Genomic DNA, 144,179 nt, shown 5'->3' on the forward strand with positions numbered 1-144,179 from the left:
CTGCCAGCCTGATGGAAAAACACAGAACTTGCACAGTGCATTGGTTCTCTAACATGTTGAAATCGGTAGAGTGAAATATTTCACTGACTGAAAGGACTTGTGTTTAAACAGGACAAATACTGAGAGGGTTCACTGACTGAATATAGATGGTGATGTTAAATGATAACTTTATGAAATGATGTAAGTGTATGTGAGTCTGTGTTCTACTTTCCTTAGATAACCATTTAGGCACTGTCTTCTGAGGCAGAGGTTCCCAACTGATGGCCCTTTTATACAGTATCATTTACATTTATTTACACTTCCACTTGAACACACACACACAAACACAAACGTGTGTGTATGAAGTACAGTCAGAGTTTCATTTATGTATCAGAAATCTGTGACTGTAATAATAAACAATTATTCATGAATTTACAAAGTTTTGTAGAGATTTGTTTTTTCAGAAATTCTTGTCCATTTACTTTTAAATTCTTGTTTATTTTTTTTATTTTGGTACAAACACAGTGTAAACATGCACATGTCAGAGAGAAAGACACAAATAAAATATCATTACATATAAAAACATTGAAAGTGTTTCTGATGCTGAACACACACACACTCTCTCTCTCTCACACACTCTCTCTCACTCTCTCTCTCACACACACTCCTCTCTCTTTATCTGTTTCTCACACACACACACTCTCTCCCTCCCCCCACCCCCTCTCTCACACACACACACAGACACACACTCGCGACCTCTCTCTCTCTCTCTCTCTGTCACACACACACACACACACACACACATACCCTCTCTCTTTCTGTCCCTCTCTCTCACACACACACACACACACTCGCTCTCCTTCTCTCTCTCTCTCTCCCTTACACACACACACACACTTTCTCTCTCTCTCTCTCTCTCTCTCTTTCTTTCACTCACACACACACTCTGTCTCACACACGCACACTTACTCTCTTCATCTCACACACACACTCTCTCTGTCTCTCTCTCTCTCTGTATCTCTCTCTTGCACACTCACACACACACAAATGCACTCTCTCTCACACACACACACACACTCGCAACCTCTCTCTCTCTCTCTCTCTCTCTCTCTCACACACACACACACACACTCGCAATCTCTCTCTCTCTCTCTCTCTCTCTCTCTCTCTCTCACACACAAACACTCTTTCGCTCTCTCACACAGACACACACACACACATATACACACACACTCTCACTCTGTCTCATACACTCTTTCTCACACATACACGCACTGTCTCTCTCTCTCTCTCTCTCTCTCAATTTACAATTTAGTTATTTGGCAGACGCTTTTAGCCAAAGTGACTTACAATCAGTGCATCAGTCAGATTTCTAATACCTCGTGAGCAGAGATCACAATAAGACTGAGCGTCAATATGGCCCTTCGTTTTGCGCCCCTGGAATACTTTGACAAACATAGATACAAGACAAGGGTTTTGTTATTTGTTTTTTTTTTTAACTGTAAGGAAAGGGAGGTTAGGCAGTGGGGGACAGGTGGGTTCTGAAGAGGTGGGTTTTCAGTTTCTTGAGGAAGATGGTGAGGGATTCCGCAGTCCTAACTGTATGAGGGAGGTCGTTCCACCACCGAGGGGTAATGGCGGAGAAGAGGCGTGGTCGGGAGGAGCGGCTGCCGGGTTCCTGAAGTGAGGGGACCGTCAGCTGACCAGAGGTCGTAGAGCGGAGGGTTCTAGTAGCGGTATACAGAGTTATTAGGGACTGAAGGTATGATGGGGCGGAGCCTCATATTACCTGGTAGGCCAGTACCAGTGTCTGGAATTGGATGCAGGAAGCTACCAGAAGCCAGTGGAGCGCAGTAAGCAGTGGAGTGACATGAGAGTGCTTAGGGAGGTTGAATACCAGGCGTGCAGCAGCGTCTGCACGAGCTGGAGCGGCCTGATGGCGCAGGTCGGTAAACCAGCTAGTAGAACGTTGCAGTAGTCCAGGCGGGAGATGACAAGCGCTTGGACCAGGAGCTGGGTCGCCTGTTGTGTGAGGAATGGGCAGATTCTCCTGATATTGTAGAGGGAGAATCTGCAGGATCGAGTGACTGCCGCGATGTGACCGGAATAGGTTAGCTGGTTGTCGAGGGTTACGCCAAGGTTTTTGGCTGCTGTGGTGGGGAACACCACAGATCCCTCGATGGTGATTGCAGTGTCAGTCGTTGGGGAGTTCTTTGCAGGAAAGAACAGAAGCTCAGTTTTCTCTTTTAAAAAGGCAGCACCAACTGAAACACTTAATTTGTTGATACAAACAAACAGAGTTTTCCATTACAGTTGAAAATTTCAAGTTTCCATAACAGCACATGGCAGTTATGCAGTCATTCATCAGCTTTTTCATAAACTTGGGGGAATGATGCATCTCACCACTGTGAGTATCACTGAAATCAATCTTACCTACAAAATAGTGATAAAAAAGTTAATGTTACTTGTTAGGATATGGTAGTGATAGAGTAGGGATAGCACTGACATACACATGAGATGCTGGAGGGTGCCGCCTGGCTGAGTGCTGCTGTCTCTTTAAGGGGACTGGATGAGCTCTCGCGAGAGTAGAGCTTGAGAGCTCTTTAAATGGTTTTGCCACGAACTCGGGCTGGCTGGATATTGGGGTTCACTGCGTCTTGATACGGCTGGAGATATTCCCCCGTCCGGACGTTTTCTGTCCTTGGAGGAAGTCTTTACGTTTTCACACTCACTTGTCGGATTGCCATCACCATACTCGAACTGCCCAGGAACAGCTTGTGCTGGTCGAGCGTCGCACAGATCCCCCGGCGCCGTGGAAGCGCTTCGTGGAGACACCACCCGCCTCCCCCCCAGGTTTGGCCATATAGCCCTCCACGCATCTCCTTAGCTAAATATACACACATGTACAGGTACACTCCCACGCTACATGCAGCACGTAGGGTGGTATTGGGTTAGGGGACCGGGCTTAACTAGATTACTCTTTTTGCGTCCCTAGACCGCGAGCGCTGACTCGTCCAGTATTCTCGGCCCCTAACAAGGTGAAGAACCATGTAGAAAACTTACTCATGACTTTTTTTACACTAAGTATTTCTGATCACTGGCAGGATCCTGACTGAATTAAGTTTTGTATAAACGGACCAACTCATTGTGAAATGCAAATTGTTTTATCAAATTGAGAACTCACTGGTTTTTCTGACGAGTAACAGTAGGACTACAACAAGGAGGAGAGCAGCAAATCCAGTGGCAACACCAATAATCAGAGACTCTGAGAGAGAGAGAGAGAGAGAGAGAGGGAGAGATCCTCTCAGTTGTGTATTGTTTGCAGTGTAAAAAAATAGATTACAAGACAGTTAACAGTATAACAGAATTTCATCGTTAAAAGATGCCATTAAAATAATAAGATTAAATATCATTTTAATGCAAAATGAAGATAAAACTGTACATCAGTGCTGATTGGTCTCTTTAAGTAGCACATTTTAGTCTAAAGAGCAGCATCAGAGTGATTCAGATCACTGTCATCAGTGAAAGACTCTACCAGCTGTGTTTAACACTGAGGTGAGAGTGCTCTTACTGGTCATGTACATCGCTGTGTTGGTGATACTTTGTGTAGTTATTTCAGGTGAACTGGTGGTCACTGGGATCACTGGTAGTAGAACTTCAGGGGCTGATAAACATTTTACAGATAAGGGATGAAGTTAAAATGCACTTCAGGTTATTTATTCAAGTATTTTCTCATAAAAAGTTTCTCAGCAACTCAAGAAATAAAGAAACAAATATTATCTGACTGAAACTGAAGGTCACCATCATAAACTGAACAATAATATGGAGACCTTTTGACAAAGAACAAACATTATAGTGATTTTAACAAAGTGTAAGATGTCTAATGAATGTAACATAAAATATGTTCAATTTGGCAACTGGAAATTATAAACAACATTATTGGGCTTAATTTTTTTTGTGGCAATTGCAGGTTGTGATTCTGGACTGATATTAATCTTCTGGACACTAATCTGAACCTCAGTATCTGGGGATGTTGTGTTACAAACTGCTTTTTTATTACATTGGTGGATTATTAAAATCTCAGCCAATCAGGAATGAAGTCAAGCATTCATTTCTAATCATGGGAGAAGAGAGGGAGGGTCTTTAGGTGTAAAACCATTTGTTCCACCTGTTTTTGACCTGTGTTATTCTTCTTTCACACTCATCTCCTCAAACTGCAGATAAAACTCTGAGGTCTCTGCTCAGGTCCTCTGATGGGCCCTGTGAGTAATATACTACTCTGTGTCAGACCTTTCTTCATTCAAACACCCAGATTACAGTGTCTTATGTCATGTGTGTGTTGTTTGTAGACTGTAATAATGAACTGGTTTTGATGGGTCATTTCCTACCTGTCCATGTGGTCATGTAACTGACTGAGGTTTTAACTTCTCTATCAGTCAGTTGACATGTCCACTTCCTGTTGTTGTCTTGGTCCTGGAGTGTCACAATCAGAACACTGGGGCAGTGATTGGAGGGTGAGATGTATGATATGGAGTCTGTTACACTGAGATCAGTTCCTGCCTCATTCACCCAGATTAGATTCATTCCATCAAATGGTTTTCCAGGTCCACAATCTCCATGCTCAGTGTACAGGAGACAGTAGAGATTCACAGTGCTGCCTGACTTCATCTCAGTCTTTCTGACGTTTGAACGAACTATAGCAGAGATGGAAAGACACAAATGACAAATGACACAAACTTTACATCAGTTATTTTAATGAAGGGCGATTTAAAAGTGCTGTGTGTGTTTACATGATGATGATGACGATGACGTGTATTTACACTGAAAGCATCATGATCACTAATGACACAGGAAACACTCACTCTCTAGAACATGGAGATACACACGGACATCTTTAAGTCTTGCTCCATTTTCTCTCAGAAACTGTTGACAGGTGTAGACTCCAGCATCTCTCTGTCTGACTTTAGTAATCTGGAGAGAGCAGTCAGCCCCCAGACTCAGTCTGTCAGCTCTCTGTGTGTTTTCTTCTATGATCTTCCCGTGACGGAAAATTTCAACAACTGCATTTTCCTCATATCTGAATGTCCATGTAGCTGAAGAGCAGTCAGTATTTTCCACATCATGACAGGGCAGAGTGACATCACTTTCTCCGGAGTACACAGTGATGTCCTGTCCACTGACACCTGGGAGAAAATCATGACAGATAATGAGTGTTTACTGAAATCTGAACTGTAACTCAATCTAGTACAGACATTGAGTTGTTTTATTGCAATATTGCACTTTTGGTGAGAAAAAAAATGAATAAAAATGAGAGAAAACATGGAGTAAACAGAGCCATTGAAACTTAAGTCTAGTTTTGATTATGAAACAATATCAATTTTCACTTTAAAAAAAACATATTGTTATTTGACGGTTGAAACAGTGGATATATTCTCCTATTTTAATATGTTATTTTGTTTAATCTGACAGATGATACAGCGTTTCTGATTAAACTGTTGAGATGAATGGTGAAAACCCAAACGCAGGACACAAACTCAGTGTTAGAATGAAGTGAGGTTGGGTTATTGTAGATTTTGAGGGTGGAGATGAGATGGAGGTTGGCGGGCGGAGGCAGAGAGCGTGAAGAGAAGCCGGCGGCTGGTGAAGTGGACAGAGCAGGTGAATGAAGACTGGGGCTGAAAGCCTGGCTGGATGAACAGACGGCAGAGACAGGACTGTGAGTCTGACTGACAGGTGAGGGCCAAGCAGGTAAATCAGGCAGGAAATGATCCTGAGATCAGAGAGACAAGGGTCAGTTCACAAATCAAACTCCAAAACACCCCAGCAGACTGAATACACAATTCAGTGGCTGAGAAGCTCTACCACACAGGCTGAGGCAACGATCCGACGGAGAAAAGGGTGGAAATCCAGGGTGGATACACTGGTGAGTGGATGAGTAGATGACCCGCAATCTGGAGAGAGAGGGAAGCGCCACGCCCACCATGCAGACACACACACACACACAGAGAAACGAAACAACAGGGAGGGGGCGCCCAGGAGACACAGGGGAGAGAGAAAACACTAGAGACATGAAGACCAGACTAAGAACACGACCGCAACCGTCACATAAACCTGCTTTTCAAATCTGTTCTCTGATCATTAATAAGAATATTGGTTATTCTCAGCCATAGACATAACATCTCTGACTGAATGAATGAAAACAGTGTCTGAACTCAAAGGTACACAAACCATTACATGAATGTTCAAAATTTTAACTACGGTTTGTAGATCTAAAAAACTGGATGTAGTAAAAAAGATCTGTGCTACGATGGTTTTATAATGTCTCAGCCATTTACATATACACTAATTATTAATCACTATTCATCAGTTCTTTATAAAGCACGGCAAAGCAAAGCACATACAACATTAACAACAAACAAGAAACAACTTAATGTTACCCACAATGCACAATTCAGAAGACATATCTCTAAAAGAAAAGAAAAATGTAGTTCCTCTTTTTGGCATCATCTGTCTGCTCTGTTGTCTGTCATTTCCTCTAGCCAATAGAAAACAAAAGAAAATGTTCCTGGCAAACAGTTAAACAGCATCACTATACAACCTCTACCATATTACCATTATATAAGGACATTCAGATAAGTCACAGAGTCAAATAACTCACAGTCAGATATCTCACAGGGTTAAGCACCATACACTTTTAAAAAACTCTGAGTGTATCTGTAAGTGTTTAAAAGCTGCTTGTGTTATAAAAGTACTTGTTTAGTAGATAATGTAATGAGGTGTTTCACTGATCCATGTGCTGAGTTACTGAAACTTTATGTGAGTCAACATTTTGAATCCACAATCAAGTATCAGCGTAGGGAAAACAGGCAAGAGTTAAATGACTGGGAGTTGGTAAACAGGACAATAACCGTAAGCAGAAACGGTCATGAAAAGTCAAACAGAACCAGTGTCATACACAGAGAACCACTGTCAGGACAACAACAACAACAGGAACCAAGAACCACAGTTACAGATAAGACAAAATACCCCCCCCCCCCAAAAAAAAATGGTCAGCACACTCAGTGAGCTTAATGTAAGATAAATTAGTCAGTGGTAAATGATCCCTACAGAAAAATACAGTCTCCTGCAGACAAGTGTTACATATACAGCAAGACTACAAGACTATTTAATAAGACCACTCACTAAGGGGAAAAAAAAAACTAAGTGTGATGATGTGAACAGAAATCCAACAGAAACTCTACATGTTCATTAGAGAGGAGTTTGCTCTGATGAGGTAAGAAACCTTGGTCTGATCAGCGAATGCTGAGTTGCTAGGACCAAGATTTCTGTAGTGAAAAACCTTTTCTCATTTTAGACATTTATGAAAGATTTAAACATACAGTAGAACTTCCTCACCCTTGTTGTTGTTTCCAAATACATCTTAAACATATCATTAATAAAATAGTTTTGGTGATTTTAGTTACTCTAGTTCCAATATTTTTTTAAATGCAGAGCACAAAAGCAACAAGAAAAAAAGCCCTCTAAAAATTGTGACATAGAGGTACTTTTCACAATAACAGTCTCTACACCCAAAGCCAGTGTATTGCATCATAGATAACACATACACTGTGACACCCAAAGCCAGTGTATTGCATCATAGATAACACATACACTGTGACACCCAAAGCCAGTGTATTGCATCATAGATAACACATACACTGTGACATCATCATTTTCTGCATAAATTTGACTTTTACAGAAGTGTCTTTTCTGCAGAGACACTATGGCTGACTGAAATGTTTGCTGTTTTTACTGGGTTATGAGAAATACAAGAAAAAGGATGGAAATAAACACCCTGTTTCTTTGTTGGCGTGAGTGCGAAGAAGAGAGAGAGAGAGAGAGAGAGAGAGAGAGAGAGAGAGAGAGAGAGACATTTATGCAATTTTTCATGAGTTCTGAGAAAGTTTTGGAGAAAAACTAGAGACTCTTACTCAATCTTTTGTGGTTTTCATGTTCACCTCTCATGAGCTGGCATTGGTCCAGTTCAAATGACAACCCAAAACAGCTAAGAAATAATGACCGTCAAAGGCTTGGTTCACATTCCACTAAGATCTTAACTCTACATGATTCTCCCAGTTCAACTATAACAAGTCAAAATCAACGACAACTAAACTTTGGCAAGCAAGTCAATGACAGGGCTTTCACAGAGATCATGGGACAGATTAAGACCAGTCATATATAACCATCTGTATAAATCAATAACACATTCAATCATGGAAACAGTGGAAAACTGTGGAGAACCATTGGCTGGTGAGAGTAGAACTGAATAAGATTGACCAATATCAACCCAATCAATCCAGAAACAACTTTCAACTTTACACAACTCATAAATACTGACATTACCTCTCAGCAAATCAATATATTAACTTATTACATCCCACTGGTCCAAACAAACAAGAACAAATACATCCACAGCATGGACAACAAGCAAACAACAACAATAAACAAGCTCACATTATTCTACTTTACCTGTCAGAAGAAGTAGAGTTTTGATTGACAGCTCAAGTAAAGATATTTGTCTGTTTGCTGCCATACTGAATTTGATCTCTCTCTCTCTCTCTCTCTCTCTCTCTCTCTGTTGTGTGTCTGAACCTTAATGTGACTGTGGTAAGCGGAGCAGAAGGTGGGGGAAGTTTGTTTAATTTGTACTGAAAGTTTAGAGGGGAGCCTGTAGTGTCGACAACGCCACCTAGGGGAATTTCACCCCCAGTAAATGACTAAAAGGTTTGACTGTCTTTTTAAACAGAAGAAGGTCACACAGGTTTGACCACACTTAAGACAAGAGACATGCTTCTACAAATAACATAAGCATTTTATTAACAGTGAACTTACAATACAGTAAAGGACCCGGTAAGAACTTGAGCAGACCCAAACAATGTTTACACACACACACACACACACACACACACACACACAAACACACACACCAATAGCTGCATGGACAATACTGCAGAAGTGCCTGTAGGCCCAGCAGTCTACTAAACCAAGAACAAGGGGAGGCAGGATCAGGGGCGGGGCAGAACGACCAATGGAAGAGGGAAGATCCTGATTCTACACACCACACGTGAATACACAACACAATCCAATTCTCCCTGTGCTCTACAGTAAAGGACCCAGTGAAGGACCTCCACTCTACAGTAAAGGAACCAGTGAAGGACCTTCACTCTACAGTAAAGGAACCAGTGAAGGACCTTCACTCTACAGTAAAGGGACCAGTGAAGGACCTCCACTCTACAGTAAAGGACCCAGTGAAGGACCTCCACTCTACAGTAAAGGACCCAGTGAAGGACCTCCACTCTACAGTAAAGGACCCAGTGAAGGACCTCCACTCTACAGTAAAGGACCCAGTGAAGGACCTCCACTCTACAGTAAAGGAACCAGTGAAGGACCTTCACTCTACAGTAAAGGGACCAGTGAAGGACCTCCACTCTACAGTAAAGGACCCAGTGAAGGACCTCCACTCTACAGTAAAGGAACCAGTGAAGGACCTCCACTCTACAGTAAAGGACCCAGTGAAGGACCTCCACTCTACAGTAAAGGACCCAGTGAAGGACCTCCACTCTACAGTAAAGGACCCAGTGAAGGACCTCCACTCTACAGTAAAGGACCCAGTGAAGGACCTCCACTCTACAGTAAAGGACCCAGTGAAGGACCTCCACTCTACAGTAAAGGACCCAGTGAAGGACCTCCACTCTACAGTAAAGGACCCAGTGAAGGACCTCCACTCTACAGTAAAGGACCCAGTGAAGGACCTCTACTCTACAGTAAAGGACCCAGTGAAGGACCTCCACTCTGCAGTAAAGGACCCAGTGAAAGACCTCCACTCTACAGTAAAGGACCCGGTGAAGGTCCTCCACTCTACAGTAAAGGAACCAGTGAAGGACCTCCACTCTACAGTAAAGGAACCAGTGAAGGACCTCCACTCTACAGTAAAGGACCCAGTGAAGGACCTCCACTCTACGGTAAAGGACCCAGTGAAGGACCTCCACTCTACGGTAAAGGAACCAGTGAAGGACCTCCAGTCTACAGTAAAGGAACCAGTGAAGGACCTCCACTCTACGGTAAAGGAACCAGTGAAGGACCTCCACTCTACAGTAAAGGACCCAGTGAAGGACCTCCACTCTACAGTAAAGGACCCGGTGAAGGTCCTCCACTCTACAGTAAAGGACTCAGTGAAGGACCTCCACTCTACAGTAAAGGACCCGGTGAAGGTCCTCCACTCTACAGTAAAGGACCCAGTGAAGGGCCTCCACTCTACAGTAAAGGACCCAGTGAAGGACCTCTACTCTACAGTAAAGGACCCAGTGAAGGACCTCCACTCTACAGTAAAGGACCCGGTGAAGGTCCTCCACTCTACAGTAAAGGACTCAGTGAAGGACCTCCACTCTACAGTAAAGGACCCGGTGAAGGTCCTCCACTCTACAGTAAAGGACCCAGTGAAGGGCCTCCACTCTACAGTAAAGGACCCAGTGAAGGACCTCTACTCTACAGTAAAGGACCCAGTGAAGGACCTCCACTCTACAGTAAAGGACCCGGTGAAGGTCCTTCACTCTACAGTAAAGGAACCAGTGAAGGACCTCCACTCTACAGTAAAAGAACCAGTGAAGGACCTTCACTCTACAGTAAAGGACCCAGTGAAGGACCTCCACTCTACAGTAAAGGAACCAGTGAAGGACCTCCACTCTACAGTAAAGGACCCAGTGAAGGACCTCCACTCTACGGTAAAGGACCCAGTGAAGGACCTCCACTCTACAGTAAAGGAACCAGTGAAGGTCCTCCACTCTACGGTAAAGGACCCAGTGAAGGACCTCCACTCTACAGTAAAGGAACCAGTGAAGGACCTCCAGTCTACAGTAAAGGAACCAGTGAAGGACCTCCACTCTACAGTAAAGGAACCAGTGAAGGACCTCCACTCTACAGTAAAGGACCCAGTGAAGGACCTCCACTCTACAGTAAAGGACCCGGTGAAGGTCCTCCACTCTACAGTAAAGGACTCAGTGAAGGACCTCCACTCTACAGTAAAGGACCCGGTGAAGGTCCTCCACTCTACAGTAAAGGACCCAGTGAAGGACCTCCACTCTACAGTAAAGGAACCAGTGAAGGACCTCCACTCTACGGTAAAGGACCCAGTGAAGGACCTCCACTCTACAGTAAAGGAACCAGTGAAGGACCTCCACTCTACAGTAAAGGAACCAGTGAAGGACCTCCACTCTACAGTAAAGGACCCAGTGAAGGACCATAACTCTACAGTAAAGGAACCAGTGAAGGACCTCCACTGGGTCCTTTACAAATGTAGAGACATAAAAGCGTAGAGAGGTTGAGGTATCAGGAGACGAAACAGCAGCACCACTGGGGAGCGGAGGCCGGGAACTTGACGAGGGTCACCCACTGTCGCGTGCGTGGCCACCCCCACCAAGGCCGGGATACGAAGATGCGGCTTCCCAAACCGTGAACAAATGCGAAGCTGCCTCAAGCCGTCCCGAAACGGAACGATTTCACTCCGCATCCGCGACAAAGAGACGAGTCGCAGGGAAGATGAGGTTGTGGGGAAAATACAACGACTCAACCAGCCAGGCCGCTGAACACCACACTGAACACCACGCCACCAACATGGACACCAGGTTCCCAAACAGACTCAACCAGCCAGGCCACTGAACACCACATTACCAACACAGACACCAGGTTCCCAAACAGACTCAACCAGCCAGGCCGCTGAACACCACACCACCAACACAGACACCAGGTTCCCAAACAGACTCAACCAGCCAGGCCACTGAACACCACTCCACCAACACAGACACCAGGTTCCCAAACAGACTCAACAAGCCAGGCCGCTGAACACCACGTCACCAACACGGACACCAGGTTCCCAAACAGACTCAACAAGCCAGGCCGCTGAACACCACGCCACCAACACGGACACCAGGTTCCCAAACAGACTCAACAAGCCAGGCCGCTGAACACCACGCCACCAACACGGACACCAGGTTCCCAAAAAGACTCAACCAGGCAGGCCGCTGAACACCACGCCACCAACACGGACACCAGGTTCCCAAACAGACTCAACCAGCCAGGCCGCTGAACACCACGCCACCAACACGGACACCAGGTTCCCAAACAGACTCAACCAGCCAGGCCACTGAACACCACGCCACCAACACAGACACCAGGTTCCCAAACAGACTCAACCAGCCAGGCCACTGAACACCACGCCACCAACACGGACACCAGGTTCCCAAACAGACTCAACCAGCCAGGCCGCTGAACACCACGCCACCAACACAGACACCAGGTTCCCAAACAGACTCAACCAGCCAGGCCGCTGAACACCACGCCACCAACACAGACACCAGGTTCCCAAACAGACTCAACCAGCCAGGCCGCTGAACACCACGCCACCAACACAGACACCAGGTTCCCAAACAGACTCAACCAGCCAGGCCGCTGAACACCACGCCACCAACACGGACACCAGGTTCCCAAACAGACTCAACCAGCCAGGCCACTGAACACCACGCCACCAACACAGACACCAGGTTCCCAAACAGACTCAACCAGCCAGGCCACTGAACACCACGCCACCAACACGGACACCAGGTTCCCAAACAGACTCAACCAGCCAGGCCGCTGAACACCACGCCACCAACACAGACACCAGGTTCCCAAACAGACTCAACCAGCCAGGCCGCTGAACACCACGCCACCAACACAGACACCAGGTTCCCAAACAGACTCAACCAGCCAGGCCGCTGAACACCACGCCACCAACACGGACACCAGGTTCCCAAACAGACTCAACCAGCCAGGCCGCCACTGAAGACGCCACCAACACAGACACCAGGTTCCCAAACAGACTCAACCAGCCAGGCCACTGAACACCACGCCACCAACACGGACACCAGGTTCCCAAACAGACTCAACCAGCCAGGCCGCTGAACACCACACCACCAACACAGACACCAGGTTCCCAAACAGACTCAACCAGCCAGGCCGCTGAACACCACGCCACCAACACGGACACCAGGTTCCCAAACAGACTCAACAAGCCAGGCCGCTGAACACCACGCCACCAACACGGACACCAGGTTCCCAAAAAGACTCAACCAGGCAGGCCGCTGAACACCACGCCACCAACACGGACACCAGGTTCCCAAACAGACTCAACCAGCCAGGCCGCTGAACACCACGCCACCAACACGAACACCAGGTTCCCAAACAGACTCAACAAGCCAGGCCACTGAACACCACGCCACCAACACAGACACCAGGTTCCCAAACAGACTCAACCAGCCAGGCCACTGAACACCACGCCACCAACACGGACACCAGGTTCCCAAACAGACTCAACCAGCCAGGCCGCTGAACACCACGCCACCAACACAGACACCAGGTTCCCAAACAGACTCAACCAGCCAGGCCGCTGAACACCACGCCACCAACACAGACACCAGGTTCCCAAACAGACTCAACCAGCCAGGCCGCTGAACACCACGCCACCAACACGGACACCAGGTTCCCAAACAGACTCAACCAGCCAGGCCACTGAACACCACGCCACCAACACGGACACCAGGTTCCCAAACAGACTCAACCAGCCAGGCCGCCACTGAAGACGCCACCAACACAGACACCAGGTTCCCAAACAGACTCAACCAGCCAGGCCACTGAACACCACACCACCAACACAGACACCAGGTTCCCAAACAGACTCAACCAGCCAGGCCACTGAACACCACGCCACCAACACAGACACCAGGTTCCCAAACAGACTCAACCAGCCAGGCCGCTGAACACCACGCCACCAACACGGACACCAGGTTCCCAAACAGACTCAACCAGCCAGGCCACTGAACACCACGCCACCAACACAGACACCAGGTTCCCAAACAGACTCAACCAGCCAGGCCACTGAACACCACACCACCAACACAGACACCAGGTTCCCAAACAGAAGTGGGGGGGTGATAAAACCTACCACCAACGAGCGGTCTCCCGCCTAGATACAACGGTGAACGGCGGAGAAAGAGAGTGAGAGTCTTTGACTTTAACAGTACATTTATTGATACATCGGCACTAAAACATTTTGTAATTTCATTTCATCAGTCACTTACACACACAGGCAGCAGTCTGTTTGTTATTTTAATTTGCGGTTTAAAAAAAACCCTCAAATGTAAAAGATGAATAAATAACATAAAATTACAAGTAAAATTAAGATTGTCGTTTTAAAACACGATAAGGTGAAAGAAAAACACACAATAAAAGAAATTTTAAAACACAATAAAGGAGACACAAAGTCTAAAACCAACTCTTCCTCATGATTCAAAACACATAAAACACAATCTTGTCCCCAAACTTCAGAGAATTTACACAAGTTATGGGTCATTTTAAAATAAACATATTCAATTCTTAGACGTGTTGCCACCAAAGCTTTCATCATCACTTTAGGATCTGTCAATCCTGCCCCCTTCATCTTATTTCTCCTCATTACCCAAATGCTCATTTTTGTCTGACCTCATATGAAATTCAACAAACACTTTCTTTTTCTTTAATTATAATTGTACTTTGGTCCATAAATAAAGAGTTCATCCATCAATGCCTCCCCAAAACCCCCACACCATTCCCCCAGTACCTCCAAGAGTCCACTAAGTCTATTACATCACAAAAAAAGATGTTCAATTGTCAATTGTCTCCTCTGCCTGACAGAAAGGACAACCCTTCCCTACAGTGGAATCAATGTGTGTCACATGTCTGTTAGTGGTCACAACCCCATGCACAATCCACCACTGAAGATCCGCCGTACGCTTCTCAATGGGGGGCTTGTACAGGGACCTCCAGCGCCCTCGTGGGGGAAGACCCTGGTTCCACCAAACCTGAGCACTTGGATTCCTTCAGTCCACTTAGTGAGTTAAAATGTGTGACTTTGACACAAGTTTGGTACAAAGTCTTTTTGGACATTCCCTCAAAATCCATTTGCTGTAGGACTGTAAAAGAGAGTAGTGTTCCCTCCCCTTCCTGATGAGAGAGAGAGGGGGGGGGGTGTATGTGTGAGAGAAAGAGGAAGGGAGAGTGAGTCTGTGAGAGAGAGAGAGTGTGTGTGTGTGTCCGTGAAAGAGAGAGAAAGAGAAAGAGACTGAAAGAGACAACGAGAGAGACAGACAGAGAATGAGTGTGTGCGAGTGTGTGAGAGAGAGACAGAGAGAGAGGGAAAGAAAGAGAGTGCATGTGTGAGAGAGAGAAGGACAGAGAGAGAGAGGGTATGTGTGTGTGTGCAGGAGAGAGAGAGAGAGAGAGAGAGAGAGAGAGAAATTCAGATTTAAAAAACGGAAGTAAAGTTATTGAAATCGATCTCAATTTCTGAGAATAAACCTTTAGGTTAGAAACAGCAGGATCCTCTGTATAATGCATCAGCGTTGAGTGCAATGCACAATAAAGTTTGACACTCAGGGCATCCATGGTGGGGTCCCTTCACTTGATGTGTGTAAAAGCACCGGGACACAAAGGTAGATTACACCATTCTTATTTCTGTGAGGATTGCTGTTTTGCACCTGAAAGGAGTAAGGTAAGGGTGGCGCTCCTGGGCACTCATCATTGTAGTCTGCCTCTCCACAAGCGACCTCAGCTCCAGTTTAGTGTTGTTTCGCTTCCGTTGGACTGGCGTTTTATACACCTGGAGTTTAATCACTGTTTTAGATTTAGTAAAGGCCTTTCTTGTTGAATTTGTAGGAGGTGTTTTTTTATTCCTTTTATTTACTCTTAGGTTTCTGTTATTTGGGTTATTTTTGTTTTGTTTTGTTTTCTTCTCCAGCAGCTCCACTCCCTTCCTCTTTATTCATTTGATCTTTCAATAAAATATTTGGTTTATTCTGAAAACACGTCTCTGTCTCGTATCAGTAACGAGTCTGTGTGCTTTATTAATTTCCAAAACAGTACTCAAGGTTCCTGGAACGGTACTTCCTGAGCTGTAAGTCCCCAGGTGGTGTAGTCGGCCTTTTCCCCATCCTCCCCTTATTGCCCCTCACCACATACAGATGCTGAGATGCATCTCTGTTCACTTCAAAAAACTGAAGACCACTCTCTTAAAACAGTCTGATAAAAGGTTAAAAGGTAGATTTTTTGACATTAACCTGATAAAAAGTTAGTTGGGGACAGGTCCATCACCCTTTGTTTTAATAAAAAAAACAAATGTCTGTGGTACCCCATGTCCTCTACACGTCTTAAAAGCTCACATGCAGTTCCAGCCCACGTCAGGTCCTGCTGGTACAAGAGCCTCTGTGCTGCCTGTGGTCGAAAAGCCTTTGGAGCAGGGGTGGGCAAATCCAGTCCTGGAGGGTCGGTGTCCTGCCGGTTTTTGTTTTCACCTCTTAGCCACCTGTTGATTTTCACTTTGAAAACAGGTGTGCATGCTCTTCAGCCAATCACAGATTGTATTTAGTTGGTCGGTAAGAAAAACAGCGGGACCATGGCCCTCCAGGACCGGATTTGCCCACCCCTGATTTAGAGAGAGAGAGATGGTGTGAGAGAGACAATGTGTGTGTGCAAGAGAGCGTGTGTCAGAGAGAGATAGTGTGTGAAAAACAAAAAGAGAGAGTGTTTGAGAGAAAGAGAGAGAGAGTGCGTGTCTGTATGAGATAGAGAGTGAGCGTGCGTGTGTGTCTGTGAGTGAGAGTACCTTTGAATGAGAAAGAAAGAGCGTGCATGTGAGAGAGAAAGAGAGAGAGAGACAGTTTATGAGGGAGAGAGTGTGTTCAGCATCAGAAACACTTTCAATGTTTTTATATGTAATGATATGTCATTTGTGTCTTTCTCTCTGACATATACATGTTTACACTGTTTTTGTAACAAAATAAAAACAAATTAACAAGAATTTCAGAAAAAAAAAATACAAAAACAAAAAGCAAATCTGTACAAAACTTTGTAAATAAATTAATAATTGTTTATTACTCACAGATTTCTCTTACATAAATAAAACTCTGATTGTACTTCATACACACACGTTTGTGTTTTTCAGCGTGTGTGTGTGTCCAAGTGGAAGTGTAAATAAAAATAAATGGTACATATGAACATTGTGTGTATGCATGTGAAAAAGAGAAAAAGAATGTGTATGTGTATGTGTGTGTGTGTATTTCAGTGTGTGTGTGTTTATTCATTTGATCTAACACAGAGACACTGAGGAGCTAGAATCAACACTAAACCCTGCATAGAGGGGTTCAGTGAATGTGCAGTGGAATGTGTGTATGTGTGTGAGTGTGTGTGTGTCAGAGGAGATGTTGTAGAAGGACACAGTTCCAGACGACCAGTCCAGATACACTCCTACTCTGCGTGTGTGTGAGGGGTTGTGAGGTATGTCAGTTCTCTGTTTATTGTGACGGGCAGTATAACTATAACCAGAGCACCACAGACTCCAGGACTTTTCATTGTTTCCAAACAAACAGTCATCACTCCCTCCTTTCCTCCTGATTCCTTTATATGTCACTGATAATTCAGCACCATATCCACTCCTCTCAGTCTCCCAGTAACAGCGTCCAGTCAGACTGTCTCTACACATGACCTGATAATAGACATCAAATCTCTCTGGATTCTCAGGATAAGACTGATTCTTTCTCACATATGTCACCTTTCTGTTCCCCTCAGACAGAGAGAGGTGTGTGTATGCTGTGTTTGGGTCCAGTGTGAGATCACAGGCATCTATAGAGAAGAAGAGAAATTAGAGAAGAAAACATTTCACACACTCTCAACTGCATGTGTTATACTAAATGGAGAGTATTATATTATTATATCAGTATTTATTTCATAAAGTATGTGTGTGTGTGTGTGTGTGTGTTTGTGTGTGTGCGTGTGCGTGTGCGTGTGCACTCACATTTTCTCAATCCTGGTTTGATCATGAATTCTCCACCATGGTCCACACTACAAAAACACACAACAGACAATGGATGAGCCTCACACAATCACACACACACACACACACACACACACACACACGCACAGACTGTACTGACTTAAGTCGACAGTGTTGATTCATCTGTGTGGAGAGACGCTTCACTCCTGAGTCTCCTGGGTGATTGTAGCTCAGATCCAGTTCTCTCAAGTGTGAGGGGTTTGAACTCATAGCTGAAGCCAGAGAAGAACAACCTTCATCTGTCACTAAACAACCAGACAACCTACATAGAGAGAGAGAGAGAGAGAGAGAGACAGACAGACAGACAATATTAACTCTTAATCTGGTTTGTGAAATGTGATTCATTGTAAAGGTTCCACTCTGTTTTACCATAAATGTTGACTTTGTTAAACTATCACATTAACTAAACTCACAGACCAGTTACTAACATTAGCCTTACAGATACTGAAGGAAATTCATCTCCTTTTATGATCAGTATGTCTCATACACAACAGTACTTTAATAACCATACTATACATCAACCTGGTCTCATTTTAATATGAAGACAGTAATTCTAAATACTGTATTTAAGTTCCTGACTAATACTGACCTCAGTATCTCCAGTTTACAGTGTGGATTCTTCAGTCCCACACAGAGAAACTTCACTCCTGAATCCTGAAGGTCATTGTTACTCAGGTCCAGTTCTCTCTGGGGACAGTTTACTGACTGTAGAACTGAGGCTATAGATGAACAGGACTGTTCAGTGAGTTTACAGAGAGCAAGTCTGGAGAGAGACAGAGAGAGAGAGAGAGAGAGAGAGAGAGAGAGAGAGAGAGTGAGAGAGAGAGAAACTAGAAATATTCCACTAAGGTTTAGCTGAACAGAATTTTCCACATGAGGTCAAACTCCTGTTAAGAGTCAGAACATCTTCCTGTCTTGCTATAAACACTGTCACATCATCAGCGTCTTCAAGTTTTCAACATTATTTAAAGCCCAATATCACTGTTTACAGTCTCAAAGGGCTTTACATGCCCACAGGATTACAGCAAAAAAAACAGGACCACACCCTCTGACTTAACCCTCATAACAGGCAAGAAAAAAATTCCCCCAAAAAACCCAGGTGTAACAGGGGAAAAAATGGAAGAAATCTTGAGAGGGACCACAGACAGAGGACACGCCTTCATGACCAGACAGGTGTGCAATAGTCTCCTGCTATTGGAAACCCCTTAAGGTCCCATCTCAGTTTCCACAGAAGAGACTCAATAGTGGGGCTGTATAACTGCCCTGAGAGAGGATAACCTGCCATTTTTCAGTTCCTGACTAATACTGACCTCAGTATCTCCAGTTTATAGTGTGGATTTTTCAGTCCCACACAGAGAAATTTCACTCCTGAATCCTGAAGGTCATTGTTACTCAGGTCCAGTTCTCTCAGGGGACAGTTTACTGACTGTAGAACTGAGGCTATAGATGAACAGGACTGTTCAGTGAGTTTACAGCCAGCAAGTCTGGAGAGAGAGAGAGAGAGAGAGAGAGAGAGAGAGAGAGAGAGAGAACATAAGCATTCACTCATTTAAGAATTAAAAATTGTACTGATAGAGCTTGACAAAAAGTTGTGAAATGTTGTGAAGTTGTCATTAACTGAGCACTTTAAACTGGAGAGACTAATGAAAATTTAAATAAGAAATAAGCTATCAAAAGGACAACACTTACAAAACTGTCAGTCAAGTTCATGCTAAAAGGACTAGCCATGTTCCACACAGAACAGAAGCGAGACAGACACCCTGTTTACTGACCAACTCATTAGTCATGTAAAGATCAAAAGCACAGTTGGTGAATTTGATGACCACTTCGGTAATTTACCCCCAATAGACGAGTGAGAAGCCCAGGCAGTTCCCCTGAGCTCTAGAGTCTTTTAGTAATTTGGATTACCAGGGGGCCAGAGAAATTTGTTTAATCTCTCTTTTCCACCAGGATGGAGCCGGTGCCAAGCCAGTGCCTTTTGAGAACCAGCTTGCATTTCTCCACAGGTTTGAGAACCAAACGTTACATAGTGAAAGTTGAGGTAATTTCCATGGGGGGAAAATCACAGCGGACAAAACACATCTACTTTGCTTGCTTTTTATAAATTTACTTTTACTCTGGGCTTCCACAGAGTGAAACACCTTGCTTGCTGTTTTAGCGAATTTCGCCCTACCACTTTTCACTCTGGGGGGCGAATTTTGCGAAAACAGCAAGCTTGTCACCAAGCTCAAAAGTTCGATTGCTTGAATGAAGCTACAGTGGTCTATTTCCCGCGACCAGAGCCATTGAGAGAGGTTTTTCTACTTCTCTGTTCATACATGTTTTCATGCTACACGAGAACCAATCAGTTCAGTGTGTCATGTGTTTGGTATGTGACGTTCTCTAGAGAGGCGGAAGTAACAAGAAAAGTCTGACCATCTTGGTCATCACGTACCAAACATGACTGATTGGTTCTGGTATGGTTATCATTTGCATAGCCACTGACGCTAGTAATTCTTTGCTTTTCCTGACACCGTTATGGCTACTGCTGGCCTTTCACTGACCATGGCTCCCAACATTTCCCAAATGTTTTATTGTGTTTCAGAGTTCATTCACTCATGTGACATATATGGATATAATCACATAATGGACCACAAAAAACCAAGGAATATTGCTCTGTTGTCCCTTAGTAACAAACACAGCAAAACACTACATCTAGACCATTCTGAATGAAACAAACCCATTCACACTAGTAACTGTACTCTTAGAGTCTACTGTGTGAGAAGATTAGAAATATCAGAAACCTGCCATTGTTGATGATGCTGTTTGTTCTCTCTGGAGAGTGACTCTGCTCCTGACTGTTGGTCTTACTATTGTCATCAGACCCAGCTTTGACCTTTTTCATCAAGTCAGATAATGTGATTTGATGTGTTCACTTCATTACTGATACATACACTACTGCAGTGTTAACTATGGGGATCAGTGACTGTGTAGAACTCAGAGGAAAAAGAACAAAAGCAGAAAACCCATCATAAGTACATATAAAGGAGTGCACTCATTATACTGGACTCATGACTGGATGAATGTGAAGTCATTGATCTCTATGGTCAAATCAAAATCAAACACACAATGAATAGCTGGAAAATAACATGATGTGATTGGCTGCATCCTAGCTCCCATTAGACTACCTGTCTCTCATCTCCTCATTCTCCCACCACACAAGGAAAGAAAAGAAACAAACAGAAATCAAAAACAGGGACAGACTCATGTCCTTGGAAAACGTCCTTTCATTGTGAACATGTTCTTACACTCCCACACTCCCAGCATCCAATCAGAGAGAGAGAAGATAATATTCACTAACTCATACAAATGTGACTTGTCTATAAGCATCAGTTTTTTCGAGACTGTCCAAATATTTATTTTGTTTGGAAAAAAAATATTCATATAAATAGAATGACTGGAAAAATGATCAACAAGTTGCTCCATTCAGAATTACTGACCTCAGTATTTCCAGTTTACAGTTAGGATTCTGTAGTGCGTCACAGAGCATCGTCACTCCTGAATCCTGAAGACCAGTGTTACTCAGGTCCAGTTCTCTCAGGGGGCAGTTCACTGACGTCAGAGCTGAGGTGATAGTTTCACAGGACTGCTGAGTGAGTTTATAGTCTCTGAGTCTACACACGGAGAAGGAAAACAAAACACTGACTTTTTAAAGAATAAAATTATCCTGTAAATCACTTCTAGGGCTGAACTTCAGTGACATTTTATCATGATATTATTAAAAATGTTCATCCAGACATTACATTTTTTAGCTGCTCTGTAAACACAGTATTTCCCAGGAGGCATCCATAATATAATATCCGTAACATAGACAATACTATATTATTCACTCAGTGTAAAAAACATCACTGCTGATGAGTAGATAAATAACAGGTAATAACAGTGAATAACAGTGAATAATAGTGAAGATAGAAAATATCATGATTTCATTGGCCCAGTAGACTGATAACACAGATATGTGATGATTTTTTTCTCAATTTCATGTTGTGGATGAAGGGTGAAACAATAGTGAAATAGTGACTTTAATGGTCAGTACAACCTGCTGTGTAAAGGGAACAATCATTTCACTCACCCATATTTTACTCTCAGTCAACCAAAAAAACCTGATACACTCCCATAAACTACCAAACATCAAACACACAGTATCCCTGTCTTAAATGTTAATGTTTTTAACTTTATAATGGTTCAGACAAGGAAAAAAAGACAAATAGAATTCAAGGGAGCAGCCTTTTTCCCCAGTCCTTTTACTAAGAACATGCTCTCACACACCCAGCATCCAACCAGAGAGAGAGAGAGAGACAGAGAGAGAGAGAGAGAGAATATTCAGACACTGCTGTTAATGTCTTTGTGACCTGTCTAAACAAATCAGCTTTGTCTAAACATCACAGAGGTTCTGAAAATTATGGAAATTACTGGATGGAGAAAATGACTGAAGTCAATTCTGAATTGTTTTTTCTTTTATTTTGTTCTTGCAGCCACCCTCATTCATCAAATACTGTAATTCATTACTTGCCAAAATATGACCAGGGACATCCCACCAAATAAAGCTTCTAAAGGTTTTCAACCTGTTTGGGGCTAAGGCACATCAAAGATCAAATTACACAATTTATTAAATTACACAATTTATTAAAAATGCATTTGTGGAAGTCTGCAATTGCACTGTATCTAGTGATTTTAATTGTAGATATCTGAAACTGCATTTTTACTGGTCATAATAGTCACTCACTAATTATAGGGTCATGGGGGGGGGGTTGCTGGAGCCTATCCCAGTGTTCATTGGGCGAAAGACGGGGAAACACCCTGGACAGGTCACCAGTCCATCACAGGGCAGACTCACAGACAAACACACATTCATGCCTAGGGGCAATTTAGTGTCTCCAATTCCCCCAACCTGCATGTCTTTGGACTGTGGGAGGAAACCGGAGCTCCCAGAGGAAACCCACGCAGACACGGGGAGAACATGCAAACTCAACACAGACAGGACCCTGGCTGCCCAACTTGATGTGAGGCGACAGCGCTACCCACTGCACCATCGTGCTGCCCTAGTCAGAATATGAGTTGTGGGTATCCAGTATGACATTTTTACTAGTAACATGGTATTCTGGATATTCAAAATTACACTATGGCTATCAGGAATGGTTTTTCATTTTGGATATCTGACATTAAAATTTTGAATACTAACAACTAGGTTGTAGAAATCTGAAATGGGAGTTTTTCCTAGGAAGAATGATGTTGTGGATATCTGAAATGACAACTGTGGATAGGAAGAATGTCACTGTGAATATTTGAAATGCTCTTTTTGACGAGGAAGAATTGCAGATACCTGCAATATATCTCCAGTCTAGCAATTAAATGTTAAAATGGCTTACCATAAGTGACAACCTTCTCTGGTCGCTACAATGATAAATTTAGATCCTGGGAACAGAATTATTTTAAAAATCAAACTGAGAATGGGACTAAAGGCCATTGTCAGGCGTGGAGTGGTGCAGGACCCAAGCTCAAGACACAATGATGGCGACAAAAGGAGGACTTTACTTACAAAAAACAGGTAAATAAACAGGTGCAAACAGGAACATAGACCAGTAACAAAAAGGTGCAGCCTAACAGAGTGTATACAAAAACAAACAACGACAGACAAAGGACAGGTCAAACACAAGGGCTTAAATACAAGAGGAGAACTAAACAGGGCAAACATGATTGGGGCAAATTAACAAGGGGAAAATGAGGTTAGAAAATGGAACAAACAGGATCAGGTGAGGGGTGGAAACACACACCGAACAGGAGCACAAGACATTTCAAAATAAGAGTCCAAAAATAAGGTGCAGGCTGTGACAGCCATCTAGATAAAAAAATTCAAAAGTTGTAAATAAGTGACTACCTACTAACATTTTTATTTAAGAAGTGTCATTGGTGTATTTAAAAATACTACTTCATGAGCCTGTAGAAAAATGCATTGGGTTCTTCAAAATTCCATGGCACACCGGTTAAAAACCAAAGTTCTAAAGAGTGGGTGTTGTGAAGTGAAATTGAAAACTCACAGAGCTTTTCTGCAGCACCTCACAGCTGGGAGCAGTCTCCTACGACCCTCATCTGATGTCTTGTATTTCTTCAGGTCAAACTCATCCAGCACCTCCTCTGACATCAAAAACATGTAGGCCAGTGCTGTGCAGTGTGCAAGTGAGAGTTCAGTTCTGTAATTTTCAGACTTGACAAAAACTTGAATTTCTTCATGGAGAGAGTGATCATTCATTTCAGTCAGGCAGTGCAGTAGATTGATCCATCTCTCAGGTGGAACACCATCTTTATTTAACTCCTTGATGTAATGGCTTATTTCTTTTATGCTTATTTGATTGTTCTGTGTGTGTGTCAGCAGGCCTTGTAGGAGTTTCTGGTTGGATTCCAGTGAGATGCCATGAAGGAAGCGGACAAACAGATCGAGATGTCCATCCTTACTCTCCAAAGATTTATCCACAGCTCCCTTTAGCAACTCATCCAAGGGAACATTGTTTGGCTCTACTCTGGTCTTTTGCTGCAGAAAATAGTCCAGTGCCTTCATGCTCTTGTTTACAAAGCAGTAAAACACATAGAGAGCAGCAAAGAACTCTTGAACACTCAGATGCACAAAGCAGTAGACCTTCTTCTGACGAAGCACAGATTCCTCTTGAAAGATCTCAGTACAAATCCCAGAGTACACTGTGGCATCACTCACATCAATGCCACATTCTCTCAGATCCTCTTCATAAAACATGACATTGTTTCTCAGCAACTGATTAAAAGCTAGCTTTGCAATTTTGAGAGAGGTCTCCTTGCTTGATTCCAGAAGATTCTTTGAGTCTGTCTCAACTTTCTCCTCATATTTCTGCTTCTTCATTTTAGTCTGAATGAGCAGGAAGTGTGTGTACATCTCAGTCAGAGTTTTAGGGATCTCTTTAACATCGTCTTGACGCAGCATTTCCTGAAGCACAGTGGCTGAAATCCAACAGAACACTGGGATGTGACACATGATGTGGAGACTCACTGATGTCTTGATGTGTGAGATGATTCTGTTGGCTTGACTCTCATCACTGGCTCTTTTTCTGAAGTATTCCTCTTTCTGTGAATCACTGAATCCTTGGACTTCTGTCACACGACTGATGAACTGAGAGGGGATCTGACTGGCTGCTGCTGGTCTGGAGGTTATCCAGATGAGTGCAGAGAGAAGAAGATTTCCTTGAATGAGGTTTGATATCAGTATATTCACTGATGAAGTTGTGGTCACATCACACAGCCTCTCAGAAAAGCTAAACTGAAGTCGACTTTCATCAAAACCATCAAAGATGAACAACATTTTACAGTCATTATATTTCTTTGGATCCAAGTCTTTCAGTTCTGGGTGAAACTCTAACAGGAGTCCATGAAGACTGAACTGTTCATCTCTAACCAAGTTTAGTTCGCGGAAAGGAAGAACCAGCATGAAATCAATGTCCTGATTGGTCCCTCCCTCTGCCCAGTCCAGAATGAACTTCTGCACAGAGACTGTTTTTCCAATTCCAGCAATGCCCTTGGTGAGTACAGTTCTGATTTCTGGATTTTCTCTGTCCTCTTCCGGTTCCTCAGTAGACAAGGCTTTTTTCTGCTCTTCTGCTCTGAAGATGTCATTGCAGCTGATTGGTTTGTATTGAGAAACCCATTTCCTGGATGCTGTTTCAATCTGTAAAACCTCATGTTTGTCATTCACTCCTTCACTCTCTCCCTCTGTGATGTAGAGCTCTGTGTAAATGCTGTTGAGGAGGGTTTGGTTTTCTTTCAGTGCAACACCTTCATATAAGCACTCATACTTCTTTTTCAGGGTGGTTTTATGACCCTCAATGATTCTCAGCAGGACATCATCTGACTCAGACATGGACATGCTGTGATGGACTTTTTGGCAACACCTAGACTGATCCTCAACTAGATCTGTCTCCAATCTGCAAAGGGGGAGAGAGAGAGAGAGAGAGAGAGAGGGATAGATGGAGAGAGGTGGTTAAAAAAAGGAATCTCTCAGAACCTGCTGACACAGACCACACCTGGACTGATCCTGGATCAGACCTGAGTTTCTTTATTTGACAGATACTTTCTTTGGGAGACATATGACTTCATCAAGGCTGGCAGGCTGAACCCTTCTCATCAGCCTTGTGCTTGAGTTTAGGACTCATATACAGTTGGGATGATAGTGATGAAGTGTAACAATAATGATTGACAGCTGGTGAAGAATTCCCACTGCACAGTGTTTAATCATTCAGAGAGTGGAGCTGATTGAACAGAGGGGAATGGGAGAGTTTCACTAGTGGAAACCAAACAGGACAAACAAACTGTATGTACATGTCTCTGTTTTCATTTCTAACTGATATCAGACAATATAACATTTATAAAGGATACTAATTACATTATTAATAATGGATATATGTGAGTGGTTATGAATACTTGGGCTGATCAGACAGGACTCCCTCCCTTTGACTTTCTTTAAACATGACTAATGTACTGTCACTTTACACTCTGTTTTTAACTGATATATTTAAACTAAACTTTGTTGTGTTTAGTTCTCTGTTGGTCACTTTAGTCTGTGTTTAGCTGATATATTTGAACTCAACTGTGTTGTGTTTGATGATGGATGATGAGGCATTTGTATTTAAGGCAGAAAATGAACCTTTGATCAGTGTTAATGCCACTTAAAACACTACATCATACAAATAATTGCTATTCAAAATCTCTCTCCACAGTTTTGATGGTTGTCCTTTCAGTGTGAACTGTGTCCTTGTTGGATGAGAATGATTTGAATGGTGTGTACTGAGTGTGTACTGAGGTCTGGGAGAAGTGAGCAGGTAAGTCAGTGTATAATATACAGCATATCATAAGTCACAAACACTGGTCAATATGACAGAGTGACAATAAGGAATCATCTGCTGAAAAATCATCTGAAAATCATTGAAGAGTTTACAGGTAAAGTGACTGAATCAGTGTGTGACATTTCCTGTTGTTTGGTGACCACTTCATTTAATCATATCAATGTTTGGTTTCATAACAGCCAAGAACTACAACATATGAACAGCATTTTGTTTGTGTTTTAGTTTCACTCTTTTTGATTCAAAATATCTGAGTGAAAATATCTACACATCTCACTGTCACCTGTGCGATCTCTCTTTTTAGCTGTGCTTATACACACTTACACTATCAGTATGAATATATTATACATAGTGTTAATATAAATTTATATTATACATATAGTTAATACAGTACAAATACAGTCACTCACTGTGACTCAGAGGGGACTGGTTCTCTGCTGAAGTTCATAGGTTGAGGCATGGATGTGTCACTCCTCATAGACACACAGCTGGGCACTGGAGATCCTGGTCTCTGTGTCCTGTAGTCAACAGGATCCTCCTCCTCACACTGTCCAGACTGACTCATTCTACAGACAGTGTTTTTCTCCTCTCTGTCCCCACAGTCAATCCTTTTAGTTTTCTCCATTCTCACAATGTCCATTGAGACTTGTTCAGACAGTGCAACTGTTTTGGTCCTGTGGACACACACACACACACACACACACACACACACACACAGATTCATAAACAGGAGTGTGTATGGAGACTAAATATACAGTGTGGTGGCCATGTTGATTTGTTTGTTTCTTTTCAGATTCACTCCCATCTGTTTTAAAAACTGAACTTCCCAATAAACTTCTCATCTGTCAGGCATAACAGTTACTCTTCTGTTACTGACATAAAGTGCATGCATGTGTGTGTGTGTGTGTGTGTGAGTGTGTTTAATTAACAATACATAATTTACTTCTTTTTTTTTGACTATCATATCATTTCATCCTCAGGTATATGGAGGACAAAAAAATGACATAAGCATAAAGATATACATAAATACACGAATAAGTGAATAAATTAAAGATAAATGCATTTTGGTAATGAAACGGTTATTTCTGTATTTTTGCATCTCTTTATTTATTTATTTATTTATACATCTCTACATTTATTTGTTCATTTATTTATGCATTTCTACATTTACCTATTTATTTGAATCTGTATTTTTACATTTCTACATTTATTTAGTTCTGTATTTCTGTGTCTGTATGTTAATAAGGTAGGCGGTCCTAGCTCAGTCTGAAGCCGGATTGGTTATAGCGGGGTGATCTGATCTACTACTACTGCCTTGACTTGACTTCCACTCAAAGCCATTGCATAGAGTGTAGAGTGTATGCACTGATGTTAGTTTCCCACCGGAGAATCTGCCCTCCGTCAGACTGAGTGGCAAAACATCTGGCAACATCACTGCCTTTAGTAAGGGGAAACTGCAAACCTGGGAATAAAACGAAACATCTGCTTAAAGGCATTTGGACTTGACAGTGATCCTTACAACTTACCAAAGAACAAACACATTAACATGTTGCCACAAACTGGGTTTGCTGCAATTATATGTACCTGGTTTCCTCACTGGGGAAAATAGACAATTGCCAGTTTGTGAAAGCTTCCCATTTCCGTTCTAAACCAAGGTTTCAGTGTTTTCTGTGTCGAGTCCTCTTCCTCTTGTCATCTATTAGTCTTTACATTTCACATGGGATATATCTGTTTAGAATGTTGGGTTTAAAAGGGGTTATTCCCAAACACTGTCTTCATGTCTAAGGTTGGGAGGTGAGGCATTAGCACATCTAGACCGACTTGAAGGTTGTGTAAAAACTACTGAAGTAGTCAACACTGTAGAAGAAAAGTTTCAGCAGACCATATCTTGCAGAGTATCACTTTTATTTGTCAAGTTTTAAAACGTTTCAGTCACACAATCTTCATCAGAGCATTACAGGGAGGTGTCATTTAATATGCAACACCCCCCCCCCCCCTTTTTTTTTTGGCTATAAAAATATGCAGTCACCCCAGAATGTGAAAGTCCTGAATACTTTACTGTGAAAATACTTAATACATTACTGTGAAAATACTACACACACTACTGAGAAACAACTAAATACATTACAGAATAAATATTTAAAAAAATTTACAGCTTTTTTCCATTGTCTATTATTGATGAAAATCATACCTAAGATTAAAAATTCCCTTTTAGACTGACCATGTCTTTGGTATCACAGTCAAGATATCATGAGGTATTTTTTTTTAATAACATTTTACATGGACTAATTTGATCAGTGGTGGAGGTGAAACTGAACAAACATGGCACGTAGTCAGGGCGTAGGGAATCATTGCTCTTTTTTCCTGAAACAGACAAAAAGTTTTACTAGTAATGTAAGCCTAATATTCATTTATTTCCAGCTCTGCACAGGAAATATACATGGTTTCATCACTACTTAGAACATTTGACTTGTGTACCTCTGGGGTATTCCACAAAGCAGGGTTACAAAGCTAGCCTGGGAGTGTGATTCAGCCACCCACAAGGATGCTAATAATAAACAAAATTTCAACATATTTTGCAGAAACTTTTAAAGTTATCTGGCTAACTGTCTAAACTTGCTTTGTGGAGTAGCCCCTTATAAGGAAAACTGAGTTTGTCTTGGCTAGCTAACGCTCTCTAACCCTTTGTTTGTAGAGCAAAAGACTCATCATCATGGATGTTTTTTAATAAATGCTGACAACATTACAGTTACACAGAATATAAATGAAAGATGCTAAATACTTGACTGGGGAGTAGTCAATACAGTATATAACTTGAGGTATTATTTTACCCAAAAATCCAACATACCTCAGACAAAATGGCAACCGCATATCCACTTTTCGGTGCCTGGATTTTAGTTGTTTCTGTGAATTGCAGTGATCCATTTGCCTTTCTTTTCTTTAGCTTTCGCAGTCTGAAAAAAGATGGCTCCGGTTTCTTGTTCCATCTATTTGTGCTGTCAATCGCACAACAGCTATTCTCCATTTTAGATGTGTTGTGTGTGTGTGTGTGTTTGAGGCATTCAAGCTGAATGATGACACTGCAAAGTTTAGCTAGTTTTATGAGACAATGTCTATTTCCTTTTTTCGTTGTGAGCATTTGGCTTGACTCTGAATAGAATCTTTTGTTGTAATAGGAAGGTATCAAACCCACAACATTGACAGCATTTGTGTTTACTGCGGGAGTTATTATGTGTGTCTCTGATCTGAAAGACTGCTGAACACAAATATAGACATTATTTTGGTTTGTTGCACCTGGTATGTGGACGTCATATGGCTATTAAATATATAGTTGGCATTACATGTCAATTCATGTTAAAAGTTGCATATACTATCACTTAAATTTTATTATACAACAAGATATTAATATAATGGGACTCCTAAGCATTTCTCGTCCCCCCACCCCAAGACAAAACCTTTGCTCCACCCCTGGGGTGTGACACAAAAGACACAAAAGCGTTACATGATTCTGTAAATCGATTCAGTTATGAGTTTCATGTTAGGGGTGTGATTACTTCAAGTGCGACCATTCGGTCAACAACACATTACTAGACTAATGCGACGAGGTCACAGACTAAAGCTTAATGTATATGCTTCTTAGTGACAATAGTAGATGAATAGTTTCTTAAAATAACTTCTCATATTTTTACAAAAGAATACTTCCTTAATCCTACATAACGATTAAATAGATCATGCTATTACCATTGTTTTAGGAACAAAGCAAATCATTACAATAATCTACATGTAATACAACAAATTTTAAACACTTACCGCAATACTTCGCAATGTTGCACTAAATAGATCTCATTTCACTCGAAGTTAATTTTCTGCTGAAAATGGCGCTGGGGGCAGAGCAACGTTTACTTTCGTTTTCTCTGTCAGGGTGCTGTCGCACTACAGATTTTGGTGCGGACCTGAGTCCGCTTGAGCCGTTAGTTCGGTTCGTTTTGATGATGTGAGAGCTGTTTTCCGAACTCTGATGCGCACCAAGGGACCGTACCGAATCCTCCAGAAAACGTGGGTCTGGGGTACGGTTCACCGTAACTCCAGTGTGGTTCGCATTTGGTGTGAAAGTTGTCCTTTCTAAAACAAGGAAGTAAACGCTGCTGATGCAGGTGGTCACGCTGTTGGCTAACCTTGAGGGTATGCGTGTACCGTAAATTCTCAGACAAAAACAGTGTCTCAGATCATTTCAGATTATAGTCAGAGGTGCCGCCTGTTTGGGCAAATAAAGGCCGGGATAAAAAAAAACAAAAAAAAAAAAACAGAGAAAGGCTTAGGTAGATTCATCATATTTCCACAGCATTATTTACATCAGTACAACAACATGCTGTAATTCTGCTCACCACTCTGTTGCTATTGGTTGAACTTTTTAACAGAAATATCATACTGATAGTGTTCTAACTCACATGGACTGTGGTCGCTGTAGGACTGTGTGTGTTAATGGCCCATTATTATTATTATTCAGGGACATCACTGCCAAAACTGTCTCCTTCCTATTTCCTATGCGTGATTTCAGTGTTTCTATGAGTTATTTAACATAACAGTTTGTCTGAATGGTACTTGGAAAAGGGAATAAATGTCTGATTTTAGATGGTGCAGGTAGCCTACATGTCTGACTTAATTACACCCAATAACCCACCTTGCACCCTGCGCTCTCAAGATTCTGGATTATTAGTTGTTCCAAGAGTTAAAAATAAGTCCGCTGGCAACCAAGCCTTTTCCTACCGCTCTCCCTTCCTCTAGAATGGTTTACCTACAGAAGTGAGGCAAACTCTATTCATACCTTTAAAACCAGACTAAAGACTTATCTATTTTCTCGAACTTATGGTTAATATAACTTTGAACTTTGATTTGCCCTTTTAAGACTATAAATAGTGATATTGGGTTCTAAATAAACTTACATTATTATTATTATTATTAGGGATGTCCCAATCAAGTCTTTTTGCCCCCGAGTCATTTAATATTGAGTATCTGCCGATACCGAGTCCCGATCTGATATTTGTATTTTCCTAGATAATACAGCTGCACAGTGCACATTTCAAGTGGGCCTACATTACAGTTATTAAAATCAGTTCAATGTAGGCCTATATGCTTGAATAGCAAGGCTACCTGCAAGTCTCCAAGCCGTTCCTTTTTTATTTTATTTTACAAAATAACAAAGTAAACCTTGTTGTAAAGTTCCGGTAGAGCAGTGTCTGAAATATAGTGTCAAGAGGGTAAGGCATCCTGTGGCTTCAAAAACTCCAAAAAAAAAAAAGACGGCGAAAACCTGTGGTGCGTTCAATTAGCAAAGAAAGGTAAACATTCGCGAACAGTTTTTCGCTTGCTTTGAGTCACTGCGAACACACATAAACGGTCTGAGGAGGTAGATGGCGAACAGAGATGGACGACTAAGGGAGATGTGTGTCGAGTTATAAAAGAAAATATACTTTATGTTCGATTTTATTTAATCTTCTTTCAACAATTAACTTGTCTAACTGTTAGTTACGTTGATACTTTTTCTGAAAGCCTCTTTTTTGTATGCTATTATTATCAATCCTTAGCGTCAGCCAAGCGTTTGCATTGCTTTCGGTGGTCGTTAGGATAACTCGCATACATCACATACAGCTGAACCGTTAGGTATTTAAATTTTGCAAGGATACCTTGGTTGGTATTAGTAGCCTAGAGTATGAATGTGGTTGGAGTATGCTGACCTAAAAACCTTTCCAATTTAAAAGTTCAGAGAAAACCCATTTGCCTCGGTTTGCCAAATCTGAACGCACCTCTGCATTCGCTACCACAGCGATGGGCTGGTCATCCAAAGCGACTGATTCAGTTACCCTCTCGGTCATCTTTTTGGTATTGTCGCTGTTTCGAGGAAATTTCTCTCTCCTTTTAAATGTATATCCTCAAATGTGTGTTGCTTCGGAGCAGCCTTTGCCTGAGTTTAATGAGTGAACTCACTGTATTCCGCCGAGTGTATGTTTTTTAGGTGCTGTAGCCAAAGGGTAGTAGCCTCTTGAACACGGCTCTGTTCCTACCGTCTCGCTCAATGCTCGCGTTGCAAACATTACAAGTGGCTTCTGCACTGCTTTCGCTTCCCAATTTAAAATATTTCCACACTGCAGACATTTTGGCCGCGTCCTGCCACAAATTATGCTCTCCGTTTAAGACGCCTGTGTGACAGCTGACGTAAAACAAAGGATCGGGCTTAGGGCTCAATAAAGCCGATACCGATCGGTTAAAAAAAATGCCTTGATCTTTGACAGCGGATCGGGACATCCCCAATTGTTGTTATTATTATTATTATTATTATTACTAAGTTAACTGGATTAAGAGATGTCTTACACAGTCTAGCTCCTTATGGTTTTTCATTCCATATCATATATTTAACAAGATAGGCCGTCTTTAAAAAAAACAAAAAAACAAAACAAAAAACAAGCACTCCCGCTATTCTGCCAGTCAAAGTAAAGGTCTCAAATTCAAGTCCTACATACTCTCATGTGTTTTGGGATCCTGCTAGTTTAGCCACATTTTGCACAGACTCACTAAAGAGGAAGTGAAACATCCCTGGCAGAAACGCCACAGTCCAGCTGGTCACATTGGGACAGGAGAAAACTGTTAATGAGAAGTGAGGTCTCTGGTCTGGAAGTGAACAATATGGGAGACCTGATGTACCATCAACACCTACAGGTCTACACACACACACACAACACTACCAGTCTCAAAACAACATATACCGACACAAGAATCAATAAACAAATGGAAATGCTTACGTGAAGCGAAAGTACCACAGCTGGATGCTGACATTGAATTGTTCATTGGAACAAATGCTGCAAAACATATGGAACCTTGGAAGGTGATGAACAGTAGAGTTAATGGGTCACATGCTGTTAGAAGACCTGTAGGATGGGTCATCAGTGGGCTCATGCAGGAAACTACATGTGAAATGCAAGGAAGCCACTCCTCTACTGCATTTAACATTTGAATGATTTGTTGATAAAACAATATCATCAAGATTTCTCAGAACTGGCAGCCGAGGAGGAATCAGAGATGTCAGTGGAAGATAAACAATTCATGTCCATAATGGAAAGGAACTAAGAGATGGTCATTATTACTGACCTTTACCCTACAGAGAAAATGATGTAATGATGTCAAATAACTGTCAGCAGGTACAGCAGCGTGTCATGTCTCTTAAAAGACTATTTGAAAAGAACAAACAGTATCATAAGGAAGACACAGCAGTGTGTCATGTCTCTTAAAAGACAATTTGAGAAGAACAAACAGTATCATAAGGAACACACAGCCTTTTTAGAAGGAGTGATAAAAAAGGGCCACACAGAGACAGTGCCGTCTGAGGACCTGGAGAAGAAAAGTGGAAAGGTGTGGTACATTCCACACCATGGAGTGCACCATCCAAAAAAGGCCTCCCTGAGAGAAGTGTTTGATTGTTCAGCATCCTCGCAGGGAACATCTCTGAACAGTAAAGCGATTCAGGCTCCAAACCTCACTGGTAACCTGGTGGCTGCTCTCTTGCGCTTCTGCCAAGGACCAATTCCACAAAAAGTATGTTTCATCAGGTGAGGGCAGTCTGTACAGTCTGTGGCCACTGAAGCTGATGCTGTGATGTTGTGTGATGAGCCTGAAACAGTTTGTTCAGTGGGAGGCTTTTGTTTGCACAAATGGATCAGCAACAGTAGAACTGTCCTAATGTCCATCCCACAAGCAGACAGAGCAAAAGAGCCCCAAAACCTTGATCTGGACTCCAGTGATCTTCCTCTGTGTTAGGACGCTGGGGAGTAGCCCACGGTTTGCCAGTCTGCTGCTGCGTCTCTCTCTCCTTTGGGTGTCTGTCTGTGTTTCCTGTAGGTGGAGTGTGATGTCCTGATGGTTCTGGGGGTCGGACTCTCTCTCTCTCTCTCTCTTCAAGACACACTGGCCACTTCTTTAGTTTGATTTTTATTTATTAGCTGTTGTTGTGTTAACTAAATCTGTTAGTGATCCCCTCAATGGGTTTTGGAATTTACTTATTCTCACTTTTTCTTTTTGTAAACCTTTTGACGTTTGCGTTGGCGGTTGCTTGTTTTCACTGTTTTAGTTTAGGTTTAGTCAGTGTAGTAAGAAAGTGGAGGACTCACATCTTTTATCTGGAGCCAGGCAAGTTGCTTTAACATCTAGTAAGAAAGTCTGAAGTCTTTCCTTTGTTTTTTTGTTCTTTGGTTGTAACTGCCGTGCTCTGTTACCTTTGTTACTATTTATCATTAAACTTATACATTCTTCTCCCGTAACCGTAACAACTATGTCACGCTGTCCTGTATTTTACAAGTTGAGATCGTAACAGGCGACCAAGTGGCTTCATTTCACCATGTTCAAAATGATATCATCAGCTATCTGTATCACTGATATACATGTGTACGTATCAGCTTCACCAAAAGCACTTCACTGCTGTACAGGATGGTCTAGTAATGATGACATCTTAATGACTTCATTTTGATGTTTTTACTATGCACAGAGAGTGACTGACTGTGGATCAGAAATAAAGAGCAGACCATTTTTATTGTGTTTAGCTTTTAAACAGTCACATTCAAAATGGTCACAAAATACAAAAACAAACAAAACAAACAATGAATTTTGTAACAATAGTTATAAGAATATAAGAATATTTCTAAGTTTCAAAATTGCCTAATTGCTTATTTATCAATCCCTCATATCAAGTAAGGGAAAAAACCCCTAAATGTGTAAAAGCATTTGGCTAACTGAGAATTTGAACTGCTAGAAAGAGGGAGATGCATTATATATATATAATGTGTGTGTGTGTGTGTGTGTGTGTGTGTGTGTGTGTGTGTGTGTGTATATATATATATATATATATATATATATATATATATATATTAATACAAGCATTTGGAGAATTCCCAATGGATTTTCAGACAACATGTTAAAAGGTTTTGTACTGTCTGGTACGTTTATGCTCGTGTGTTAGCATTAAAACTTGGATTATGGTTATAAGGTTAGTTATGTCCGATTGTTGGATTTCCTGTTGACTCAGACCTGATTTCCTGATGTTTGGGTTGCATTCGACTGGTTAAGGTTTTCAGTGGTTCAAATCCTCTTTTGAAGCTCCTTAACTGAGGGACTCACTGAAAACAAAAGCAAGAAAGAAATCAATTCAACCTTCTGCTAAGAGGTTCTTTAGACGTCTGTGATAAACTGTGTGTGTGTCTGCTGATAGCTGGCAGTATCCTGAATAAGAATGTACTCCGGTTAGAGAGAAGCTGCAGCCTCCAATTACAATTCAACAGTTTTATTCCAGAATAGAGCAGGTTTACAAAGAGGTGCTCAGGTGTGTGAATGTGTGTGTGTGTGTGTGGGTGAGAGAGAGATTTTGTAACAATAAGAAATACAACGGTAAAAAGAAATATACAGTAGTATTGTGCAAACAAACAATGTAATAAGATACCATATAGTAGGTTGCCAAATCACACAGTTTCAAGTTTTAGCCACTAGGCGGAAGTCTATGAACACAAACATAACATACAACGTCGTATAACCATGTCACGTACTGGCGCGAACAGCACGGGCGATATGCTTTGGTAAACTGACTGGCGCCATAACTATGATTACTTGGAATAACCTTTGTCAGGTTGACTAAACAAATACACTACAAATAGGTGAATATGCATTCATAGAGAATACAGTTCTATCGATTATTTTTAGTAATTAGGCATCCGCTTCCGTGCAGCAAGTTTCGCAGCTGGACTGCTGAGATATGTAAACCATACTGAAATCAACCTTAAGTCTACACAATAAAGGAATGATGTCTACATGTTATCTAATAATTACAACTATAAACCTGTTTAAATTAAAGCGCTAGCATGTTTATCACTCACAGTATATGCACTTACATTTTCAGTGATGCCCACACAGTAAAACAACATCAAGTTTATGCTAGTTCGACAGAAGTAAGGAGCGGTTCTGCGCGTTTCGGGAGCTGACTACAGCATGAGCAGGTGCATGCGTACGAGTTTATTAGCCTAAAGCGCGACATAATCGCACTAAATCCAGCAGGGAGTTTTTCACAATGTCAGTGACATTTAAAAAGTCACAATCCCACTGGATCATTAACGGAAATAAAAACTGATGAAAGTAAGGTTTCAGTTAAGAGAGCGGTCTGGACTTCCAGTGCTACAGCATCACTGAGGTGCTTACCTTGACTTCACTGGATCTCTCCGTTTACATTTTAAATAAAACACAGCTTCAAAGATCAGAGGCACGAACACCAAGATGGAGAAAATGGTCAGTCTGATGATCAGGTCTGAAACACACACATTCACAAATGTTGTTCTAAGGCACATTACACATTAATTCATTTAAAGGAGACAAAGGAACACTCATTCAAAATAGTTTCTTTACATTTTTATTTAAATTAAGTTAAATAAAGAAGATATTTACATACTCTATGCATTTATTAGAGTTAATAAACCTATTCAGTGGCATCCACATCATGGCTGATTAGATGAAACTGAAAGCTTTAAAATACTGAAATTTTAAAGGTGGAGTCTGGAATGAATTCTAATAAATACTGTAATGGCTCAGAACAGAGATTTCATACCTGCTGAAGGTGATGTTCTGGCTGAGGGGAAAAGAAGAAAAACAAGAGGTCTGTGAGGAGAATGAAGGTGAAACTGTAGAACAGTCTTGATTGGCTACTTTTGGGAACGTATTACTGTAGTGAGCAGCTTCACAGAGATTCAGACTGGTACGCAGTAATGGTGATAAAATGAGTTTTATGTTTGATGTCCTACCTGTCCATTTGGTAACATAGCTAACAGAAGCCATAACCTCCTCTCCTTTAGTCAGCTGGCATGTCCATGTCCTGTTGTTGTCCTCCTCCTGAAGTTTCACAGCGAGGGTGTTGGGACAACCCACTGGGCCTGAAACTGGGAAGTTAGAACCCACTGTCCAGTTCAGGTTCAGGCCAAAAGACTGGGGACTAGATCTACACCCTCCGTCATCAGGATGCAACACACAGGAGAAAATCACAACGCGACCAGAGGTCATCTCAGTGTCCTGTGTGTTAGAGCGGACTAGAGCAGAGATGAGAGATGAAAACAAAACGTGTATAAAAATAACAACTTCCATCAGTAATTTTGTATAACAATTTACTATAAAAGTGCTTTGTATTTAGAAGAACTGATCTTGAAAATATTACAATAACGTTAATCGTTGAGGAAACACTCACTCTCAAGAATGCGTAGATCAACAAAGGTGCTCCCTCCACCACTTTGATAACAGGTGTAGTCTCCAGTATCCTGAGGTCTGACTTTACTAATGTTCAGAGAGCAGTTAGACCCCAGACTCAGTCTGTCAACTATCTCTCTGTCCTCTATAATGATCTCCCCTTCTTCAATCAATACCATAGTAACTCTTCTAGAGCGGCCTACATAAACCATACTGTTGAATTCATTGCAGTAGCTGAGTGTCCATGTGGTTGAGGAGCAGTTTGGATAAACCACATCATGACAGGGCAGAGTGACATCATCTCCATGTCTGGAGTACACAGTGATGTTCTGTCCACTGACACCTGGGAGAAATGTGTGATAGTCAAAATAATCTCTTTTGTGAGTGTATTAGTTTGAGTAATTGTGTGTAATCAGTATAATTAGTGTAACTGTGTAATCAGTTTGTGTCATTGTTTAATAGTTTCTATCTTACCTCTCAGCAGAAATCCACTGCTAATCAGCAGCCAAGAGACCCAAAACATGTCCCTCTTTCTCTTCTGATGAGTCTTTGCACACTGACCCTGTCAGAGAAAGCTCAAACTGTTTAAGCACAGCCAGCAACACTGTGGTTACAGCATCAGTCAGTCACGTCTCACGAGACTGTTTACATACAGAACATACGTGCAGAGTGGGTGAGAAGGTTTGACCAGAGTTTGTCTTCTCCTCCCCCGAAAAAATGGTTCTTTCTCTTTTTCTGTAACAGTTCTGTAAGTGACTGAGAAAAATGGTTATTTCTCTTTTTCTTTAACAGTTCTGTAAGTGACTGAGAAAAATGGTTATTTCTCTTTTTCTTCAACAGTTCTGTAAATGACTGAGAAAAATGGTTATATCTCTTCTTCTTTAACAGTTCTGTAAGTGACTGAGAAAAATGGTTCTTTGTCTTTTTCTTTAATAGTTCTCTAAGTTCTCTGTACTCGAGTTCAGACCAGCAAAATGAACCTCAGTGTGTTCTGGCCTCAGATCCACAGAATGCAACACTTCAAATAGAGCTGTTTCACATCCAGCACTGACCTAAACATCTAAAGCATTTCACTCAGAGAGAAATACATATGTAGATGTACATTTGTCATAATATGATTTGTTCAGTTATACAGTTACATATGATGCAGTGGCAGAAATACATACAGATCAGAACATCCTCCTTACTCCTCTACCATGTGTTTTGTTTATTTGTTTGTTTGTCTTGATTTGTTTTTGTCTTTTACACTTCTTGAGCAATTTCTTCTGGAAAAATTAGACGTCATAGGTCATAGACAAAGTAATGAAAAAAAAAACAAAATTTCAGGCGCACACACACACAAACACAAAACCATAAAGAGTTCACATTCAACTTTTAATAACATGTTTTTTGTCTGATTTAAGTAAAACAATATTTACCCCCATCTAATATATGCGTGACTTTTTCAGCATCTGATAAAAAATTTAGCAGTTTGTGACATTCAGTTAACATGCGGGTTTTTCACATTTAACAAATGTTCAAAAACTGTCTCTACATGTTATAAAGGCCCATGTTGTTTCAAGGGCTTGTTTTTTGTGACAAACTCCATCATGGTTCTCATAGTTTTAATCTGTGACATTCAGTCAAACTCCATCACGTTTCTCATAGTTTTAATCTGTGACATCCAGTCAAACTCCATCACGTTTCTCAGAGTTTTAATCTGTGACATCCAGTCAAACTCCATCACGTTTCTCAGAGTTTTAATCTGTGACATCCAGTCAAACTCCATCACGTCTCTCAGAGTTTTAACCTGTGACATTCAGTCAAACTCCATCACGTCTCTCAGAGTTTTAACCTGTGACATTCAGTCAAACTCCATCACGTTTCCCTGAGAGAGCAAAACAGTCTAAAATGACTTTGACTTGGGATCTGTCTTTGACTTGGGAACTGTCCACTGACTCCTGGGAGAAAGATATGACAGATAACGACTATTTACTGAAATCTGAACCGTAACTGAATCAGATACAGACAATAGTGTGTTTTTTCTGTCATTATGTTTTATTTTATCTTATTCTATGTAGACTGACTAATAATGTAACAATTTAAATGATAATCACATGAAGGTTGAAATGGTAGATATATTCTGATATTCTGATGTGTTGTTTTGTTTAATCTGATAGAGATTAGGTAGCACATCTGATCAAACCTGCTTTTGAAATATTTCTGATCAAACTATCTGCAGACACAAAAAACAATTAGAGAAAGAGGAAATATTCAGTGTTATGTTTTTATATATAAATATATCTGTGTATGTATATATATATATGTGTGTGTGTGTGTGTGTGTGTGTGTATAGAGAGAGAGAGAAAGAGAGAGAGAGAGAGGTTGTGCATGTAAGAGAGAGAGAGAGAGAGAGCATGTTTATGAGAGACAGTGAGTGTTCGTTTGTGCATGTGACAAAAATAGAGAAAGAGAGAGAGAGAGAGACAGAGAGAGCATGTATATGAGAGACAGTGAGTGTTCGTGTGTGCATGTGACAAAAAGAGAGAGAGAGAGAGAGAGAGAGAGAGAGAGCATGTTTATGACAGAGAGTGAGTGTTCGTGTGTGCATGTGACAAAAATAGAGAGAGAGAGAGAGAGAGAGAGAGAAAGAGAGAGCATGTTTATGAGAGAGAGTGAGTGTCCGTGTGTGCATGTGACAAAAATAGAGAGCGAGAGAAAGAGAGAGAGAGAGCATGTTTATGAGAGAGAGAGTGTTCGTGTGTGCATGTGACAAAAATAGAGAGCATGTTTATGAGAGAGAGAGAGTGTTCGTGTGTGCATGTGACAAAAAGAGACAGAGAGACAGCAGGAGTGAGACAGTGCATGTGTGAGGAAGAGAGAAAGACAAAGAGAGAGTGTGCATGTGTGTGTGTGAAAGCGAAAGAGAGAAGGGGAGAGTATGTGTGTGTGTGTGTGTGTGTGTGTGAGAGAGAGAGAGAGAGAGAGTGCGTGTGTGTGTTCAGTATCAGAAACACTTTCAATGTTTTTATATGTAATGATATTTCATTTGTGTCTTTCTCTCTGACATGTGCATGTTTATATTGTGTTTGTAACTAAATAAAAACAAATAAACAAGACAAGAATGGACGAGAATTTCTGAAAACAAACAAACATCTACAAAACTTTGTAAATGAATGAATAATTGTTTATTATTACAGTCACAGATTTCTGATACATAAATAAAACTCTGCACTTCATACACACACGTTTGTGTTTGTGATTGTGTGTGTGTGTGTGTGTGTCATATGTGGGAAACTAAAACTAACATACATATCACAAATCCACACCTACACAGCAATTCCGTTCCAACCCCTTTATTATCACTCAGCTGTTATTTGTCTCTGAAGTTTTGTCTGTCGTCTTGGTAAATTTGTTAATGTGCGCTGTGTTTGTCCGCTGTCTTCCCGGTTAACTGTATATGAGCCATGTTACGGATGCTGCGTAGGAAACTGGGTGAAAACTACAGTTCGTTTTTTTTGGTTTGGTGTGCGTGTCAACCATTGTGGGGTGGGCAAATATTTGAAATATGTCATAAGTTACGAAAACTGAAATATATTATAAAATTTACTATGTTGATTATGTGCTATAATCATTCAGGTTGGATGGGTGTATTAAATGTGATTTTTTTAAAGATGTCTGGAGTGAAATAAGGGGAAAAGAAATGTATTTTACCCGTCACTCTTGCCTATTGTATGAGCCAGGGGCGGGGCAGATGATTGACAGAGAGCCCTTGGGTGTCTAGAGTTCAGTTTTAACGCAGAGCTCGAGTATAAGACACATTATACGTGCATATGTAAATCTGAGCACTTTTGTTTTGTCTATTTGTTTTGCCAACTTTAATAACACATTTTGCACTGTATTTGGACTTTTGCGTTGTTGGGCTGTTTTGGGTAGCACTGTAAATAAACATCATTGCACTAAAGCGCCATTGCCTCGGAGCCAATTTTGTTACTATCACCCAAGAATCCCGTCACTCCCCCTACACCCTCTCTCTCAGGAAGTCCTGCCCCGGTACTCGATGCAAAGTCGGGAAGAGCTGTCAGCAGATAGCCTCACAACGAACTTTCAGGAAGTCATGTTTTCACATCCTGTTATTAGAAGAACTCTATGGCAACAGCAACAAACTGAAGCTTCCGTTCATAGTCCTTGGAAGAGGAATTCAAGGTCGTGAGGGGCAGAGAAGCACTGCAATACCAAGAGTGGAGGGACCCAAAAGTCGACCAAAGCAGGAGCTGAGGTGAGAACGGGCGGTGCATGGCGTGCAGCAGAGGAGGTCCAGAGGGCTGGAGCACGACTCCACCACAACAGACCAGGTAGGCGTGGTCGCACGCAGCAGAGCTGGAGCGGGTAAGCTGCCGAAGTGGTAAATAGCATGTAACGATCGACCTGGGAATCGAACCCGGGGCTCTGGCATGGAAGCCCAGGGCCTTACCCTTGTGCCACCAAGTGGTAGACCCAAATACAGAGAGCAAGGCAAAGGTGATTCAGCAAGAAGTTCCTTTTAATACATAAATCTTGGCAGAGGTATCCAGGCGGGTCAAGCAAAAATCAGAAAACAAATCCAGGCAGAAGTCAAAACCAGTCAGCAGAGAAAACCAATGTCAAATCCAGGAAAAACGGCAGGCAGAATCTTAGTCCAACAAAACAGGCAAAAACAGGTTCAGCAAGAGGGGGCAATCCAAGAAAACACACAAAAATACTCAGAGCTTACAAGTAGGCTTGATCTGGAATTGCACACAGGGTAACAACTCAAGACTGAGCAAGGAACTGAACAGAACAGACAGAACAAGAAACAGGTGCAAACAATACAACAATAATGAACTAAACAGGAACCAAAACTAAGACTGAGGACCCCACATGGACAAAAAAAGAACTACATTCCCAAAAAACATGACACATGTAATACATACGTTTGTACGCGCTTCTCTGTTCGTTTCATAATGTTTAAGTGAATGAAGTTCATCTACCGTGAAGGATTTCTTTTTCCTGTGAAAATGGGGGCAGGGAGAGGTTCTACAGTCACTCCTGTTACACTGCAGCATCCCTTCAGGAACTGAGCGTCTGTGCAGAACTTCTGTCACTCATGTCACTGAACACGTTTGGTATTTTGGCAGACGTGCGATGTGGCTGTATCAGGAAACCACACAAATCTCCCACCCAACTTCTTGTTCTGAACTGCAAGCTGTGTGAGTTCAGCGTGACCTGATCAAACATAAGGGAACACAGATGTGTTGTGCAACTGTCAGACCAAGAGTTGTTTGGTGAAATGTCTCCATATGGTGGTGGTGGGGATATGTGTCCCAGATGTGTCCAGATGTCACCTGTTTGTTTGTTTGTTTGTTTGTTTGTTTTTTACAGTGAAGTGCATCACACAGCTTTAAAGCATATCAGTCCTGAGAGCTCCCGTGGAGCCAGTGAGAAGGAGCAGCTCCCTTCTGTGGTTAAAAGAGGAGAAAAATGTTCCACATCCACATCTCTCTGACTGCAGCAGTAACTCACTTACTCCTCAGTGTCCTCAGATCAGCCCCATGAAGAGAAGAGTGCTCCCACCTCTCCAAACTTATGACTTATGCTCATAGTTTACCAGACTGGAAACTGCTTTGTGTAAGAACAGCTCGGTCAAGCAATTGGTAATTCCTTTTTTTCCCTTTCCACAGCTGCTACAAGTCTGGAACTGACTGGTTTAGTTTGCTTAAGAGTAGAACAACTGACACGCAGTGGGTAAAACGATGATTTATTAATCAACAGACAGAAACACCAAACACAGTTTATAACAGAGGTGAATTTAAAAGATTTAAGGTTATTTCTTTTTATTTTGCAGAATGAAACCACACCAGTGATATCATTCCACACTGATACATGTTTTTATGTACAAATCTGTTTATCTGTTGTCTCTCTCTCTCCCTCTCTCTTTCCGTCCCTCTCTGTCCCCTCTCCATCCTTTTTTGTCCTGTTTACTGGGCCCTGTTTAAGGTGTCTACAGGACAGGATGCTAAACTCTGTAACTTACTGTTAATTTAATTTCCCTCTCTGTCTCTCTGTGTCCTGTTTACTGGGCCCTGTTTAAGGTGTCTACAGGACAGGATGTTAAACTCTGTAACTTACTGTTTGGTTCAGCTGTGATTGAGTCTTCATGGAGGGCTGCATAATTTCCATGGTTTTAGCTTTTCACTTCAGCAGTGACATTAGTCTGTTGTGTTTTCTCATGTGACTTTCCCCTCTCAGATGTGTCATTTCTCTGTAGTGTGTGGAAGTGTGTGTGTGTTAAAATGTGTGTTGTCTTAATAGAATCAGTCTAAACTTAAACTTTCTGTTGATTCTGTTGTATTTAAGATTGAATAGGTGTTTGACAGTGGTATTGGTCTGTTGTGTTTTCTCATGTCACTTTCCCCTCTCAGATGTGTCATTTCTCTGTAGTGTGTGGAAGTGTGTGTGTGATAAAATGTGTGTTGTCTTTATTATAAACAGTCTAATCTTACACTTTCTGTTGATTCTGCTGTATTTAACATTGAATAGGTGTCTGGGAGTCTGGTAAAAGGTGAAGATTCATTTCAGACCAGCCCTACATCCCTTTAATGACCACTGGTGTTAAACATGCTTAGTAATGTGTTACAATGAGAGATCAACATCAGAAATATTTTAATACTTTGAGATCTTACTCTTTTTTTCTTTTTTTTTTACATTTTTTATTGACATGTTTGTATGTGAATGAATAGCAAATGATCAATATTACAAGTCGGAAACTTTAAATACAGAGGTGTGTGTGAGACAGAGAGAAAGGGAGAGACAGAGAGAGAGAGAGAGACAGAGAGAGCTATTTCAAACAAACTGTAAGGACAAAAAAAGCATCTCTAAAATCAGAATAAAAACAGTCAGTTAATAAAGTCAGTTAATTAAAAGCGTTTAATGGGATTAGTGGAATGTGTTACTGTAACACGGCCCAGTCTAAACAGACATTTCAGTTGTCCCGACAGTGCATTTATAATGTGGTGTTTTAATTCTCAGGTGTTCATGTCCTGTATTTTCAGACCTAGTAGCACAATCACAGTCTCACGGCCCTGTTAAACAGAGAGTGCAGGTTTATCCCTCGTTTCTTCAGAAGATCGTCTTATCTCCCTGTGCATTCCTTTATAAACTACTGACATTAACCTTAAAAAGATCGAATTTGAGTTCAAAAACAATATAAAATGAAATATAAAGTTGCGTGTCAAAAATAACCAGGATTAAATGGCGAGTAAGTGTTTGAACAGGTGTCCGCATGCATGTGTGCAGACAGTAGGTGAAATGTGACATGGAAGTTCAAAAAAAGGGGAATTCCCCTCGCCTTCCCTCCACAAGAGATTTTTGGCACATGTCATTTTGGTATGAGGATACAGTCAGCCTGGATGATTTACTGCTTGAAACTTATGAAGCTTCACTGCAGGTTAACAGATCTTCACGGGAGTTTGTAGGCAGAATCCTACCAGGAATGGCCAGAGATTGATGTGGCAGTTGACCCACCCAACCATGAATCATTTTACCAGCTGTTCATATTGACTTTGCTTGTATGTTTTGATTATGATAATTTAATGCTCGCTAATTTCCGGGGTAAGAGATCAACAGAGGACTTCTCTGACTATGAATGCTGACTGAACACAAGAAAAGAACTTTACTTCTTTTGAACCTTTAATGGTGTCAAAGAGCAGACAGCCTTTAAATCGTTTTAACGAGAGTTTACATGTTTTCATATAACAGCGAGTACAGCAATATCTGTATCTGTTCAAATGACAAAAATGATAAAATGAACAAATTGATCCGATTGTCCCAGAAGAACATTTACTTTCTCTGCAACTCCTAGACCTCAACCACTGTCCAGAGTGGCATGACCTACAGTCAACTTATCTGTTGTCTTGCTTAAATGCACAGTAGATGTGTTAACCACACATCTCCCAGCAATGCACTCAACAGGGAGAAATGATACTGGGTATGAGGTGTCTGGTCCCTGCAAGCCCTAAACTTCTACCAACTTTCCATACAAATGTCTGTCCGGATGGGGAAGAAGCCAGGGAACTGTTGCAATGACGTGTTCGAATGCAGTACCTTTATTTGTTCGCAAAAGTAACTTTTTGTCTTGCATTTTAAAGGAAACGGTGTGTTGACTTCACAACAGTGAAGCACATTGCAGACGCCACAATCTGGAGCAAGGATAAGATTAATCCACTGTGTACACCTGTCTCTGATCTATTTACGCTTTGTTTTCACAGTCTGAGCTCACTTTACAACGAGGCAGCCACGTCTTAATTCTTCCACGCTCTAGCTGAAGTCTGGATTTTCAGTGTCGATAAAGACGTGATTCCACGTAAGTAACTTTTACTGTTTTTTTTTTTTTTCTCTTTTTACTTCTGCTGTGGCTGTACCTGTTTTTTTTATTTATAACATTTTCCTTTAATTGATTTCCAACTACCTGTAACGCGCATTATGAAACAGTAAGCAGATGAAGTTGAACTCTGGAGGAGAATCATGATAGATTTGATATCTGATGAGGAGGATGACGCCTCTGAAGGGGTATCTGGGTGGATGGTGACGCCTCTGAAGGGGTATCTGGGTGGATCATGATGCCTCTGAAGGGGTATCTGGGTGGATCATGATGCCTCTGAAGGGGTATGTGGGTGGATCATGATGCCTCTGAAGGGGAATGTGGGTGGATCGTGACGCCTCTGAAGGGGTATCTGGGTGGATGGTGACGCCTCCAGCCTTTCGTAGTCAGGAGCTCATTAACCTGTGTGCTGTGCTTCAGGCAAGACGAGAAGCAAATCTGTACATGTGACAAATCATAGAGGTCTGTGACTTAGATCAAAATCGGAAAGAATGCCACCGATGCACTGGAATGCAACCGGTGAGGCAGGTTCGTGCCTCCTCTCTACAAACCCCCCCCCCCCCCCCCCCCCCCCCCCTTCAACCCCCCCCCACACACACACCCCGCGCACCCTCTCTTCACTGTTCCCTTCATAAACACATGACAAGACACTCTTCTGACGTCCTGCTTCACACACTCAGCTCAAGTCTGCCATGAAGAGCAGTCGCATTTGAAACTTTCAGCATTCATTCTGATCCTCCTGGACGATAAACAGGTCAATCAGTTCGTCAACTGTATTATTCAGACACCCAGAGACATCACACAGATCTCCATACAGGACAACAAAATGCGTGAGACATTATTATTATTATTATTATTATTATTATTATTGTTGTTGTTGTTGTTGTTGTTGTTGTTGTTGTTACGATTATTACTGCTGGCCGGGTGGCCAGCGTCCTTACTGTGTGGAATTTGCATGTTCTCCCTGTGTCTGCATGGGTCTCCTCTGGGAGCTCCGGTTTCCTTCTACAGTCCAAAGACATGCATGTCAGGCGAATTGGAGACACTAAATTGCCCCTATGTATGAATGTGTGTGTGAATGTGTTTGTCTGTGTGTCTGTGGACTGGCGACCTTTCGCCCAACGAGCACTGGGATAGGCTCCAGCACCACCTGTGACCCTAATTAGGACAAGCAGCTTAGATAATGAATGAGTAAATTATTCTTATTATTCTTCTTATTATCATCTTAACTGGTTAAAATGAGCAGTCAAACCGAATGATGTGTTGTTATGTGTAATAGCTGAATAGCTTTCCAAACATCAGACGGAACAGAAAAGGCCTTTGGCAGAGTATCTGTGGGGCTGTTTTTGTCTGTTCACAGTTACAGTGAGAAATCTCCTGAATCATTTTCACACTATGATCAGTTTTAAAAATAATCAGTAGCAATGTAGTCAACTGTAATTTCCTCCCTATGAGATTATTACCTTTTCATCCAGACTCCTCATTTCTAAAAATAAATAAATAAGTCTTTAACCCTCAACATTTTTCCTACCTTTCTTTTTCTAGATGGGACTGCAGTTCTGTTCATCGCTGTTTTTTGCTCAGGTCAGAAAACTGGATATATACTGAATAATGAAACAAAATACAAGTTCTTGTGATTTTTCTGATGAAGACAAATTATTCAAGGCATGGTTATCTGATCTTTTGTTGTATTCCTCTGTTTTGATGGGGGATTAAATTTTCATCATTACAGTTCTAACTATGATTCCGCTCCCATCAACTGGACAAACAACCTCTATGCCAGATAACCGAGGTATGTGCAGTTTGACTACGTCTTCTACACTGGTTAAGAATATGCTCTACTATAGCCCTTGGGAAGCACAGCCAAAAAGATGGTAGTGCACCACTATAGAGACCCCTAGTATTCACATCCCAGTAGAGCCCCTTCCTGATTGGATAAGTTCCCACAAAGACACATTTGGAAGCATTAACTGGGATTTTGAAATGCTGCTGAACACTACTGAATATATGCAATACTGACTATTGCATGTGGTGAGTCTCTCTACAGATTATGTGATTGGAATGAGGGTTACAATTACAACACAGGAAAGTCTGTCTGAGTCTCAGATTGAAGAGGTGGTCTTAGAGCAGGTAAGACCCTGGATAATGTGTATGTATTGGTTCACAAATTGGAACAAGAAAGAATTAATTAAAAATAGAGAAAACAATAAGCTGCTAAATCCTTTTTTTCCTCACAGTTTAAAGAGGAACTGATCCGACGTGGACTTTCAGACACTCTCCTGATAAGTTTGAAGCGCATTTGTAAGAAGCACCTACAAATGTCAGACACCGTCTGATCTATTTTTCTATATTGTTTTTCAGTATCTAAGTATGCAGAAATTAAGTCGTTATAATGAGGCCTCTATCACCATAGATACATATGTCCACTCTGACAGATGCGTACATATTGCCATAAACTCAGAAATTAATCCCCTCAAAAACAATTTTCAAAGCGAATTTCATTCTGTGAGTTCATGAGAAATGTCTCTCAAAGACAATGAACACCTGCTCATGACGTCTCATGTTTAGATATTAAGTATTTAGATATTAAGTATTTCATTCTTAAGGGTTTTACTGCCAAATTCTGCCAGAGTGTTTGTGTCTGTGTGCACAATTATCCTCTTGCTGATATTGTCACTTTTCTGATCCCAAAGTGTACACATCCTCAGTGTCCTCCACTGATTTAATACAAAGCACCATTCAGCCCACAACTACAGGTATGTACGCTGCTCTTGTCAGCAGTATATACCTACATCTCTTTCATGACATTTTGACATATGAGCACACCCCCGCAGCCACATGACTCAGCGGATGCAGGCTGCAAAAAACTAGTCAATTAAATTTGTACCACTAGAGGGAACTTAATTTCATCTTGAGAAATGTCTTGCAAAGACAGTGTGTGCCTGTTCACATGTGTTCATAATGTTTCGATATTTGGAAATATCAAATCAAAGGATTCTATTACAAAATCCTGTCAGAGTGTTTATATTCATGTGTGTAATAATTCACTTGCTGGCATTATAACTGTATTGATCCCAAAGCATACACATCCCCAGTTTCCTCCACTGATTTATCACCAACCACCACTCAGCCAACAACTACAGGTATGTTCTCAACTCTTGTCCACTGTACACACCTTTATATCTTTCACAACATTTTGACATATGAACACACTTCCATATCTGTTTGACACAAGCTGCCACAAAACTACTGAATTAAAGTTGTACCTCCAGAGGGAGACCAGGCTACCAGAGACTCGAAACAGGAAATAAAAAATCAATTGTATATATGCACTGATGAGCCAAAATTTTATGACCACCTGCCTAATATGCTGTTGGTTCTCCAATCCAGTGCCGACCCACTGAAGCATGGAGTCTATAAGACCCCTGAAGGTGTCCTGTGGTATCTGGCACCAAAACATTAGCAGCCCTGTTTCTCCACCTCGCAACTTACAAGACTTGAAGGATGGTGCCAGAATGTACATATAAATATAACTCTGAATATATTAATATAAGCCTGAAGATAGAAATGCAAGTCTGAATATATAAATATAAACCAGAATATATAAATGTAATTCCTGAATATATAAATAAAATTCCTGAATATATAAATGTAGCTCTGGAAATATGAATATAATTCCTGAATGTATTATAATTATAATTGCTGAATATATAAAGATAAACCTGAATTTATAACTACATAACTTTTGTGTCAGCAATATCTCTGGACATCATGTTGAGGTCCTAGATCAGTCACATGATCAATTGGCACCATCACCATTTTATTTGTCTATTTGCTGTTTCATTACCACAGTTAGAGAATTTTGGTACATTTATATGATCAACATGGCAGATTTATGCAATTGTTTTACAGAGTTAGTTCATTTTATCTCTTATGTTGCCAAGGACCAGGCAAATGTAAACATATTAGAAACAACATCGAGAAATCTTGAGGATCATATCAATATCATTTTGGCTTTTATGATAGCTTTTAATGGTTTCCCAAATGCAAATGCAAATGTACTGTCTTTATTGGCCCATCTTTGCGCATTACTAAATGACTTATTAAATTCAGTCACTGATCTTCTTGAACAAACAGAAATAAGACAACACCAAGACCACAGTGTTGTGATGGCCAGAATGGTGGCTTCAAATGACCCTGTTTAATGTTAATGTCAAACTTGTTTTGCCTAGCCTATGAAGGGAAAAAAAAAGAAAGAAAGAAATTATTCAAAAAAGAAAACTGGCTGTCTTGTCATACGCCTGGGTATAAACTAACTTTTATATAGTCAGAGTTATCTTCATATATTCCGGAATTATATTTATATATTCAGAGTTGCATTTGTATATTCAGAGTTATATTTAATATATTTAGGAATTGTATCTATATATGCAGAATTAAATTTATGTATTCAGAGTTACATTTATATATTCAGAGTTATATTTATATATTCAGGAATTTCCTGTTTGGCCCCTCATAATATATATATATATATATATGTGTGTGTGTGTGTGTGTAACCTATGGATTTTGTGAACACACAGGACACAATACCTTCCCTCAGGGTTCTTTATTTTAGGTTCAGATGTGGTGATGACAAAACTTTTAAGCTTGGGTTCGGGTTACTTAAGACAACAAAAGGCTGTTATCTATCAGGCCACCTGAATAAAATAAAAGTTTCAACCACCAAAATACGGCAGTGGGCTTTATCGAGCTTTCCAGTCACACTCGAAGTAAACCCAACCTGCACACTAATGCAAAAAAAAACAACTTCTACTAGAAATGCCTGCATCTATACACGCTACACCGCCCCCTAATGACCAAACACACAAAAGAAAAACAAACTTTGCTCTTTGGAATATAATAACCGAAATCTAAATATTCCTTGGTAATTACTATACAGAATTACCACTTGGCCACACACACACACACACACACACACACATATATATACATATATATATATATATATATATATATGTGTGTGTGTGTGTGTGTGTGTAGGGTTATATGTGCTTGTCCTTTCACATCAATAAAGTGCAAATAATGATGAAGGCTGGTATACATATATTTTCATACATGTTATGAAACAAAATTTTATTAAATTTTGATTGTTAACTTTTCATCATTGCAGACACATATGGATGCTGTTGGCGTCACTTTGGATCACACCTCTTCAGGTTTTTCCCAGATTTAAAAACTTGGAGTGAAGCAGAGGTGAGTTCACACAGTAACATAAACACTCACATGCAAATGCTCAGCAAAAATGTTCACAAACTTTTTTGACTTGTATCAGTCAAGGTTGGTTTTGAATTAGAACTCAAGTCACCTTGACATCAATTTTGTATTTAACATTTGTTTTGCTGTCCTGTTTACTGCAAATTCTTTTCGCTGACAATTATAATAAGAAGGTTGATCAGATGTCTACTTTGCTGAAATTACTGAAAAAAAAATCTAATTGTGTAGCAGCCCCTTATAATGCACATTAGAGAACACACAACCAACATAGATATTAGACATTCCCCCCATTTACAAGTCTAATGTAGAATCTAAGATAAGCATGAAGTCAGTTCATGTCTCACATAAGCACAACCACTATATAAGTTCCCAAAAAGGCCCCTCTAGCAATTAAAAACGTGTACTCAGTCTTTCTTCACGGATTTCATCACATATTTCTAAAAACAAAGAGCAGCCTGTCTACACCTGATCTTTAATGGATTTTTTTTTTTACCATCAAATATCATTTTTAGTCAGGTGAGGTTTACAGTAACACAGTGAATGCAGATGTGCTAACTCTAACACTGTCACTCATTCTCTCTCTCTCTCTCTCTCTCTCTCTCTCTCTCTCTCTCTCTCTCTCTCTCTCTGTCACTCTTTTTGTTTTCTGTTTTCTGTAAAGTTGCACTGTGTGTCTTTTAGGGGCCATCTGATATCCATTCACAGTGCTGAAGAATATGCCTTCATCCGAGAACTGGTTTCCGATGAAACTGGTGCAAGTCCAATTGTGTGGATAGGAGCCAATGATATATCACAGGTTAGTGTAACATACCAAAGAAACCATAGAACCGACCCATAATGAAGGACACTGATACATTAGATGTGACAAATGGCCTTCAGCATGTCTCATTTTTCCAGGTAAGATCACAGTTGTAGAACCTGCTGAATCTTGTCAGCTGAATATTGTATTAAAAACTCCTTGATCCTCCAGTTGTAGTAAAGAACTGAGGGTCTGAGGATGAGCAGTGAAACCTGTTGGTGAAACAACATGATGTTCAGTTAACATGTCTCAGTCTCCAGGATGGGCCAAATGCTTTAGTATTTGTTGTGTCGTGGTAGAACATGATTATTACTCATGGCTAAGATGACTCTACTCTGGTTCCAGTACAAAAAACACTTATACATGTCAGTCTAATACACCATAAGGCTTCTCAGGACATTTGGGCAAACTTTAACCCTATCCCGCTTAAAGCACTAAAGTTTTACTGCAGAGCAAGATATTCTGTCTTGGTATTTCAACTAGTGGCCTTGGGTTCTTCTTCCTCAGTTCTTAAATGTTGAGAAATGAAAAGAAGACCCTAACTGACCCAAACTTTGTCTTTGTTTAGGAAGGGGTATTTGAATGGGTTGATGGGACACCATTTGATTTTACAGCATGGAACAGCATAGAACCCAATAACAGTGGTGGAAATGAGGACTGTACAATTATGAATTGGGGTATGTTCCTTCCTTCCATGACTTTATGGCAAAAATGTTCAGTAAGGTCCTTGTCTACACTATCCAAAAAAAAAAAAAAGGAGGAAAGAAAGAAAGAAAGAAAAAAAAGGCATAGCTCTCAGAGCGGTTTGGGTATAGCAGTGAAAATCAGAAAATGCTTCTTCTGTAATCTAACCACTGAAACCATCAACATTCACCCACTGTTAACACATGGTAACCATCAATCATCAACATTCACCCACTGATAACACATGATAACCATCAACCATCAACATTCACCCACTGATAACACATGGTAACCATCAACATTCACCCACTGATAACACATGGTAACCATCAACATTCACCCACTGATAACACATGGTAACCATCAACATTCACCCACTGATAACACATGGTAACCATCAACCATCAACATTCACCCACTGATTACACATGGTATTGACTCCACTTTGATTGTCATGGGCTTCAGCTCTTTAGGTGATGTATTTAATGGAAAATGTACTCTATTATTTGAAAGTCAACATTTTTAATTGAGTTATGAATTTGTGTTTAGGTTATGATCATGTGTTTAATATTAATTTATTGTTATCTGGACTTACTGTATACAGGATTTGTGCTCAGTTACTCACATCACATGTGTCTGTTTTCTCTTACTCTAGTCTATGGATCAGAAATTGGATGGAACGACTATCCCTGTCTCTTAACTGCCAACTATGTGTGTGTCAGATCAACCTGAAAACCAAGCACTGTCCCTCAGTGTGAAACCAGCAATCCACTTATAGTCTCATATATTTACACTGTCCCTCAGTGTGACACCAGCAATCCACTTATAGTCTTATATATTTACACTGTCAGCTATGTGTGTGTCAGATCAACCTGAAAAACCAAGCCCTCTCCCTCAGTGTGAGAGTGTCAGTAGTTCTGCCAGGACTGGGGAATTTGGCCGCCCTGCTGGCCATTCTGTGTATTGTCATGCCTTGTGTTTTTGTTTGTTTTGGTTTTGCCATGTGCTTCTGTTTGTCCCTGTGTACTCCTGTTCCTGCCCCCCACCTGATCCCTGTTATTACCTGGTTTGTCTCCTCCAATAGTCTGTCTCTGCTGTTAATTGTTCCATGCATTTAAGTCCTGTGTTTGTACCTGTTCTTTGTTAGATTGTGACCTTTTGTTCCTTCTGCCTGTTCGTGTGAGTTTTGCCTTCTGTGAGCTGTAAGTTTGACCGTGTTTACATGGACCTGTTTTTGCTTAACGTTTTGGATTTGGTTGCCTTGTGGATCTCTGGCTTTGACCTTGTTTGTACCTTGCTTTTGACCAATCTTTTGCCTAGCGATTTGGACTTGTTTGCTCTCTGGATTAGACCTTGGACTGGACGCTGTTTTGAGATTGGCTTCTGATTTTGTTTTTGAATAAATCTTATTTTACCCAGTGGGTCTGCGATTGTCAAAACCTCACAGAAACCAGCCACTTGCAGTTTTATATATTTACATTTTCAACACATCTATACCATATTCATCTCTTCCACCATTTGCCTATTTCTTTACAAATAAATCAAATGCAGAAATAGTTTTACTTCGCAAACGTTTATTTTCTGTCATTTGGAGGTTTTGGTGGAATGTTTAAATACCCTCATTGTTAGGTCACTTGTAAACTTGTGTGTCTGTGTGAGAGTGAGGGAATTAGTCAAACCATCTGGCTTTGTCATGCTTGTTCTGCACTGTGTAAATCTGTTTCACATCGTATTGTGTGAATCCACTGCCAAGACGGCCTGAAATACAAAACTCTCTGTATGTCCATAACGTCAAATTAAACATCTGTTACCCATAAAACAGAACATATATGACTTGTGATAGATGTATTTACTTCAAACCAGAATGGCACTGGTGCACGTCTGTACATGGCCAGAATGGTCAGAGGTATATTACAGCCAACACTGGTGTGTCCCAACACAGTAGAGTCTTTTGCTGTTCAGTGTGGAGTCAGGTGTGCAGACAGTTTGTGGTATGAGACAAAGAAGAAGACAGAGACAGTTTCATAAAACTGCACAAAAATATTGCTTCATTTAATTTCTTATTATATGTTTGTGATTTGCACAATAATTAATACTACATTTTCACAGTTCGCACAATTATTCACTTTTATGCACATTTACACAAACATATTTTTGAGAACTATTGCTATGTTTTTACTCCAAGACAAATAAAAGGGAAACATTTAGCAGCTCATGTCACTAATGTAAGTGATACTCAAAACTTCCATTTAGGCTGCTAAAATACAGCCATTGCATGGGTCAAGGAAATCATTTGAAATTTATAAGTATGATAAAAATTTCTGGAAAAGCAAACACTTGAAAATGGATGAACTAAAGTCCTGTGTATGTATGTCATATGTATTGTTTACATATATGAAAATTCTGTGTGATGACCAAGCTCAAAAGTACTTGAGTGATGTATAAAACCGTTATAATAACAAGTTTAAAAGGACTTGACTGACGTATAAAACTTTTATGATAACATGTTTAAAAGGTCTTGACTGACGATTAAAACTTTTATGATAAGTTTAAAAGTTCTTGACTGATGTATAAAACATGCATAATAATAAGTTTAAAAGGTCTTGACTGATGTATAAAACATTTATAATAAGTGGTGAACACTGCAAGTGGCTTCAACTGCATTTGCATGTTCAGGATCTTTCAAAAGCTCATCTTTTTTACTTCAGAAATTTTTAAAAGCCAACCTTTTTTTTTTTTTTAACTTCACAACATTTTCAAAAGTCAACCTTTTTCACCTCAGAAACTTTTTCCAATATTGCGATTGCACTGCCTGATGTTGTGATGTGGCGTCTTGTTCACTTTCAGCTGTATATTCCGCATTGTGGGCAATCCGGTGTTTTCCAAGATTTCAGACTACTCACTTTAAACAATGTTATTCTTTTATTCATTTCCTTAAGAACAGCTGAACCGGTACAGACGATATACGATATGTCCGCGCTGCATAGTTCCCCGCGTCCTTCATAGTGGGTCCAGATTACTTCGACTGTGGCCTTCCATATTGCGTATATGACAAACAATACGTTTCATACGGGACTCACAGTACCTAAAAGTCCGCCATATTCCTTGATTCACAGTACTTCTAACTAATGTCTAACCTGCCTCCTTGAGAAATATCACTTGCAGAGGGAGAGTTTTTCATTCTGTAGTAAAGTGAAGGTGACATCTGTCTTTGCGGCGACGTTATTTATAAATGTGTGCCACCCCAGGGTTCTTTGTTCGGCTATCCGCCGAGACGGAATTCTTATTGGGCCTAAGTGATCAGAGCAGTACTTTCTGGGAGTCTGAGAGAGAAAACGAAAGTAAACGTTGCTCTGTTCCCAGCGCCATTTTCAACAGAAAATTAACTTCAAGTGAAATGAGATTTTTTTGGTGCGACGTTGTAAAGTATGATGGTAAGTGTTTTAAAATTGTTGTTTTACATGTGGATGGTTGTAATGATTTGCTTTGTTCCTAAAACAATGGTAACAGCACGATTTACTAAGTCGTTGCACATAAGGTCAGCCGATCAAAACTTCGGCCAGTGAGGGAAGGGACGCGGAACATACGAATACGCTCAATCGCTTAAGATACTAAAGCTGATATTTATAAACAAAATATTTATAGTGATGTTTTTGTGTCCTTCTTGTCCGCAAACCGGCCGTTAAAGTGATGGTATTTGAGTTTAAGAAAGTTATTTCTCAACCATTCATCGAGTAACGAGGAACAATACTTCTCGTGCCCTCCTTGGATTATCTGAATAATTTGACAAATTTGCCGTTAGGAAGTAACATATGAACCACAAAGAAATCTCTCGAAGTCAGAGAAAGTATTCTTTTATAAGAACGCCTTAATTTTAAATCTGTTTTGTTTGTTAATTAACCTCTGAATCAGTTCACACTTAAATGTGGTGCAGACTGTGTACCTTCACATAATTCGAAAGACACTCACACTTCATTATGACAAAGATTTAAAATGTGTTCAAGAAGCATTTTATGATCTTAATTAGCTTCAGTAACCTGTATATTGCTATTAGCATAGATTATCATTAAACTGTGCAGCCTTTACAGTCGGTAAAATAAGACATAAAATTCACTTCCGTCTTCCTCCACGTGGACTCCTGCGTACACTGACCAGCAGGTGGCGACAATGTAACAGAGTTCAGATAAACTGTTTTCCACATCTGAATGTGAGATCTGTTTGCATATCAAAACATATAACTGTGTACTTAAACTGCAGTATGTGTGTGTGTGCTTGTCTGTGTGTGTTGGGGGGCTGACTTTAAAAAGTGATTGGATATATAAACTGGTGTGTGTGTGTCTGTGTGTGTGTATGTACCCTAAAACATGTAATTGTGTGTATAAATTGGTGTGTGTGTATACCCTAAAAGGATTGACTGTGGGGACAGAGAGGAGAAGAACACTGTCTGTAGAATGAGTCAGTCTGGACAGTGTGAGGAGGAGGATCCTGTTGACTACAGGACACAGAGACCAGGATCTCCAGTACCCAGCTGTGTGTCTATGAAGAGTGACAAATCCATGGAACACCCTCCACGGTTCAGCAGAGAACCAGTCCCCTCTGAGTCACAGTGAGTGACTGTATTTATACTGTATTAACTATATGTATAATATAAACTGATATTAACATTGTGTATAATATATTCATACTGATAATGTCAGTGTGTATAAACACAGCTAAAGAGAGATCACACAGGTTACAGTGAGATGTGTGGATATTTTCATTCAGATATTTGGAATCAAAGAAAGTGAAACTAAAACACAAACAAAACGCTGTTCATATGTTGTAGTTCTTGGCTGTTATGAAACCAAACAGTGATATGATTAAATGAAGTGGTCACCAAACAACAGGAAATGTCACACACTGATTCAGTCACTTTACCTGTAAACTCTTCAATGATTTTTAGATGATTTTTCAGCAGATAATTCCTTATTGTCACTCTGTCACATTGACCAGTGTTTATGACATATGATATGCTGTATATTCTACACTGACTTACCTGCTCAATTCTCCCAGACCTCAGTACACACTCAGTACACCCCATTCAAATCATTCTCATCCAACAAGGACACAGTTCACACTGCAAGGACAACCATCAAAAATGTGGAGAAAGATTGAAATAACAAGTATTTGGATGATCTAGTGTTTTAATTGGCATCAACGCTGATCAAAGGTTCATTTTCTGTCTTTAATTCTGTGTCAGCGATAAAACTGCCTCATCATCCATCATCAAACAAAACACAGTTTAGTTTATATGTATCAGTTAAACACAGACTAAAGTGACCAATAGAGAACTAAACACAACACAGTTTAGTTTAAATGTATCAGTTAAACACAGACTAAAGTGACCAATAGAGAACTAAACACAGCACAGTTTAGTTTAAATGTATCGGTTAAACACAGACTAAAGTGATCAAAGAACTAAACACAACACAGTTTAGTTTATATTTATGAGTTTAAAAACAGACAGAGTGTAAAGTGACAGTACATTAGTCATGTTTAAAGAAAGTCAAAGGGAGGGAGTCCTGTCTGATCAGCCCAACTATTCATAACCACTCACATATATTCATTATGAATAGTCTCATTAGCTTCCTTTATGAATGTTACATTGTCTAATATCAGTTAGAAATGAAAACAGAGACTTGTACATACAGTTTGTTTGTCCTGTTTGGTTTCCATTAGTGAAACTCTCCCATTCCCCTCTCTTCAATCAGCTCCACTCTCTGAATGATTAAACACTTTGTAGTGGGAAGTCTTCACCAGCTGTCAATCATTATTGTTACACTTCATCACTATCATCCCAACTGTATGTGAGCCCTAAACTCAACTACAAGGCTGATGAGAAGGGTTCAGCCTGCCAGCCTTGATGGAGTCATATGTCTCCCAAAGAAAGTATCTGTCAAATATGGACACTCAGGTCTGATCCAGGATCAGTCCAAGTGTGGCCTGTGTCAGCAGGTTCTGAGACATTTTTTTTTTTCTTTTACTGAACTGTGGCTCTTCTCTCTCTCTCTCTCTCTCTGCAGTGTGGAGACAGATCAAACTGAGGATCAGTCTGGATGTTGCCAAAATGTCCAACAGAACACGTCCATGCATAAGTCAGATGATGTCCTGCTGAGAATCATTGAGGGTCATAAAACCACCCTGAAAAAGAAGTATGAGTGCTTACATGAAGGTGTCGCACTGAAAGAAAACCAAACCCTCCTCAACAGCATTTACACAGAGCTCTACATCACAGAGGGAGAGAGTGAAGGAGTGAATGAGAAACATGAGGTTTTACAGATTGAAACAGCATCCAAGAAATGGGTTTCTCAAGACAAACCAATCAGCTGCAATGACATCTTCAAACCCTTGTCATCCAACAGAACTAAAGAGCAGAAAAAAGCCTTGTCTCGTCAGGAACCTGAAGGGGACAGAAAAAAGGCAGAAATCAGAACTGTACTCACCAAGGGCATTGCTGGAATTGGAAAAACAGTCTCTGTGCACAAGTTCATTCTGGACTGGGCAGAAGGAAGGACCAGTCAGGACATTAATTTCATGCTGGTTCTTCCTTTTAGAGAACTGAACTTGGTTAAAGATGAACAGTTCAGTCTTCATGGACTCCTGTTAGAGTTTCACCCAGAGCTGAAAGACTTGGATCCAAAGAAATATAATGACTGTAAAATGCTCTTCATCTTTGATGGTTTTGATGAGAGTCGACTTCAGTTGAATATTCCTGAGATGCTGTGTGATGTGACCACAACATCATCAGTGAATATACTGATATCAAACCTCATTCAAGGGAATCTTCTTCCCTCTGCACTCATCTGGATAACCTCCAGACCAGCAGCAGCCAGTCAGATCCCCTCTCAGTTCATCAGTCGTGTGACAGAAGTCCAAGGATTCAGTGATTCACAGAAAGAGGAATACTTCAGAAAAAGAGTCAGTGATGAGAGTCAAGCCAACACAATCATCTCACACATCAAGACATCAGTGAGTCTCCACATCATGTGTCACATCCCAGTGTTCTGTTGGATTTCAGCCACTGTGCTTCAGGAAATGCTGCGTCAAGACAATGTTAAAGAGATCCCTAAAACTCTGACTGAGATGTACACACACTTCCTGCTCATTCAGACTAAAATGAAGAAACAGAAATATGAGGAGAAATTTGAGACTGACTCGAAGAATCCTCTGAAATCAAGCAAGGAGATCTTTCTGAAACTTGCTAAACTGGCTTTTAATCAGTTAGTGAGGGGCAATATCATGTTTTATGAAGAGGATCTGAGAGAATGTGGCATTGATGTGAGTGATGCCACAGTGTACTCTGGGATTTGTACTGAGATCTTTAAGGAGGAATCTGTGCTTCGTCAGAAGAAGGTCTACTGCTTTGTGCATCTGAGTGTTCAAGAGTTCTTTGCTGCTCTTTATGTGTTTTACTGCTATGTAAACAAAAACATGGAGGCACTGAAGTATTTTATGCCAAGAGAGATCAGTGAATCAGAGAACAAATTCATGAAGGCACTGAACTCTTTTCTGTTCGGAGGGAAGACAGACAATGTTCCCTTGGATGAGTTGCTGAAGAAAGCTGTGGATAAATCTTTGGAGAGTAAGGATGGACATCTCGATCTGTTTGTCCGCTTCCTTCATGGCATCTCACTGGAGTCCAACCAGAAACTCCTACAAGGCCTGCTAACACACACACAGAACAACCAGGAGAGCATCATGAAAATAAGATGTTACATCAAAGAGTTAAATAAAGATGGTGTTCCACCTGAAAGATGGATCAATCTACTGCACTGCTTGACTGAAATGAATGATCGCTCTCTCCATGAAGAAATTCAAGCTTTTGTCAAGTCTGAAAATTACAGAACTGAACTCTCACTTGCACACTGCACAGCACTGGTCTACATGTTTCTGATGTCAGAGGAGGTGCTGGCTGAGTTTGACCTGAAGAAATACAAGACATCAGATGAGGGTCGTAGGAGACTGCTCCCAGCTGTGAGGTGCTGCAGAAAAGCTCTGTGAGTTTTTAGTTTCACACATTTGTAAAGTAACACTCTTATAATTACATTATTTCCAAAAGAAAATGAACTGTCGCTGATCTTGGCCATGTTCCTAGGTACAGGTATCTGTTTTTGGAAATATTATCAGTTTGTTTAAGTTTTGATATTATTAGAATATTCATGAATTATTATATACCATAAACATTACAGGACAGAATAGATTAATGCAGCCAAACTTAGGTACATGACAGTGCAGTATATGGATGATGGACAGTAAAACATCTGTACATATAAAATATACATGTTGTGTGTCTTACATTATTATCTCTGTTTTTATCATTATTTTTGATTTTTTGAACTACTCGACTGGAACGGGTTTGGATCTTGGACCAGATGGTCATTTTAAAACTAGTCAACTAGTCGTGTTATTATTATGTCACTTCGGTTGACTGCTGTCACCTAGTTGAATATATGTGAATATGTGAATATGACTGTGAATATATAATTATATCTGTGTTTGTCATCTCTTTCTCACTATCTGTCTGTCTGTCTGTCTGTCTCTCTCTCTCTCTCTCTCTCTCTCTCTCTCTCCCTCCAGACTTGCTGGTTGTAAACTCACTGAACAGTCCTGTTCATCTATAGCCTCAGTTCTACAGTCAGTAAACTGTCCCCTGAGAGAACTGGACCTGAGTAACAATGACCTTCAGGATTCAGGAGTGAAGTTACTCTGTGTTGGATTGAGGAATTCACACTGTAAACTGGAGATACTGAGGTCAGTTTTAGTTAGGACCTGAAAAGATATTTTTAATAAAATGTTTTGTGTCATTTCCTTACACTGGATTTACCTGTGTGTTAGATCTCTAGCTAAATTAACTCCCTTAAACTTATCAGTTTTCATGTCTTTTCTTGTGTGTCTTTTGCTGTTGTCTTTACTAAAATGATCGCTTGTTATGCTGATTTATATGCTGAAATCTTACTGTGCTGTGTCCCAGTGTGAGACAGAAGACATCACAGGATAGAACTGTACTCCACAACTAGTTTACATTTTACTTGTTCATATTTAACCATTTACTATACAGGGGCATCAGGAACCTCCTATTTAAAGAGATCGCCAACAGTAGGCTACTGAAAATACACTTTAAGAAAACATACAGTATGATTATATTAGAGACATCGTCATGCTATTGTCAACCATCCTATAAACCCACAAACGACAAACATGTGTTTTACTGAAACAGTCAGCAGGGGTCGGGGGAAAGAGAAGAAAAAAACCTGCCTTGCTGTGATTCACACTTGGCATTCGTATGTTTTTATCGTTTTGTTTATGCTCCTTACTTCACACCTTGCCTGTACTGAAGTTTCAGCTATAGGTTTTGCGTTGTGGTGCTGGGATTGGATTGTTTATGGTGATTTTAAACATATATTTTACCCAAGGACGCAACCACGGTTATGTTACTGGTGACACAGCCTGTGAGATCCAATACAGCAGAGAATTCTTACTGTCGTTTCACAATCACATATCTCCAGACTATTCAGCCGTTGTAGACTCGATATCGCACTGTCTTAGAACAAATCCTAAGAGAGGTACTACACAGACAGAGTGAAAACGTGGATGTAAGGGCGGTATTCGTCACCGACTGAGAGGGTCGAAAAACAAACTCCCTCTTCCTATGATCTTGCTCATCATCACACAGTCCTTAAGAGCAAAGACAGACGAGTTGTCAGTCAATACCCGCTACCTGCATGAGTATCAGAGCGCCTGTGTCTTGGCAATAACTGAGACTTGGCTGGATAGTAACATTGTGTCCAGTGAGGTGGAGCCTTCAGGTTTCTCCGAGACCCCAGTATCACCGGGAAGGCTCACGGAGGCGACGTTTGTCTCCTCATCAGGGACGAGTCTAGTCGGGCAGTTGTGGTGAGAGATCACCTGTGTACTCCTTACATCCAGCTGCTGTGTGTCTCTCTCTACGACCTTTCTATCTGCCCAGGGAGTGTCCTCAAAATTTTACTCATTGTGGTATATATATATACACCCAAAGGCAAATTTTAATAAGGCATTAGAAATTATTTTTAATCTCTCACAGAAACTCGAGTCACTTTCACCAGATGCACCAAAGTTTAAATTCTTGGGGATTTTAATAACTGTTTGGTTACAAAGTGCCTTAGACATGTGTTACGGATCTGTCAAAGACGCCTACGCTGCATCCCTGTTCCCACCACTAGGGGCATCTGACCACAGTGTGGTCTATCTCCGCCCTGTCTATCAGAGGCTACTAGAGAGGGAGAAGCCTCAAAAAAGGCCTGTCAAAGTCTGGAAGAACCACAGCATAATGGTTCTACAAGGATGTTTTGACTGCACGTTATGGGAGGTCTTTAATAGCCCTGATATTAATGATCAGGTTGTAGCAGTGTCTGATTACATCAGTTTCTGTGTAGACTCTGTGATACCTACTAAGACCTATAAAATCTACCCTAATGATAAGCCTTGGTGTCCAACAAATGAAAGAAACTTATCATTCAGAAGGAAAAAGCCTACAGAAACCAGGATGAAACAGCTTGAAGGGACAACCAGAGACAGATTAAAAGAAAAATACAGCTGGACAAGTGCAGCTATAAACAGAAGATAGAGGCCACTCTGGCATCCGGAGATCCCAGACAGACATGGCAGGGAATTAAAAGCATGACCAATGTTCCCCACAACTGCAGGGGAAAACCAACACTCGTCTTACATGGTAGTGAGGGATTGGAGATGGTAAACCAGCTCAACACCTTCTTTTGTCACTTTGAGAGTAGTAATAGTGCTGAACCTGCCACTGTGATGCCCCCCCCCCCCCCCCCCCCCCCCGCCCCCCAACCTAACCTCACCATAAAGGAATCAAAAGTCCTTCAGCTTTTTAGAGACTGTAACCCACAAAAAAAGCCCTGTTCTAAAGCATTGTGTTGTACAAGTAGGACCTGTGTTTACTGACATTGTTAGGTCCTCTCTAAATCTTCTCAAGGTCTCTACCCTAAGGAAAACATCTACAGTTGTACCCGTGCCAAAAATTCCCAGACCCATACGGCCCAATGAGTTTAGACCAATAGCATTGACATTGCTGGTTGTGAAGTACTTTGAGCGTCTAGTGAAGAGGTACATTGTATCACAAACACAGCACCTCATGGACCCTCTGCAGTTTGCTTACCAAGCCTCTAGGGGGTGGAAGATGCCATTCTGACTCTATTGCACTTATTGCACACTCACCTTAAGAAACCAAAGACTCGTGCCAAGATTTTATCTGTAGACTTTCTCATCTGCTTTAAATGCTATTCAACCCAGTAGCAGATATATTGGCTACAGAATTGTCACTTGAGACTGGCTTGATTTCATGGATTGTTGGTTTTCTTAGCTGTAGAATCCAGCAGGTCAGAGCAGGTACGTCACTCTCTGACCAAATGACCACTTGTACAGGCTCCACCCAGGGGTGTGTTTTATCACCTTTACTGTTTATTTTATATACCAACTCTTGCACTAGCACCTTCCCTAATAGACACTTTATTAAGTACACAGATGATACTGCCTTGGTGAACCTCCTGTATGATGGGGAGGAGGAGCATGGGCCAGTTCTTGACTACTTCCTAAACTGGTGTGAGAAATCAAACCTTCTCCTGAACACCACCAAAACTAAGGAAATGTCCATTGTATTAACAAAGCTGCAAACCTCTAACCCTACCTTTATCAATGGGGAGCCAATACAACTTGTTACGAATTACAAGTACCGTGGCTTTGTGCTTGACCTTAAGCTTGGGACCGTGGAGTGACGTCATAAACACTAAGACACAACAAAGAATGTACTTTTTAAAGAAACTGTTATCCTTTAATGTCCACAACAAAATGCTTTAAATGTTTTACTGAGCTTTTATTGAAAGTGTTTTAACCCTCTGAATCATCTGCTGGTTTGGCAATGCTACTGAGGCCCAGAAAATGACAGTCAGAAAAATGGTAACAATGGCCAATAAACTTTTAGGGATTAAATGACCAAGTATGGAATACATTTACAGAGACAGGATGATGAATAAGGAAAACAACATCGTGGGTGACAATAGGCACCCCCTTGCCTCTTCTTTTAAATTGTTGCCATCTGGGTAACGACATTGCACCCCTCTATTCGCTAAAAATAGATCCAAATTTTCATTTGTGCCACAAGCCAGTAAGCTTTTAAACAGGTAATGCGTATAATAATAAGCAGGATGTCCAGCTGGTCTAGCCAGCCTAGTCTACTGCAATGTGCAAAGTATGAGTGTGTGTACAGCGTATGAGTATATGTGTGTATGAGTATATGTGTGTATGAGTATATGTGTGTATGAGTCTATTGGTGACTCCGTGATGTTGTGGTGAAATAAATGCCTTGCGACTGTGCTGCAAACCCCACGGGAACAAATAGTAGTATCTATCTATCTATCTATCTATCTATCTATCTATCTATCTATCTATCTATCTATCTATCTATCTATCAAATAAGCAAAAAAGATTATCTTAGGCTGTCGTCGTTTGGCAACCTAACAGCCAATAGCAAATCTAGAGACTAATTTCTGAAGTCCGCCAAAACAGCCAGCGCGCACGTCAAGTTTCTGAGGTAAAAGCAGAAGTAACCGTCAGTGTCAGAAAAGATTGGAAATAACTGCAATCGACTCCACTTTCTTCGTCCTCCATACGTTAAAACACAAAGTATGCATTTTGTGAAATCTGATGCATTAGTAATCGGCGAAATGTTTAAATTATCCGTTTAGATTTGCGTTCAAACGGTTTTCTAATTTGTCTGAGACACATGTTAGCGTGTGTCTCAGAAACTTACAATCATCTGTACATACAACCGAAAGAAAATAAATACTGTATAAATTTTAAAAAATTGAAAAAAAATACATGTAAATATAAAAATTATGCTTGGTCATACGTCCACCAGTGCTAACAGTATAATAGTGACTGTCAGACGATCACGGCATCTCTCTCTGCTCTCGTTCTCAGTTGCCGTTCGATAAACACACATTATTCAAGCAAATCTGACGTCCCACTTACTTCTATTTCGAGATCTGACCAGTCAGTCAGAACCGAACTCGGGCGTTTGTCAGGAAATGTAGTGAAAGTCACATTATCCTTCACATGCAGATGTTAGTCACTGCTGGATGGTAACTGTGATAGTTTTTTATTAGGTTTATAGATTAGCGTTGCTTTCTTCCCAACTTGTTTTAAACAGTTCAATGCTATCAAATTGGTTAGCATGTGTGGTTCAGTTGCTAAAGTTGACATGCTTGCTCGCGAAAGTTTGTAATTGAACTCTGGCTAGGAGCAGTAGTTTCAAATCTGTGTTGGGCATTGTTGAGAGAGTTGAATGGGAAGCTGGGGTCAGAACAAAAATAAGAGCCCAACTGTATGTGAGTCAAATAATGACTAAATACGAATGAGAATCAGTGGCATTTAATACTCCTAGCAAACCCAACTCTAACTTTCAATCATACATTTAGGTATGTAAATTAGGTGTCCAATTGTTGATTTTTTCAATGATATGTTTTTTGCCACATGAGTGAAAAACTCCTCTGTTTTCTCTAGACTTTCTGACTGTGGTATAACAGGTGAAGGATATGCAGCTCTGGTCTCAGCTCTTAAATCAAAGCCCTCACACCTGATAGAGCTGGATCTGAGAGGAAACAACCCTGGAGACTCAGGAGTGAAGCTGGTCACTGATTTACTACATTTACTTAATAATATGGAGTGTAAACTGAAGACACTGAGGTGAGAAAATTTCCCAAAAGAGCATATAGTTGTGATAGAGCTGTAGAAGGCTGATTTCCACACCAGACTGACATGGTTAGAGTGAATCATTTTAACTTCTGTTATTCCTGTGTACAGTTAATCATGTTCTTTGTAAACTAAACTGGGAACACCCCCAGAGTCTAAAGAGGGGGTAGGAGCAGCAGTGACGTGTATATGTGTGTGTGCGTTTGTGTGAATATTTTTAAAACAACGATTCATGCTCCTCTCTCTACAGGTTGTTGAAAACTGATGCTGCAGATAAAGCTTGTGATTTTCTGACTTCATATTTAGGCAGAAACCCTTTAACCTACTCAGAGCTGGATCTTGCCTTATTTCTTTCTCAGATATTTAGGACAATTGTAGCAGCAGACAGTTATTGAATGATGATTAACATAAACACACTCTTCCTCTTTCTGTAGGTTGTTGAAGAGTGATGCTGCAGAGAAAGCCTGTGTTTATCTGACTGAAGTTGTAGAAATAAACCCCTTACTCCTGACAGAGCTGGATCTGAGTGAGAGGAAGCCAGGAGACGCAGAAGTGAAGAAGTTCTGTCCTCTTCTGGAGGATTCACACTGCAGACTGACTAAACTTGGGTTAGTGGTTTCATTTGTGTTGTTTATTCATTTATTTATTTATTTATTTGTTTGTTTTGTTTTATTTTTTCTTATTTTATTTAAACCTGACAACGAAAAGTCTTCCAGTTATAAAGAGAGTGGATGACATTCCTCTGTGTTTTCCCCCAGTGTACTGACTGCCAGAAAAGCATTACTGTACTGTAAGAGTGGACACTGGTTTTCATTTACATAAATAGGGGGAACACCCACCGAACATTAGAATAATAGAGTAATGGATATTGATGAGATTTTTTATCTATGTAATATTTTAGTGCAGTGCTACACTAAAGCTAAACAGTTTACTGCAGAAGGAAAAAAATATTACAACATTCATATTTTCAACAATCACCAGTATATTTACCAGTATTTACTTTCCAATTTCTGTAGCAGAGGAAAGTTTACCAATAGCTATCTCACCATGGAGAGCTAAACATGCAGAATATTCTTAAGCGATGCATTTTCTGCCATGTCATGATTTGACTTCTGGAATCAGTAATGGTTGTCATCCACACACCCCCCACCCTCACCCCACCCCAACACTCTCTCTCACTACAGGCTTAATGACAGCAGTATAACAGAAGAAGGCTGTGCTGCTCTGACTTCAGCTCTGACATCAAACCCCTCACACCTGATAGAGCTGAATCTGAGTGGGAATAAACTAGGAGACTCAGGAGTGAAACACATCTCTGCTCTACTGAAAAATACAGACTGTAAACTCCAGAAACTGCTGTAAGTAATATGATGGTGAACAGAACTTTAAATTTCTAAGATGATTTTGTATAGATGTAGTGTTTACATTTAAATCTATGATATGTCTATGACAGTAATACCTCATATTAGAAAGACATGGTTGGATATAAATGTTGCTCTTAAACTCCCTCCTAAGACACAGTGAGACCAGTATCAGAAAATGAACATGTCCAATTGTTGATTTTTTTCAATGATATGTTTTTTGCCACATGAGTGAAAAACTCCTCTGTTTTCTCTAGACTTTCTGACTGTGGTATAACAGGTGAAGGATATGCAGCTCTGGTCTCAGCTCTTAAATCAAAGCCCTCACACCTGATAGAGCTGGATCTGAGAGGGAACAACCCTGGAGATTCAGGAGTGAAGCTGGTCACTGATTTACTACATTTACTTAATAATACGGAGTGTAAACTGAAGACACTGAGGTGAGAAAATTTCCCAAAAGAGCATATAGCTGTACTAAAGCTGTAGAAGGCTGATCTCCACACCAGACTGACATAGAGTGAATCATTTTAACTTCTGTTTTTCCCGTGTACAGTTAATCATGCTCTTTGTAAACTAAACTGGGAACACCCCCAGACTCTAAAAGGGGGTAGGAGCAGCAGTGACATATATGTGCATGTGTGCATGCGTGTGAATATATTTTTAAAACAACGATTCATGCTCCTCTCTCTACAGGTTGTTGGAAACTGATGCTGCAGATAAAGCTTGTGATTTTCTGACTTGATATTTAGGCAGAAACCCTTCAACCTGCTCAGAGCTGGATCTTGCCTTATTTCTTTCTCAGATATTTAGGACAATTGTAGCAGCAGACAGTTAATGAATGATTATTAATGTAAATACACTCTTCCTCTCTCTGTAGGTTGTTGAAGAGTGATGCTGCAGAAGAAGCCTGTGTTTATCTGACTGAAGTTCTAGAAATAAACCCCTTACTCCTGACAGAGCTGGATCTGAGTGAGAGGAAGCCAGGAGACGCAGAAGTGAAGAAGTTCTGTCCTCTTCTGGAGGATTCACACTGCAAACTGACTAAACTTGGGTTAGTGGTTTCATTTGTGTTGTTTATTCATTTATTTATTTATTTGTTTGTTTTGTTTTATTTTTTCTTATTTTATTTAAACCTGACAACGAAAAGTCTTCCAGATATAAAGAGAGTGGATGACATTCCTCTGTGTTTTCCCCCAGTGTACTGACTGCCAGAAAAGCATTACTGTACTGTAAGAGTGGGCACTGGTTGTCATATATATAAATAGGGGGAATCGCGATTTGAAACAATGCTATTAGCAAATCCCTGGAGCAGGTCTGACCTACGGTTCCTCTGAATGCTACAGAAAGTTCCGTTTTAAATGGGCCATCAAAGTGTTGGGAGGTCTGATGTTTCTTGATAATGACAGCTGAAAAAAATGAATGACGGCTGCCATTGGCAACGGGTTTGGTGCTTCTGATTCACATCTTTATACCAGTCTGAAAGTGGTCCGTTCACTTATCGTAACGGAAATAAGCAGCCCATCTGCAACAAGCTGACGAGTCTTTGTTTGTTTTGTTTTATTTTATTTAAATCTGACAACAGATATAAAGAGAGTGGATGACATTCTGTGTTTTCCCCCAGTGTACTGACTGCCAGAAAAGCATTACTGTACTGTAAGAGCGGACACTGGTTTTCATACACTGTAAAAGATTGTCATGTAGATTAACAGTAAAGTAGTGTCAGCAGTGTAGTGTAGTGTGACATAATCCAATCCAATGACGAAACACAACACACGACACGAAAAGTCTAGCATGTCAGAATTTTTGGTGTTTTCCTGTCTAGTCTGACATCTCCTATGACATGTTCCTTAACGTCGACCAATAGGACGAATGACAGTCATCCTCCCTGACGACTAATGAATTTACTCAAAGTCTTGAAAGGCAGCATATGATGACTGGTCAGGGTCATACTCGTAGTGTTGTCAGTCTCCCAGCCAAGACACGGCAAGAATTTATGGCACAATGATCGCCCTAATCTGACATAGTGACCATCGTGAAAGACAAAAATGTCACGTAGTCTGATCTTAGAAAGAGTCTTAAAAAATATAAGATCAGTCATGTAACAAGCATTTATTTAAAAAAGACAGCACCAACTGAAACACTTAATTTGTTGATACAAACAAACAGGTTTTTCCATAACAGTTGAAAATTTCAGGTTTCCATAATAGAACGTGTCAGTTATGCAGTCATTCATCAACTGTTTAATAAAATTAGGAAGATTAAGCATCTCACCACTGTGAGTATCACTGAAATCAGCTTTACCTACTAAATAATAATAATAAAGTTCATGTTACTGCTGTTCTCTCCAGTCACATCATGACAAGTGAAGAGGACGGCATGAGAGTACTGCCAGTTACACTCAAACAATAATCTGTTAAATGAACACAGTTTAACCAGAGCACAGATCTCCACTTTACATTGCTTTACATTGAAGAAAACAAGAACGAATCATATAAAAAACATAAAGACAATACAGTGAAACATATTTCTATTTTGGTAATAAAACACATGCCTTTGTTGAGTTTTTTGAGTGTAGCTTAGTTACATTACTGAACACAAACAAACTCTGACTGTCATAACAAAGGTGACAATAATAAGCAAACATCGGCAGATGGATCAAATGTATTTCAACTCACCCTATGATTTGCTCAAAAAGTGCAGGATTCAGATGGATAATCAGAAAGAAAGTCCAGAGTTGGCTTCATGACTTCAGGTTCAGTGTGTCTCCTCTAGAAATACAGTAGAGTTCTGTATTCACGGGGCCTCTCTGTAGTTGATTCTAACATCACCCCCAGAATGCAACACTATTCACAGTGTATTGCAGTATTTTATGGGAAATGGCTAGCTGCCCATACATATTGCCCAGAATACATTGTTTTCTCCAGTATAGTATAGTTTTAATGGGAAACAGTATGTTACTGTCAGAATTTGTCTGTTTTCTTACAGCATTTTGTTACAGCGCATATAAAGTAATGAATTACAGTATTTGATGAATGAGGGTGGCTGCAAGAACAAAATGAAAGAAAAAACAGTTCAGAATTGACTTCAGCCATTTTCTCCAGTAATTTCCATAATTTTCAGAACTGCAATGTCTAGAAAAAGCTGATTTAGACAGGTCACAAAGACATTAGCAGCATTGTCTGAATATTCTCTCTCTCTCTGTCTCTCTCTCTGTCTGTCTCTCTCTGATTGGATGCTGGGTGTGTGAGAGCATGTTCTCAGTGAAAGGACTGGGGAAAAAGGCTGTTCCCTTGAATTCTGTTTGTGTCTTTTTTTCCTTGTCTGAATGAATTACATTAACATTTAAGACAGGGATACTCTGTGTTTGATGTTTAGTAGTTTATGGGAGTTGATCAGGTTTTTGGGTTGATTGGGAGTGAAATATGGGTGAGTGAAATGTTTGTTTCCTTTACACAACAGGTTGTACTGACCATTAAAGTCACTATTTCCATTGTTTCACCCTTCATCCACAACATGAAATTGAGGATAAAAATTATGACATGTCTGTCTACTGGGCCCCACAGTACATTACCAGTGTGAATAGGTTTGTTTCATTAAGAATGACCTAGACTTAGTGTTTTGCTGTGCGTGATACTTACTTTAATTCCACTCAAGCTGGACACTGGGACAAAGGGCAGTTTGATTAGTGAGAGTGATATCAGAGCAGTGAAAATAAAGCCTCACATTCTTGGGAAGGTCATACAGCTCAAGGCCTACAGTGGACAACACATGGAAAGTAAGGGCACATACAGACTCAGAGTTAAAGTAAAGGAGAGAGAAGATCACCTTATGTTTGTTGTGGGGTCAGCGACTGACTTTTGGGTGATGAGACTTGTGAGTTAAATATGAACAAGTAAAATGTAAACCAGGAGTACAGTTCCATCCTGTGATGTCTTTTGTCTCACTCTGGGACACAGCACAGCAAGATGTCAGCATATAAATCCGCATAACAAGAGATCATTTTAATCCACACAGCAGCAAAAGACACACAAGAAAAGGAATGAAAACTGATAAGTTTAGGTGAATTAATTCAGCTAGAGAAATATTTGCTTAAATTGCTCAAACACACAGTATGATATTTTTGGACATGGGATGAGCACAAGTTGTAATAAACTGTACACTGTGGCTGCCTTGCTGTGTTTCACACTTGGTATTTGAATGTTTTTATCACGTTGTTTATGCTCCTTACTTCACACCTTGCCTGTACTGAAGTTTCAGCTATAGGTTTCGCGTTATGGTGCGTGATTGGATTGTTTATGGTGATTTTCAACATATATTTTACCCAAGGACGCAACCACGGTTATGTTACTGGTGACACAGCCTGTGAGATCCAATACAGCAGAGAATTCTTAATGTCGTTTCACAATCACATATTTCCCGACTATCCAGCTGTTGCAGACCGCACTGTCTTAGAACAAATCCTGAGAGAGGTACTACACAGACAGAGTGAAAACGTGGATGTAAGGGTGGTATTCATCACCGACTGAGAGTGTTGAAAAACAAACTCCCTCTGCTTTCTATCCTGCTCATCAACACACAGTCCCTAAGAGCAAAGACAGACGAGTTGTCAGCCAATACCCGCTACCTGCATGAGTATCAGAGCGTCTGTGTCTTGGCAATAACTGAGACTTGGCTGGATAGTAACATTGTGTCCAGTGAGGTGGAGACTTCAGGTTTCTCCGAGACCCCAATATCACCGGGAAGACTCACGGAGGCGACGTTTGTCTCCTCATCAGGGACGAGTCTAGTCGGGCAGTTGTGGTGAGAGATCACCTGTGTACTCCTGACATCGAGCTGCTGTGTGTCTCTCTCTATGACCTTTCTATCTGCCCAGGGAGTGTCCTCAAATTTTCCTCACTGTGGTATACATACAACCAAAGGCAAATTTTAATAAGGCATTAGAGATGATATTTAATATCTCACAGAAACTCAAGCCACTTTCACCTGATGCACCCAAGTTTAAATTCTTGAAGATTTTAGTAACTGTTTGGTTAAAAAGAGCCTTAGACATGTAGAGAAGCCTCAAAAAAGGCCTGTCAAAGTATGGAATAACCACAGCATAATGGCTCTACAGGGATGTTTTAACTGCACATTATGGGAGGTCTTCAATAGCCCTGATATTAATGATCAGGTTGTAGCAGTGTCTGATTACATCAGTTTCTATGTAGACTCTATGATACCTACTAAGACCTATAAAATCTACCCTAATGATTAATCTTGGGTGTCCAACAATTAAAGAAACTTATCATTCAGAAGGAAAAAGCCTACAGAAACCAGGATAAAACAGCGAGAGGGGACACACAGAGACAGATTAAAAGACAAATACAGCTGGACAAGTACAGTTACAAACAGAAGATAGAGGCCACTCTGGCATCCAGAGATCCCAGACAGGCATGGCAGGGAATTAAAAGCATGACCAATGTTCCCCACAAGCGCAGAGGAAAAACCTACACTCGTCTTACATGGTAGTGAGGGACTGGAGATGGTAAACCAGTTCAACACATTCTTTGCTGACCCTGCCACTGTGATGCCCCCCCCCCCAACCTAACCTCACCATCAAGGAATCAGAAGTCCGTCAGCTTTTTAGAGACTATAACCCACAAAAAAGCCCAGGCCTGGAGAATATTTGTGGAAGTGTTCTAAAGCACTGTGCTGTACAACTAGCACCTTAGATCAATAGCATTGATATCGCTGGTCGTGAAGTGATTTGAGCGTCTAGTGAAGAGGTACATTGTATCACAAACACAGCACCTCATGGACCCTCTGCAGTTTGCTTACCAAGCCTCTAGGGGGTGGAAGATGCCATTCTGACTCTATTGCACTTATTGCGCACTCACCTTGAGAAACCAAAGACTCATGCCAAGATTTTATCTGTAGACTACACATCTGCTTTAAATACTATTCAGCCCAGTATTTTAGCAGATATATTGGCTTCAGAATTTTCACTTGAAGCTGGCTTGATTTCATGGATTGTTGATTTTCTTAGCTGTAGAATCCAGCAGGTCGGAGCAGGTACGTCACTCTCTGACCGAATGACCACTTGTACAGGTTCCCCCCAGGGGTGTGTTTTATCACCTTTACTGTTTATTTTATATACCAACTCTTTCACTAGCACCTTCCCTAATAGACGCTTTATTAAGTACACAGATGATACTGCCTTGGTGAGCCTCCTGTATGATGGGGAGGAGGAGCATGGGCCAGTTTTTGACTACTTCCTAAACTGGTGTGAGAAGTCAAACCTTCTCCTGAACACCACCAAAACTAAGGAAATGTCCATTGTATTAACAAAGCTGCAATCCTCTAACCCTACCTTTATCAATGGGGAGCCAATACAACTTGTTACGAATTACAAGTACCTTGGCATTGTGCTTGACCATAAGCTTGGGACTGTGGAGTGACGTCATAAACACTAAGACACAACAAAGAATGTACTTTTTAAAGAAATATTTATCCTTTAATGTCCACAACAAAATGCTTTAAATGTTTTACTGAGCTTTTATTGAAAGTGTTTTAACCCTCTGCATCATCTGCTGGTTTGGCAATGCTACTGAGGCCCAGAGAATGACAGTCAGAAAAATGGTAACAACGGCCAGTAAACTTTTAGGGATTAAATGACCAAGTATAGAATGCATTTACAGAGACAGGATGATGAATAAGGAAAACAACATTGTGGGTGACAACAGGCACCCCCTTGCCGCTTCTTTTAAATTGTTGCGACATTGCACCCCTCTATTCGCTAAAAATAGATCCAAATTTTCATTTGTGCCACAAGCCATTAAGCTTTTAAACAGGTAATGTGTATAATAATAAGCAGGATGTCCAGCTAGTCTGGCAGCCTAATCTACTGCAAGGTGCAAAGTATGAGCATGTGTACAGCGAATGAGTATATGTGTGTATGAGTATGACTATTGGTCTGTTGGTGATTGTCAGACCTGCTCCCAGCCAATCCGCTGTTCAGCCACGCCCACGCTCTGAGTCTCCTGAGTTTTGACACACCTGCAGCAAATCCACCTAATCACCACTGGGGGATTTAAGGGCTGCAGTAGCAAGCACCTCCTTGTGAGGTATTGAGCTTGCTCTACTGAACGCTGTTGTACTTTTGCTGATTGTGTCTGATAGTCTGTTCCTGTGCTTGACCCTTTGCCTGCCTTTTGACCCTGCTCATTGTCATTCGTGTTTGGATTTGTTTGTACTTGTTCCTGTTAACTCTCCATTGGATTTTTGACCCTGGCTTGTGTTTCTTGACTACTCCTAAGCATTCTGATTTGGATTCGTTGAACGGTTGTATTAAAGTATCAGAGCTCTGCATTTGGGTCTTCTGTCACATTCGTCACAGAATACCTCACCACAAATGGATCCAGCAGAGCTTCGGGAGCTTCTGAGTCAACAAGAGAAGAGGTTAGAAGAGTTGGTGCAGCTGTTGCACTCTCCTGCACAGCGCCCAACTATACCAGAACCCTCGACGGCTTCTGCTCACCCTGAGTCAGCGCCCAGTTCAAGTAGAGGTCCAAGTTCTCCAGCAATCATCGCCATTCCCGAAAGATATGACGGCAATCCAGATAAGTGCAAGGGCTTCCTCATGCAATGTTCCATGTACATCAATCACAACCCCCATATGTTCTTGTCTGAATCGGATAAAATTCACTTTGCAATTTCATTACTAACTGGAAGGGCAACTGCACTATGGCACCAAAATAGCACTGTTTTAAATTCAGAAAATGACTTCCTAACATTGTTTAGGCAAGTGTTTGATCACCCTGCCTCAGGGCGTGATATAGGTAATCAACTATGTGAACTACGTCAGAGGAATCGTTCTGCGGCTGCCTATGCCCTCGAATTCAGAACCCTAGCAGCAGGGAGTGGATGGAGTGAACCAGCACTTCTCACCGTATATCGTCGGGGACTGAATGCTAATCTTCAGACAGAGCTCGCCTGCCGGGGAGATACATCAAGCCTTGATCAGTATATCCAAATGTCCATTTCCATTGATAACCTCTTGCGTGATCGCCAGGGATTACAGCCAACCCTTCCAGTAACTCACTCCCTACCTGCAGTTAACCCTGTGATACCACCACGGCCTTCTGTTTCCTCCACTAGCACTGAGCCTGAGCCAATGCAGCTGGGCCGAGCTCCACTGACCAATGAAGAACGCCAACGGCGATACCAATTCAGGTTATGCTATTACTGTGGGGAAGCTGGTCATCAAAGGAGAGAATGCCCAGTGCGCCCCCCTAGACGGGACTTCCTGCCTAACACCCGGGTAAGAGTATCCGCCCTCCTAAATGTTTCTGCCAAACAGTTTTCTGTACCTGTCCTGATTTCCTGTGGATCTAAATCATTATCCACTTTCCATTCCTGAATCAGAAGCTCTTGATCAGTACATTGATGAGGCTTTGAAACAGGGAATAATTCGCCCTTCTACATCCCCTGCAGCATCTAGTTTTTTCTTTGTAGAAAAGAAGGATGGAGGACTTCGTCCCTGCATTGACTACCGAGGCTTGAACAATCTTACGGTAAAGTTCCGTTACCCACTCCCATTGATCCCTGCAGCCCTAGAGCAAGTCCGAAAAGCCAATGTATTCACCAAATTAGACCTCAGAAGTGCATATAATCTCATCCGCATACGTGAAGGAGATGAATGGAAAACAGCCTTCATCACCACTAGAGGGCACTATGAGTACCTAGTAATGCCATATGGCCTAGCCAATGCTCCGGCAGTATTCCAGTCTTTCATGAATGAGATCTTCCATGATATGATTAACCAATTCTTGATAGTATATATTGATGACCTCCTTATCTACTCTTCCAGTCTCTCTCAACACATTCAGCATGTCCAGCAGGTGCTTCAACGGCTCCGAGAACATCACTTGTTTGCAAAAGCTGAGAAATGTGAGTTCCATCAAGTTACCATTCCGTTCCTAGGATATGTGCTGGGTCCTGACGGAGTTCGAATGGATGACAGCAAGGTTTCGGCTGTTCGCAATTGGCCAGAACCAAGGACAGTAAAGGAGTTACAGAGGTTCATGGGCTTTGCAAACTTCTACCGACGCTTTATACGGAACTTTAGCTCAGAAGCTGCACCTCTCACAGCAATGATTCGAAAGGCGACAAAGACACTCCACTGGAATGATTCGACCCGTACTACTTTTCAGCATCTGAAGGAGTTATTCACCACTGCACCTGTACTGAAGCAACCTGACCCAGCTCTACCATTCGTAGTGGAAGTGGATGCATCTGAGGTAGGGGTGGGTGCAGTTTTATCACAACGCCATGGTACTCCTTCTAAGTTGTATCCCTGTGCTTTTTACTCCTACAAACTGTCTTCAGCAGAGAGAAACTACGATATAGGGAACAGGGAGTTACTGGCCATCAAACTAGCTCTGGAAGAATGGAGACATTGGCTAGAGGGAGCTATTCACCCATTCGTTGTGCTAACAGATCACAGGAACCTTGAATACATTCGAGAAGCAAGAAGACTTAACCCAAGACAAGCCAGGTGGGCCCTGTTTTTTACTCGTTTCAATTTCACTGTCACGTACCGTCCGGGTACAAAAAATATCAAGGCAGATGCCCTTTCCAGACAGTTTGAAGCTCCAAACAGGTCTTCAGTTCCAGACACCATCATACCATCGTCCTCAGTGGTGGCACCAGTCAGGTGGGAGATAATGGACGCCATACAAGATGCTATTCGCACAGACCCAGGACCACCAGATTCACCACCTGACAAGACCTATGTCCCAGCCACCATCCGTCCTCAACTCCTGCAGTGGGTACACACTTCTCTCAGCTCTGGTCACCCTGGAATAACACGAACAAAAGAACTGATCTCCCGGAGGTTCTGGTGGCCCTCACTTACCGATGACGTCAAAGACTTCGTTCTCTCCTGTCCAGTTTGTGCCCAGTCCAAAAGTTCACGCGCCTTACCCTCAGGTATGTTGGAACCTTTGCCCATTCCAGCTAGACCTTGGTCACACATAGCCATGGATTTCATTACCGACTTACCACCGTCAAGCAGTTATACCACCATTTTAGTCATTGTGGATCGTTTTTCCAAAATGTGTCGACTAATCCCACTGTCAGGCCTTCCTACGGCCATGGAGTTGGCTGAGTATGTATTCAATCAAGTCTTCAGGTTTTATGGGATTCCAGAGGACATCGTCTCAGACAGAGGACCCCAGTTCACCTCTCGGGTTTGGAAGGCCTTCTGCGAACGCCTAGGGGTCAGCGTCAGCCTATCCTCAGGTTACCACCCCCAATCTAATGGCCAGACAGAACGGCTTAACCAGGAGATTGGGCGTTTCCTGCGTCAATACTGCTCCAATAATCAAGCAGATTGGAGTCGGTATCTCTCATGGGCTGAATATGCCCAAAACTCCCTTGTTCATACCTCTCTAAGATTAACCCCTTTCCAGTGTGTTCTAGGCTACCAACCACCATTGTTTCCATGGGAAGCAGAATCCAGTGAGATTCCCGCCATTGACGAGTGGTTTCGTAGGAGTGGTCAGGTGTGGGAGACGGCTCATGTACAACTCCAGAGAGCAATCAGAAGTCAGAAAAGGTTTGCAGATCGCCACCGTCGCCCCACTCCCATCTTCCATCCTGGTCAACGGGTGTGGCTGTCAACACGGGACATTAAGCTCCGTCTCCCCTCAAAAAAGCTTAGTCCCAAGTACATAGGTCCTTTTAAGATTATTAAACGTATTAATCCTGTGACGTATCGTCTACAGCTACCCCCCAGATACCGAATCACTCCAACCTTTCATGTTTCTTTACTGAAGCCCGTTTTCTTCAGCCCCATGAATCCACCTGCAGGTTCTACCCATCCTCCCCCTCCTCTTGATGTTGGTGGCGAGCCAGCCTACTCAGTTCATGCACTCCTGGACTCCAGACGCCGTGGAGGACAGCTACAGTACCTAGTGGATTGGGAAGGATATGGCCCTGAGGAGCAGTCATGGGTCCCAGCGCGTGACATCCTTGACCCTTCGCTAATTGAGGACTTCCACCGCACCCACCCTGATCGGCCAGCTCCTCGGCCTCGTGGTCGCCCACCCAGAAGGCGGTCTGGGGCGTCAGGTGCCGCCTGTGGAGGGGGGGAAACTGTCAGACCTGCTCCCAGCCAATCCGCTGTTCAGCCACGCCCACGCTCTGAGTCTCCTGAGTTTTGACACACCTGCAGCAAATCCACCTAATCACCACTGGGGGATTTAAGGGCTGCAGTAGCAAGCACCTCCTTGTGAGGTATTGAGCTTGCTCTACTGAACGCTGTTGTACTTTTGCTGATTGTGTCTGATAGTCTGTTCCTGTGCTTGACCCTTTGCCTGCCTTTTGACCCTGCTCATTGTCATTCGTGTTTGGATTTGTTTGTACTTGTTCCTGTTAACTCTCCATTGGATTTTTGACCCTGGCTTGTGTTTCTTGACTACTCCTAAGCATTCTGATTTGGATTCGTTGAACGGTTGTATTAAAGTATCAGAGCTCTGCATTTGGGTCTTCTGTCACATTCGTCACAGTGATTGTGCGGCAAACCAGTTTCCCCACTGGAACAAATAGTATCTATCTATCTATCTATCTATCTATCTATCTATCTATCTATCTATCTAATAAGCAAAAAAGATGATCTTAGACTGTCATCGTTAGGCAACCTAACAGCCAATAGCAAATCTAGAGACTAATTTCTGGAGTCCGCCAAAACAACCAGCGCGCACGCAGGTTTCTGAGGTAAAAGTAGAAGTAACCGTCAGTGTCAGAAAAGATTGGAAATAACTGCAATCGACTCCACTTTCTTCGTCCTAAATACGTAAAAACACAATGTAAGTACGCGTTTTGTGAAATTTAATGCATTAGTTATCGGCGAAATATAGAAATTATCCGTTTAGATTTGTGTTCAAACGGTTTTCTAATTTGTCTGAGACACTTGTTAGCAATAGCTTGTGCGGGGATTTTCTTTTCAGATCTGACACAGAGTAAATGTAACCGACACTGAAAAGGCTAGAAATTACAACAGTACCGTCTACTTTCTCTGTCCTTACACACAATGTACGTATCTTTTCTGTGTATTTGAATGGAGAGATAATCAGACAAATATTTCGACTATCCGTCTTTATTTAAATAAATAAATAACGGTTTTGTATTTACTCTCTGACACGTTAGCTGTAGCATGTGAGGAGATTATTATTCCAAACCTGACAGAAAAGCGAGAAACTCATTTCTCAAGCCCGCGAACTGCAGGAACAGAAGCGTGAAAGACCGAGCGAGTTCTCTGAGGTAAAAACTGGAGAACGGGAAAGAGTCCAGTTTGTTAGAAATGACAGCGGCATCTGATTCACTGTTCGTTAACATTCAAATTAAGTCTTGTTCCCTCAAGCAACATAAAATGCATTTTTATATTAGTCACCTTATCCCTTTAGATGTGTGTTACAACGGTTTTGTAATTGGCCTCTGACATATTAGCTATAGCATGTGAGCGGATTCTCTCTCCAGAGAAATCTACTTTTGACCTCCTCTGTTCATATTGGTCATTAACTCAGTAAAGGTTTTTAAATAAATGGACAACTGAACGTGCTTGTAAAATAAGGAAGTACGGCTTTGAGAAAGCAGTGGAAACTTAATAGTGTAATTCAGGGGTTTAGCGGTATACGGTGGAAGACAGTATGTAGAGAGAGAAAGTGAGGGGACAGGTTATTATGTTGGGAACGAATGTTGATCTCTAGTCATTTGCCTTATGCTTCACTTACAGATACATGTGATAATTAACAAACGTGTTGACTGGGACTTGTTTGGATCTTGGATCTGGTGGAGATTATTTTAAAACTAGTCAACTAGTCGTGTTATTGTTATGTTACTTTGGTTGAATACTGTCACCTAGTTGAATATATATGGATATGTGAATATGACAGTGAATATCTGAATATCTGTGTTTGTTATGTCTCTCTCTCACTCACTCTCTCCAGACTTGCTGGTTGTAAACTCACTGAACAGTCCTGTTCATCTATAGCCTCAGTTCTACAGTCAGTAAACTGTCCCCTGAGAGAACTGGACCTGAGTAACAATGACCTTCAGGATTCAGGAGTGAAGTTTCTCTGTGTGGGACTGAAGAACCCACACTGTAAACTGGAGATGCTGAGGTCAGTATTAGTCAGGAACTGAAAAATGGCAGGTTATCCTCTCTCAGGGCAGTTATACAGCCCCACTATTGAGTCTCTTCTGTGGAAACTGAGATGGGACCATAAGGGGATACTGAGGTCCTTATCAGTCAGTTGGAAATATAATATTTATAATACGATTTTTGACATTTCTTTACATTGGACTTCCCTGCATTGTAGGTCCATAGCTGAATAAGCTTTAATTAAGCTTGAATTTGCTTAACTGTTCTTATCAGTTTTCGTGTCTTTTGTTGGTTGTCTTTTCCTGGGTTGTCTGCATTGAAATGAACTCTTGTTATGTTGAGTACTGTGCTGAAATCTTGCTGTGCTGTCTTACTGTGTCTCAGAGTGAGACAGAAGACATGACAGGAGAGTTTTCAGAGAGACAGAAAAATAAGGAGCTGTATTAGTGGGTGTTTTCTTAAATGCTCAGTTAGTGTATATTATATATGTATATATATGTGTGTGTGTGTGTGTGTGTGTGTATATATATATGTGTGTGTGTGTGTGTGTGTGTGTGTATATATATATGTGTGTGTGTGTGTGTGTGTGTGTGTGTGTGTGTGTGTGTGTATATATATGTGTGTGTGTGTGTGTGTGTATATATATATATGTGTGTGTGTGTGTGTATATATGTATATATATATATATATATATATATATGTGTGTGTGTGTGTGTATATATATATATATATTTATGTGTGTGTGTGTGTGTATATATATGTGTGTGTGTATATATATATATATTTATGTGTGTGTGTGTGTGTATATATATATGTGTGTGTGTGTGTGTGTGTATATATATATATGTGTGTGTGTGTGTATATATGTATATATATATATATATATGTGTGTGTGTGTGTATAGTTGGTGTATATTTTTCTTTACCCCACAGCTAGTTTACATTTTATTTATCTATATTAAAGCATTATGTATCAGGCATCTCATATTTAACAGAGGTCACTCGACAACTCTCTCTCTCTCTCTCTCTCTCTCTCTCTCTCTCTCTCTCTCCCTCTCTCTCTCTGTGTAGGTTGTCTGGTTGTTTAGAGACAGAGGAAGGTTGTTCTTCTCTGGCTTCAGCTCTGAGGTCAAACCCCTCACACCTGAGAGAACTGGATCTGAGCTACAATCAACCAGGAATAAAGCTGTTCTCTGACAGAAAGAAGGATCCACACTGTCGCCTGGACACACTCAAGTATGTAGAACAGGACTCTGTGTGTGTGTGTGTGTGTGTGTGTCTGAGGCAAAGCTAGCTCAGCTCACAGGGGGTTGTGACCTGACTCATGATGTGGGGTTCAGAAGAATGTTGTTCCTCACTAAGTAAACTACATTTTTCTAAAGTATATTGTTGTCATTGGTAAACCAAACAGAGTCAAAACATGTCTGTGGTTAGAGTTAAGGTTAGGGTCAGGATGAGGGTTAGGGATAGGTTAGTATTCTTTAGTTACAGGAAACTGGGACTCAGTGGGAATTCCTCACTTAGATATGTATACAAACGTGTGTGTGTGTGTGTTTAGGTGTCTGTGTGAGAGGTAGTTTAGTTATATTTGTGTGTGTTTGTGTTGAAAGAGGGAATGTGTGTATGTTTGTCTGTACCGAAGAGAGATTATATCTGTGTGTGTGTGTGTGTGTGTGCGTGTGTGTGTGCTTGTTATAAGAGGGAGTCTGTGTGTGTGTGTACAGAAGAGAGATTATATCTGTGTGTGTGACAGAGAGAGGCCCTGTTTACATCTCGCATTAGGCCTGATTTTGATGATCTGATCTCAGGTGAACAGCTCTAAAGTACTAGGTGTAAACACAACCCAATGCACAGTGAGGTCACATTGAGATCCAGTCACTCAGACCACATTCAGAGGTGGTCTGGACCATGTATTATATATATATATATATATATATATATATATATATATATATATATATATATATATATATGACCACATTCAGAGGTGGTCTGGACCATGTATTATATATATGTGTGTGTGTGTGTGTGTGTGTGTGTGTGTGTATTATATATATATATCACCACATTCAGAGTTGGTCTGGACCACACGTGACCACATTGTCTTAGCAGTGTGAACGTGAATGTGACCTCACACACACTGAACGACCGTCTGCTCAACTGACACTGAGGTCAATAAATCATGTTAAGAGTTTACAGGTTAAACAAAACACTTCTGACATGAACATTTGACCCCTGAACAACACATGATACCAGATCACTAGTAAACCACACTACACATTTATGACAATAATTCTGTTTGTATTGACATTTAATATACATCTCATATCATTGTGTTGTGTACAGTCAGTTTATTGAGATGAGGTTTACGGGAAAGACATGGCTTATCCTATATTAACAGGCTCAGTTAGCCAAACGTATTGTAAGGTAATTACATCACCACAAAACAGGAGTTTCATTCTTTCAGACCTTACTGTTTAAAAGTCTGTAGTATCTTTAACAGTCGTTTCACAGTTTGGTGGCTCTGAACATGATAGTTTACATTAGTCACTGTCCACACAATTTGACACATTTCCTTTGAAACTGTGCCAGATTTCATACGGTTACATATTTCATACGACACCTGTCAAAAACAACAACACATTCGGTCTTTGTAAAGGGAAATGATGTACATGTTTATTTGCATATGGAGCAGGGAAGTGAGAGCCAATCACAGTTGATCACTGGAGACACATGTGGAGACAGATTGTAAAGTCAGGTGTAAATGGATGAACTTTAGAGCTGTCCACTTGTGTTCACATCACCACAATCACTTCTAATGCAAGGTCTAAACAGGGCCAGAGTGTGTGTTCTTTCTTATGTAGATGAGAACAAGAGAGTGGGTGTGTGTTTGGATGTGTGTGTGTGCACAAACAATCATTATCTCTCTCCCTCTCTCCCTCTCCTTCACACACTAACACACGGTCTCTCTCTCTCCTACCCACACACACACACACACACATATTACTGTGTGTGGCTGTGTTTAGGTGAGAGAGACATTATGTTTGTGTGTATGAGAGAGAGAGAGAAAGAGACAGAGAGAAAGAAAACTCGTGTTTGTGTGCGTGTGTGAGAGAGAGAAAGAGAACTTGTTTGTGTGTGTGTGTGTGTGTGTGAGAGAGAGAAAGACAGGGAGAGAGAGAACTTCAACATGTTTGTGTGTATGGCCATTTTCGTGTGCAGGAGGCAGGACATGACACAAAAAGTGAAAATCACAGTGTTTTGTTTTCAAACACATCAAAAAAGGCAGATGACCCTTCCTCTTTACCCTCGGATGTCTGTGTTCTTCTGGTTTCACACCAGTCACATGTTAGAAAGGACAGCAACACGCCCACTGGCTCTCTGTGTATTCTCCAGACCATAATCCACTCTATTCACACATGGACTCAGTCAAACATGCAGTGGACTGTGTACTAGAGGGCTGGTAGAATGAAGTCTGTTTAGGATCCAATCTGACTGATTCGGAAATTTGTGTTCACACATACAGCCCCTCTGGTCAGAGTCTACATTATATTTGGGTTGCAGTGCATGCGTAAAAGGGGCTCATGAGAGAGAGAGAAAGACAACTTATGTGTGTTTTTGTGTGAGAGAGAGAGAGAACTTATGTGTGTTTTTGTGTGAGAGAGAGAGAGAACTTATGTGTGTTTTTGTGTGAGAGAGAGAGAGAACTTTTGTGTGTTTTTGTGTGAGAGAGAGAGAGAACTTATGTGTGTTTTTGTGTGAGAGAGAGAGAGAACTTGTGTGTGTATGTGTGTATGAGAGAGAAAGAGAACATGTGTATGTTTTTGTGTGTGAGAGAGAGAGAGAACTTGTGTGTGTATGAGAGAGAAAGAGAACTGCACATTTTAAAGTACAAATTTAATGACTTTTAAGACCTTTTACCTCTAAAGGGAAAAAATATTACTATTACTGTAACAAAAGAGATCGAAAAACTAGACTACAGAATACACACAGTTATTGAGTTTTATTGAACAAACTAGACTACAGAATACACACAGTTATTGAGTTTTATTGAACAAACTAGACTACAGAATACACACAGTTATTGAGTTTTATTGAATTTGATTGACAGAAATATTTAGTGCACATTAGATAACTTAACAGTCTTCTCATTAAGGAAAGTGAAACTGTATGGTGATAGACCCAGTCCAGTGGAAAACTTAACAGTCTTCTCATTAAGGAAAGTGAAACTGTATGGTGATAGACCCAGTCCAGTGGAAAACAACGACCCCCTGCATTCACCATCACAGTAACAGTGAACCACTCGATGGGTGTAGTACTTTTTCGGGTGCTAGCGTAGCGCTTGTGCTTTTCAGATTTCATGTGAGAATCCTGTGCTTTACAACCCACTGCCCAAAGTCTGAATGTTTTGTGACAAAGTTCACATTACGCCTCATATGAATCTCTGGATGGTTTCAGTCACGATATTTGGGGTGTTCCAACCACTTCTCACTGAATGTGCATTTCCCCATGACTGAACCTGCACTGCTCACTCACAGTGTCCTGTTTTTGGCTTTTTCCTTTTCCCTATTTATTTCATTTGACCTGTTTAACCTGCAGACAGATACAGGTATTGGACACTGCAGAAATGGTCATTGTTGTGGGATATAAAATACCGTTAAAATAAAACATAAAAACTGAACACAAAATAGACACGCTCATTCATTCTGCACCAGATCAAATTTGATGCCTCCCTTCCTACAATTCCAGACATTTTAAGACATTTTTTAAATATCAAAAACTATAAGACGTTTTAAGACTTTATATTTGACACAGATTTTTAAGAATGGCGGTTTGCAATCAACGTACACTTAGATCTGGACCAGTCAGTGTACACTCACGTCACTCATGGTTCCTCTTGTGCTGACAGAGTGACTGTCCTGAAGTAGGAGTTAAAAAAACCCCTTAAAACAGTGAACTAAGAACTATGATTGTTCTCAGTTCCTATGGTGTGAACACGTGTAAAAGGGGAACTTCCTCCAACAGTTCTAATAACTTTGAAAAAGTTACTCTGGTGCAAAAGCACCTAATGAGAACTTCTGTGTGTTTGTGTGTATGAGAGAGAGAGAAAGAAAACTTGTGTGTGTTTGTGTGTATGTGTGTGAGAGGGAGAGAGAACTTCTGCTGGTTTTTGTGTATGTGTGTTTGAGAGAGAAAGAGAATTTGTGTGTGTGTGTTTGAGAGAGAAAGAGAATTTGTGTGTGTGTGTGTAAGAGTGTAAGTGAGAGAGAAAGACTTTGTGTATGATTGTGTGCGTGTGTGTGTGTGTGAGAGAGAGAGAACTTGTGTTTGTGTGTGTGTGTGTGTGTGAGAGATAGAGAGAGAACTTGTGTGTGTGAGAGAGAGAAAGAAAGAGAACTTGTGTGTGTGTGTGTGAGAGAGAGACAGAAAGAGATCTTGTGTGTGTTTGTGTCTGTGTCTGTGTTTGTGTTTGAGAGAGACAAAGAGAACTTTAGTGTGTATGTGTGTGTCTGAGAGAGAGAAAGAGAACTTGTGTGTGTATGTGTGTGTGTGTGTCTGAGAGTGTGCTGCCCTCCTAATGGTGTTTTGTAACCAAAATTAGACAGCCAGCCAAACTCCCTCAATAAACAACACGAGAGTCAGGACGTAGCTTCCTAGCTCCAAGTTTAATGTGGACTCTTGCAGAACATGTTGTCAAGGTAAGAGAGTAAAACTGAAACGATAGAAATATGCATCGAATTACATAGATACGGATAATAAATGTATAGCCATACGTTCATCAAACACTATATATAAAGCTAAAACAGAACGAACTGTGCTCGAAGTATTGTAAATGTGAATGATATACTACAGAGGCACAACGTAACATGTCTTATAGTACGGCACCTAACGGCCGATATCTAACTTTAATCAAACATAAGCGTATAAACGTCCCATCGACAATCAAGATTCGTCGACCGAAAGGTAACTTTGCAAACAATAAAGATTACTCACAGGCAATGCTTACGATGGGGCAAAAGGAAAAATTACAACGGACGTTAAAATGTTACATTGATTTGCTTAGGTCTCCCTAGCAACCGAAGCGTGTAGTCCACTTCCTGTTTACCGTTCGAACTGCGGCAATACCGCATTTGACAACTAAACAACTAAAACATTATATCAACTGTGGGCAAGGTGCTCACGCTAGGCTTATGGGCGTTCCCACGGCACACTTCCCCAACCACAACCCAGCCCAAATCCAATCTCTGAGCGAAGGGGGCATTGTGTGGACAGTTCTTTCCTGGATTCTCGACTTGCTTCGGAGAGATGCTTGTGTCATGTTCAGTGTCTGGGGAGATGTCTGTCTTGTGGACTGATACTGGGATTCTCCCTGTCCGATAGACTGGTTTATCTCTCACAGGAGGACTGGTTTATCTCTCACAAGTCTGCCATGGTTTGCACCTCCGTCTTGCCGCGGAGCTTTCGACAGGTGATGCACTTGTGTACAACTGAGCTGACAAGCCTTTTGCATCCGATGATCCACAGGCCAAAAGATCTGATGGCCCCTTCGGTGAAATGGCGGCCTTGATGTTTCACCAGCTTGTGGTGGTGGCATACTAGCAGAGCAGAGACATGGCTGTGTTTAGGTAGAACCAGGGGGAATTTTTCAGCATGTTCCAGTGGTGCATGTTTGAGTCTGCCTCCAATTCTCATGAGGCCTTTTTCGATTGGCAAGGCCGGAATTCTTCGATCTATTTGATGTCAAGAGCCACTCTTCTCCTTACTCGTTAAGAACATGTGCTGGAGTCGTCAATATGTCTGGCAGAAAGGCGGACAGCTTCCAGATTGAGCCGGTGAATGGAGGAGTTACCCTTGCGTTACCACCACTGATCGAATGTAATCAAATTCCCACCAACAGGTCAGAAATACCAACTCCAAGGGTAGCTCTCTTCCATCCTCATCTGAAATCTGTGGCAAGTCAGGTCGAACCAGACATATTTTAGAACAGGACATTGCTGGCTGCCCTTCGCCACAAATCTCAGTGCAATGTGAGGTGACAGTGGGTGCAGTGTGTGTGTGTGTGAGAGAGAGAGAACTTGTGTTTGTGTGTGTGTGTGTGTGTGTGTGAGAGAGATAGAGAGAGAACTTGTGTGTGTGAGAGAGAGAAAGAAAGAGAACTTGTGTGTGTGTGTGTGAGAGAGAGACAGAAAGAGAACTTGTGTGTGTTTGTGTCTGTGTTTGTGTTTGAGAGAGACAAAGAGAACTTTAGTGTGTATGTGTGTGTCTGAGAGAGAGAAAGAGAACTTGTGTGTGTATGTGTGTGTGTGTGTCTGAGAGAGAGAAAGTGAACTTGTGTGTGTTTGTGTGTGTGTGAGAGAGAGAAAGAGAACTTGTGTGTGTTTGTGTGTTAGAGAGGGAAAGAGAACTTTAGTGTGTATGTGTGTGCCTGAGAGAGAGAAAGAGAACTTGTGTGTGTATGTGTGTGAGTGTCTGAGAGAGAGAAAATGAACTTGTGTGTGTTTGTGTGTGTGTGAGAGAGAGATAGAAAGAGAACTTGTGTGTATTTGTGTCTGTGTTTGTGATGGAGAGAGACAAAGAGAACTTGTGTGTATATGTGTGTGTGTCTTTGAGAGAGAAGGAGATCTTGTGTGTATGCGTGTGTGCATTAGAGAGTGAAAGAGAACTTGTGTGTTTTTGTGTGTATGTATGTGTGTGTGTGTGAGAGAAAAAGGAATTTTTTTTGTGAGAGAGAGAAGAAGAACTTGTGTGTGTGTGTGTGAGAGGGAGAGAGAACTTCTGCTGGTTTTTGTGTATGTGTGTTTGAGAGAGAAAGAGAATCTGTGTGTGTGTTTGAGAGAGAAGGAGAATTTGTGTGTTTTTGTGTGTATGTATGTGTGTGTGTGTGAAAGAAAAAGGAAATGTTTTTTTGTGAGAGAGAGAAGAAGAACTTGTGTGTGTGTGTGTGTGTGAGAGGGAGAGAGAACTTCTGCTGGTTTTTGTGTATGTGTGTTTGAGAGAGAAAGAGAATCTGTGTGTGTGTGTTTGAGAGAGAAGGAGAATTTGTGTGTGTGTGTGTAAGAGTGTAAGTGAGAGAGAAAGACTTTGTGTGTGATTGTGTGCATGAGAACTTGTGTATGTTTGTGTGTGTGTGTGAGAGAGAGAGAGAGAGAAAGAGAACTTGTGTGTGTGTGTGTTTGAGAGAGAGAGAACTTGTGTGTTTTTTGCCTGTGTGTGTGTGTGTGTGAGAGAGAGAGAAAGAGAACTTGTGTGTGTTTGTCTGTGTGTGTGTGTGTGTGTGTGTGTTTGAGAGAAAGAAAGTGCTTGTATATATGTTTGTTTGTGTCTGTGTGTGTGTGTTTGAGAGAGAGAGAGAAGTTGTGTGTGTTTGCGTCTGTGTGTGTGAGAGAGAGAGAGAAAGAGAACTTGTGTGTGTTTGTGTCTGTGTGTGTGTGAGAGAGAGAGAAAGAGAACGTGTGTGTGTGTGTCTGTGTGTGTGTGAGAGAGAGAGAGAGAGAGAGAGAACTTGTGTGTGTCTGTGTGTGTGTGTGTGAGAGAGAGAGAGAAGGAGAACTTTTGTGTGTTTGTGTCTGTGTGTGTGTGAGAGAGAGAAAGAGAACTTGTGTGTGTTTTTGTCTATGTGTGTGTGTGAGAGAGAATGAGAACTTGTGTGTGTTTGTGTCTGTGTGTGTGTGAAAGAGAGAGAGAAAGTGCTTGTATATATGTTTGTGTGTGTGTGTGTGTGTGTGTGTGAGAGAGAGAGAAAGTGAACTTGTGTGTGTTTGTGTCTGTGTGTGTGTGTGAGAGAGAGAGAAAGTGAACTTGTGTGTGTTTTTGTCTGTGTGTGTGTGTGAGAGAGAGAAAGTGAACTTGTGTGTGTTTGTATCTGTGTGTGTGTGAGAGAGAGAGAGAAAGTGAACTTGTGTGTGTTTGCGTCTGTGTGTGTGAGAGAGAGAGAGAAAGTGAACTTGTGTGTGTGTTTGTGTATGTGTGTGTGTGTGTGAGAGAGAAAGTGAACTTGTGTGTGTTTGCGTCTGTGTGTGTGTGAGAGCGAGAGAAAGTGAACTTGTGTGTGTTTGTGTCTGTGTGTGTGAGAGAGAGACAGAAAGAGAACTTTTGTATGTTTGTGTATGTGTGTGTGTGTGTGAGAGAGAAAGAGAACTTGTGTGTGTTTGTGTCTGTGTGTGAGAGAGAGAGAAATTGAACTTGTGTGTGTTTGTGTCTGTGTGTGTGTGTTTGAGAGAGAGAAAGACAACTTTTGTGTGTTTGTGTCTGTCTGTATGTGTGTGTGAGAGAGAGAGAAAGTGAACTTGTGTGTGTTTGTGTCTGTGTGTGTGAGAGAGATAGAAAGAGAACTTGTGTGTGTGTGTGTGAGAGAGAGAGAGAGAGAGAGAGAGAGAAAGAGAACTTGTGTGTGTTTGTGTCTGTGTGTGTGTGTGTGTTTGAGAGAGGGAAAGTGCTTGTATATATGTTTGTGTTTGTGTGTGTGTGTGTGTGTGTGAGAGAGAGAGAAAGTGAACTTGTGTGTGTTTGTATCTGTGTGTGTGTGTGAGAGAGAGAGAAAGTGAACTTGTTTGTGTTTGCGTCTGTGTGTGTGTGAGAGAGTGAGAAAGTGAACTTGTGTGTGTTTGTGTCTGTGTGTGTGAGAGAGAGACAGAAAGAGAACTTTTGTATGTTTGTGTATGTGTGTGTGTGTGAGAGAGAGAAAGAGAACTTGTGTGTGTTTGTGTCTGTGTGTGTGTGTGTGTTTGAGAGAGAAAGTGCTTGTATATATGTTTGTGTGTGTGTGTGTGTGTGTGTGTGAGAGAGAGAGAAAGTGAACTTGTGTGTGTTTGTGTCTGTGTGTGTGTGTTTGAGAGAGAGAAAATGAACTTGAGTGTGTGTGTGTCTGTGTGTGTGAGAGAGAGACAGACAAAGAGAACTTGTGTGTGTTTGTGCGTGTGTGTGTCTGTGAGAGAGAGAGAACTTGTGTGTGTGTGTGTGTGTCATTCATTATCTGATCTGTGTTTTCTGTGTTTCAGTGTTCATTGGATTAGAAAACGACAAGAACTAATAGAGTGTAAGTACACACACACACACACACACAGAGTTGAGAGTGTGTGATGTGTTTTCTCCTCTAATTTCTCTTCTTCTCTGTAGATGCCTGTGATCTCACACTGGACCCAAACACAGTAAACACAGAACTCTCTCTGTCTGAGGGGAACAGAAAGGTGACATGGGTGAGACAGAATCAGTCATATCCTGATCATCCAGAGAGATTTGATGAGTATTATCAGGTCATGTGTAGAGAGAGTCTGACTGGACACTGTTACTGGGAGACTGAGAGGAGTGGAGATGATGGTGTTTATATATCAGTGACATATAAAGGAATCAGGAGGAAAGGAGTGAGTGATGACTGTAGGTTTGGAAACAATGAAAAGTCCTGGAGTCTGTGTTTCTATGGTAACAGATACTCTGCCCGTCACAATAATCATTTCACTGTCATACCTCACCACCCCTCACACACACACAGAGTGGGAGTGTATCTGGACTGGTCGTCTGGAACTGTGTCCTTCTACAGCGTCTCCTCTGACACACACACACTCACACACTTACACACATTCCACTGCACATTCACTGAACCCCTCTATGCAGGGTTTTATGTTTATGGCTCAGTGTCTCTGTGTCAGATAAAATAAATAAATACACACACACTCTGACATACACACACACACATTCTTTTTCTCTTTTTCACACACACACACTCAGGCTGTGTCCGAAATGGCATACTACATACTACTCGCATACTAATTATGACGTAAAAGTAGTATGTAGTATGCAGTACGTGAAAAATAAAATTTTGCAGTACACGACAGTTACCCGGATGATGTACTACATTGGCGAAAATTTCTAGTATTCATCCCGAGCTCACTTCGCCGACTACTGCATCCCATGAAGCAACGCGGTGATTTCCAACTGTCAAAAAAATTTAAAAACATGGCGGACAGCGACCGAACCAGCTTCAACTACAACTGCAGCTGCAGTTCCGAATATAAATGTATCAGCTGCATATTTTGGTGTAATAAATCTTCATACGCTTTCTTATAGGGCTACTTTTGATACATATTTGTGGTTGTCGTGTGTTGTTCGATTTTAACAGAACAGATAGCCCAACCGATAGCAAACGTGTAGTACACTACACGAAAGTTGTCATAATTGTGTACCATACTGTATACTAGTGTGTGGAGCAGTGCGCAGTATGCAGTGTATACTAGGCTAGTATGTAGTATGTAGTACGGTAGTATGCCATTTCGGACACAGCCTCACACACACACACAGTGTTGATATGTGTGTGTAAAGGAGTGTGAGGCCTTTGCACTAGTAGCTAAGTGGCTATGCTAAGAAAATTATTCACAGGGCGCCGCCGTATTGGGGCGTTACACTGCACATGAGTGCTAATGGGACTCTGAGCGTGCACCGGCACTATGGCAACGGAGGAGGGGTCACACTAAGGCAGGGGTCACCAACCTTTTTGAAACTGAGAGCTACTTCAAGGGTACTGAGTAATGCAAAGGGCTACCAGTTTGATAACACACTTCTGAGAGAACAAAGTTGCCTGGTTTAGCTTTAATTTTATATTATTATTAATGATATTCTACGTGAAGACACTGATCACGTTAATGATTCACCACAATAATTATTCAGAATGATTCAACAAGGCAGGAAACAGATACATTTCAACATGTAATGTTTTATTTCTATGAACCTTTGCAGTTGGGTGGGTAGTTAACACGGTAGCTTTTGTGACGTGTATTGAAGTGTCTCTCCGCGTTGTGCCGCTTTGTCATCGCCACAGTCGCACCGCAAATGAAACACGCACATTTTTCTGTCACGTTAGTAAAAAAGACTCTTCCTCCCATTCACTGTGACAATGATCAGTTTTCTTCCTTTTTTTCTGCCATGTTTTTGTGGGTAGAAACCGCATTCATCTCCTCATCTTCGCAGCGCTCGCGAACTCATCTCAGCAAAGCTGTGGTTTGTCATGCGCACTAGACTGACCTCTGAACCACACTACGTCAGAGTTCATGTATATTAAACTTTTTTTTATGATCTTTTTTATATATATATATATATATATTCGTTTTTAAATCTACATCACTGTAAATGTAATTCAAAAAGAATAGCAACACAATTTAAATAAAACTACGATTTAAATAACCACGTTGGTGACCCCTGATATAGATGGTGATGTTAAATGATAACTTTATGAAATTATGGAAGTGTATGTGAGTCTGTGTTCTACTTTCCTTAGATAACCATTTAGGCACTGTCTTCTGAGGCAGAGGTTCCCAACTGATGGCCCTTTTATACAGTATCATTTACATTTATTTACACTTCCACTTGAATACACAAACACAAATGTGTGTGTATGAAGTACAGTCAGAGTTTTATTGATGTATCAGAAATCTGTGACAGTAATAATAAACAATTATTCATGAATTTACAAAGTTTTGTAGAGACTTGTTTGTTTTTGTCTTTTTTTCAGACATTCTTGTCCATTTTCTTTTAAATTCTTGTTTATTTGTTTTTGTTTTGTTACAAACACAATGTAAACATGCACATGTCAGAGAGAAAGACACAAATAAAATATCATTACATATAAAAACATTGTAAGTGTTTCTGATACTGAACACACACACACACTCTCTCTCTCACACATACATACACATACACACACTCTCACTCTCACTCTCTCTCTCACACACACTTTCTCTCTCTCTTTCACACACACACACACAAACACACACACTCCCCCCCTCTCTCTCACACACACTCACAACCTCTTTCTCTCTCTCTCTCTCTCTCTCTCTCTCACACACACACGCACACACTCTCTTTCTCTCTCTCTCTCTCTCTCTCTCTCACACACACACACACACAACTTCTCTCTCTCTCCCCTTCCCTCTTTCTCTCTCACACACACACACACACACTCTCTCTCTCTCCCTCTTTCTCTCACACACACGCAAACACAATCTCTCTCTCTATCTTTTTCTCTCACAGACACACACACACAAACACACTCTCACTCTGACACACACACACACTCTCTTTCTCTCTCTCTATCTCTCTCTCACACACACACACACTCTCTCCCTCTCTCTCTCTCTCCCCTCTCTCTCTCACACACAGACACACTCTCTCTCTTGCTCTGTCACACACACACACACTCTCTCTCTCTCAGACACACACACACACGCAACCTTTCTCTCCCTCTCTCTCTCTCTTTCTCTCTCTCACACACACGCAAACACAATCTCTCTCTCTATCTTTTTCTCTCACAGACACACACACACAAACACACTCTCTCTCTTGCTCTGTCACACACACACACACTCTCTCTCACTCAGACACACACACACACGCAACCTTTCTCTCCCTCTCTCTCTCTCTTTCCCTCTCTCTCTCACACACACACACACACACTTACAATTACACTCTCTCTCTCTCTCTCTATCACACACGCTCCCTCTCTCTCTCTCTCTCTCTCTGTGTCTCACACATACTCTCTCTGTCTGTCTTTCCCACACACACTCTCTCTCACACACACTCTCTCTCTCTTTCTCTCTCTCTCATACACGCACACATATACTTCCTCTCTTTCTTTCTCACACACACAAACACTCTCTGTTTCCGTGAGCAAGTTTACACTCTGTAGAGGGAGGGATCTGTACTTACTGGTTCTCACCGGATCTCACCTGTCACAGTATAATACATCATTTCATTTATTATGAACCATTGTGCCTCACTGTTGGCTCTGTAATTATAATACAGTTTCAGGTTTTTTTCAGTTTATGTTGCTCTCTCTCTCTGTCTCTCTCTCTCTCTCTCTCTCTCTCTCTCTCTATCTCCCTTTCTTTCTCACACACACACACTCTCTCTCTCTTTCTCTCTCTCTCATACACGCTCGCACACACACACACACACCCATATACTTCCTCTCTTTCTTTCTCACACACACACACACTCCTCTCTCTTTACATCTCTCTCACACACACACACGCACTCTCTGTCTCTTAGAGACTCACTCTCTCTGCCTCTTTCTCTCACACACTCTCTTTCTTTCTCTCTCTCTCTGTCTCTCTCTCTCACACTCAGACACACTCTTTCTCTGTCTGTCTCTCTCATTGTCTCTTTCTCTCTCTTTCTTTCAAACACTGTCTCTCTCACACACACATGCCCTGTCTTTCGCTCTATCTCTCTCTCTCTCTCTTTCACTCTCTCTTTCTCTCTGTCTCTCTCTCACGGACACACTCACACACATTGGATTTTGAGGGAACGTCCAAAAAGACTTTGTACCAAACTTGTGTCAAAGTCACACATTTTAACTCACTAAGTGGACTGAAGGAATCCAAGTGCTCAGGTTTGGTGGAACCAGGCTCTTCCCCACGAGGGCGCTGGAGGTCCCTGTACAAGCCCCCCATTGAGAAGCGTACGGCGGATCTTCAGTGGTGGATTGTGCATGGGGCTGTGGCCACTAACAGACATGTGACACACATTGACTCCACTGTAGGGAAGGGTTGTCCTTTCTGTCAGGCAGAGGAGACAATTAACCATCTTTTTTTGTGATGTAATAGACTTAGTGGACTCTTGGAGGTACTGGGGGAATGGTGTAGGGGTTTTGGGGAGACATTGATGGATGAACTCTTTATTTATGGACCAAAGTACAATTATAACCAAAGAAAAAGGAAGTGTTTGTTGAATTTCATATGAGGTCAGACAAAAATGAGCATTTGGGTAATGAGGAGAAATAAGATGAAGGGGGCAGGATTGACAGATCCTAAAGTGATGATGAAAGCTTTGGTGGCAACACGTCTAAGAATTGAATATGTTTATTTTAAAATGACCCATAACTTGTGTAAATTCTCTGAAGTTTGGGGACAAGATTGTGTTTTATGTGTTTTGAATCATGAGGAGTTGGTTTTAAACTTTCAGCATCCCAGCCTCTCGCTGTGTATCTATCACAGAGAGAGGTGTGAAATCTTTAAAGATTCACCTTCGTGTGTGAGTGTAGGGGAGAGAGAGAGACAGAGGCAGAGAGACAGTGTGTGTGTATGTGTGTGAGTGTAGGGGAGAGAGAGAGACAGAGGCAGAGAGACAGTGTGTGTGTATGTGTATGAGTGTAGGGGTGAGAGAGAGAGGGGAGAGAGACAGTGTGTGTGTATGTGTGTGAGTGTAGGGGTGAGAGAGACAGAGGCAGAGAGACAGTGTGTGTGTATGTGTATGAGTGTAGGGGTGAGAGAGAGAGGGCAGAGAGACAGTGTGTGTGTATGTGTATGAGTGTAGGGGTGAGAGAGAGACAGAGGCAGAGAGACAGTGTGTGTGTATGTGTATGAGTGTAAGGGTGAGAGAGAGAGAGAGGCAGAGAGACAGTGTGTGTGTATGTGTATGAGTGTAGATGAGAGAGACAGAGGCAGAGAGACAGTGTGTGTGTATGTGTATGAGTGTAGGGGTGAGAGAGAGAGGGCAGAGAGACAGTGTGTGTGTATGTGTATGAGTGTAGGGGTGAGAGAGAGAGGGCAGAGAGACAGTGTGTGTGTATGTGTATGAGTGTAGGGGTGAGAGAGAGACAGAGGCAGAGAGACAGTGTGTGTGTATGTGTATGAGTGTAGGGGTGAGAGAGAGAGAGGCAGAGAGACAGTGTGTGTGTATGTGTATGTGTATGAGTGTAGGGGTGAGAGAGAGAGGGCAGAGAGACAGTGTGTGTGTATGTGTATGAGTGTAGGGGTGAGAGACAGAGGTAGAGAGACAGTGTGTGTGTATGTGTATGAGTGTAGGGGTGAGAGAGAGACAGAGGCAGAGAGACAGTGTGTGTGTATGTGTATGAGTGTAAGGGTGAGAGAGAGACAGAGACAGAGAGACAGTGTGTGTGTATGTGTATGAGTGTAAGGGTGAGAGAGAGAGAGAGGCAGAGAGACAGTGTGTGTGTATGTGTATGAGTGTAGGGGTGAGAGAGAGAGGGCAGAGAGACAGTGTGTGTGTATGTGTATGAGTGTAGGGGTGAGAGAGAGACAGAGGCAGAGAGACAGTGTGTGTGTATGTGTATGAGTGTAGGGGTGAGAGAGAGAGGGCAGAGAGACAGTGTGTGTGTATGTGTATGTGTAGTTTGGTCAGCATATGCAACAGTGGCCTAGTTGTTTGTGAATGATGTTTTGACACAAGTCTGGACAGGTGATAGTATTCTGGAAGAACCACAGGGTGTTTTCTGTCCTCAGACATAGCCATTCTGTTTAATCTCCCTCCGTTGTGAAGAAGTCCATCTTGCGGAACAGGATCAAGCTTATGATTGGGGCTCTGATAACTCACATGAGTGTTTCACATGAGTGTTTGCCCTTTTACAAGCTGTCAGGAAACCCCTCTGCTTGAGCCAAACACACTGTGCATTCTCTGATCCTGTGACGTCATCCACAGACACACTGTGTGTTCTCTGATCCTGTGACATCATCCACAGAAACACACTGTGTGTTCTCTGATCCTGTGACATCATCCACAGAAACACACTGTGCGTTCTCTGATCCTGTGACATCATCCACAGAAACACACTGTGCGTTCTCTGATCCTGTGACATCATCCACAGAAACACACTGTGCGTTCTCTGATCCTGTGACATCATCCACAGAAACACACTGTGCGTTCTCTGATCCTGTGACATCATCCACAGAAACACACTGTGGCATTCTCTGATCCTGTGATATCATCCACAGAAACACACTGTGCATTCTCTGATCCTGTGACATCATCCACAGAAACACACTGTGCATTCTCTGATCCTGTGACATCATCCACAGAAACACACTGTGCATTCTCTGATCCTGTGACATCATCCACAGAAACACACTGTGCATTCTCTGATCCTGTGACATCATCCACAGAAACACACTGTGCATTCTCTGATCCTGTGACATCATCCACAGAAACACACTGTGCATTCAGGCTTTTTTTTTTAACTGTTTGCATTTTTCTTTCCACCAGGTTTTGTTTCTCTGCATTTGAGTCTGTTCTACTCTCAATGCTGAGTCTTTACTGTCTCCTCTGACTCAGGTATAAGAGTCTGTCTGTCAGCTTAAGGAGCCATGCAGCTGCTCTGGTCAAAGTTTGGTCCACTTTGACTGATAGTGTCTGAATGTGGGAGCAGGATTGTGTTTTTCTTTTACTAATGTGGTCATGATGAGAACATCTTCTCTTCCACATCATCTTCATCATCATCATCACATGTTTGTAATGCAATGTCAGAATTGTTCCACTCAGATTTTTGAAGTTTGAGACAGTCTGGACTATTAAGCCGTGTATTTGAATTCAGAAGGGCGCTGGCCTAAAGAGACACACATTCTGCTGGATTTTGTTTAGTGTTAATGTGTCTCGATTGTTTGACTGTTGTTATTATTTCTCTTATTGTGTTCACTCTGTTGGCCACACATGTTTTGAATCTTTTATTTTCGTTCTGAATGTGTTTCAGTACTGACGTACTGTCTCAGTTCAGAAGATGGAGTTCTCGAGTGTGAGCTGCAGTTCTACTTTAAGCAGTCTGTCCATTCACACTGCTAGCTCTGCTGCACTGACTTCCATTCATGACATTGTAGTTTGTTTCAATGGTGCTCAACTCGTGGTTTCCCTGCTATGAATGAGGTGTGCACTTCACGTGTTGCACTGGTGAGCTGAAGGCGTGTGACGCAGCCATGACCACTTTCAGAAGCGTCACTGAAGTGATGCGGTCGGCTGGATGTTATTGGACCAAAGCCCTTTGGCTCGACACACCTACTGACACTGAGTTCTCCAATATGACTTAACCCTGCCATCCATTCTTACCACAGCTGGACGTGCTGGTCAGGTAGTTCTGTGTCTCAGGCATAACTGTGCTTATAAAGATCCTGCAGGATGTTTTAGCAGTAAGAATGAATGGAGAGATAAAGCCAAGAGGATCATATACAGTAGAGGATATGATGGACAGTATCACTCCTTCTAAAAAGGCTGTGTGTTTCCTTATGATACTGTTTGTTCTTTTCAAGGGACATGACACGCTGTTGTGCCTGCTGACAGTTATTTGACATCATTACATCATTTTCTCTGTAGGCTAAAGGTCACTAATAATGACCATCTCTTAGTTCCTTTCCATTGTAGACGTTAATTGTTTATCTTCCACTGACATCTCTGATTCCTCCTCAGCTGCCAGTTCTGATAAATCTTGATGACACTGTTTTATCAACAAGTCATTCAAATGTGCCACAGATATACCGTTAACGACAATACAGGAGTGGCCTCTTTGCATTACACATGGATTTTCATTCATGAGCCCATTGATGACCCACCCATGTGTTTATTCATTCTTGTGTTGGTAGATGTTGTTTTGAGACTGGTAGTTTTGTTTGTGTGTAGACCTCCCTGAGCTGATGGTACACCAGGGGTAAAGGTAACTTCTGGTTAAGTTCACTCAGAGTCAGTAGTAAACCATCTAATAGAAGAGCCCTATGGCTTCATTCTCGTAGCAAAACAAAGGCATATGGCTCTTTTATTAGGCAGTTTACTACTGACTCTGAGTGAACTTAACCAGAAGTTACCTGGATAAGCCAGTTACCTCGCTTTGTGGTACAGGTCCCCGGTCTTCCATATTGTTCACTTCCAGACCAGAGACTACACTTCTCATTAACCGTTTTCTCCTGTCCCTCTGTGCACAGCAGGACTGTAGCATTTTTCCCAGGGATGTTTCACTTCCTTTTTAGTGAGTCTGTGTCAAATGTGGCCGAGCGACCGGGATCCAGAAACACAGGAGAGTTTGTAGGACTTTGTCCGAGTTTGAGACCTTTACTTTGACTGACAGAATAGAGAGAGTGTGTTGCTTTGATTCACTGACCCGACATGTTTGTAATGTTTGCAATGTCAGATGTTTGAAGTTTGAGAAAGTTTGGACCATTAAGACATGTATTTGAATTAAGAAGGGCGCTGGCCTTAAGACCACGAGACACACATGCTGCTTTTGTTCAAAGCACTGCACTATTGCTATTGCACCAAAGTAAAGGTCTCACACTCAGACAAAGCCATACACACTCATACGTTTTTAGGTCACCATCTTTCACAGACACCATAGCACCACTCAGTGGTTTATTTCCAGTTAAAACATAGGTCACGGTTCATTCCATTCTTTTCTTTACCAGTGTGAATGTGCAGGACAGTTGGATGAGACAGAGTCCATTTCTCACATGTCTTTGGCTTTTTACAGGGTTTGCTCACATGTCCCTTTATTAGCCAACCAGAGCACATCCCTGTTTGGTTTATTCTTAAACTACACTTCACAACGCTCAAATGTGTGGTTCTATTCACAAAATAAACAAGGCCTTTCAAAGGCAGAATTGTTTGTTTTCTGTCTGTGACTAAGTTTTGATTCATCTTTTCTAGTTTCAGACACCTGAGTAACTGTAGTAGTGAAGCAGGTCCTGCCACTGGGTTTGATGAAGGGTTTTTGCGGTTTGGGTTTTGAAACTCCTTTAGTTTCAGTCGAGTTCTGTGTGTCACCAAAAACCTGACCTATCATTGCTCTGAACTGCTTTTCAATGAACTCCAGCAAGTCCTCGTATGTTGCTCTGTGTCTGTTGTTGTCTTGCATGTTACACACATTTGCTGGACGTTGATCACGGATCCTAAATGGAAGTTTAGACACAATGAGCCTTAGGCTGGTGGAATTCTCCAGCTCTTTCAGACCATCAAATGTCTCATGTCGTGTTGGAGCAGCTGTGTAAGGAGAGAGCATAAGATCTCAGTCCATTGGCATCTTCTGGCTGGATGACTGGCCGGTTTAGGGCTGTATTCATGTAGTCTGATGCTATTTTACAACTGTCTCCAAAATTGTGCTCTATGCTGCTCTATGCTGCTCTATGCTCTATGCTACTGTTGGGTCCATATGCAGAAAGCCACTGACAAGGCTTCTGGGTTGTTCCCTTGTGTACTGTTACAGGTAGTAAAGCCTGTCATCCATACCTCCAGTTTTCTTTTCAACACATACTGCTCACATGCCTTGATGAATGTTCTGTATTGAAGAGGATCACCATCAAATATGAGAATGTCTCTAGCTGGCAGAAGAGAGAGTGTTTGCTGTTTGACCGGCATTTCAGTGATTTCAGTTTGTCTTTTCAACACATCATTGACATTTGTATCATTGCCATTTGGACTGACTTCACTGCCTGTACCAGCGCTCTGACTGACATTTTGAGTGACAGGTTGTCTGTTTCAGTTTGGGGAGCTGAGACTTCCCTCCGGGTTCTTACAGGCCTTTGCACTGTTGCAGGGACATTATATTCTGTTGGAGAACCACATCTGTTACACCAGACACTGAGCGCTGTTCTCACCCTCCCTGTAAATTTGAACCTTTGTCTCTGCACCGGCCAGTTCAGAGTCTATGACGGTTCTTTCTCTCTGTGCTTTCAGTTTTGCTGTGAGATTTGCCTCCTCTAAGTGGAGGTTAAGTTCATCATCTGATACTTTAGTCTTTGTCCTTATAGCTGCACACTCTGCCTGGGCTTTTAAATGAGCGGCAGACTCTGGTGAGGCACTAGTACTGCTGCTGAGAGCACCTGTTGCTTTACGGCTCTGCCTGTCATTTTGTGCTGTTTGAGAGGCGCTGTCATGAGGCTCAACAGCACCACCTTCTTCTTCATCAACAGTCTCCTCCTCCACCTTTTCATCAGTGCTCATAATGATGGTGGCTACGTTTTCTTGTTTGCACCGGCTGAGGAGATGTTGGTTGGAGATGGTATTGGGCCAAAATATTCACAGTATTTAGTGTGTGTGTGTGTGTGTGTGTGTGTGTGTGTGTGTGTCTGTGTGTGTGTGTGTGTGTGTGTGTGTGTGTGTGTGTTGAACTGTTTCAGTACCCTCCCCCCTCTCCTGCTTCCTTAAAATTTAGAGAAGAGAAAACAAAAGTAAATGTTCCTCTCTTTGTGTCATGGAACTAAACTCTTTGTCAGATTCATGATTTATTAAACTGTCAGTGCGAACATTTGTGGTGAGTGTGAAAAAATGGTTATATTTCATATGGTTGAGTGTAATTAACTAGTTACTATGACAAACAGCTCAGTAAACAGTGTAATTAACCAACAGTAAATAAAGAGTCAAAATGTGACCATTAATAAGCGCTTAAAAACCGACTGCACAGAATTGTTGAATTGCTGAAAAATGCTATGAAAAATGATCAAAGTGATACATGTAATATTGACGTGATATTATTTGAATTAGGCCTAAATAAGATGTAAGCTGGCCCAGAACATTATATCATGGTTTTAGGGTCATAAAATCTGAAGCAATCTTCTCAATTTATTATGATGATATAAATGTGTCTATGGAGTATGTGGAGACAGTGTAATATATTATGCTAATGTCTGTATTGAGTATGCAGAGAAAGTGTAATATACATATAAAACTTATTTGTATTGAGTATTTAAATGGTGTAACATACATATATAACTTATTTGTATTGAGTATATAGAGAAAGTGTAATATACATGTAATATACATGTAACTTATTTGTAAAATGCTGATTAGACTTATGTGACCCAGGCATTTCTCTAGTCTACGCTAAACACACAACTGGTTTCTGCTTTTGTGGATATTTGGAGAAGACAGTGAAACAGTAGGGGGGGGATCTTATAAATGGAATACAGATTGAATCTATGTGATTAAACAGGTGCTTCTCTAAATAACAGAAAACACAGCTCTGATGTGACTGGTGATTTTGTGGATATTTGGAGAAGAGAATCAAACAGTGAATCATCAGTACTGGATCAGTTTGGGCTTTAACAGAACCCAACAGAGGAACATTGTCACTCACTCATTTACTAAACCTACATGTTCACACTGTGTGTCATTCCAGTGTGGAGTAAATCTTTATAAGTGTCTGATCGTGAGGCTGAAAAATGAGGATGTGGAGCAGAGAGACAGGACACAGATAATCTGTGTCTATAGACTGGAACATGTGGACATGTGACAGTCCATGGAACAGGTCTGTTCTGAGTGTTTTTACACTGCACTGTGTTATAGAGCAGTGTCCACTGAAATGATTAGAGAACATGGACAATGAATCAACTGATTTATAGAATAATATCTGTGACAGTGTTGTCAGAATACAGTGGTCAAACAGAGAGATCCTGTGTTTTTGACTCTTACCTCTTAATTAAGTGGTTACACTCAGATGAAGTTGATTAATGTGAAAACTAGGCATGAACCCTGGTGTATGCTGTGTATGTATTGGGAACCCTGGTGGATGGTATATATTTACTGGGAACCAGTAGTGGAATGTAACGAAGTACAAGTACTTTGTTACTGTACTTAAGTACATTTTTCATGTATCTGTACTTTACTTAAGTAGATTTAGTTGTGGGTACTTTTGACTTTTACTCCACTACATTTTACAGCAAGTATCTATACTTTCTACTCCACTATATTTCTACAATGTGTTGCGTTACACGTTACAGTCACATTGCGTTTTTTGTTTGTTTGTTAGTTTTAAAGTAATCAATGGCGAGAGGGGAATTGGTCCACTGAACCAATCAAAGCGGACAGGTAATGTTAGACCCTCCTTCACCACGAGCGGGGCCCGCCCGCAGCAGCAGCACTAAGCGGTGATAAAACACCCAATATGGATTCGAGAGAGGCCACCACGGAGATTTAGCGATTAGACATGCGCCACCCATGGCCTTATTTAAAAGAGTTGTTTGAGATAACCAGGTCTAAAAATGATTCATGGAGATTCCAGTGCCATCTTTGTCTCCCTCGAAAACACGAGATACTGGCTTTCAAAAATTCACTGTCAAATTTGAAGAAATATATTGAGGTAAATTAGGTTGCTTAACGCTACCTGACTTTTGCATGTTAAATTAATTTAGGTTAGTGAAGTCTTATGTAACCTTAGCTAGCCTCTTGTTCAAATGCACCACTAGCAACAAGTAAACACGATTAAATTATTATAATCTAGCGTTAACTGGCAAGTAACACATGCATGTTGCTAACGCAATGTAGTCTTGGTCCTGGGTGTTTGCTTGGATGCTAGATCTCGGGAACAGCGGTGGTTATGTTGCTTGTGTGGCTAGGGGCTCTTTAGCCCTGTGCTCCTTCAGAGTTAAATTTTAAAATTAGTTGGTATTACAGAATGACAGGATTAACATCTTAGTAATTACTTTAAAGATACCTTTGTTCTAATTACCCTGAAATGGAATTTAAAAGTCAGACTGTCAACCCTACTTGGCATGCTTATATTGAGCCAAACCAAATTTCCATCTCCTGTAAGAACAGTCTGGCAAAAGTATACATTTTGTAATAGATAACATGTTGACATCCTGTGTTAGGATCAGTGCCTATTCCTTTGTTAGGTTTGTTTAATTCCCCTTTTTCAGGCAGACAACTTTGACTTGAATGTGTTTACTGCAGTCAATATAACACAATGATTTTGCATTGTGTTATATTGTGTTTGGTTTTATTTACAGTTAAATAAAAACTTTCAAAGGTATAATCAGTCCTCTTTCTTATTTTGCTTAATGGCATTTAACTCTGCAGGCCACCCCTGAAATTCTGATTCACAGAATCGTAAGTCCAAGTGTGAACTGTGTCACAGAGGGTAAACACAATAAAAACAAGAACCTTTCAAATAATGGATAAGAGATTGTTTGCCAGTGTTATCAGCAGCATCATCTGCAGCATTGTTAATTATAATGGCACAGCCCATACTATTGATGTGTTAAACAAAATATACATACAGTAGGCACACTTAATGATATTGTAGACCATTGCATTAGGGAATACATTCAGCAAGTACTTTTACTTTTAATACTTGAAGTATATTTAAAAGCAGGTACTTACTTACTTTTACTCAAGTAAAAAGGTTAATGTGGTACTTTTACTAGAGTACATTTTTGTCTGTTTATTTGTACTTTTACTTAAGTATAGTGTTTGAGTACTTCCTCCACCACTGCTGGGAACCCTGGTGTATGGTATGTGTTTACTGGGAACTCTGGTGTATGGTATGTATGTATTGGGAACCCTGGTGTATGGTATGTATTTATTGGGAACCCTGGTGTATGGTATGTGTTTATTGGGGACCCTGGTGTGTTGTATGTGTTTACTGGGGACCCTGGTGTATGGTATGTGTTTATTGGGGACCCTGGTGTACGGTATGTGTTTACTGGGGACCTTGGTGTATGGTATGTGTTTATTGGGAACCCTGGTGTATGGTATGTATGTACTGGGAACCCTGGTGTATGGTATGTATGTATTAGGAACCCTGGTGTATGGTATGTGTTTATTGGGGACCCTGGTGTGTTTTATGTGTTTACTGGGGACCCTGGTGTATGGTATGTGTTTACTGGGGACCCTGGTGTATGGTATGTGTTTATTGGGGACCCTGGTGTGTTTTATGTGTTTATTGGGGACCCTGGTGTATGGTATGTGTTTACTGGGGACCTTGGTGTATGGTATGTGTTTATTAGGAACCCTGGTGTATAGTATGTGTTTACTGAGAACCCTGGTGTATGGTATGTGTTTACTGGGGACCCTGGTGTATGGTATGTGTTTACTGGGGACCCTGGTGTATGGTATGTGTTTACTGTGAAGCTGAACGGTGTGAGAGTGGAGGTCACTGAGACATTTTGGACTGTTTGTAATCTGGATGGTTGGAGGAGTACAGACTGAGTCAGCTTATGTGTGTGTGTGTGTGTGTGTGTGTGTGTGTGTGTGCATTTGTGCGCGTGCTGACTCGGTCAACTTAGTCAGCTGTTTCAGCACCCTCCCCCCTCTCCTCCTTCCTTAAAATTTAGAGAAGAGAAAACAACAGTAAATGTTCCTCTCTTTGTGTCACGGCACCAAACTCTTTGTCAGATACATGATTTATTTAATCGTCAGTGTGAAAACTTGTGGTGAGTATGAAAAAATGCTTATATTTCATATGGTTGAGTGTAATTAACTAGTCACTATGACAAACGGCTCAGTAAACAGTGACATTTACCAACAGTAAATAAAGAGTTGAAATGTGACCATTAATATGCGCTTAAAAACCGACTCCACAGAATTGTTGAATTGCTAAAAAAATGCCATTTTTAACTGAACACAGTCACAGCTGTTCGATTGTTCGAGGTTCTATGCCAATTAAGTAAGGGACAATGTACAGCAAGCTGGTCATTATTGCGAAATAAACTTCGACAGGGTGATTCGCGTCGGGGTCCTGCATCACACTTACTTTGCAATAATGACCGGCACGCTGTACATTGTCTCACTTATTACTAGGCTAATTACTAAAGAAATCAATCATTTGACACAAAATATTTATGTAAAAATGATTTTATTGCTTCCGCTAAAAAATAGTCCGTTAGTGATTAGAGCTGCGCCCATAGCAACAATCTGTTATTAATAGCAGCATTCTGCTATAACAGACCACAGAATGCCGTAATTGACCAATCAGAATCAAGCATTCAACAAAGCCGTGTAATAAAAAAAAAAATGTAATAAATACATATTGGAAGTTAGCATCCTTGCATTAGAATATAGAGCAGTTAATATTTTGATGGTATCTCAGGTGGTAATGCTCCATCTCATGTTTTAAATCTATTATACATTGAACTGAAGCTTGATTGAATCGTGCGGTCCTACTCTGACATCATGTGTGTCAGTCAGACTGACCAGTTTACAATTTACAATTTAGCATTTGGCAGACACTTTTAGCCAAAGTGACTTACAATCAGTGCATCATTCGGATTCCTAATACCTCATAAGCAGACATCGCAATAAGACTGAACGTCAATTTACTCCTTCGTATTGTGCCCCTGGAATTCTTTGACAAACACAGATACAAGACAAGGTTTTGGTTTTTTTTGTATATTAAGGAAAGGGGGTTAGGCTTAGAGGGATAGGTTGGTTTTCAGTTTCTTGCGGAAGATGGTGAGGGATTCCACAGTCCTAACTGTATGAGGGAGGTCGTTCCACCACCGAGGGGCAATGGCGGAGAAGAGGCGTGGTCGGGAGGAGCGGCTGCCGGGTTCCCGAAGTGAGGGGACCGTCAGCTGACCAGAGGTCGTAGAGCAGAGGGTTCTAGTAGGGGTATATGGAGTTATTAGGGACTGAAGGTATGATGGGGCGGAGCCTCTTGTGGCCTGGTAGGCAAGCACCAGTGTCTTGAATTGGATGCGGGCAGCAACCGGAAAGCCAGTGGAGCGCAGTAAGCAGTGGAGTGACATGAGACCACAGGAAGACTCCACTCTAGAGTCTCATCTCACCTGACTTATATGAATAGAATAGAATAGAGTATATGTATAATTCCCCAAAAGCACAGGCAGACACAATTGGCTTTCTGCAACTGATTTACTTGGAGGTTTCTCCAAATCTACCGTGAAAACTAAACACATAAGTATTGCGGGAATAGAGGGACCACGTTAGCTTAACGTAAAATAGTAGCATGCACACAGTGGTGGAGGAAGTACTCAAACACTGTACTTAAGTAAAAGTACAAATGAACAGATAAAAATGTACTCTAGTAAAAGTAAAAGTACCACATTAACCTTTTTGCTTGAGTAAAAGTAAGTAAGTACCTGCTTTTAAATATATTTCAAGTATTAAAAGTAAAAGTACTTGCTGAATGTATTCCCTAATATAATGGTCTACAATATCATTAAGTGTGCCTACTGTATGTATATTTTGTTTAATACATCAATAGTATGGGCTGTGCCATTTTAATTAACAATGCTGCAGAAGATGCTACTGATAACACTGGTAAACAATCTCTTATCAATTATTTGAAAGGTTCTTGTTTTTATTGTGTTTACCCTCTGTGACACAGTTCACACTTGGACTTACGATTCTGTGAATCAGAATTTCAGGGGTGACCTTTTAAATTCCTTTTCAGGGTAATTAGAACAAAGGTATCTTTAAAGTAATTACTACGATGTTAATCCTGTCATTCTGTAATATCAACTAATTTTAAATCTTAACTCTGAAGGAGCACAGGGCTAAAGAGCCCCTAGCCACACAAGCAACATAACTACCGCTGTTCCCGGGATCTAGCATCCAAGCAAACACCCAGGACCAAGACTACATTGCGTTAGCAACATGCATGTGTTACTTGCCAGTTAACGCTAGATTATAATAATTTAATCGTGTTTACTTGTTGCTAATGGTGCATTTGAACAAGAGGCTAGCTAAGGTTATGTAAGACTTCACTAACCTAAAATTACCAACCTTAACATGCAAAAGTCAGGTGGCATTAAGCAACCTAATTTACCTCAATATGTTTCTTCAAATTTGACGGCGAATTTTTGAAAGCTAGTATCTCGAGTTTTCGAGGGAGATGGCACCGGAATCTCCACGAATCATTTTCAGAACCGGTTAGCTCAAACAACTCTTTTAAATAAGGCCATGGGTGGCGCATGTCTAATCGCTAAATCTCCGTGGTGGCCTCTCTCGAATCCATATTGGGTGTTTTATCACCGCTTAGTGCTGCTGCTGCGGGCGGGCCCCGCTCATGTTGAAGGAGGGTCTAACATTACCTGCCCGCTTTGATTGGTTCAGTGGACCAATTCCCCTCTCGCCATTGATTACTTTAAAACTAACAAACAAACAAAAAAATGCAATGTGACTGTAACGTGTAACGCAACACATTGTAGAAATATAGTGGAGTAGAAAGTATAGATACTTGCTGTAAAATGTAGTGGAGTAAAAGTCAAAAGTACCCACAACTAAATCTACTTAAGTAAAGTACAGATACATGAAAAATGTACTTAAGTACAGTAACGAAGTACATGTACATTCCACCACTGCATGCACAGCATGTAAAATAACATTTCACTAAAGTAAAATATAGACAAACAAGACAAATACCTCGTTGGCTGCATGATTCAAAAGGGAATAATCTTCCAATTTTCCTTGTAATCATTTATACATTATATCTAAAGTTCGTTGTAACCAGCACAAACTTTTACCGATGTTCATGCTTCCTTCTTGCTTGCGGACATTTTCTGAAATTTTACTAACGCGAGAGCAGCCCAACAGGATTTGCGTATAACCTTGATTGAGTCTTCAAAATAATAGTAATGCAAAAAAAACCAAAAAACAAATGAAACTTAAGTAAATTATAAATTATGAAACTCGTGTCAGAAAAGCAAACAAATTATACAAATCGTACAAATAATACAATAACACAAAGCTCACACAAACGGCCACACATTTCTCCGTTCTAGGCTGAGATGGACGGCATAGTGCTGCAGCAGGTGTCTTTCGGTTTAATTAAAGCCATTAATCTTTAAGGACCAGTTCATCTTGACTTTCTCTCCCCTGTAATGACTTCATTTAAATGTTTCCGTCACCATGCGTTCAGCATTTTGTCTTCTCTTTAGGGGCCAAGGTGAACTGAAGATTTACGTTCACTGCTGTGAGTGAGAGGGATGTCAGGCTCCCAAGCAGATATGGTATATATTGTAAAACTTCCAGTAATAGCCGAGTCTCCAATAAATGCAGGCTTTTTCTAATCGCAGGTATGCGTGACCCTTTCAGTGTAATCAACGTCTATCTCACATAAAATTATTGTTTTTCGTGACTATACCATAAAAGAGCAGTGGAGTAAAATGCCTACAGTGTTTTTTTTGTGGCTAAAAACTAAATAACACTGGTTTTGAAAAGGTACACAAATGGGTTGGGGAAAAAACAAAAACAATGTGAGGTTGTTTTTTAGTGAATTCAGTTTGCCTTATGCATGTTAATCTCCTCAAGGAATAGATTAAACATAAACAAGCTGTCATTTAGATCATGGTAGCCTGAATTCACAGTGATACTGTACTGCCATTTAGACTGTGCTCTCGCATCACAGGTTGTAAGGACAATGTTGAACTTACTTTATTAGTGATTCCTGTTACAGCTACTACAAAAGAGCGTTGTATAATGTTTGTTAAGTAGGCTACTTGGGAAAAAACATGGTGAATTTTCCTGGTCAGTTCAGCTACCAACAACTTGCAGAAGCCTTTGGGCTTCAGGCCTACTTGACTGGTGTGAATGAGTGTCTTCAGAGCTGCGTGTGATACCGCTGTCTTTTTAAGTTTAATTAAAAATATATCCATTTTCCAGAATGTCTACAATGGACGACGAGTACACATGTCTAATATTAGTTACCTCTGCAATAGCCTTGATTTCAAATCTCAACGTAAAAGCCAAAGCAGTGCTTTTGATTGCCCACTTCTGGACTGTGTGGCCTAGAGCCAATAAGTTCACAGCCTCACCTGTGTGTGTGTGTGTGTGCGTGTGTGTATGTGTGTGTGTCAGTCTACAGGACCAAAACAGTTGCACTGTCTGAACAAGTCTCAGTGGACAGTGTGAGAATAGAGAAAACTAAAAGGACTGACTGTGGGGACAGAGAGGAGAAGAACACTGTCTGTAGAATGAGTCAGTCTGGACAGTGTGAGGAGGAGGATCCTGTTGACTACAGGACACAGAGACCAGGATCTCCAGTGCCTAGCTGTGTGTCTATGAAGAGTGACGGATCCATACATGAACCTCCATACTTCAGCAGAGAACCAGTCCCTTCTGAGTCACAGTGAGTGACTGTATTTATACTGTATTAATTATATGTATAATATAAATTGAAATTAACACTGTGTAAAATTATATTCATACTAATAATGTCAGTGTGTATAAAAACAGCTAAAGAGAGATCACACAGGTTACAGTGAGATGTGTGGATATTTTCATTCAGATACTTTAAATCAAAGAGAGTGAAACTAAAACACAAACAAAATGCTGTTCATATGTTGTAGTTCTTGGCTGTTATGAAACCAAACATTAATATGATTAAATGATGTGGTCACCAAACAACAGGAAATGTCACACACTGATTCAATCACTTTACCTGTAAACTCTTCAGTGATTTTCAGATGATTTTTCAGCAGATGATTCCTTATTGTCACTCTGTCACATTGACCAGTGTTTATGACATATGATATGCTGTATATTATACACTGACTTACCTGTTCAATTCTCCCAGACCTCAGTACACACTCAGTACACACCGTTCAAATCATTCTCATCCAACAAGGACACAGTTCATGTAACCAAATCACAGTATCCAGTAGAAATGAACAGACTGGATTAATGGACTGAAATGGAGAATTTATTCAGGGTTTGATAGCTGTTTACTACCTGACTCCAATAAATTATTGGACTGGAACATATCCCTCTTCTAGAATATAAAGTAAATTATACATCACAGTAAAGGTTTGTTCAACCCATAAAACAAAGTCTTTCTATAGTATATTACACTGCTTTTGTCCAAAATAAACAAAATGGATTCTTACAACATTTGAATTCACCTCCAAATGATACTTTGAACACTTCAGTTAAACACAAACTCAATTAACAAATCCTTTGCTTAGTCCCTTCTACCAGATTGGTTCCGTAAAGGTCTCTCGTCTGAAGAAATGCGGGTGTCCTTATCACCACACTTTAGTTCAAACGAAAAAATTTGAGAAGAAAAGGAAGGAAGGAAAAAGAAAACAAAATGAAACAAACAAACCAAAAAAAAGGGGTACCCCCAAAAAAATATTGTATAGAGCTCTATGTGAAAAAAATGTGTAATACTCAAGTTGTCCCGGTGGGGTAACCAGTACAAATCCGTCCGCTCCTCTCCTCAGCGTGTCAAAGAGTCCAGGACTACTACTCCGTCTAGCGAGAGAATATCGCACAGTTATGGGTGATAGCAAAGCTCAGGCGATTGACCACACAACTCTGCAGACGTGCTCTCTACCTTCGCATAGCCCCTCTGATCCCGCGTGTTCTCCCGCCAGTGCATTTGTATGGAAGCTTCCTAATCCTACCGGAAATACCAGTGATAAAGTTTTGTATACCAATGTTAAAGTGTCGTATAGCAGTGTTAAAGTGACAGCAACTATTTAACACTAGAAGCGCTGCACCGGTTTGACCTACTTATACCTTGAAACGCCTGGTGCCGGTCATTTGACTGCTGTGACTATCTACTATGAGTGCCATGCTGGTTTTACCTACTTATAGCGTGGCTATGTGGTCAAAAGACCGCCGAGTCATTAGACAAGGACACTGTTACTGACACATAGTGATCACTAGATGGCGCTTCTTGCACAAAGCAAATAGTTTGCTTACAAGATTAACTCGCGTTCGGCCAATGTATCATTCATTTCACTGTTAATAGTCGGTTATTATTTCATTAGAACGTTTGTTGTCCAGCCTTTCCATCATTCAACATAATGTTTTGATTACTTATTTGTGGCAACCGTGTTTTCAAAGGCATAAATTCCGGAAGAAGTCTTGATCTAATTCGACTGAGAAAACCATCTGAACAAGACTAGTTCAGGCAACTTTTTCATAGTACTTGTTTTTTAATATTTAATCTTCTACGTTGGAGAAGTAGTTTATTAGTTTACTGACTAAATTACAGCTGGGTTACATCCACACTGTAAGGACAACCATGAAAACTGTGGAGAAAGATGTAAATAACAATTATTTGGATGATTTAGTGTTTTAATTGACATTAGCACTGATCATTTTCTGTCTTAAATTCAGTGTCAGTGATAAAACTGCCTCATCATCCATAATCAAACACAACACAGTTTAGTTTTAATGTGTCAGTTTAAAAACAGAGTGTGAAGTGACAGTACATTAGTCATGTTTAAAGAAAGTCAAAGGGAGGGAGTCCTGTCTGATCAGCCCAACTATTCATAACCACTCACATATATCCATTATTAATAGTCTCATTAGTTTCCTTTATAAATGTTACATTATCTGATATCAGTTAGAAATGAAAACAGAGACATGTACATACAGTTTGTTTGTCCTGTTTAGTTTCCATTACTGAAACTCTCCCATTCCCCTCTGTTCAATCAGCTCCACTCTCTGAATGATTAAACACTGTGTAGTGGGAGTTCTTCACCAGCTGTCAATCATTATTGTTACACTTCATCACTATCATCCCAACTGCATATGAGCCCTAAACTCAACTACAAGGCTGATGAGAAGGGTTTAGCCTGCCAGCCTTGATGGAGTTATATGTCTGTCTCTCTCTATCTCTGTCTCTGTCTCTCTCCCTCACTGTTTGCAGTGTGGAGACGGATCTAATTGAGGATCTGTCTGGGTGTTGCCAAAATGCCAGACACAACATGTCCATGTCTGAGTCAGATGATGTCCGGCTGAGAATCATTGAGGGTCATAAAACCACCCTGAAAAAGAAGTATCAGTGCTTATATGAAGGTGTCACACTGAAAGAAAACCAAACCCTCCTCAACAGCATTTACACAGAGCTCTACACCACAGAGGGAGAGAGTGAAGGGGTGAATGAGAAACATGAGGTTTTGCAGATTGAAACAACATCCAGGAAATGGGTTTCTCAAGACAAACCAATCAGCTGCAATGACATCTTCAAACCCTTGTCAACCAACAGACCTAAAGAGCAGAAAAAAGCCTTGTCTCGTCAGGAACCTGAAGGGGACAGAAAAAAGGCAGAAATCAGAACTGTACTCACCAAGGGCATTGCTGGAATTGGAAAAACAGTCTCTGTGCAGAAGTTCATTCTGGACTGGGCAGAAGGAAGGACCAATCAGGACATTAATTTCATGCTGGTTCTTCCTTTTAGAGAACTGAACTTGGTTAAAGATGAACACTTCAGTCTTCATGGACTCCTGCTAGAGTTTCACCCAGAACTGAAAGACTTGGATCCAAAGAAATATAATGACTGTAAAATGCTGTTCATCTTTGATGGTTTTGATGAGAGTCGACTTCAGCTGAATATTCCTGAGATGCTGTGTGATGTGACCACAACATCATCAGTGAACATGCTGATATCAAACCTCATCAAAGGAAATCTTCTTCCCTCTGCACTCATCTGGATAACCTCCAGACCAGCAGCAGCCAGGCAGATCCACTCTCAGTTCATCAGTCGTGTGACAGAAGTCCAAGGATTCAGTGATTCACAAAAAGAGGAATACTTCAGAAAAAGAGCCAGTGATGAGAGTCAAGCCAACAGAATCATCTCACACATCAAGACATCAGTGAGTCTCCACATCATGTGTCACATCCCAGTGTTCTGTTGGATTTCAGCCACTGTGCTTCAGGAATTGCTGCGTCAAGACAATGTAAAAGAGATCCCTAAAACTCTGACTGAGATGTACACACACTTCCTGCTCATTCAGATTAAAATGAAGAAGCAGAAATATGAGGAGAAAATTGAGACAGACTCAAAAATTCTTCTGGAATCAAGCAAGAAGATCTTTCTGAAACTTGCAAAGCTGGCTTTTAATCAGTTGTTGATGCGTAATGTCACATTTTACGAAGAGGATCTGAGAGAATGTGGCATTGATGTGAGTGAGGCCACAGTGTACTCTGGGATTTGTACTGAGATCTTTAAAGAGGAATCTGTGCTTCGTCAGAAGAAGGTCTACTGCTTTGTGCATCTGAGTGTTCAAGAGTTCTTTGCTGCTCTCTATGTGTTTTACTGCTATGTAAACGAGAACATGGAGCCACTGGAGTATTTCCTGAGGAAAAGGACCAGAGTGGAGCCAAACAATATTCCCTTGGATGAGTTGCTGAAGAAAGCTGTGGATAAATCTTTGGAGAGTAAGGATGGTCATCTCGATCTGTTTGTCCGCTTCCTTCATGGCATCTCACTGGAGTCCAACCAGAAACTCCTACATGGTCTGCTGACACACACACAGGACAGCCAGGAGAGCATCAAGAAAATAAGCCGTTACATCAAAGAGTTAAATAAAGATGGTGTCTCACCTGAGAGATGGATCAATCTACTGCACTGCCTGACTGAAATGAATGATCGCTCTCTCCATGAAGAAATTCAAGCTTTTGTCAAGTCTGAAAATGACACAACTAAACTCTCACTTGCACACTGCACAGCACTGGCCTACATGTTTCTGATGTCAGAGGAGGTGCTGGATGAGTTTGACCTGAAGAAATACAAGACATCAGATGAGGGTCGTAGGAGACTGCTCCCAGCTGTGAGGTGCTGCGGAAAAGCTCTGTGAGTTTTTAGTTTCACTTTTTTTCTAAAGATACCTGCTCTTTAGAAGCTTTATTTGAAGGAAATTGGTGGGAATTCCCTAGTCATATTTTGGTATTTCTGTATGGAATACATATAGTGTAATGAATTTCATTACAATAATTCATCTTTACACCCAGTTATAAAGGGACAGTGATACTTTGATGAAAGCCTTGTTAAAGCTGATTTGATGAAACATTTTCTGAATGGGAAACAGTGATCAATCTGAAAGAGATATCACACGCTGTTATTTGTCTACTCATCAGAGGTGATGTTTTTAACACTGAGTGAATAATATAGTATTGTATATATTTCAGATGCCTCCTTGGAAATGCTGTGTTTATAGAGCAACTACAAATGTAATATTTCAATATCTGAATGTGGATGATGGTTACAAGAACAAATTTTAAAAAAAACAATAAAATGTCATGATAAAAATTTCACAGCCCAAGAAGTGATTTACAAGATAATCTTTAAAAAGTCAGTGTTTTGTTTTCCTACCCCCTGTTAAAAGGGGTTAAAGCAAAGGAGAGAGAAGATCACCTTATGTTTGTTGTGGTGTCAGATGGGCGTGACTGACTTTTAGGTGATGAGACTTGTGAGGACTTAGACCCAGTTAAAAGAGTTCACTGTATCAGCAGCTCCAATGATCAGAGATACAGTGTAGATATAATTGTGCAGAGATTTCCAGATGTCTGTAAAGAGTTTGGTACTCTAGCATTCACTGTCAGTACTCCTGTCAGGACTTTGGTTTTTGGCCGACCTGCTGGCCATTCTGGGAATTGTGTTGCCATGTGCCTTTGTTTGTGTCTTGTTTTGCCATGTGCTTCTGTTTGTTCCCGTGTTCTCTTGTCCCCGCCCCTCACCTGATCTCTATAATCACCTTATTGTCTTCCACCAATCACCTGTCCTTGAAGACAATTGTTCTGTGTATTTAAGTCCTGTGCTGGTGTCTGTTCTTTGTCAGATTGTGACCGTTTCCTGTGTGTTAAAGTTGCCCTCTGTGATTTGAGTTTGATCGTGTTACCTGGACCTGTTTTCGCTTTACGTTTTGGATTTGGTTGCCTTTTGGATCTCTGGTTTTGACCTTGTTTATACTCTGCTTTTGACCAATCTTTTGAATAACGATTCGGATTTGTTTGCTCTCTGGATTCCTGGTTTAGACCTTGGACTGGACACTGTTTCTGAGATTGGCTCCTGATTTTTGCCTTTTTGAATAAATCTTATTTTACCCAGTGGGGTCTGCGATTGGGTCTTGGTCTGTCTAAACCTCACATTCACATATATGATATTATTGAAGGATGATATGCAGCCAGTAGTCCATGCTCCCAGGAGGGTCCCAGAGCCACTTCGAGATTGTCTAAAGAGAGAGTTAGACAGAATGGTGTCTCTAGGAGTAATAAAGACAGTGGAAGAGTCCGCAGAATGGGGGAATTCAATGGTCTGTGTAAAAAAAGCAAATGGTGATCTCCACATGTGCATGGACCCAAAAGATTTAAATGTAAACCTCAAACATAATACAAACATGATCAAATTCCTACAAGGGAAGAACACAAAGTACAGCAGAAAGCACAGTACATTTAATACTTTGTTTTGGTGTTTTTTTTGTATAGTCCTTTGGAATTTCCTCCTCTATATTTGAAATATTTTACTGTGCCATGGGTATATTATTGAGTTGATAGATCGTGTGTGTTTATGTAGATGACACTGTGTTATGGGGTGTGTGTGTGTGTTTATGTAGATGACATTGTGTTATGGGGTGTGTGTATGTTTAGATAGATGACATTGTTCTATGGGGTCCACACTGGAGAAGCACAATGAAAGACTCACCAAAGTGCTTCACAGCATCCAGAGACATGGGTTACAACTGAACAGAGCAAAATGTCAGTTTGCTGTTAGAGAAATCATGTCTTTTGGTGACAAGCTTTCAAGAGATGGTGTGAAGCCGGACAAGAACAAGGTGCAAATGATCCTCAACACGCCCAGACCCACAGACAAGATGTCTGTAGTACGTGCAATACGGATGATCAGTTTTATAGAAAAATTCAGACTGAACCTGTCTTCACAAACAGTTTACCTGAGAGAACTGTTACATCATACAAGTGAATTCAAGTGGACTGAGAATCACGAGCAAGAATGAGAGAGACTGAAAACCAATCTAACTACAGAGTCAATATTCACCCTCTTTGACTCAAACGAAAAAAACAAAGCAAAAAAAAGAAAATAGAAAACCACACACACACTTGACAAAGAGGCAAAAAGCAAGCGATGACTTTCAGCGCATGACACTGTGAGAGTTGAAGATTCAAACAGAAAGACACTGTTCTGAAGGAAGTGGGTCCAAGATCTTACACAGTCAGGACAGAGGATGGACAGACCTTTAGGAGGAATCATCAGAGTCTTCTGAAAACGAGAGAGACTCTGCAGGAGCAGACTAATGGAGGAGATACAGTCTGTGATTCATCATCTGATCCAGTTTAGCACCACTGCAAGACAACATTGCTCTAGCTGAACAAACATACTGACCTGTGTTGAGAAGATCCACACACACTGTCAAACCACCTGACAGGCTGAATCTGTAAAAGAAAAGAGAAAAAAAATCATGAAACAGGACATTGACATTGTCCATCTGACATGGAATTTGAGAGGAATAGTTGGACTGACACTTAACATTTAAAAAAAGAGAGAGAAATGCTCTTATGTTTGTTGCTTTTGGACATTATTTCAGTTTAATTATATACAAGGGTTTGTTCTTGCACAGTTTAATTTTGTTATATAGATTAACTTGCTCTCATGCCTCAAAGGAAAGGGAATGTGGTGACATAAAGTTATTCAGTTATGCAGTAACACAATGAACCCGAGTAACAAATTCATTGGCTTCTATTTTGCTACACTTGATTAGTAGAACGGCAGTAGTAAATGAAATGTGAAGAGCCAGTAATAAAAATGGTGACTAATTAAAATGGTTAATTTATTTAATGTTAATGAACATTACAGTGACCAACACGCATCGAGTGTGTTGGAAATCTGGGATTCTTCAGATACCTGTCTCGTTTGCGCTTATTTAAGGTAAAGTTCGTAATGCTTTTATACACTGATGGAATAACTGGCAGCAAAAAATCCCCCCCCCCCTCTGTATTCTCACTGATCAGTCCTGTTATTGTCTTTTACGTTTGACTAAAGATAATTGTTTCTGTACATAGTCGAATTTATGTACAGAATGTAAGTATCATTTTAAGAATGTAATTCGAAGTCCAGTCATTGAGAAAAAAATTAATTTCTCAATGACTGTGTAATTGTTTTCACCTGAACATTTTTGACACACTCAGCTGAATGTATGTGGTTGTTTTGTATCATATAAGCAGAACCCAGTTTAAAAGGTTATGACTACACCACAGTAGGGCTTTCTACAGGTCAGTGTGATCAGTTTGAACCGGCGAGAGAAGCTGTCAGATCTCGGCTCTTTTTGCTGTATTCATTATTGGGGTCACTAACTGTCTAAGAGATTTTACCTGTACTCCTGATCAATCTATCATTATATAAGCAGAATTTATGAAATTTCATAGAGGAATTTGCAGTCAGTTTCTGAGACTATTTTAAGCTGTTGTTGCTAAACAACCTTAAGTCAGTGGGAAACCGAGAGACTCGCTAACGGCTGGAGTGCGAGGGGTGAATTTTCTTAAGAATTTGAGAGAGACAGGCGAGCATTGAGTGTCTGGGAAATCTCAGATTCTCTGTCTTTATTCTGTGCCTTTGTGTACAAATTAAGTTTTGAGTTCTTTTTAAATATCTGTGGAAAACTCCCAGTGAAATGTTTAGTGTATTTATTAAGACGGTTCTTGAATTGATACAATATTGTGTTGGCTTGTTCCTCACTTGTGAGGATCATGGGAGGATGGTCTGTCTGTCTTTTGCAGGCTCGCGGTTGGTTGTGGAGCCCTATCCATGCGGTGCAGACCTTTCCGCACTTGGGAGAAGGGAAGCCCTGGGCTGGTGATGTCTGAGTGGCAGTGGACTCCTTCTGTCCTTTCCTTCTGTCCCCAGCAGCTGTTTGTCTGTCAGCTTCAAACTTCAGGTTGGCTGAGTTGACGCAGCAGTGCCAGCCTATTCTGTCGCTTACTTCTTGGTGCCATGAGTGGTGATGGATGCCAGCTAGTGAGAGCTGCTTCTTGAGCTGGCCTTTGAAGCGCTCCTTGGGAGCCCCTCAGTTGTGCTTTCCTTCACAAAGTTTGCTGAAGAATCCGTCCTTTGGCAGTCGCGAGCCCTCCATCCTTGCGACATGCCCTGCCCATTGCAGCTGGTGTTTCAGTATCATGGCTTCGATGGTCAGCAGATGTGCTTTCTCAAGCACCTGCTCGTTGCATATGTGCTCCTGCCACTTGATGTTGAGGATGCTTCCTGTACAAGTCTCTGCTCCATATCGAAGGGTGGGGGCTACAACCACTCTGTATACCTTTAGCTTTGTGGAGAGCTTTGTGGTCTTGCCACACTCTCTTAGTGAGGGCCCAAAGGAGCTGCTTGCTTTGGATAGGTGGTTGTCTAGATCTTTGCTGGTTGTGGTATTGTTGGACATGACACTTCCCAGGTACGTGAAGTGCTCCACTGCGTTGAGCTTGGTGTCATCGACGGTGATGTGCGGCGGACTATAGGGTTTACCAGGTGGAGGCTGGTACATTACCTCTGTCTTCTTTAGGCTGATTGTGAGGCCAAAGGCCTTTGCTCCAGAGTCTTGGCAAGCAGACGCCGCAAGTTGAAGATGCTGCTATTGGTTCGGAAGCGGATGTAGATGCCAACTGCTATGTTGTCCTTGGCTGTATCGTCCTTGGCTTCATGGACCATCATACTGGAGAAGATGGAGAACAACGTTGGGGCGAGCACACATCCCTGCTTAATACCACTGGAGACAGGGAGGCCATCTGACGGGGACCTGGCTAGCTTCACCTGCCCTAACTGAACCTCATGGAGCTGACGGGGGATAGTGAGGAGCTTGGGTGGGCAGCCGAGGCATGCTAGGAATTTCCACAGACCCTCACGGCTCACTGTGTCGAAGGCTTTGGTCAGATCGATGAAGGCAGAGTAGAGACCCATGTTCTGCTCTCTGTGTTTTAACTATTATCATCAGTCAAGGAAAAAAGGGGGAACATTCACTACAGCCACCAAGAACTTTACAGATCAGTACAGACTGCACAGGGCACTATTTCAACTCAAAAACAGTACTGCACGAGATTCTCAGACCACCGAGATTAACATGGATCACTATCCCCAGGGGGAGGTGATGCAGATGGCGCAAGGAGAGGAAACAGAGGTGGGGTAAGCTAGCCCATCTAAGAGCTGCTCCACACAAAACCCCTCTCTGCAGTGTCTTTCTCACGAATGCAAGATCACTCGCCAACAAAATGGACGAGTATTGTTGTACAGAGAACCACAAACGTCTGCTGTGTTCTGATTTTTATGGAGATGTGGCTGAATCCCAACATACCGGATACTGCAGTTGAGCCAGCAGGCTGCACGCTTCATCGTGCCAACAGAACACCAGACTCCGGTAAGAAATCAGGTGGCGAACTTTGTGTTTACATAAACGAAACATGGTGCACGAACATGACCACAACTGATGAATCCTCTGATGAATGCTCAGAACTTGGAATACCAAATGCTTAAGTGTCAACTGTTTCACTTGCCCAGGGAATATGCACTTGTTGTTGCCATGGCAATGTACATACCACCACAGGCTAATGCTAAGCTAGCGCTTGGACATATGTATGACGCTATTAGTAAACAACAGAACATACACCCTGACGGAGTTTTCATCATTGCTAGTGACTTCAACCAAACAAACCTCAGAAATGTTCTTCCCAGATTCCACCAACATGTCAGCCACCTCTCAACTCCAGGACTGTTTTGAACACACAGAATGGAATATATTTGCCCATCAGACATACCTGGAGGTGTACAGTTCATCCATATTGTCATACATTAACTACTGCGTGGACAATGTCACTGTTAACAAAAGGATCCGAGTGTACCCAAATGAGAAACTGTGGAAGAACAGTGAAGTCAAACGGCTGCTCAGGGCAAGAGACACTGCCTTTAAATCAGGAGATACCTAAGTCTACAGCCTCACCTTAGTGAACCTAAAGAGAGGTATCAGGTCTGCTAAACACACCTACAAAGTACAGGTAGTGGAGGACTTCGACAGTAGTGCCAGCAACTCCAACCCATGGCGGATGTGGCAAGGCATCCAGTCCATTACAGATTACAAAAGGAAAAATGATACACAGCATACACCAGCCAACAACACTGCCAACCTAGCGGAGGAACTCAACAACTTCTTTGCTCGGTTTGACAAAGACAATAACCAACCTCCAGTCAGTTTCAAACTGTTGGGAGACCCACAGACTCTTGTTCTACACACCCACAAGCTGCAGTGGGCCCTCCACAGCATCAACGCATGGAAAGCAGCTGGGCCTGATGATCTAAAGGGCATGTACTCCAGGCCTGTGCTGACCAGCTAGCAGAGATATTCACACACATTTTTAACCTCTCGATATCCTTATGCACAGTTCCTGCATAGCTGAAATCCACCACCATCATGCCCGTACCCAAAAAATCCACAGTAACTGGATGCTGGACTTCCTCATCACAGTAACCTGTCCCAATGACTATCAGCCAGTCGCCCTGAACCCTGTCATTTCAAAATGCTTTGAACGACTGGTACTCATCCACATTAAAGGCTCTTGACCTTGACCAACACCAGTTTGCCTACCGGGCAAACTGATTGACTGAGGATGCCATCTGTGTGTCTCTCAATACAGCCCTCTCTCACCTGGAAAAGCACAACGCCGACATCAGGATGCTCTTTTTTAACTACAGCTCGACGTTTAATACCATCACACTGAGCAAGCTAGTTGACAAACTCCATGCACTAGGACTAACTTCCTCCATATGCAACTGGATGCTGGACTTCCTCATCAACTGCCCCAGACTGTCAGGCTGGGCAAGCACACATCCTCCGCCCTCACCCTGAGCACTGGTGTCCTCCAGGGCTGTGTGCTGAGCCCCCTCCTTTATGTGCTTTTCATGCATGACTGCCAACCCATCCACAACTCAAAAACTATTATGCAGTTTGCGGATGACACGACAGTCATAGGGCCCATATCAGATAATGATGAAGCCGCACACAGGGAGGAGGTTCGGAACCTGACAGCGTAGTGCAGCAACAATAACCTGGTCTTAAACACCAAAAAGACCAAGGAGATCAATGCGGCATTTAGGATTACCAAGAAGACCACACGCAGTCCTGTCCACATCAACACAGAGGCTGTGGAGAGAGTCCCCAGCTTCAGGTTCCTGGGAGTCACCATCACAGAGGACCTCTCCTGGGCTGACAGCAATTCGTAGTGGGTAAGGCACAACATTGCCTTTATTTTCTGAGGAGGCTAAGGCAAGCCAACCTCCCCCAAAAGCTGCTTGTCAACTTTTACAAATGTACCATGTAGAGTATCATAACAAACTGCATGACAGCCTGGTGCAGCAGCTGCACCAAAGCTGACAGAAAAGCCCTCCAGCATGTTGTGAAAACGGCACAGGACATTGTTGGCATGGAACATCACTAGAATATTTTCACAGGACTCGCTGTGTGAGGAGGGCTAAAAACATCATAAAAGACATTATACAACCCGGACACCATCTGTTTAAGCTGAAAAACAGCTTCTTCCCAAAAGCTATGGCACTATTGAATTCCAATATCTCCTCAGTCTCACAAGACTGATGTATTGCTATACTGGAGTAGTGCAATACAGTGCAATAATTTCAATTATTTCTATTTTTGTACTGACATGTCATGTCATGTCATGTCATGTCATGCCTACATGCAACAATTACATGCCATTTCATGTCCCACGTGCAATATTTACTTGTGTCATTCATGGCATTTCACTCATGTAATTTCATGAACTGTTATCACTGGAGTATGTCCAATATTCACTTACATGTCATTTCACCACTGATTATGTGCAGTATTCCACATCAACCATACATGTCATTCAACATCCCAATACACCATCACTCCATGTCACAACACACCTTTACTGCACCTTTCTGCTGGCCCTTTGCAACCTTAATAGTTGTATTTATCGTTAACTGTTTTTTACACTTTATACCATTTACATTTTGTGCTTTTTGCATAGATTCTGTACTTTATTATCGCTGACATTTACATTTCTTGTTGGTACCACTTTACAATAAGACTGCCCTTATGAAGAGTTTGTGGCTCATAATTAAGTTATTAAGTAGGTTGTGAACACTTTATAAATCATTAATAAGCTGTTATAAACTGTTAGATAAAAAGCGCAACAGTGACCTGTTGCTTGCCAAATAGTGATCCCACATTTATCTGTACTGTTAAGCCTCCGATCTCATTGGTTACTGAGATTACTTTGTCTTCTCCATCAGCCAGCATTTATAGCTGTCAGCCCCATCAGATATTTGCTAATAAGTTACTAGCATTTAACCGCCATTAGCATATCTTAATAGTCAAAAAGTTTCATTTGGCATATCCAATTATTGCATACCAAATTTTCATATCAAATTACCAAATTCATACACTAAGGCTGCAATACTGTTTACCTTGACATTTTCAGCATGCTATCAGCAGCCGTCCTCATTATTATCACAGGGGTTGATATAACATATGCTTTCATATTAAAGTTATATATTGTGATGCGTGTTTGGGGTAGATGGATGGAACTTCCCAGCATGCCTTGGGACGATGGAATTTTGTTTAACCCCAGTTCGCTATTGTTCAGTTTATGTTTCCTGTTGTGGCTAGTAGAAGTGTATGTGTATTGGTCATCATGCAGTCTTTGTGTTGTGTTGTTAATTCTTGTGATAGTTTAATGGCATCTGTGTACCGTAAATGTAATTTCCCGCGTGAATGATGTACTTCCCTCCTACTGTGTTAGCATTATGTTACTTCCTGGTTTGTACTGTTGCAGAATAAAAAGCACTGTCTTCACTCCAGAGAAAATTCAGCCAGTCATTAGTGAACGTTGATGTGTTTTACACTTTACAATAAGGTTCCTTTTTCCAGTTATAAATGTTAATAACTCATTAGTAAATGCTGATGTGTTTTACACTTTTCAATAAAGCTTCTTTTTTCTCGTTGTAAATGTTAGTAACTCATTACTAGATGGTGATGTGTTTTACACTTTACAATAAGGCTCCTTTTTCTCGTTTTAAATGTTAGTAACTCATTACTAGATGGTGATGTGTTTTACACTTTACAATAGGCTCCCTTTCGGCAGTTATAAATGTTACTAACTAATTAATAAATGTTCATAAAAATGAGATGAAGCTGACAGTTTAACATGCTCACTGATAAAAGAACATAAAGCAAGCTAAGCAACTAGCAAGATCTGAGATTTAACATAATAGACAGAAGTACAGCAATAACTTTATCTTATCAAATAGTGAGACTGCATCCGTGTATGAAAATTGACTTGTTTACAATTGCTTATTAATGATTTATAATGTATTTACAACTTAATTAATAACCCAATTGTAATTCACTTATGAATCCTCTAAAGGTAGTCTTACTGTAAAGTGGTACCTTCTTATTTTATTGTGGATATTATAGATTTATATTTTTCATGTTTCTTACTTTTTTTTGTAACTATGTGTGAGTCTTAATATAATGTACCAGCTGAGGTTCAACAATTGCACAACTGCACAATGACAATAAAGTTCTTGAATCTTGAAAAAAATCTTAAATCTTGCTGGAAGATTTCTGCTGGGATACCATCACTGCCAGGTGACTTCCTGGGTCTCAACTGGGTAATGGCCTTCTCAATCACGGAGAAGTGTGGTGGGTGGTCAAGGTCCAGCTTTATTTCCACCTGGGGGATCAGGTCCAGCAAGGACTCCTACACAGAATGCTTGTTGCTGAAGAGGTTCTCGAAGTGCTCTGATCAGCACTGCATGATGGCATCCCTGTCCGTCAGGAGGGTTGACCTATCGACAGAGCGTCGCGGGGCTTGTGTTTTATGATGGGGGCCATACACTGCCCTGAGTGCCTTGTAGAAGGAACCACTGTCCCCTGCATCAGCCAGTCCTTGAATGTGTTCTGCGAGAGCAATCCACCAGTCATTCTTGAGGATGCGCAGTTTGGATTGGAGGGTACTGCAGGCTTCTCAATAGATGTCTTTGGCAGCATGATTGTTGGGCCCAACATCCTTCCTTTGGCATGTGCGTTTCCTTTCTAAGAGCTCCTGTATTTCTGCGTCCGACTCATCAATGATGTTTCCTGGTTGAGAAGCCTATGACTTCGGCTGAGGCCTCCTACAGTGCCTTCTTGAGCTGTTCCTACTGTTGGGCAAGGTCTACAGTAGGTTTTGCCTCTTCGCCCAGCTTCTCCCTGATTTTGGTCTGAAGATTCTTTTTCACTTCAGGGCTCTGGAGTCTCTGAACCTGGAGCTTCTTGGTCTCAGGGCCTTTCCTCTTGGCAGGAGGTTTGAAGGTGAAGACAGCTTTGCAGCGGTCTGTGGTCGGTACAGCAGTCGGTGCTTGGCATCACTCTGGTGTGTGTCTTTGACATCCCGCTGGCGTACCAGGGTGTAGTCCAGGAGGTGCCAGTGCTTGAAGCAGGGATGTCTCCAGGTGGCCTTCGATCTGTCCTTCTGCTAGAACAGGGTATTTGTAATGGACAGTCTGCACAAAACTCCAGTAAGAGCTGGCCATTATCATTGCACTTCCTAATGCCATGCTTCCCTAGGACTCCCCTCCACAGCTCAGAGTCGCGTCCTACCCCGGCGCTGAAGTCCCCCAGTACAAGTTTGTCCTTGGAGTCCACTTGCCACAGGATATTGTGCAGGTGAGTACGTAGACACTGACGATGGTGGCGAACTTGTTGTCCCCCACCAGGAGTCACAGCATCATGAGACAGTCCGAGTGGCCAACAGGCAGACTGTGAAGACTGCTGGCGATCGCCGACTTGATCATGAAGCCCATGCCTGACACGCATTGCTCTTCTTTGGCTTTCCCTGACCAGAACAGCTTGTAGCTGGTGCCTTGCTCAGAGAGTAAACCTTGCTCTGCAAAGCATACTGCACTGACAGCGGCTATATCGACCTGCAACCTTGCGAGTTCGCTTGCGAATAGCACTGAGCATCTTTCAGGGCAGTTGCTTCCTTCTGCATCCATCATTGTGTGTACCTCCCAGCATGCAAGTCTTAGGTGTTAAGTTCTCTTCTTCTTTGTTTTCGGACCATGTCTTGAGATGCCTATTGACCACGGATAGCCAACCGGGATTTGGGTGAGACAAGCTGGGTTTAGGCCACATTTTCTTGGCCTTCCTCCATGCAGAGCAAGCAGAATTGTTCCTAAAAAGGGCTGCTTGGATGCCCAAGGCTCTGCTAAATGGTGTTGTTGTCTTGTCAGCGACCAAATGACCCATGCTCCTGAGCCGCCTGCATGCAGGATCGAAACTACAGCTGCCAGTGCTATCTTGCTCCTGCTGTATTTGCCTCTTTCCCGTCAGTACAGGTCTTTTGTTTTCTCTCCTCCCGCCTGCACTAGTTGTTTAAAGTGGAAAACAACTCGCGCACACCAAGTCCACTCTTTATGCTTGGTGTCTTACCCCAGTAGCTCAGCGAGCTGAGACAGTCAAGGTGACTGCCAAGCTGTAGGTTTTTGTTAGAGTAGCCTTCTCTTAGAAGGACTGCTGTACAGGACTGGAGGGCTCCAACTGCCCTGCTATTTGCCCATAGCTGGGGGCTGGTCGTGGGCACCAAGAGGCCTGCCACACATCTGGGGCCAGACCATCTTCGAGTCCCTGCATATCTAGCCTGGGGCCACATATTACACAGTTTCCATCTGTTACCACAAGCTATGCATAGGACTTGCTTTGGAGAGGCTATATACTGGTGGGAGAGACTGATGCACTTGGCTCTCCTTCATACGATATTGTTGACCAGATCAGTGCTGGATGAAAATGCTTTTAATTTTATGTGGTAAATTTGAGCTTCTTCTTGCATTAGTGACCATACTTGTCATCAAATTCACCAACCGTGCTTTTGATCTTTATATTGCTAATGATTTAGACAGTAAACAGGGTGTCTGTCTCACATTTGTTCTGTGTGGAACATGGCCAGTCCTTTTGATATGAGCTTGACCGACAGTTTTGTAAGTGCTGACATTTTTGATAGCTTATTTCCCATTTAAATTTTCATTAACCTCTCCAATTTACAGTGTACAGTTAACTACAACTTGCACTTGTCCTGTGCCCAAAAGTATCACACTGTGTGCTTGAGGAATTTAAGCAAATTTTACACAACATTTCTCACCTTTTTGTCAAACTCTATCAGTACAATTTTTAATTCTTACATGAGTGAATGCTTATGTTCTCTCTGTCTCTGTCTCTCTCTCTCTCTCTCTCTCTCTCTCTCTCTCTCTCCAGACTTGCTGGTTGTAAACTCACTGAACAGTCCTGTTCATCTGTAGCCTCAGTTCTACAGTCAGTAAACTGTCCCCTGAGAGAACTGGACCTGAGTAACAATGACCTTCAGGATTCAGGAGTGAAGTTTCTCTGTGTGGGACTGAAGAATCCACATTGTAAACTGGAGATACTGAGGTCAGTATTTGTCAGGAACCGATAATACTGAAATGAGCTTCATCCTAACATAACAAATCAGATGAAAACCTGATATTCCACACCTTTAAAATTTAGATGAAAGTCATGAAAAGCTGTAAAATCAGTGTTAGTTATGTGTTTCCTGTCCCAGCCTTGTGTAATAAATGGTGATTTTTCAGCAGCCATAAGGATGAGCTTCTCTCTTGTTGCAGTCTTGTGATGTATTGGCAGGTCTCAGGGCAGTTATACAGCCCCACTGCTGAGTCTCTTCTGTGGAAACTGAGATGGGACCTTAAGGGGTTTCCAGTCGCAGGAGACTATTGCACACCTGTCTGATCATGAAGGCGTCTCCTCCCTCTGGGGTTCCTCTCAAGATAACTTCCATTTTTTTGCCCTGTTACACCTGGGTTTTTGGGGGGAGTTTTTTCTTGCCTGCTATGTGGACTAAGTCAGGGGGTGTCGTCCTGTTTTGTTTGTTGTAAACCTGTGGGTGTGTAAAGCCCTTTCAGACTGTAAGCAGTGATACTCGGCTTTAAATAAACTTTAAAACTTGAAACTAAACATGTTTTATCAGCAGACAGTAATGATGTGACAGTGTTTATTGCAAGACAGGAAGATGTTCTGACTCTTAACAGGAGTTTGATCTCGTGGGAAATTCTCCTCAGCTAAACCTCACTGGAATAAAACTTTTTGGTGTCTCTCTCCCTCTCGTTCTCACTCTCTCTGCAGACTTGCTCTCTGTAATCTCACTGAACAGTCCTGTGAAGCTGCAGCCTCAGTACTACAGTCAGTAAACTGTCCCCTGAGAGAACTGGACCTGAGTAACAATGACCTTCAGGATTCAGGAGTGAAGTTTCTCTGTGTGGGACTGAAGAATCCACACTGTAAACTGGAGATTCTGAGGTCAGTATTGGCCAGGGACTTGAATGCAGTATTTAGAATGACTATGTTCATATTAAAATTAGACTAGGTTTATGTATAGTATGGTTATTAAAGTGCTGTTGTGTATTAAGCATACTAATTAAAATAGATGAGTTTCCCCCAACATCTTCACAGCTAATGTTCATAACTTGTCTTTGAGTTTAGTTAATGTGATAGTTTAGCAAAGTCAACATTTATGGTAAATTAGAGTGGAACTTTTACAATGAATCACACTTCACAAACCAGATGACAAGTTGATATTCTCTGTCTGTATGTATGTTCATTTCTTTCTCTCTCTCTCTCTGTCTCTCTCTCTTTCTCTCTCTCTCTCTCTCTCTGTGTGTAGGTTGTCTGGTTGTTTAGTGACAGAGGAAGGTTGTTCTTCTCTGGCTTCAGCTCTTAGTTCAAACCCCTCACACCTGAGAGAACTGGATCTGAGCTACAATCACCCAGGAGACTCAGGAGTGAAGCGTCTCTCTACACAGATGAATCAACACTGTCGACTTAAGTCAGTACAGTCTGTGTGTGTGTGTGTGTGTGTGTGTGTTCAAGTGTGAGACTAATCCACTGTCTGTTGTGTGTTTTTGTAGTGTGGACCATGGTGGAAAATTCATGATCAAACCAGGGTTAAGAAAATGTGAGTACACACACACACACACACACACACACACACACACAAACACTGAGTTTGGTTCAACCATGGAAAAGAGACCATTTATCTAAATTCATTAAAAAATGGTCTTAGGGTGAGGAGCTCAGACACTCGGGAGGAGCTTGGAGTAGAGCCGCTGCTCCTCCGCATTGAAAGGAGCCAGTAGAGGTGGTTCGGGCACCTAGTCAGGATGCCTCCTGGATGCCTCCCTGTGGAGGTGTTCTGGTCATGACCAACTGGAAGGAGACCCCAGGGCAGACCCAGGACACGATGGGAGAATTATATATCTCGGCTGGCCTGGGAACGCCTTGGGATCCCCCAGGAGGAGCTGGTGGATGTAGCTGGGGAAAGGGACATCTAGGCTACCCTCCTCAGCCTGCTATCCCTGCAACCTGGCCCCAGATAAGCAGCAGAAAATGGATGGATGGAAAAATATGAGATAAAATATGACTTTTATTTATTTAAAAAAAAAAAAAATATATATATATACATACAAACTTTATTGTGTGTGAACAGAAAGACAGAAAGTGAGTGAATAAATCAAGTAAAGTGGAAAACTGGTCAGAAACGGGTTCAGGTAACAAGAGGGAAACACACTGGGTCAAAGGTCAAACAACAGTAACACACACATCAGCAAAATCACACTCAGACTCCTTATAATAACACACACACAACACTCAAAATTACCCCATACTTACACCCCCAGTTCCTCCCAACCCATTTCCCCAAATCCCGTAAAAAGAGAGAGAGTGAGACAATCTGTAACACACACTAAAGACAGGACGAAAGACAGAAAGACAGACGACACCATCTTACCTGAGATTTATTATGACATAAATATAATATTTAATAATATAATAGTAATATAATAATATAATACTCTCCATTTAGTATAAAACACACACGCACACACACACACACAGAGTTGAGTGTGTGAAATGTTTTCTTTTCTATTTTCACTTCTTCTCTGTAGATGCCTGTGATCTCACACTGGACCCAAACACAGTAAACACAAAACTCTGTCTTTCTGAGGGGAACAGAAAGGTGACACATGTGTGGAAGAAACAGTCGTATCCTGATCATCCAGAGAGATTTGATATCTGGTATCAGGTCATGTGTAGAGAGAGTCTGACTGGACGCTGTTACTGGGAGACTGAGTGGAGTGGAGATGCTGTTATATCAGTGACATATAAAGGAATCAGGAGGAAAGGAAATAGTGATGACTGTGGATTTGGACTCAATGAAAAGTCATGGAGTCTGGAGTGCATTGGAAACACATATACTGCTAGTCACAATAAACAGGACACTTTCATACCTCACGACCCCTCACACACACACAGAGTAGGAGTGTATCTGGACTGGTCGTCTGGAACTGTGTCCTTCTATAGCGTCTCCTCTGACACACACACATTCACACACATACACACATTCCACTGCACATTCACTGAACCCCTCTATGCAGGGTTTTGGGTTTCTGACTTAGTGTTTCTGTGTCAGATAAAATAAATGAATACACACACTCTGAAATAAACACACACACACACACACACACTCGATCGCTCACAAACACAAACGTGTGTATGAAGTACCGTCAGAGTTTCATTTATGTATCAGAAATCTGTGACTGTAATAATAAACATTTATCAATTAATTTACAAAGTTCTGCAGAGATTTGTGTGTGTGTGTGTGTGTGTGTGGGAGGGGGTCAAACCTTTTCTCCATTTACTTTTAAATTCTTGTTTACTTGTTACAAACACAATATAAACATGTACGTGTCAGAGAGAAAGACACAAATAAAATATCATGTGTTAAACACTCAAAACAAATACAGACTGTAGAGGTGATTTTATGTGTTGTGTTTGTGTTAATGACTTTACTGTATCATTAAAGACAATACTCAATACAAATACAGACTGTAGAGGTGATTGTATGTGTTGTGCTTTGTGTTAATGACTTTACTGTATCATTAAGACAATACTCAATACAAATACAGACTGTAGAGGTGATTGTATGTGTTGTGTTTGTGTTAATGACTTTACTATATCATTAAAGACAATACTCAATACAAATACAGACTGTAGAGGTGATTGTATGTGTTGTGTTTGTGTTAATGACTTTACTGTATCATTAAAGACAATACTCAATACAAATATAGACTGTAGAGGGGATTGTAAGTGTTGTGTTTGTGTTAATGACTTTACTGTATCATTAAGACAATACTCAATACAAATACAGACTGTAGAGGTGACTGTATGTGTTGTGTTTGTGTTAATGACTTTACTGTATCATTAAAGACAATACTCAATACAAATACAGACTGTAGAGGTGATTGTATGTGTTGTGTTTGTGTTAATGACTTTACTGTATCATTAAAGACAATACTCAATACGCAAACAAACCCCATTTTAAAGACTATACTGTGGCTGCGAATTCTCAGAAATTAAAGCTGGAGTCAGAGATGTTCACATCGGCTACTTTGTTCCCCCTGCATTGGGAAGACAGTGAACAATGTCAGTTCAGTAAGTTTCCAAGGTTCCTTCTTTTGTGAGAGCTTTTATATCCCTCTTGCCACACACTTTGACCCCGAGGACAACTAAAAACCAGCTTGCTCTGGTTATTTTGTAAAATACTAGTCCTCATGGCCGCTCACCCTCGCCCTCTCCTTGACCTAATGTTTCCCAAATCCCTCTTTTCACAAGGTGAACAAGTCATAAAGCAGAGACAATGGAAAATCACTGGAAGCTACATTCATCAGAGACATAGGACTTTGATCACATCTTCAGTGCATTGAGCATATCACTGAACACATTTGCATTATAAAGTCATCTTGATTCAAATCAAAACCCACAATACACAGTACACAAACAAAACGCCATTTTCAGGAGAACTGAAGACAATTTTCATCTAACTACAAAATAGTATTAGGACTGCTTAGATTGAAAAAGTAAATGATTGTATTTTGAGATTTCACTCTTTTACTCTTCTGCACATAACTCATGTATATTTCAATATTTGAGGAAATAGGCGTAGAGAGCATGAGAGTTCCTCAGTATGAGGAGTACACATATATATGAAGGAGGTGGGGAAATGTGCAGTGTGGATATTTTCTGTATCATCTCTACTGGTTCAGACTAGAGGTTTGGCCCAGAATGCTCTGCTCCTCAGGCTACGACTACTGTTCATTTGAGTAACACACCTTCAGACATCACACAACAATACCAGACTTTTCTAACCTCTCAAACTCTTGTGTAGAGATGTTCTTCATGTTTTATAGTGATGAATTTAGCAAAGCTGTTTTTCCCCCTTTAACCGGAATTCCTCTGTTACACACACACACACACACACACACATATACACACACACACACACACACACACACACACATATATATATATATATATATATATATACACACACACACACACACACACACACATATACATATATATGAGACGGGCTCCTTTAAACTCCTCTGGAGAGGAAGAGAGGCCTCTAAATGCTTGCAGCGTAGCTTGTATTACAGTTAAGAGGCGGAGCAAAATGTCCAGATTATCAGAGTCCAACCAGTACTCCTGCTTAGGGACCCCAATCAGACAAAGACTGACAGAGAAACTCTGGTTTGGGGGGGCAGCTTCGCTAAATTCGTCACTATAAAAAATGAAGAACATCTCTACACAAGAGTTAGAAAAGTCTGTTATTGTTGTGTAATGTCTGAAGGTGCGTTACTTAAATGAACAGTAGTCGTAGCCTGAGGAGCAGAGCATTCTGGGCCAAACCTCTAGTCTGAACCAGTAGAGATGATATAGAATATATCCACACTGCACATTTCCCCACCTCCTTCATACTGGGTGCAGAATTACTTCGACTGTGTATGTGACAAACAATAAGTTTTCATACGGGACTCGCAGTACCTAAAAGTCCGCCAAATTACAGTATTCACAGTACTTCTAACTAATGTCAATGGGACAGTACATCTAAGTAATGTCAGGAAGTCAGTGGGACTCCTTGAGAAATATCACTTGCAGAGCGAGAGGTTTTCATTCAGAATTAAAGTGGAAGTGACATTTGTCTTAGCGGCGATGTTATTTATAAATGTGTGCCCCACTAGGGTTCTTTATTCGGTTATCCGCCGAGATGGAATTCTTATTGGGCCTAAGTGATCATGGCAGTGCTTTCTGAGAGAGAAAACGAAAGTAAACGTCACTCTGCTCAGAGCGCCATGTTCAACAGAAAATTAACTTCGAGTGAAATGAGATTTATTTAGTGCGACGTTGTAAAGAACTATGGTAAGTTTTTAAAATTGTTGTATTACATGTGGTTGATTGTAATGATTTGCCTTGTTCCTAAAACAATGGTAACAGCATGATCTACTAAATCGTTGCGCATTAGGTCAACCGATTAAAACTTTGGCCGGTGAAGGCCGAAACGGGGAACATACGAATATGCTTTGAATCTAACACACTTAATAGCCAAAAATATTAAAGTAGATATTCATAAAAATATTCATGCTGATGTTTTCGTGCCCTTCTTGTCCGCAAACCGGCCGTTAGAGCGATGTTATTTGAGTTGAAGAAAGTAAATTATTTCTCGACCATTCAACAATGCTTCTCATGTCCTACTTGGATTATCTGATTAATCTGAGTCAGAGGAAGTATTCCTTTATAAGAATGGCGTAATGTTAAATCTGTTTTGTTTGTTAATTAACCTCTGAATCAGTTAACGTAGTGTAGACTGTGTACCTTCACATAATTCCAAAGACATTCACACATCAGGATTATAAGAAACATTTAAAAAGTGTTCAAGAAGCATTATATAGAATTTAATTAGCTTCAGTGCCCTTTACATTGTTATTTGCATGGATTACCATTAAACTGTGAAGCGTTTACAGTCGGTAAAATAACACATAAAAATTCACTCATGTCTTCCTCCTTGTTGAATCATGCAGACACTGACCAGCAGGTGGCGACAGTGTAACAGAGTTCAGATAAACTCTTTTCCACATCTGTTTGTGAGATCTCTCTGCAAATCATACCTATGCTTGTGTACTTAAACTGCAACATGTATGCTTGTGCTTGTGCTCGTGTGTGTGTGTGTGTGTGTGTGTGTGTGTGTGTGTGTGGACCATAAAGTATATTATTGTGTATATAAACTAGTGTGTATGTGTGTGTGTGTGTATGTGTGTGTGTGTATGAAACATATTGTATATAAATTGAGATACGTGTGTGTAGACCTAAAACATATTATTATTTGTATAAATTGTAGTGTGTGTGCGTGTGTGTGTGTGTGTGTGTGTAGCACTCAGAGAGACTGTACACATGCTCCTGATCCAAATGGACTTTTTGTACAAAAAACTACATGAAACAAATCTGACAGGAAGCCAGTTGTCTGGTTGTCTCTCAGATCACTCTGACAGTGTCTCCATACGATGAAACAGCTCAGTCCAACACTGACTCTGTGTGTAAGACTTGAAAGAGATCAATCCAACCCTGATTGTGTGTGTAAGAGCAGAAAGAGATCAATCCAACACTGATTGTGTGTGTAAGAACAGAAAGAGATCAATCCAACCCTGATTGTGTGTGTAAGAGCAGAAAGAGATCAATCCAACACTGATTGTGTGTGTAAGAACAGAAAGAGATCAATCCAACACTGATTGTGTGTGTAAGAGCAGAGAGAGATCAGTGCGATGTGCATATGGTTATTGTTAATATGCACATAAACTATAATATTAACATTAACCATATACACATAGTAAACTATAATATTAACATTAACCATATACACATAGTAAACTATAATATTAACATTAACCATATACACATAGTAAACTATAATATTAACATTAACCATATGCACATAGTAAACTATAATAGTAACATTAACCATATACACATAGCTGAGTTTGGTTTGTGACGTGTCTGTTTTTGTTTCTCCACAGAACTATAAGTGATGTGTGCATTTGTGAGGAGGAGATCAGGATTATAAGTGACATGTGGGTTTGTGAGGAGGAGATCAGTGCCTGTAGAGTCTGTGTGAAGGAGGTGAAGAGGAGAACACTGAATCTAAAATGAGTCTCATAACATATAGTGAGGAGGGGGGCCCTGCCTCTAAAAGGAGTCACCATGGAGACACAGTGGTGGGGGACACTGTTGACTACAGGACACAGAGAGCAGGATCTCCAGTGCCCAGCTGTGTGTCTATGAAGAGTCATGACTCCATGATACACCCACCAATGTTCAATGGAGAGAGAGTGTTCTTTGATCCAAGGTGAGTCTGTGTGATCAAGTCTGTCATTTAAACAAAACATTAAAATCATTATCTGGCTAAAAATGTCTCAGATCCCTTGTCAGTATGTTGATCGTTTGGTTTCATGAACGGCTGGATGTCGCTGCCACAAGGAATTGTGGGACATTATCTCCTTTCCTTTGGTAAAGGATGGTCCAGTGGACCCTAAAGGACATAAGACAGGAAGCACTGAAGCACCTTTCCTTAGCATTTAGAGAATTCAGCTCTTCTGGGTCATGTCACTCAGTTAGGAACCTTCCTAAGCAAAAAAGACTATTCGACCATACCCCCAGTTTTCACTAGAAGTCCTGTAGGACCCCAGTGGCTGTCTTTGTGAAATGCCTGTTCAATAATCCAGCATTTCACTAATGCTAATGTAAAGCTCCACAGATGTTTTAGTTTCCAGTGCAGATTGCAGCTGGATAAACCTGCTTCCTGTTTGTTTGTTTATGTATTTATTTGTTTGTTTGTTTGTTTTCCACACACAGAATGCAGACCCAAAGAGCAGGATCTCCAGTGTCCAGCTGTTTGTCTATGAAGAGTCATGACTCCATGATACACCCACCAATGTTCAGTGGAGAGAGAGAGTTCTTTGATCCGAGGTGAGTTTGTGTGATCGAGTCTGTTATTTGCTTAATAAGCTGTGTGAATATAGGAATAGTATAGTCATTGGTTTAGTACAGTAACCATATACTATACTATATACACTACACTATATGCTATGTATATGCTATACTATATATGCTATGTAGTATAATAACTGGTAATGAGTGTATACTGAGTGTATATTGAATAGAGAATGTAAAGTAGAGAACAGTCTCCTCTTACCTGTAGAGACCAGTAAGAGGAGAGTGCAGAGCAGGCAGTATAGAGCAGTGTAAATAAGGAGAGAGTAGTGATGTGTCGTTTGTGAACGATTTGTTCATTTTGAGCTAATCTCTTGTGTGACTTGGTAGTAACAAGTCATCTAAGTGAGTGATTTGTTCATTTTTCCCCTGGGCCGCGCATGCGCATCACTCAGGCTCAGTTTGGTTCACAAACGGGCTTTCGGGTCCTGAGTCTCTCGTTCACTTGTCAGGTGGCCGTTGTGTGTGCTCAGTGTAGGAATGAGTGACTCATTCACGACTCATTACTACAGGTCTTCGGGACCGAGTCTTTTCGTTCATTCACGTGGTTACAGCAGAAACATGACCAATGCTAATGTTAGCGATGCACCCATTGAATGAATGGTTAGTTTGTCTTCCCATTGGAACCAGTTCATACGCTACAGATCTTTAATGATCAGATAGGCTAAAGTGAATAGCGATCATAGAATGATCATTTTTTATTGATAAGCGCAGCGCTCTCGTACGGACAAATTAAGTAATCAGTCATCTCAGCTGGATAACTCAGTAGGCTGTGGTCCAATGAATGAAATGAACAAGTGACTTGAAAAAAGATTTGTTCATTTTACTGAACGAGATTCAAAGATCCGAGTCAGTAAACAGATCCAAACTTCCCATCACTAGGTGAGAGTAAGTTTGGATGGACAGATGAAAAGATAAAAGAGTAGAGGGAGGATGGGGGATCATGGGATAAATTGTACAATAGAAAAGAAAGGATATGAAATGTTCTGTGGATAAGATCTATGCACTGAGGAACTACTGACTGTACCCATTCTAAAGACTGTTTCACAGAGTTGTGATAGTTATAATAGACTTTTATTTAGATGGAAGTGGACTGCAGTAGTACTGTTTGATTGAGTCCTAACAGCTGTAATAGATCTTTATTTAGATAGAACTGGATTGCAGTAGGATTGATAGAGTCCTAACAGCTGTAATAGGCTTTTATTTAGATGGAAGTGGATTGCAGTAGGATTGAATGATGGGGTTGTAGTTATTTGTGTTTTAATATTTGCTGTATTAGGGACAGATAATAAGAATGAGTACATGAGTGGAAGTGAAAAGATGAAATAATGTGGGAAAATTTTGTTGTAATTCATCACAAGACTCTATTAAAACATAAAGTCAGAATATTGTCTTAATCTGCAGTGTTTTCTGAAAAACACATGTCAGGGCTTCATGCATTAGAGGTTTTATTTTAATTCATAAGCCAGTCTTATCGTGAATCAGAGTACAAGAGTCAGGCACTGCAGCTGAATAGTCTTTTTTGTTTAGGAAGGTTCCTAACTGAGCGAAATGACCCAGAAGGATGTGGCAGCCATGATAAGAGCTGCTTGAATTCTTTAATTGCTAAGGAAAGGTGTGTCAGTGCCTCCTTTCTTACCTCCTTTACCATAGGGTACAGGGGACCATCCTTGACCAAAAGAAAAGGAGATAATGCGGTCCCACAATTCCTTGTGACAGCAGCATTTAAAGTGACGTACCATTCGGACGTTCACAAAAACAAACAATCAACATGACTAATATTCAGTAACTTTTCTTCTACGTTTTTGTTTGCACATTAATAAATCAAGAACTTGTCTTTTCTTTCACACATTTCTTTCACACAGTGGATCTTTCTGTGACAGATGCAAAGACCATGAGCTGCATAAGAAACACTAAAATCATTTAAGTGCAGTCGGATTCTCTTAGCACCATAGTTGTCTTTTCCTAAGTCCTTATGAATTCTCCTTCCCATCTTTCCTTGACCTCCTCATGACGTTTTCCACCGAGGTGAAGGAAAAGCGGTTAGGAAAGAACACAGGACGCCATTTTTTGGACTATTAGACCTCAGCCAAAGTTTTTACCAGAAGCACTGTAGGACCCCAGTGGCTGTCTTTGTGAAATGCCTGTTCAATAATCCAGCATTTCACTACACCTAATATAAAGCTCCACAGATGTCTTAGTGTGCAGTGCAGATTGCAGCTGGATAAACCTGCTTCCTGTTTGTTTGTTTATTTATTTATTTGTTTGTTTGCTTTTTTCCACACACAGACTGCAGACCCATAGAGCAGGATCTCCAGTGCCCAGCTGTTTGTCTATGAAGAGTCATGACTCCATGATACACCCACCAATGTTCAGTGGAGAGAGAGTGTTCTTTGATCCGAGGTGAGTCTGTGTGATCGAGTCTGTTATTTAAACAAAACATTAAAATCATTATCTGGCTAAAAATGTCTCAGATCCTTTGTCAGTATGTTGATCGTTTGGTTTCATGAACGGCTGGATGTCGCTGCCACAAGGAATTGTGGGACATTATCTCCTTTCCTTTGGTAAAGGATGGTCCAGTGGACCCTAAAGGACATAAGACAGGAAGCACTGAAGCACCTTTCCTTAGCATTTAGGGAATTCAGCTCTTCTGGGTCACGTCACTCAGTTAGGAACCTTCCTAAGCAAAAAAGACTATTCGACCATACCCCCAGTTTTCACTAGAAGTCCTGTAGGACCCCGGTGGCTGTCTTTGTGAAATGCCTGTTCAATAATCCAGCATTTCACTAATGCTAATGTAAAGCTCCATAGATTTCTTACGGTATAGTGTAGACTGCAGCTCAGTAAAGCTGCTTCCCCTTTGTTTGTTTGTTTATTTGTGTCCTTGTTTGTTTGCTTTTTTCCACACACAGACTGCAGACCCATAGAGCAGGATCTCCACTTCCCAGCTGTGTGTCTATGAAGAGTCATGACTCCATGATACACCCGCCAATGTTCAGTGGAGAGAGAGAGTTCTTTGATCCAAGGTGAGTCTGTGTGATCAAGTCTGTTGTTTGTTTAATAAGCTGTGTTAATTCACACCAATCTGACCAATGGAGTTTAAAAGATTTAACATTTTACTAGGACTCAGAGGTCTGTCACATCCAGGACTGTTCAACAGGTGTTTCATGTTAATTATGATGTAATAGATGTTGTAGAGTAGTTTAAATAATAGAAGAGGAGGTTATATTATAGTGGATGTTTTATGTTAATTATGATGTAATAGATGTTGTAGAGTAGGTTAAATAATAGAAGAGGAGGTTATATTATAGTGGATGTTGTATGTTAATTATGATGTAATAGATGTTGTAGAGTAGGTTAAATAATAGAATAGGAGGTTATATTATAGTGGATGTTTTATGTTCATTATGATGTAATAGATGTTGTAGAGTAGGTTAAATAATAGAAGAGGAGGTTATATTATAGTGGATGTTTTATGTTAATTATGATGTAATAGATGTTGTAGAGTAGGTTAAATAATAGAAGAGGAGGTTATATTATTGTGGATGTTGTATGTTAATTATGATGTAATAGATGTTGTAGAGTAGGTTAAATAATAGAAGAGGGGTTATATTATTGTGGATGGAGAGAGGAAAGAATAGAGGGAAGGTGGATGGGAGGTAAGAATTAAGGGTGGAGGGGTAAAATAGGGATGGATGGATCATGGAATAAACGGTAAAATAGAAAAGAAAGGACATCAGTGTTTTTGTAGATATAAGGGTTTTTTGTTCCTGGTGATTTGACAGTTGACATGGTGTTTGCCTTGTGTAGAGAGTTCAGAGTGACTAACAGAAAGTCTGTCTGAATGTAACACCACAGTGAGAGTTAATGAGACAACATGCATGTGTAAAGTTATTTTATTTACAAACCAGAAAGAACAAGAAATACTTACACAAATAAAGATAAATACTAAGAGGAAGAAGAAGAAGAGGGCAATAACAACAAACTAGGAAAAACACACACATACAGAAAGTCTCAGACACTAACAGAAGTAGAAGACTTCACAAAGCAATTAACAGAGAAACACAAGGTGTTATGAATAAACTGACACTGAGGAGATAATTAACAGAGAAGCACAAGGTGTTATAAATACACTATCACTGAAGAGATAATGAACAGAGAAACACAAGGTGTTATAAATACACTAACACTGAAGAGATAATGAACAGAGAAACACAAGGTGTTATAAATACAGTGACACTGAAGAGATAATTAACAGAGAAACACAAGGTGTTATAAATACATTGACACTGAAGAGATTATTGATAATTGACAGAAAACAGGTGCAATTGATGACAATGATTAGTGGTTTAGATCAGCGATCAATGGTCCAGTCAAACTGAATGCTGATTGGTTGATTGTGTGAGAGAGATATGATGGTGTGACAGAAGCCGTTTCTCAGTATGAAGTATGCCAAGTACGTTCTCCTGTTCCTGGGAGTTCAGACTCGCAAGTTCAACTTGACGTGGGAGGATGCAGACTGCATTTGAAACAGCAGCGCTCTTGCTGGGTAGAGGCTCTGGAGCTAGTTAGCTTGGTCCGCTAGTAGATGTCACTTCTCTGAACATTTAGGACTTTCAAGGAGGTGCTACTGACCCATATTTGAATTCTGGAATATTAATTTCTTGCCTGAAAAATCTTAAAAACTACATTTGGTGATGGAACAACAGTCATAATATGGAATTTACAGTTATGTGGTAGTTCATCTGCTGCCATTATCACAACTTCTGTGAAAATGCATTCTGGGAAACTTGACACCCCAAGTCCACACAAGTCACCTGCTGATGCATCCTTGATAAAACCCACTAATCAAGAACCAATCTGGGTATTTGATCTATTCTTGGCTAGATTTGAACTTTGAAATGGAACAGTACTTTGGCTGTGAATAATGACATTTCACAAGTCCACAAGAACGCAAGTACAGAGAAGAACGCATATTGAGAAAAGGCTAAAGACTTAATGTAGACTGGTTTAATGCTGATTGGTTGATTGTATAAGAGGGATATGATGGTGTGACAGAGACTTAATGTAGACTGGTTTAATGCTGATTAGTTGATTGTGTGAGAGGGATATGATGGTGTGACAGAGAGTTAATGTAGACTGGTTTAATGCTGATTAGTTGATTGTGTGAGAGGGATATGATGGTGTGACAGAGACTTAATGTAGACTGGTTTAATGCTGATTAGTTGATTGCGAGAGAGGGATATGATGGTGTGACAGAGACTTAATGTAGACTGGTTTAATGCTGATTGGTTGATTGTGTGAGAGGGATATGATGGTGTGACAGAGAGTTAATGTAGACTGGTTTAATGCTGATTGGTTGATTGTGTGAGAGGGATATGATGGTGTGACAGAGAGTTAATGTAGACTGGTTTAATGCTGATTGGTTGATTGTGTGAGAGGGATATGATGGTGTGACAGAGACTTAATGTAGACTGGTTTAATGCTGATTGGTTGATTGTGTGAGAGGGATATGATGGTGTGACAGAGAGTTAATGTAGACTGGTTTAATGCTGATTGGTTGATTGTGTGAGAGGGATATGATGGTGTGGCAGAGAGTTAATGTAGACTGGTTTAATGCTGATTGGTTGATTGTGAGAGAGGGATATGATGGTGTGACAGAGACTTAATGTAGACTGGTTTAACTTGGGACAAACACTGAAGTCCTTTTCTATCTGAGACTGGGTTTGTTAATGTGTTGTTTTTCTTGTCTTCTCCCTCTCTTTCTTTCTTACTCCCTCTCTCTTTCTCTCTTTCTGTCAGTGTCAGTTCAGTTTCTTCTGTGTAACTGGGCTGATTATTCTTTCACTTGAATATCATGATTTGTTTTGGGGTTTTATGTTCTTTTTTTAGGATGACTCAGTTTCTCATGTATTTATTGTGTATGTGTGTATGTATGTTTGTATTCATATATATATATGTCTATGCCTGTTTGTGTGTGTTCACACATATGTATAACTTTTCAAAGAGTTTCATTTTTTCTCTTTGCATGAAAAAAATGACTGGTCCACAATAAAAGTATTCTTAACATTTTCAACTCTCTCTCTGTCTGTCTCTCTCTCTGTCTCTCTCTCTCTCTCTCTCTGCTGTAGGTGCAGTGTAGGTCTGACCGAAGATCAGTCCAGATGTGGTCTTTGTGATGAGGCTCTGGGAGATCCAGTCTCTACCAGCTGTGGACACAGTTTCTGCAGACAGTGTATCAGCACATACTGGGACCAGTCTGGTCCATCAGGAGACTATGTCTGTCCCCAGTGCAGCAAGAGATCCAGAACACCTCCTGTTCTAGACCAACACAAAGTCTCCAACTCTATATCAGATGATGTCCTCCTGAGAACTACTGAGGTTCATAAAACCATCCGGAAAAAGAAGTGTGAATACTTATTTGAAGGCATCATACTGCGAGGAGATCAAACCCTCCTCAACAGGATTTACACTGAGCTCTACATCATAGAGGGAGAGAGTGAAGGAGTGAATGAAGAACATGAAGTTTTACGGATTGAGACATCATCCAGAACACAAAGTTCACGAGACATACCAATTAACTGCAATGACATCTTCAAGCCCCTGACCACTCAGGAACCTACAGAGAACAGAAAGGAAAATGAAATCAGAACTGTACTCACCAAGGGCATTGCTGGACAGTCTCTGTGCAGAAGTTCATTCTGGACTGGGCAGAGGGAACGACCAATCAGGACATTGATTTCATGTTGGTTCTTCCTTTCCGGGAGTTAAACTTAATTAAAGACGAGCACTACAGTCTTCATGGACTTCTGCTAGAATTTCACCCAGAACTGAGAGATCTGGATCCAAAAAAATATGATGTTTGTAAAATACTGTTCATATTTGATGGTTTTGATGAGAGTCGACTTCAGTTGGATTTTTCTCAGAGGCTCTGTGATGTGACCACACCATCATCAGTCAACATACTTGTAACAAACCTCATTCAAGGAAATCTTCTTCCCTCTGCACTCATCTGGATAACCTCCAGACCAGCAGCAGCCAGTCAGATCCCCTCTCAGTTCATCAGTCGTGTGACAGAAATAGTAGGATTCAGTGATTCACAGAAAGAGGAATACTTCAGAAAAAGAGTCAGTGATGAGAGTCAAGCTAACAGAATCATCTCACACATCAAGACATCAGTGAGTCTCCACATCATGTGTCACATCCCAGTGTTCTGTTGGATTTCAGCCACTGTGCTTCAGGAAATGCTGCGTCAAGACAATGTTAAAGAGATCCCTAAAACTCTGACTGAGATGTACACACACTTCCTGCTTATTCAGACTAATATGAAAAACCAGAAGTATGCACAGCAACATGAGTTCAGCCAAACAAATCTTCCAGAATCAAGCAAGGAGATCTTTCTGAAACTTGCAAATCTGGCTTTTGATCAGTTGCTGAGGGGCAATGTCATGTTCTATGAAGAGGATCTTAGAGAATGTGGCATTGATGTGAGTGATGCCACAGTGTACTCTGGGATTTGTACTGAGA

At 41.1% G+C, this 144,179-nt stretch overlaps 3 protein-coding genes and 1 pseudogene across 3 annotated transcripts; 3 read left to right on the forward strand and 1 right to left on the reverse strand.

The window, feature by feature from the left end:
- Positions 1-17,170: 17,170 nt before the first annotated feature.
- LOC115821744 (NACHT, LRR and PYD domains-containing protein 3-like) lies at positions 17,171-25,775 on the reverse strand (the record flags this gene model as incomplete). The annotated part of the gene is made up of 7 exons (XM_030785542.1): positions 17,171-17,703; positions 17,876-17,922; positions 18,015-18,176; positions 18,504-18,677; positions 19,225-19,398; positions 21,394-21,567; positions 23,992-25,775. Coding segments are annotated over 7 exons (3,048 nt in total), but the record flags the coding sequence as incomplete, so codon positions are not given.
- Positions 25,776-34,086: 8,311 nt separating this feature from the next.
- Positions 34,087-61,252, forward strand: LOC115821745 (protein NLRC3-like). Its single transcript, XM_030785543.1, has 3 exons — positions 34,087-34,415; positions 42,095-42,334; positions 59,275-61,252. The coding sequence occupies exons 1-3, from the start codon at positions 34,087-34,089 to the stop codon at positions 61,250-61,252; spliced, it is 2,547 nt and encodes an 848-aa protein (XP_030641403.1).
- Positions 61,253-113,660: 52,408 nt separating this feature from the next.
- LOC115821746 (NACHT, LRR and PYD domains-containing protein 3-like) lies at positions 113,661-131,250 on the forward strand. The gene is made up of 6 exons (XM_030785544.1): positions 113,661-115,528; positions 127,998-128,171; positions 128,901-129,074; positions 129,439-129,600; positions 129,683-129,729; positions 130,718-131,250. Exons 1-6 carry the CDS (start codon positions 113,661-113,663, stop codon positions 131,248-131,250), a joined length of 2,958 nt encoding a protein of 985 aa, XP_030641404.1.
- Positions 131,251-141,094: 9,844 nt separating this feature from the next.
- Positions 141,095-144,179, forward strand: part of LOC115821747 (NACHT, LRR and PYD domains-containing protein 3-like) — a 12,450-nt pseudogene continuing 9,365 nt past the window's right edge.

The sequence above is a fragment of the Chanos chanos genome, chromosome 9, assembly GCF_902362185.1.
Source record: "Chanos chanos chromosome 9, fChaCha1.1, whole genome shotgun sequence".
NCBI lineage: Eukaryota > Metazoa > Chordata > Actinopteri > Gonorynchiformes > Chanidae > Chanos > Chanos chanos.

What these genes read in the sequence shown, in the direction of transcription:
- LOC115821745 (XM_030785543.1), top strand. Translation starts at nt 34,087, where the DNA reads ATGTCTCTTAAAAGACAATTTGAGAAGAACAAACAGTATCATAAGGAA. An exon ending in CAAAAAGTATGTTTCATCAG is followed by an intron (nt 34,416 to 42,094) that starts GTGAGGGCAGTC and finishes CCTCTCTCTCAG; the next exon opens with GAAGTCCTGCCCCGGTACTC. An exon ending in CGACCAAAGCAGGAGCTGAG is followed by an intron (nt 42,335 to 59,274) that starts GTGAGAACGGGC and finishes CTCTCTCTGCAG; the next exon opens with TGTGGAGACAGATCAAACTG.
- LOC115821746 (XM_030785544.1), top strand. Translation starts at nt 113,661, where the DNA reads ATGTCCATGTCTGAGTCAGATGATGTCCGGCTGAGAATCATTGAGGGT. An exon ending in AGGTGCTGCGGAAAAGCTCT is followed by an intron (nt 115,529 to 127,997) that starts GTGAGTTTTTAG and finishes CTCTCTCTCCAG; the next exon opens with ACTTGCTGGTTGTAAACTCA. An exon ending in AATCAACACTGTCGACTTAA is followed by an intron (nt 129,601 to 129,682) that starts GTCAGTACAGTC and finishes GTGTTTTTGTAG; the next exon opens with TGTGGACCATGGTGGAAAAT.